Source organism: Mustela nigripes, chromosome 3 (assembly GCF_022355385.1).
Source record: "Mustela nigripes isolate SB6536 chromosome 3, MUSNIG.SB6536, whole genome shotgun sequence".
NCBI lineage: Eukaryota > Metazoa > Chordata > Mammalia > Carnivora > Mustelidae > Mustela > Mustela nigripes.
The window spans coordinates 100,840,891-100,976,833 of record NC_081559.1 but is presented as its reverse complement, the minus strand read 5'-3'; the positions used below and the strand labels follow the sequence as shown (position 1 = coordinate 100,976,833).

The following is a 135,943-nucleotide window of genomic DNA, read 5'->3' as shown; positions in this document are numbered from 1 at the left end:
TCTGCCTGCCTCTCTGCCTACTTGTGATCTCTGTCTGTCAAATAAATAAATAAAATCTTAAAAAAAAAAAAAAAAGAAAATCTAGTGTTCCACAGAGGACCTGATCTGGGAGGAGAGGGTGTGTGTAGGGTGGTTTCTTCAGGGAAGTCAGGAGAAGCTTCCAAGAGGGGTCCCCAAAGGTGAGCCTGCGGTGGGTGTTGAGAACAGCTGGACCTCTGGGAGATCTGCAGCCAGAGGCCTGGGGCACAGGGAGCAAGAAGAGGGAGTGGTGTGGGGCAGGTGTGTGGAGGTGGGCTTGAGCCTGGGACGGCAGACACAGGGAGCCTCTGTTAAGGTCACGGCACTGAGACCTGTGGAGGCTTTCAAGGAGGAAACATACCGCACATTACTTAGAAGAGAGTGGATGTTCCATTTGGGTACTTTTCCTCCTGGCTGGTTGATAACTGAGGGTCTTTCCATAACAATACTTAACTTTCCCATTTGCCTTTAGGGGAGCCAGTTATTTAATAGAGACCACAACTCGCTTCCTTACTTTTCCTGCCCATCCTGCTCAAGACAGCGGTGCCAACTAAGTCAGTCTCTGACATACACACAGAATCAAGCATGGACAGCCTTCTCCCACATACAAGCTCTGGGGATGCACTACACCTCAATATGCAGACCAATATGCAAGACCTTTTTGCATTACCAGCCAGCCTGGTCTACTAGTGAGCCATTGCTCAAACAGGCTTCCATGGGAACATCAGTGCTACATGGAGCACCGGTTGGTACCTATAGTTGAACACGACTAAGAAACAAGAAGTGTTGGTGTGGAGGAAAAGGAACCCTCATCCTCTGCTGGCGGGAAGGCAAATGGGTGCAGGCACTATGGAAAACAGAAAAAAAATTAAAAGTAGAATTAGCATATGAGCTGGTAGTTCTGCTATTGGGTATTTACCCAAAGAAAACAAAGTCACTAATTCGGAAAGATACATGCACCCCTCTGTTAACTGCAGCATTATTTGCAATAGCCAACTATAGAGGCAGGCCCAGTGTCTATCAATAGACAAATGGATAAAGAAGAGGAGGTACAGGAGCGCCTGGGTGGCTCAGTGGGTTGGACCTCTGCCTTCGACTCAGGTCATGATCCCAGCATCTTGGGATCGAGACCCAGATCGGGCTCTCTGCTCCGCAGGTAGGCTGCTTCCTCCTCTCTCTCTCTGCCTAGTTGTGATCTCTGTCTGTCAAATAAATAAATTTTAAAAAAAGAAGAAGAAGAGATATATATGTTTGTGTGTGTGTGTGTGTGTGTGTGTGTATACAATGCAATATTACTCAGCCACAAAAAAAGAAATCTTGCCATTTGCAACAACATGGATGGATCAAGAGGGTATCAAAGTGTTGAATGGGGGCGCCTGGGTGGCTCCGTGGGTTAAAGCCTCTGCCTTCAGCTCAGGTCATGATCCCAGGGTCCTGGGATTGAGCCCCATAGCAGGCTCTCTGCTCAGCAGGGAGCCTGCTTCCTCCTCTCTCTCTCTCTGCCTGACTCTCTGCCCACTTGTGAGCTCTGTCTGTCAAGTAAATTTAAAAAAAGTGTTGAATCACTCTGTCGTACACCTGAAACTATTACAACACTGTACATTAACTACACTAGAATTTTTAAAAATCAAGAAATGTAACAAAGATGTCCACTTGTACATATGAAAAAATAAATACATTCGACTGGATACCTTTTAAAAAATGCTTGTGGAATATTTGGTCAATGTTGTACAGTTGTTCTATGGCAGGACTTTCCAAGGGGTTTCTTACATTAATGTTATGATCCCCTAACAGGAAAACTATGTGCAACATTTCCGAACTTGTTTGAGCTGTGCAGCCCTTTCATGGGATGAACCATAGGAGCAATTCAGTGGAACACACTGTGGAAAGTGGAGATCTGAAGTCTGACAGTAAAGTGGTCAGGTACTTTTCACTGGTTAAGGATTTGCGGCATGGTGACAGGCGACGATCTCCTTCAACTTAATTAGTTTTAGAATAAGTGATGGAAAACTGAGGTGGTTGTTTTATTCTCATCTTTCACCAAGTTTTATTTCTTTCTTCATCTGCTCATCTTCTGCATTTGTTCTTGGGAAGCTCATTTGTCTCCATTGGGCTGTAGATTATTTTCTTCTCTGGTAATCTTAAATACCTAAAAGTCTTCTCTAAGCCCTTATATCATTTGCAAGAAGCCTTATTGCTTTTTAAGCCCTTTCGGAAATTATCAGAAAGTGACCCGAGCTCAAATCCCCAACCAATGATCACTATTGACACGTGAAATAATGCTTTTCATATCTCAAGTCCAAAATCATGTTATCTGTTGTAGGCAATTTTAGCCAAACAGATAGCAAGAACCCTACAAATGTTAATTCTGCTGCATCTGACATATTGAGAATTTTTGGTATTCAACCCAGGCTTTACATTTTCTTTGCAATTTTCAAAATGCACAGCCTCACACTCTCTTTCAAAGGCCCTGGTATTATCCAGAAGCAATTACGAAGAAAAACGAAATTACCTTTCGTCATTCTATCTATTCAGGGCCTTGGAAATGCAGACTGACAATGAGCTGACAATTATTTGCAATCCACTTTCAGTTAATTTCACCATAAATTGAGTCTGAGGACTGCTGACAAATAAAATATATTATTCATCTGAAAACATTCTCTTTGGGGCTCCAGATCTCCAATCTATTTCATTAGTGATCACGATCAAACTAAGTTGAGGATTGATTTATGCAATAGTTATCCTGCTGCAATAATTAATTAGGAAAATAATAGTTTGGTGGAGCTTTGAAAAGGAGCAGTTTCTAAGGCCCTTTGATAAAATAGAAAACTTTTAAAATAATTATGAGGCAGCGTCCCTAAGGGAGTAGATATGCCTTGCCCTTGCCTCTAACCACAAGTCACTAGACTTAAATCATTGTCGGGGATAAGCTCCTTGAATCTCAATTCGGTTCATCTAACAATTTTCTAGTGTGTGCTACACGCCAGGCACTGTATGCTAAGTCTGTGAGTATTACAGAAATGGAACATCCTCCATGAGTACACATGGGCAGGTAACCATGTAAGGTATTAACGGTCCTAATAAATGCTTATAATAGACATAATAGCAAAGGGCTTTTGCAGCCATAGAGGCTCCAGGGATTAATTCTGCCTGAATCACTGGGAAATGCTTCATGGGAGAAAGTGGCACTGGAACTGGTCCTAGGACAATGAGTACACTTTCAACTGGTGGGGGGGGGGGGGGGGTGATGAGGGGCTGTGGGCTGGAGGAAATGCAAGAGTGATACCAGGCAGACAGGAGTATGAACAACTGCAAAGCACGAGGATGGTTCTAGGTGGATTTGAGAAGAGGTTAGAAATCTAGGGTAGCATGTTGAGATCAAATCGTGAAAGGGAAACCAAGTGCACAGACTATTTGTACTAAGTTGGTTTTTAAATCGGGGGCTCTGCTGGTTAAATGATACACCTGGTGACAGTGTCATGAAGGAGTACTGGAAGGTACGCTCATTGTTCTGAAGAGAGCCAATAAAGCACTGTGGGAGAGGAAAATAAGGATGTAAGAAGGAAACTGGGAATCATTCATTCATCCCCTAGAAGTCAAGGCATATTGAAGTCAGAGGTTGGAAGGATCTCATAGGTGCTGAGGTCATGGAGGTTGTGAGCAAGAGATGGTGAGGAAAATAAATTATGAGTTTAGTGTTAGAGTCTCAAGGAGGATGAGAGTGTCTTAGAAAGTGATCGAGGAGGAGGATGTTTCTTCTCTCTTTGGTTCATGCATTCATTCAAAAACCTGTCTTTGAAAACCTACTTCTCTAGGCACTGGGAGTACAGACACCAGAAAGACATTAAGTCACCAACTTTTATCAAAAGGAGACTCACTGTCTTTGGGCAGGAGAAGAACTCAAGAGTAGTTAACAGAACCATAAAGCGGAAAGCCATGGGGTTCAAAACAACCCGAGTGTACAGGTCAACAGAACCTTGTACAAAAATGGGGGGAAATGCTGCTCCAACTCAAGCTTTGTGTCTAAGCAAAAGACAAGACTTGGATATGGTAAACAATAGGTAGAAAATCCTTTAGAGGACATATCTATCTGTATTTTATTTCTCAAAAGTAGGTCTTATGTCTACTAATCTTCACAGAAAGCTGGGAACTGTAGAAATTGACAGGGCGCAATTTTATATCCGAGAGATTCTAGAGGGGGTGCAAGGGAGAATGAAAATTGCATAGACAACTAGCAAGTCCATTTGCATGTTTAAATATATTTTTATTCTATCCTCCTGGTTGATAAAAATCTTACCAGAGTATAGAAATCTAGATTAACAGTAACGTTTTTTTAGAATTTTGAATGCATTGTTCCACTGTGTTCTGGCTTCCTGTGCTACTCTTGAGAAATTATGCCATTCTGATCCTCATTTCTTTGTTACATGACCTGGTCTTTCTCTCTGTAAGTTCTCAGCATCTTCTCCTTATCTTTAGTATCCTGAAATGTTGCTATAATATGTGTGGGTATGGATCCTTTCTCCACTCATTATACATGGTACCTGGAAAGCCTTTTCAATCTGGACACTTCTTTATTATTGCTTTGGAAATTCCCTCTTCTGTTGTCTTCTGTTATGATGTCTGATCTCCCAGATATTTCCAAGGCTTTGTCTTCCAGCTCTTCTATCAGATTTTTAATTTCAGCTATCATTTTTCTCAAATTTCCAAGAGCTCTTTTAAAATATTCTAATGATTACTAGTTATAATCTGTAATTATCTAGTATTATAATTATGTAATTAAGGTACGCCAGGTTGTTAAATGAGTCTTTTCAAATAAATTTGGAGTTCTGGCAAAGGCTCAAAGCCCAGAATGTAATGCACTCCCATATTCCAAAGGAAGACGCCAGATCATTCATATAGGACTTACTATAAGACAATAAAATAAATCCTATTCCTCTGTCCTAGCTCACCTCCTGTCTCTATCCCATATAAGAAAATAATACAGACATACATATATAAGCAAACAATTTTATTCCCTTTGTTCAGAGTGGGAATTATTTTTGAAGAGGTACTTGTTTGGGAGCGAGTATTTAAAATAGGTCTTTCTTTTCATCTCTTTAGCCAAGCAAGGGTCATGAACATACTCAAAACTCTGGGGGGACCTGTCACAGATGGAGACCTATGTCTCAGCCACCAGCCAGCTTTTGCTGAGCTGCAGAAGCCTATGGGCCTGCTCTGTGTTGCAGCCTGGGAAAAGGGTGGGGGAAAGAGTGTCCTTGGGAGAACTAGACACATGTCCTCTGGACTGAGGGGTATCATGTGGGTGCGGGACAGGAGGATTAGTGCCTTCTACTCACCTGAGGCTGCCTGGGGACGTCTGAGTAGAACAAAGAAAGGACCAGAGTGGAATGGCCTAAACTTCCATAGTTAGATTAGATTGGACAGAGACTAGTTAGATTAGACAGAGATCCATAAGTTTCCCCCCAGAACTAAGTAGGAACCAGCAAAGGAAGCGTGAGCTTGAAAGGATCCTACCCAAGAGTTCTTCACAAACAGAGTGGGCCTGCACCAGGAATACGTGGGGGGAGAATTAAGGCGACATCATGAGATGTCAGGTGCATGGTGCTTCACCTAGTGAAGTGTGAGGAGAACAGGGCAAGGTCAAAAAACACAAGGCAATAGGCAAAAATCCTCCCCCGCCCCAAGGAAAAGGGTCAGCTTTGGGGCACATGCTGCACAAAGTCATCAACATCAAATACAATAACTCAATCAAATACAATTTTCCTTTTCTCTCCTAATGGGAGGGTCAGAGGCATAAATTAGTAAGTGGGGCAAGAACAGGGGGGAGAGAGAGATAAAAGCACAGATCTTAAACCCCTACTTACTTACATTTCGCAAAATTCAAGGTTGGATCCAAGCTAGGAAGGGGGAGACGGTATAAATTGGATGAAAGATTGAAGATCAGATTTGATGGGACTCTTTAATATCTGAAGAAGAGAATATTTTCATCTGCAAAAGTACCCAGAAGAGCCTTAGAATCTGCACAAGATATTATCCAGGTGTGGGGGAAAGGGCACCTAGCAGAACAACTTTAAAGAAGATGGATTGGTTGGGGGGGGGGGGTGGTCCTGGGTGGCTCAAGTCCGTTAAGTGGCTGCCTTTGACTCAGGTCATGATCCCAGGGTCCTGGGATTGAGCTCCGCATTGGGCTCCCCACTCAGCAGAGAGTCTGTTCCCCTCCCTCTCCCACTCCCCCTGCTCATATTCCCTCTCTCCTTCTCTCTCTTTATGTCAAATATCTTTAAAAAATAAAAAGGGGGGGAGAAGAAGAAGATGGATGGGAAGAAAACCCAGGTTGGTTTTTTTTTTTTAAGATTTTATTTATTTATTTGACAGATAGATGACAAGTAGGCAGAGAGGCAGGCAGAGAGAGGGGTAAGCAGGCTCCCTGCTGAGCAAAGAGCCCGATGCGGGGCTCGATCCCAGGACCCCGAGATCATGACCTGAGCTGAAAGCAGAGGCTTAACCCACTGAGTCACCCAGGTGCCCCAAGAAAACCCAGTTTTAGCCTGATTGCACCTTATCAAGTGTAACCCGTTTAAATCAACTGGTTATAGTAGCATTTTCATTTCCCTTTCCATTCTCTTGGTCTTTGTAGTATCATACTTTAGCCGTCCTTTTATTTAGATTTCAAAAGAAACAGAAGACAAACACATGTGTTCAGTCCCTTTATAACCACAAGTCAATACAACTATACATTTCTTTGCATCTATAGCTGTTTTTCCAGAAAAGACTAAATTGGACTACTGATACTCAAAATGAGAGGTCGATAGCAGGAAATTCCCAAATTTCCACTTAAATGTTGAGCATATTCCACTTAGATAAGCTTATGTAAGAAAAGAATTGTAACTTGTAGCTACCATTGAACTTTTTTTGAAAGGATAATCATTGCCTGTCACATCTGCCATCTGGTGGCCACTCTGATAAACACATTATGCTAATATCCCCACCCTCCATCTCATCCATTCACCCACCAGGCTGTCATCCATCCATCCATCCCTCCATTACCTATCCATCCATCCATCCAACCATCCATCCACTCATCCATTCATGGTGCACTTGTTGCAGATAAATAGAACACACACAGTCTTGTCCTTCTTTGAGGAGCTGACTATCTATGGGGAAAAATTGTGAGAGATTTGTAAGAGCTCAGGCTCTAAGGCTCAAGTGTATGTCTTCAGTCTCTTTTTTTCGATTGGATTCTTCCCTGTGATTTAATGAAAGATACTTAACTCTTTGCCATCTTAAAAGAAAGTCAAGGAAACAAACCCCCCATCAATCATGCTACCCCTGACCATCTTCTTATCATAGTCAAGCTTTTCCAAAGAGGAGTCAACACCCTCCGTCCCCTCTTTCTTGCCTCTAATTCACTTTAGTGCTTGTTTCTCCTTATTTCATTTTTAGCATATTTTGATTATAAAATAATTTATATATGCAGAAATAAAGACAGTGTAATAATTACCCATCTATCATATTCTCTATCAAGTATTGTCATTATACTGCATTTGCCTCAGATCTTCTCTCCCCTAAAAGTAAAACAGTATAGAGTTGATGCCCTCCTTTCTGTTCCTGCTCCTCCTCCAATCTCTCCAGAGAAAACCACAATCATGAATATAATTCTCGTGCACGTTTTCACACTTTTATTACACATTTCTGTATACATAAGCATTGAATATTATTTGGAGTGTTTGTAAACTTAGCAAATCATTATGAATGCTGTTTTCTTAAAAATTCAACTGTATATTTTTCCTAGTTATCATGTTATATTCAGACATGTAACTCTAGCTCATTTTCACTACTGTGTATTAACCCACGGAGATATCACAAATCATGCATCCATTCTTTTTTTTAATTTTTTAAATTGTATTTATTTATTTGACAGAGAGAGAGATCACAAGTAGGCAGAGAGAAAGAGGGAAGCAGGCTCCCTGCTAAGCAGAGAGCCCGATGCAGGGCTGGATCCCAGGATCCCATTGAGCTACCCAGGCGCCCCTCATACATTCATTCTTTTGATGAATATCAGGTCATGTTAAGTACTTTTCTATCTCATACCATACTTGCCATGGACAGTGTCACGCACATCTCTTTACTCACGTGGGCAGTTCTTGAGAAGAGGACTCTGTATCCTTTCCCCCATTCTAAAAAGTGAGGAAGAATATCTCCAGGAATTCTCTCCACTGAGGGTCTTCACTGGCCCATCACATCCTCTGCTGGCAACAGGAAATGTTGCTATGCCAAGCACTGGACTCGGCCCTCTGTCTACACAACCCGAAAACAGAAGTGAATCACCTTCCAAGTTGATCCTACTTGTAATGAGTCCACTTCTGAGGATCAAGAACAGCAACAGATGTTTTTCTGCCATGAATGGAATTCAGATTTCTTTTCCTCTTAGTTTTATTGCTATTAAGGGATGATGCAATGGTTCATATAAATGCTTGTTAGGATTATAATTTTTAGGGTGATGTTTTACAACTTTAGATTACCTAAATGCAATCTTATAAATTAGTGATGTCTGTGTTATCCTATTTGTGGGTAGAGTAATTTTGCTGTTGCTAACAAGCCCAACAAAATAACCCAGAACCATGGCAGCAGCTCTTGTCTTTATTGAGACACGTGAAGGGTCTTAGGATAACATTTTAGAAATTCACAATATATGTGTGAATCTTAAAAGTTCATTATTTCCATCTTATTTGGTTTCAAGATAATGAAAGCATAACATTGCTTTATTGCTAGTTAAGAAGTCCATTGATCCAGAAAAACAGTATCCTTTGTCCTCTCTTCTAAAGTGATTTTGGGTTTTCTCTCATTTAGTTTGCCATGGAAGCTTGACAGAACTGTAATTCCTAGGACAATGTTATATAAATGCACTTTATTTAGCAGTTAATTTCCTGAGTGCATTGTTTTCTTTTTTTCCATTTCCAGACAGGGTCAGGGTTGGATTTTTGGTTGTGGCTATTTACCAAGTCCCCATAACATGAAGAGTAGTAGCAATTTTACATAAGCAGTCTTGCCACTGGGGATGTTTGAAACTCAAAGTCCGCTTCTATAGACCAAGGGCTGAATTGATTCCAGTGATAAGACTAAATTGTTATCAAACAACTTTTCTTAAGCCATCTGACTGGTGCTTCAGTGAGATCCAAACCCCTTCTTTTATTTTTAAGATTTTACTTATTTATTTGAGAGAGAGAAAATGAGCACGAGGAGGAAGGTAGGGCAGAGGGAGAGGGAGAAGTAGACCCCCTACCAAGCAGGGACCCCCATGTGCGGCTCAATTCTAGGACCCTGGGATCATGACCTGAGCCAAAGGCAGATACTTAACCAACTGAACTGCCCAGTCGCCCCTATCTAAACCCCTTCTGATGGTCCAACAGGTCTGCCTGATCTGGGCCTCACAGTCTCACCAACCACCTTGAGCCATCTGTGCTCCAGCCCCTCAGGTACTCAGAACTCCTCTGCTTGGCCATGCAGGTTCCTCAGCCTGAAATGCTTTTCCCTACTCCGTGTCTAACTCTTGCTCAACTCCAGGTTTCCAACGCCATGTCCTTGGAGAAACTTTGAATGACTCCTCACTCACAATCATACCTCCTGTTCCTCTTTTTCATCCCACCTTTCAACTTGTCATTAAGAGCACTGACTTCAACATGCAAACATATAATTGTTGATATGATTATTTGTTGACTGTGCACGTTCATCCCACAACTCCACTTTGTTCATTTTCTGTATCCAGTGTTTGCCATGTGGGGATGCTGGGGGTGAGTGGGTGGTATAGCATTTGGAGGGACAATTCTTCCTCATGCCATGTCTATGTCAGGTTTGCTAAGTGACCACACTTAGCGAACAACTCCAAATCTTCAGTGCTCAGAACAACCATTGATATACTGCTCACGGAGCTGGCTGGATTGAGCTGGGCTGGGGTTTCAGGTCCCCTCCCTTCTCTCAGGTCTGTTTCTCAGCCAGAGGCCCAGGCGGGGAGCAGTGGCTGCCTGGGTAGGTTCTCATGATAGGTGGAATGAGCATGAGAGAGTGATGGAAACACAGAAGGGTTCTTGCCCCGCAGCCCAAACTGACACAGTCCCGGAGCTTCCCACACTCCTCTGGCCAAAGCAATTCTTGTGACCCAAAGTCAATGCAGGACCCTTGCCATCCATAACATCTCGGTGCTAAATGTTGATAATACTTCTCAATCACTGTGAAAACTTCAAATGCCCCCTGGGTGCTGAATCACTCCTGCCACCCCCCAGTGAGATCGCTTCTCAGTGCCTGGCACACAGCAGGCACTCAACGAATATTTGGAGAAAAATTAACTTTGCCAAATCACCCTCTAGAACCTTCGTAAAAATGTACTTATTGACTAGGGGGCACAATGGCAGTTTAATGTCCTTTAAACAGTAATTATTACTTTCATGAAAGGTACCTCATTTTAATTTTTTTTAATGTGAAGCTGAGAATTTTTTTCATATGCATAGTGAAGATTTCTTTTAGAAATTCTCTCTTCAAGTCTTTTGTTCATTTTTTTTTCCTTTGCTCACTTTTGTATCAAATTTTTCTTTCTCCTTTGTAAGAACTCTTGTTACAGGTAATGAACATTTTCCCAGTTTGCCTTTTAAAAGTTTTACCAGTTTTCTGACAGAACAGGCAGATTTTGTTCTTATTTCCCTAGCTTCATCTCTCACCCTTTTCTTGCAGGCCTGCTGCAGTGAACATTTTTACCAGCACCCTCCTGAAGCACAAAATGGACACATTAAAATGTATTTAACCATTCGCTTTCATGGGCTATTGACATGGTTTCCAGGTTTGTTTTTTTTTTTCATAAATAACATTGTGATGAAGATCTTTGCACATAAGCCCTAAAAGTGGCAGCATCATATCCAAGGATATTTTCTAAATTCTTCATATATTTGCCAAATGATTCCTGAGACTCTACCCTCCAGGACCCCCACACTAGCTCCTCACCCTACAGGTGCCTACATGCCAGGCCCTGCTGAAGAAGCCCTAACCAACCAGCCTAGCCTGGTGGCAAGCAAGGTGAGAGGGGAAAGAATGGGTCTGGGGCGGGGGCAAAGGGAGGTTGTCCAGAACACCCCAGATGCTCCTTCTGCCTGGAATGCTTTTCTCTGGGCTCTTTTCATGGCGCCTTCTTGAGATTTAGATCTCACATTGAAAGGAGCCTGACAGTCTATCCGGACCCCTTCATCTGGAAGGGCCTCGGACTCCAGTTATCCCCTCTCGTATTTGTTGCGCTATTTTTTTTCCCTGAAGAGAACTCATCTAGCCAATATTGTCTTATGAAGTGGCATGTTTCATTTCTGGCAGTAATATTTCATCTGGCTTGCCGAGTGCAGCTTCTCCAGCATCAGGAACTATTCCCTGGCACAAGAAAAGTGGGGCTCAAATTGGTTGCTCAATGGAATCACCTGTGAAATTTTAAACATGTCACATTTTTTAAACTTTGCCTCCCCCAATAAGACAATTTAAAATATTAAATCATGTTACCAAGAAAATGGGAGATCTCATTTGTTACAGGAGATATAGTGTGTGTGTGTGAGTGTATATGTAAGGGTGTGCACGTATGTATGAGTTGTGTGTGACTGTATTGTGTGCGTGTGTGTGAGTGTATGTATGTGTGTATGTGTGTGGGAGTGTGTGTGAGTGTATGTGTTGGGTTGTTTCCAGAAGCAGAGGAGGTTTAAGTTTGCTTGCACCGCCCAGGCCTTAATTTTTTCACTATAGAAATGGGATATGCTAAATAAAGAATGGTGCAAATTTTTACTGCTTGAGAATAGATTAGCATACGATTAAGAATCTTCAGGAAGAACTCATTTAACTTAAAGACTCCTAGTTCATTTATGGACCTTAAATTCTGTGTGCCACCATGATCTATAAGGAAACTTAAGAAGTCACTATTCACTACTGTGCTGCATATAAAACAATATACCCCAAGGGAAAAAGTTCCCATATTTATGTCTCTCTGCAGACCAATTAAAGCAGAATCTCTGGGAGTAGAATTCAGACTTTGGTAGCTTTGTTTCCAATGTGCAGCAAGTTTGGGTGCCACTAATATAGAGGTAATGTTTGTTGTATGAATGAAAGTTTGATAGATAAATAAAAAGACATTGTTAATCAGAAATTTGGGGCTCTGGTCTCAGCACAGCCACTAACATGCTATGTGACTTAAATGGTGTCACTCTGCTTTCCTAAACACACACTAGATGCCTTTAAGATCCTTTCTGCTTTAAGACTCCATGATTCTGGGGCGCCTGGGTGGCTCAGTGGGTTAAAGCCTCTGCCTTCGGCTCGGGTCATGATCCCAGGGTCCTGGGATCGAGCCCCACATCGGGTTCTCTGCTCAGCTGAGAGCCTGCTTCCTCCTCTCTCTCTGCCTGCCTCTCTGCCTACTTGTGATCTCTGTCTGTCAAATAAATAAAAATTAAAAAAAAAAAAAAAGACTCCATGATTCTCCTTGCTGGTCACAGCAAGAGCCAAGTAGGAAGGGATGGGAGAAATGAGAACAAAATGATTGAGGTTTTCTAGAAAACATCACTTAGGATAAAGGTAATCCTAACAGGAAGCTCTTTACTATGGCACCCCCTTTTTTTAACCCAAAAAGGGAAAGTATTTGTGAGGTTCCTGAGAAGTGTGCACTTAGAAAAACATCATACAGCTCTGTATTCAATGTGCAAAGGAGAGAGAGAATGATTCCTAACCCCCAAAGATCCCATTAGGGTGACAAAATGTTTGTAGCGATACCCTCAGCCACTGGAGAAGAACAGAGATGCATTTATTCCAAAGTCCTCACAAACCTCCTTTTCTGACATTGTCTGTTCAAGGTCTTCTCCAAAGCTGCACTGGGGTTCCGCTCTCAAACACAGAAAGCCCAAGCTTTCTTGACTGCTGCCATGGCCTTTTTGCTGGGATATCTAAGGGGGGGGGGAGGCACACTGCCAACCCAAGTCTTCCACTGTCACCCTACCCAGACAGTAAAATTGGGCAAGTTAGCTGCTCATGTTTATTTAAATATTGTGAAGGCATTTCCAACAGGGAACTTGTGTGTGGCCTACCTGATTTCTATTATTCTCTAGACCCTATTCTCTGAACTACTTTATATACAGCTATTTAGGCTTGCCTGCTATGTGAGATTTTGCTATCTGTCCCTAGGCATCAATACTTTCTAGTCATTCAACAGCAGCCACAAATTACCCTCCATTCCCTCTCATTGTATACCACCTCCGGGAAAGGCGATTTTAAAATTACAAAAATAAATACGTTTGGGAAGTTGATAATGGGTGCCTTAAAAATTGAGATTCATTGGCTTTCCAATGGGTGAGCACAAGATGTCCCCTAACTCTGCTATGAGAGTTCCCATCTCAACCCCCTTAATTTCCCTATTCAGTTTTCTAAAATTTGTGATGCCTGGCACACAGTTTTGTTGGCGGTATTTGCTAACTGGATTTAAGAAGGAAATAAATGGCCGTTTCTAGAGCCTTTGAGATTACATGGGTGGGTATTCCGTCAGGATAAACTCCAGGAAGAATACCAAAAGCCCAAAGAATTCCTCCAAGGACAAACATTTACTGATTTTATGCTTATTAAGATGCTAGGTATGCAGAGAGGAAACACACACACACACCCCACTTTATCTCTAGGAGCTCTGAGCTTCTTATTCCCCACTCTCCCCATCCCTTCCCCCGCCCCGTCCCTCGGGAAAGATCTTTTCTACAGCAAATTTTCAAGTCACCTCTTTCTTCATCGCTTAAAACTAAATAAATAAATAAAACTGTAAAAGCTAGAGAAGCCACTATGAAACAAGTTCGGGTTTGGAGGGGGTCTTGTGGCCCGGGAGAGAACCCTTTTACGTAACTGCCATCCATTTTCTGGGACAGACAGGGGGTGCAGCATGGAAGCGATGTGGAGGCTAAAATGACGACAAAACAGAGATGCACTCGCAGAGGCGACCTTTTCCTAAGGAAGACCCAGAGTTAGGGGTGTTGGAGGTAGGGGGACATTACCCCAAACCAGGTATCCTGAGAAGACGCACTGCCCGGAACACTGAAGAAGCAGCGGGCGTGCAGCAACCTTTCTTGGGGGCTCTGTTCCTTGGTCCTTATACATATCGAGAAGTTAGCGCAAGTGCGCGTGAAGCAGGGGGACAGCCCGATTCAGCTAGAACCGGGCCGAGGTCTGGAATTCCCAAACGCATTTCATGCTGGAATTTCAACACCAGACTGAGGGAGCTTCCAAAGTCCGGCTCGCGGAGTGGACAGCAACCCCACTGGGGGCATCCGATGCCTGTGAAACGCAGAGAGGGAGCCAAAATGCAAAATTTCCCCGAGGTGAGGGAATCGCCCCTTTTGTGAAGGACTCGGAGAAAAGTGCGGAGCTCTGGAGCGCGGCTCCCGCGGAAAACATCGGCCACGGAGCCCAGCCGGGACCGTAGTTCCAGCTTCCCCCGCCGTCCGGCCTTGCCCCGGGGCGGCTCTCACGCAGGCGCAGTCGCGCCGCGCTCCCGTCCTAACGCGCATGCTCCGCCGGACCGCAGAGCTCCCGGCCGGCGGCGGCTGCAGCGACGGCGGAGGAAGTTACCGCTTTGCCTCCACCCCGGTAGCAGCTCCGCGGCCGGGGACAGCTTCCTCCGGGCGCTCCGCGAGCTTTGCTGCCGCCGCACGGCTGTTACAGGACCATGGGGTTGCCCAAGGGCCCGGAGGGCCAGGGTCTCCCGGAGGTAAGGACCTCCCTTTCCCAGACACGTCCGGGTTTCTGGGAGAGGGCCGAGCCCGCGGGGTGGCGGGCAGAGCGGCGCCCGGGAAGCGTTTGGAGCGCCCCGCCCCCTTCTCAGGTGTGTCCCAGGCGGGAAGAGCTGGCCCTATGCGCTGGGGACCGGGAGGTCCCCCTGCCTGGGCGGGGGCGGGGACAAACTTCAGCCGCTCTCGGGTCCCCGGGGAGGGAGGTGGTCTTCCCAGCCCCATACCTAGCCCCACGCAGCCCCAGGCGCCGCGGGGCCGGAGGTCCTACTTCTCCCGGGCAGTGTCCCCCACCCCTGGCGCCGCAGGGCTCGCCCCGAAACCCGGGGCTGCAGCGCCCTGGGAGTCACGAGACGCGTGCTGGGACGGTCCGGGCTCGGGTTGTGCCAAGGGCGGTGACCTTGTGGCGCCTGTCGCCGCCCCGAGGGGCCCGCGGGGTCCCGAGCCCCCCCCCCCAACTCGCCTCGGTGTGTGCAGGGAATGCACACCAGACCCTGTAGCAGCTGGAAGTTTGGGAACCGTGCGCGCACTGGGTTGTCTGCGGGAGGCGACGCGCTGTCCGGTGGGGTTGTGTGGCCCGGCAGTGCGCCTGGCGGAAGCGTGGCTGCTTCTCCAGAGCGTAGCGGGTGCCTTTCCTTACAGCGGTGTCATTGAATACTCACTCGGTCCTAAGGGATAGGATAATCAGTGGTTTCTGGATTTCCACACTGGCTAGGCATAAGGGAGGAACGTGCATTTCCTTCTGACTGCAAGTGTCATTCCTAGAGCTAGGTGGTTTGCAAGTGTCTCTCTTCCAGTCGCTTTACTCCAAAGCTAAGTCTAGTTTAGTTTACTAGATTCTGGAAAGAAATGGAACCCACACTGCACCTCTGTCCCCCTCCTAAGGTTTTGAAGCAGGCATTTGGCAGGAGGACTGATGCCTTGACATGGTGAGTGGTTCCCTCCCTTTCAATCGCCTGTCATCCCACCCACCCGACCCGCTCCTAATCCTCAGTTCTTCATCTCCTCAGTTCTTCATCCCACAAGTACCCACTAATTGAGGGATCGCTGTTCTGTGCATAAAAGCTGGGGATATAGTGATGGAAGGACAGATTTATCTGTGAGTGTGTGTGCACAGAATGTAAGTCCATTTTGTTGTAATCTTAGGAAAACCTAAGAAATGTCCTGTTGTCAGAACCCTTCTATTAGGTAAAACCTTACATGCAAATTACATCGATGGAATGGGGGATTGTGAAGACTCAGAGCTGTATCCTGCTGTTTGATATTTCTTGTTTGTCACTTGTTTGTTTTAGGCTCTTATTGAGTTTTTGCCTGACCTTTTGCTATAGACTCCTGTCTGGCCTCTCAAGTTCCACCTTAAATTCCTTTAATTCATTATCCTACAGTACTATAAATGGGGATCTTTCTAAAATAAAAAGCAACATGGTCCTCTGAGTCCTTTGTGTAACCCGTCTCTGACTGCCGGGAGGCTGGGTCTGATTTGTCACTTTTCTAGGGGACCTAAGACAGTTCTTGGCAATTAGGAGGCATAGAGGGTAGATAGAGTTAAATAAGTATCATTCAGTTCAAAGACTAGTACCTATGAATATGGATAGTCTGTGTCATTAAGCTGTCACTAATCCAGTTAATTCTTTAAATTGAATTTTTTAAACCCTTTACTCTATGTGAAGGATAGAGAAGATAGCTAGACTTGGCACTACCTTCCAGCTTCCATGAACTATAGTACAGAGCAATGAAAATTTAGAGTGCCTGGTTTAAGAGCCTCACAGTCATTCATCTTTATCAGAATTTTAGTTTTTTTAACAATGGGTGTATTAGCCAATCTGATGGCTTTTGATACCGTCAAGAGAGGGCATTCGTTCAGTCACTGTGTGTTAACCTGTGGCTCTTTCTCATTTTGTTTCAGTATTAATCTGTGAAGTGAATGTGGAGTCTTAACTAACAGTCTCCATTCAGTGTCTTGCACCAGAAGTTATTTCACAGATTATATTGCAAAACTATACATACTTCTCCTTTCTGGGGATGAGTGGATAAAAACCACGGGCCATGCATCTGCCTTGGGGTTGGCAGTGGGTGTTCATTAGGTCCAGGCAAACCAGGAATAATCCTCCTGGGATGAAATGTCCTCTTCTTGGAAGTGTTTTCATGATTAGTGATGACTGAACAAATGAAAGGTTCATGTTTTACATCCTAGGAGTTTGAAGAAAATGCTTATATCATCCCATTTTTCTCTTCTCCTTCTTCTTTGTGAACCATATCACTCTTTACCTTCTCTCTTCTTTGAGTCTCCCCACTTAGAGATGTTGCTTAACTATCCCAGATCTTTTGCAAAGGAAGAGAAGGTGTGCATAATTAATATTACTTTATTTTTGCATGTCCCCTAAGAACCAGGAAATGCTTTGATAGCTTGGACCAAGGTGATTTGAGGAGGGAAACAAGGTGTCGCCTTTACCACCTCCTACTGCAAGAGATTGTCAGTCATTTTAATAATTCTTTGTTCAACTATTTGTTAATATGTAAGCTCCCTCTCCTGGCAATTTGTACTTCAAAATAAACTTGAATTTCCATTATCAGTGTCATGACTACGAAAACATTTTGTTAATCTATGACTGGCATAGGTCATGCACTTTGTGTGATGATTGAACATGTCATTCCGTATTTAATTGCCCTTTGAGTCTAGTGCTGCTTCAGAAGAGTTGTAAACATGACTGAATAAAATATTGTCCTCTCCTGATCCAGCTAATAGGCCATTTCAAAAGACAGGCATATATATTAACACCAGACATTTCACTCAGAAGAGGTTGATACTTAATTGTATGAATGGCTAGAACTATAAATAAAAGAGAAATACAGAGGAGTGACCATTTCTGGCTGCATTTGTCAGGGTTGGCATCAAATAGGAGCTAGAATTTGAAACTGGTTTCTGGGTGGTTAGGGAGTATCAGGAGAAGAGAAGGGGTATGAATAGTGAAGAAAGGGGAATGAGCCATGCTTGAGGTTGTCCATACCACGACTGGATTGTTCCGGAGGGAGGTGAAGGCTGGAGCTGATAGGTTGCAGCCAAAGATCCAAATGCCAGACTAAGAATGTTGGAGTTTATCTTACAGACAGTGTATGATGTGTTAATGATAAGGTCTGGGGGATGAGCTAAAGAGGAAAGATCTGAAAGTTGTGATTTAGGAGGGAGGGAGGAAAACAGATTAACAAAAAGAAGATTGAGAGGCAGTTGCAGTAGTCCTGGCAGGAAGTGTAAATGAAAGGGAGGAGGTCAATGTGACATGTATAATAAAGCAAATGAGGTGAAAGCAGATGGAGGCAAAAGCACTAAAATACGTCAGTAGTTTTAAGTTGTCAACACCTGGGAGCAAAGGTAAGATACAACTTAAAATTTTAAAATCAGGTCCCTATTCAAATATATTAGATGAATTTATTATTTTTTTAAAGATTTTATTTATTTATTTATTTATTTATTTGACAGAGATCACACGTGGGCAGAGAGGCAGAGAGTGAGAGGGAAGCAGGCTCTCCGCCGAGCAGGGAGCCCAAAGCGGGGCTCGATCCCAGGACTCTGGGATCATGACCTGAGCCGAAGGCAGAGGCTTTAACCCACTGAGCCACCCAGGTGCCCCTGAATTTATTATTTTTAAGGCAATCCCATTTTGTGGCAGTAATCATCCTTCAGTGGATCTGGGTTGAAAGCCCGCCTTGTATTTGCTTTAGAGATCTAAAGAGAAGTGCAGAGAAAGACACATATTTGAACTCCCTTCTTTGTTCTTGCTCTGTTTGTCAGTAGCTTTTGGGACCAAGATGTGCATAAAGTTTAAAAAAAAAAAAACCTTGTTTTTGTCTGTTAGAAGTTTATTATTTAGTCGGAATCTGTCAAGTAAGCTATGCGTTAGAGAACAGGGAGGTAATATGCTGTAATCTGCCTGTCCCTGGTTTTCTTCAGCACCAGAGGGGTAATCTTTATCGCCTGTGTGTCATTTCTTGCCATCTGTGACAGTAAACACAGCTTATGGAGGCCTGAGGATGCTGTTCTTTGTGACTCTGGTGGCACTGTGTCCCCATGCTCCAGCATGAACACAGCAAGAAAGCCAATGTCACCAGCTCCTCAGCTATTAAATTGTGGCGTCAGAAATACACCCAGTGTTCCTTTATTCAAGGTGGATTTTAGCAGCTTAACTTTTGGCTCTTCTTCTAGGTTGAAACAAGAGAAGATGAAGAACAAAACGTTAAGCTGACTGAAATTCTGGAGCTTTTGGTTGCAGCTGGATATTTCAGGGCACGAATTAAAGGTTTGTCACCTTTTGACAAGGTAAGAGGAAACCTTTCTAACCATTAGGCTGTGTTTTGTTGGGACGGAGTGGTTTACCAGGGCTGAGAAAAGAGGAAGAGGTTGTGTTTTTACTTTCTCTAATGTCCATGTTTCTCTTGGATTCAGGTTCGTTATTAAAAGTGTTCCAATTTCCTATTACAAGAAAATAAAAATGTGTCAGTAGATATGCCTTGAATTCCTTTTCTGTATACAGAGCTTTGGGAAGTGCAAAAAACATTAGAACTAGTTCTTCCTTTTAAGGAACTTACAGTTTGGGTGGAGAGAGAAAGGTTATGTGAGATAAAATCTGAATTAATAAGGAGCTGTCCCAAGTCATTGTGCACACAATTGCCACATATTCTAATGATGGTTAGTTCTGAATTTGGCGGTAGTGAGTGTCACTATGGGGGGAGAAAAGTCACTATGGGTTGAAGTCTGTTAATTCAGCAGAACCTTCAAGAATCCTGTACAAGTCATAGTAATAAATATTGAGGGCACAAAGACCAGACCAAGGCCCTGTACTCAAGGAGGCCAGCTTCTATAGAATAGGGAAGGGAGACAAGTAAAGCAGCATACTCAGTGTCATGATGTAGTAAGTGCAGCAGAAATGAAGCTTCCAGATCAGACAGAGCAGGCCAGGAAAGCTTCCTGGTGGAAGAAAGTGTTGAGTGCCCCAGTGGACCACGGCCTGGCTTGGCATAACAATCGCTGTGGACTGTTTTATAATACAGATGTTGCGGCCTCACCCTTTGATATTTGGTTAGATCTGGGCTGGGGCCCGGAATCTGTATTTATAGGCATCTCACTGTGTTTAAACACAGCCAGAGATCAGAGTCCCCATCGAGCTATATCTAAAAAGTATTTAGCTGGAGTTTTTTGTTTGTTTGTTTTTGTTTTGTTTTGTTTTGTTTTTAATCTCAGAGGTCATTTGCACCTCTGAAAGGTCCCCTGCGAAAAGTAGAACAGGGATTCTTCTCTCCTTTAGACACATGAAAAAAGCAAGATGTACGGAAATTCAGTAATGAGCCACGAATGTCAGCCTTGCTACTAACCTGTCTGATCTTCAAAACACGTAATTCCTCTGGAATCTGGCACTTACCTAAAACTGGATTAAGCCTTCTCCTGGCTAAGAGTTAATGTCTCAATATAAGGAGGATCTGTGAATGATATGTTTGTTTCATAGTATAAGTCAGCTTCTTGGTCACACTAGCCCCATGTGTGCCATGTGCGTACTGGACAGTATGCACACAGGACATTTCCATCACTGCAGGAAGTTTTATTCGGCGGTACTGTTTTAGATGAGTTGTAGTTGATGGAGTCAGAAGGACATGTGCTCTCTCTCTAACGAGATACACTTTTGTATGATCATTGATTCTATAAAAAACGACGTATTTTTCTCCCTTCCATTTCCTCCCCTCTCCCCAGACTAGAAGGAGAAAACAGGTATTTTCTTTGTGTCTTGCAGGTAGTAGGAGGGATGACTTGGTGCATTACCACTTGCAGCTTTGACATAGACGTTGATTTGCTCTTTCAGGAAAACTCTACAATAGGACAAAAAATGTAAGTTATTAGGGTTTGCCACAGATGAGCCTAAAGGGAGAGAAAGGAACGAGCTTTTGAGTATTCTCTATGTGCCAAAAATTGTGCTAGATGCCTTACATATTTTGTTTTGATTTTCATTGCAACAAGTATGTATTATCACAGTTTTATAGATTATGAAACGGAGTTTGATAGAAGCCACAGTCACAAAGCTAGCCTATACATCATTTCATGCTCAGACTATTCTTTTTCTCACTCTCTTTTTCTAGTTTCATTGAGAGATTATCGTCACATAACATTGTATTGATTTAAGATGTACAACACAATGATTTGGTATATGTATTGCAAAATGATCACCACAGTAAGTTCAGTTAACATCCATCACTTCGTATAGCTATAAATGTTTTTTCTTGTGATATCAACTTTTTCTTATCATAACTTTATGTGAACTTTATTATCACAACTTTTTCTTGTGATGTGAACATCTACGCTCTTGGCAACTTTCAAAATACACAATACAGTATTGTTAACTCAAGTCTCCTTGCTGTACATCACATCCCCAGGACATATCTATCTTATAATTACGAGTACCTTTTGTACTTCTTGTCACCCTTCCTCTAGTTCCCTCACCCCACACTCTTTACCTCTGGCAACCACCAGTCTGTTCTCTGTTTCTGTGAATTCAGTTACTTTAGACTCCCACATACACATGAAAATATACAGTATTTGTTTTTCTCTGACATCTTTCACTTCGCATAATGCTCTCAAGGTCCATCCATGTTGTTGCAAAGAGCAGGATTTCCTTTTTTCTTTTATGGTGGAATAATGTTCCAGTGTGAATATCTTCTTTATCCGTTCTTCTGTGGATGGACACTTAGGTTGTTTCCACGGTTGGCCATTGTGAGTAATGCTGCCATGAATGTGGGGCTGCAGGTATCTCTTTGAGATCCTGATTTCATTTCCTTCTGTAAAATACTCAGAATAAAATTGCTGGGTCATAGGTAGTTCTATGATTTTTTTTTAATTTTTAATTTTTTAATTTTCTGAGGAACACCCATACTGTTTTCCATAGCCGGTGCACCAATTTACAGTCTCACCAGCAGTGGACAAAAGTTCCCCTTTCTCTGTGGCCTTGCCAGTGTTAGTTATCTTTTTTGTTAGTCTTTTTGAGTTTAAACATTCTAACAAGTGGGAGGTAATATCTCACTGCGGTTTTGATTTGCATTTCCCCCAATGATGAGTGATGTTCAGCAGCTCTAATAGTTTTTCTGATACTCTCTGAGAGTGTTCTGGACTACTTAGTTTATCTCTTTCCAAAGGCAGCTGGAAGGAATGTACTGGATGGAAGCTGAGCAGAGTGAGAAGAGACGCGTTCCCTCCCCTTTGCTTCTTTACAGAGCTGCACTTTGCCTGCCACTGAGAGAAGGCAGCGTGGACTCCCTGTTACGGGTTTCACCTGAGTGGACCCCACCCAGTCTTCCGTAGCTCACCAGGGGTTTGGTGATCTCATTAGACCACTAGGCTCCCACATTCTGCCCTGCCTTGCCAGTGGGCAGCTGTGTAACCTTGGACAAGCCTCGGTTCCCTTATCTGTCAAGAGAGAGATTTGTGATTTCAGATCTGTGTGCATCTGTGACTTAATTTTTCTGAAGCTTAATTCTCCCCCAGGAAAAAACTCTTCCAAATGGATTGAAGGTAGTTCGCAAATATGTATATGAAGCAGTGATAGAGAAGAGGCAAAGCAAAGCAAAGGGAAAACAAACTGAGGTGGGGATAAGGCTACAACATTTGTCACGGGCCACAACATGCCGTGTTTTTATAAGGGTGAGCCACAGACTTGGCTCCAGGCTTTCTGGCAGCCAACAAAAAGAGAAACGCATGATAAATTACCCAATTCATAGTTTCCAGGCTGAAGAAAAATCGGTCCCACAGAATCACCGAAATTCTTACAATAACAGGACCAAAGGACATCTCTGGGCTGCTCGTTAAAGAGGACATACTGTTCTCTGTGACACTGTGCTCCTCAGTGCCCGGCCATGAATAGCTGAGCTCTGCATCTGGAACATCTGTCACTCTGGAACCGTGGCATTGCAGTCAGTGACCTGTCAGTGAAAAGTTCTTACTAGGAGTCGGTGGGATGGAGTTTATGTGTGTGGCTCTGCTCTCTGCTGGCTGGGCTTAATCCAGACATGTGTTTTTTTTATTTTATTTTTTATTTTATATTATTTTGTTTTTATTGTGTAGGTGCCACATTTATGAAGTTAAAAAAAAAATTCAAATACTGCCAAAGGGTACAAAATATACTGCTAACATCTCTCCCTATTCCCATTCTATAAAACCCTGGTTTTATTCCCTGGAAAGAACCATCTTTGCCTGTTTAGCTTTTAGGTTTTTTCAAAGAGCTTACTTCCATATCTCTAATTATGTATTTTTCATTTAAATCTGATAAGAGGAGGAATTTAGCTCACCTGTGCTACCCACTACATCCCCTTTGCCTCTCCTCTTCCACTTTTGTAATTATTATCTGTTTTTCTAGGATTAGTTGGATAGCTTTAATCAATACAAGCTTCTGTTTCTTGACTCATTTATATGAGATGGTTTCTCCTAGTTCCTAGCTATGTAGGGTAAATGTTTTTGCTCTCCGTTTTTCCTTCTTCCTTTCAGCGTCCATTTACCAGCATATCATTACTCTTACAATGTTTAGGGCATAATATTTATGGTCTGTTTTCTGTAATAGCAATTAAATTGTCCATGCTTTATCTACAGGTAGATTCTAAAAGTAAATCTATAAACAGTGTTTACAATAAGAACTAAGAATTGTGATGGTGCCAGAGAAAAAGAAATACAATCTTTTGGACGACAGTGGTGCTGTTTGGTGGAGAATACTCAAATATTACAGTCAAAAAGAATCCTTATTTATTCATTGAATCACCCAAATATTTATGGAGTCCTGCCTATGGGTCAGGCATTGTTTTGGGTACTTAGGGTATGTTAATGAAACATGTCCTGCCCTTACAGAATTTCGAGTCTTTGGCGGGGAGACAGACCAGAAACAACTAATTTAATAAATAATCGAATTACATATAGAAATAATATGTGCTATGAAAAAAAAATTACAGCTGGAATGGTATATGAAAAGGGACATGCTTTGGAGGCAGTTGTGTGACTTTAAGTCAGCATGGCCTGATTGAAGAGGTGATATGGGAGCTAAGACTTGAGAAAAGAGGGTTCTAAACAAAGGAGATGGTGAGCGTGAAGGCTCCCAGCAGAAGCTTGCTTGGTGTACAGTGAGCTGGAGCAGAGGGAACAATGGGAGAGGGGCAGACAGGTTGTAGGGGCCAGATCGGCTAGAACTTCGTAGGTCAGAGTAAATAAAGGCTTTGAGTTTACTCTGAGCGAGATGGGAAATTCTTGAAGGGTTTTGAGCAGAGGAGGAACATAATCTGTTCATAATCGGATTTAGAAGGACCCCTCTGATTACTGAGTGAGGGGATGAAGTTGGCAGCAGGGAGATCCTTAAGCATACTGTAGTCCTGCTCAGGGGAGAAGATGGTAGCCAGGACAGTGGGCTAGCAGTGGAGGGATTCTGGATGGAGGGATTCTGGATCCTCTTGGAAGGGAGAAACAACAGAATGTCATGACAGATTGGATCTGGGTGTGAGTAAGAGCAGAGTCAAGACTGGTTCTGAGGGGTTTGGCCTGAGCAAGTGGAGGTGGTCTGTACAAAAAGTCACTGAAAATCAGGCTTGCTGTAATTTGCCTCATGTTTATCCAGCTTATTTTCCTTGAGTTTCTGATTGCCTTTTTCTTTTTCCCACAAAGAAGCACCATATCCTTACCTATAGCTAAGATTGACCAGATTCTTTCTTAGTCTGTTTATTAACATAAATGCACTATCTTCTCAAAGATACTCCTGAATGAAGCCTCTTTCTGTTTCAGTTTAAGTGATTGCTTTTGACACCTGTGGCACCCCTGACGTTCTGGGATTTCATTAGTGCATTCTTTCTGCACTAGTCTTCCCATTTCCTAGATTCCATGTAGCCCTTTTTCCTAAACTCCCTTGGTGTTTTAGAGTGGTTCTTAGCCCCCTTTTCACTTTCATGTCCTTGAGAGTTATTATACTTTCCCAGCAGTGACAGTACTCTTAACAGATACTGGAATGCAGTGTTTTTATACAGATTGTTAATCTAAAATCTAAAAAACAATGAAAACAGGCTTCTTTCATTCTACGTATGGGTACAAAATTGATTTGGGAACAAAACATGACCTGAACTTTCTTAAGGCTTTTTATAGTCTATATGGACCCCCACATAGGTGAACATTCATAACTTTTGCTGCAGAAATAATCATTTCAAGTCTAGATTTCACTTGGGCTCTACATAATATATAGTATATGCCTGTTAGGTCCATGAAAGTGCAAACATCTAAAAAGTGGTGAATTCTGAAACACATGTGCCCCCAGAGGGTTTGGATAAGGGGTTGAGGATATTCAGTAGTATGTTCTCTGGTAGGTACTTGGTGTGTTTGAAGTGCAGAGCCATGGACTGTAATTGTGGGCGAAGCTGAGGCAGCAGTTTGCAGGACCGAAGATCCACCAGCCTCTAGCAGTGCATCAGGCATTCGGGTCTCTGTTATCTGTAAGAGAAATGCCATAGCCACAGTGTACTGAATTATTCAAGTCTTTTCTGTTTGGTTTTCTAATATGTTCTGGTTGTGTGCAATTTAGACTTAATACTGCCTTCTGTTTGCAGTGCCTCAGTATGTCCCAGCTGATGTGATAGGGGGCCAGATAGCACTGTCTGAGGAGTGCACTTACCTCTTGAGGGCGTCATTATCTTTCAGGCTCTTTTCTGTGTATGCCCAATTGAGGACTCTCTGTTCTTGTTGATCCTTTTTGCTGGAGGGTTTCATGAGCTTCTGCCTTCTGTCTATACCCTCCCAGCCTTTCCTAAAGTCCCATACTACAGAGTCCTGTGCTCAGAGGTCATGAGAATTGTAGGCTCATGATGGAGTGCGGTAACACACAAGTGGGAAGCACCTGTGTGCAGAGCACTTGTGCATGCATTTTACTGTTTCATCTTCACTCTAAGTTCAAATAAGGAGGAAAGGCATTTTTTCCTCATTGTATGATAGGAGTACTGGACCAGAGGGATCAGGTGACTTGCCAAAAGTCTCAGAGCCAGTGATGGAGCTGGAATTTGCACCCTGGTTTAATTCACTCTCTTTCAAACTGTTTGCAGTGGAGAAGGAAACCATGTACTGAACACTTAAAAACTGAAGGAATCCAACCAATCGCCTGTAGTCGCAAGTGGGCATTGTTCAGTCTTAGGCTAGGAAGCCTGACGGGAGACCTCTGCATTTGTCATTTTCCCAGATTTTCAGAAAGTCAGAGAGTCTACCCTGAGCTACAGGGAGAAACAGATAGGGGCTGGTGGGCTTCCACAAGAAGTTCTCCTGACTTTTCTCCCCTCCCCCCAGCCTGCCTGTGTCTCCCCCACGTCCCTCCCTCAGTCCAGCAGTATTTGTGCCTCCAGCTGCTTCCATATGCTGCAAGTAAGACCTCAGTCTTGGCAGTGAGTTCTGGGAGGCAGGTTTAATAGGCTTATAAACCCCGAGATGACCCGGGGCAGCCTTCCCTCAGGGCCTTTATGACCCGGAAAGGTAGTCAGTCTCTGATCAGTGGCCAGAGACAACTCAGTCTGAAAGTAGAGAGGGTTGAGCTGGATAGTGTTTGGGGTCTGAGCCTCTTGTTTTTAAGCTACTGAATGGTTCCATGCAACCAGTAGCCCTCTGCAGACTCAGATCTGTAGCCACTAGGGGGAGCTTTCCTCCCACTGAACCAAAATATAACTGAGCAGAAAAGCCCCATGTCTATCAACAGTTAATACCTGCCCTGAGCAAGAATGCCAAGTCCTTCATTTGCTAAGCTTGGAGTTTAGGATGCAGAGCCAACTAAGCACCAGCCTCTTCCCCTCACAAGTTTCAAAGAAATTAAACATGAGAGTCTGATGGAGATTAAAATAAAAAATAAAGTGTGTTGTAGAGAGAGCCTTAGATATGCTGTCAACTGGGTTTGTTAATACTTACTTACCAAACTATCCCATTTGAGCCCCAGCAACAGCTGGCCAGCCAATGCTTTCCCATTGGGCAGCCACACATCTTGTGACCAGAAAGATGCATGTGTCACAAAGACATGCTGGTCAGAGAGAAGGGATTGCAGTAGTGGCCGAGAGCCACAGGACAGTGTCCTTCCATGCCTCGGACCTTCTGGATAATTCACATATGCGCTCCCTCTGTGGGAGGTGAAAATGTTCTCTCCTAGGCTTCCCTCCTGGGAGATGGGTGTCCTCTCCTTCTGTGAATGTATACAGTAGGGTGTCCGCCTTCCCCTGACCATATTTTTTTCTCTTAACATATTGGACTGGACATGGATATTGTGATCCATGGAGCTGTGGGCATGACAATTTCTCTTTTAGCAGTCATAACCTTGGTGCCACCATATAAAGCTACTTTCCAGGAATAAACATAGTTTTGTAGTGTGTTCTCCAAGGACGATTCCTTGGGAAGCTGTTTAGCTTTTCTCCCTAGATTGTACTTAGTTCTCACCAAGACTGAGAGCATAAAATCTACTAAGGGCAACGTAGATAAGACGATAGTTGCTCTCACTCAGGCCTTTGTTAGTTGTTGGTCTTAAGGGTGTCTGTTTTTTGGGAAGGATTATGGAGCTGCAGAAAGATAAAAGTTTCCTTGTTCCTTGGGCGCCTGGGTGGCTCAGTGGGTTAAGCCGCTGCCTTCAGCTCAGGTCATGATCTCGGGGTCCTGGGATCGAGTCCCGCATCGGGCTCTCTGCTCAGCAGGAGCCTGCTTCCTCCTCTCTCTCTCTCTCTGCCTGCCTCTCTGCCTACTCGTGATCTCTCTCTGTCAAATAAATAAATAAAATCTTTAAAAAAAAAAAATAAAGTTTCCTTGTTCCTTGAACAAGGAATCCTTCAGGTAGACCCAGACTTGCTGAATTTGAATCATCTAGTAAGACCTGGGAAAACAGTCTTCACTTTGAGACAAGACCACAGTAGCTGCTGTAACAGGGTTATTTTTTAGAAGGGTTTTAGGTGGGACTGTAACCTAAACTATCCACGTAAGCTGAGCCAGATGCCCCCATTTCTCCATATGGCCCCACAAGGACATGCCTTGTGACTGTTTCTCAAGGCAGACCCACTAAATAACCTCTGCTCTCTCCTCTTGAATCTGATCCAATTAGGATGTAAGAAACAAGAACCCAACATCTGGAGATCAAGTATCAGCTGAGTAGAGAAGGAAACTGACGTCTGCCATGGTGTAGACTTGCCCGCAGATGGCTCTGTCACTCCAGCCGTAAAAGTGCCCCACCCAGGTCCAGGCAGGAGCAGAGGGAGGATGCTGGCCTCCTGAACGGAGCTAGAAGGATGCTCTGGGGTCTCAGGGAGCCCCGTTCTTCCCCTCCCTACTCCCTGATGTTTTCTAGGACTGAAGCAAGGTGTTGGAGAGAGATCAGAGTGCCCCCCATGAGAAGCAGAAAAATTCTGCTCCCTGGACAAAAAGAACTAGGGCATGGTTTCCCCAAATCTGGGATTAATTTTAAAGTATTTAAAAAAAAGGCTATCTTTTTATTTTAAAAACACTTTTATGCAATAGTGAAGAACTCCAAAAAAAAATTTTTTTTTTTCCAGTATAGGGCCCCATGTTTTGTCTTCATATTCTGGGCACCCAGCACAGGGCCTGTAATATTTGTTGCCTGAATGATGTTTAGAACCATTTTTTAAATATGTAACCTAGTGGTTCCCAGATCTTTGGAAAAAGTAGGTCAGTATTTAACAAAATGTAAAAGAACATGGGACACTGAAAACTTTCTATTTTACCATGTAAGGATGTTCAGTAATAATTACTACCTCAGATATCACCACAATTTCATAAAGAAATGGTGTGGTTTAAGGGGTGCCTGGGTGGCTCAGTGGGTTAAAGCCTTTGCCTTTGGCTCAGGTCATGATCCCAGCGTCCTGGGATCGAGCCCCGATTCGGGCTCTTTGCTTGGCCGGGAGCCTGCTTCCCTTCCTTTCACTCTGCCTGTCTCTCTGCCTGCTTGTGATCTCTGTCTGTCAAATAAATAAATAAAATTAAAAAAAGAAAAAGAAAAGAAAAGAAACAGTGTGGTTTAATATAAAAAAGATAGGGAGAAAAACATTCTGGAATAAAGCGTGAAAGCAGTATTGTGGCCTCAGCCACATGCATACATTCACATCTAAATTGTGCTTATTTTTCTCATTTTGCAGGCGGCCAGGAGAAGCTTGGTCATGGTCTGGCGCTGAGAAGCCCCAGATTCTTCTGGAATGCCGCCCAGACTTGAGAGATGTCTTAAGGGCCACTTAGTGTGTTCTCACTCTTTGCTGGTTTTTTCCAAACAGAGCACTATCCGAAAAAATCGTCTCAGTCCTGCCAAGGATGAAGTGTCCACACCAGCTGGAGCCCCACCAGATCCAGGGCATGGATTTTATTCACATATTTCCTGTTGTCCAGGTGAGAGCCTCTTCATGGTTTCTTGTCCTCTGCACGTCAGAATCCCCACAGCGGGTCTGGCTGTCAGGCTGTCTGGCCTAGATCCTGGACCTCATGGGTGTAGTGTGGAATTGGTGGAGCCCGGCAGGGTGATGCCCCCTGACGGCATCCTCAGGAGACAGTACTCCATCTCTTCCACTCTGGTTTCACCGTCTTCTGTCGTGATCTTTGAACGTTCCCATTAACTGGTTTTCGTTGCCCTTTTGGTAAAGATAGAACTCCGTAGCACCCCGTGCCCTGGACCTGTCCCACCTGTCGAGCCTGACCTTATTCCATGCTCTTCTTTGTTCTTTCTGTTCTAGCTTCTCTCACTTTCTTTCCGATTTTTCTCATACATATTATTATGCTTCCTCCTGTCACAGGACCTTTCCCTCAGGCTGCAAGGTTTTTCTCATTTCCTACTTAATCCATATTCATCTTTCAGATTTCAGTTCTACCAAACCTCCTCGAGAAAGCTTCCATTGACCCCCTCCTAATCTAGAACAGCCTCCTTTGCCGTATTCACTCCTCCTGGCCATATTCCTTTCCTTCGTAGGAATCTTTCTTGCTATAGTTTGTAACCACTTCTGCCCTCCTGTCAGACCGTGAGCTTCTTGGGGGCAGGCACCATAGCTAGCTGCCTTGCTCACTGTAGTGTCTCCAGCACCTCGTGGAATGTCTGGCACGGTGTTGGCAGTTGTGATCTCTGTCTGTCTTTGTTTGATGACTGGATGTCTAATGGGAGCTTATTTCCACCCTGGCTGTTTCCCAAGGCTCTGTGATTAAGTGGCTCACGCTGTACAACCCCCTACATCCTTGCAGTCTGGTGTCTCATCCTCCTCCGGGCACTGTGAAAAGAGGAGACGCAAAGGGCCTGCTGTGTGAACAGCGCTTTGCAAATGATCCTTATAGAGTTCTTTGAAGCACCTATTATAATCCCAGTCATTATGTCTGAGGCAAGGAGATACAGAGAGTAACTGATTTGCTTAAGGCCAGAGAGCTGGTGTGCAGACAAGCAAGATTCCCATCTGAACTCCTTGTCACTGGACCTTGTACTGTTCCCACTCTGCCATTCATGCAGCCCCTGCTTGAAAGCCTTCCAGTCCTGTGGTAAGATTATTATTATTAGTTAATATCTTAGTTAAGATATTATTAGACTGAGACTTCCTGGGTTCAGATCTTGGCTCTGCCATTTAGCTGCATGACCTTGGGTAAATGACTTAACTTTGCATCTGTTAAATAGAAACAGTAATAGTACCTGTCTGACAGGATGAGAATTAAGTACATTAATATGTAGCTAGCACTCAGCTGAGGGACCAGCATGTTTTAGTAAGTGCTTTGTAAGTGTTCCACAGTCTTTTCTGGTTTTGTTACTATGTTTGGGAACTTCCTCTGAAATAGACTTTAAGTCAAATCTCATAAAGTCTGTAAATTGGAAGCTAAGGCTTTAACTCAGAGTTTGATTCATTGGCTTGGTTGGACTTTCTCCCTCTGATGCAGCAGGAATGGTACATGGTCCTTTTTGTGAAAACAGGAAGTAGAGACCCTTAGTTGATTATCAGTGAAACTTCCATCACCACCATGCTGTGAAGTTGTTGGCTTTTCCCCCAAAGCCTGAATCTCTAGTGATTCAACCTTACTCAGCCCTAAGCTAGAACTTTGAGTGCAAAACATCTGGTCCAGGTAGGAGAAGGTGATGAAAAGGAAGTGATCTTCTGGCATTAGTTTGGGCTTTTAGAACATCTAAATGTTCTTTTTTTTTTTTTTTACTTGACAGACAGAGATCACAAGTAGGCAGAGAGACAGCGAGAGGGGGAAAGCAGGCTCCCTGCTGAGCAGAGAGCCCGATGCAGGGCTTGATCCCAGGACCCCGGGATCACAACCTGAGCCAAAGGCAGAGGCTTTAATCCACTGAGCCACCCAGGCGTCCCCATCTGAATGTTCTGTGCCGTACGTGGAATGCTGGAGGGCCTCCTGTCTGGGTGTGAGAACCAACATTAATAGTTACCAGATTTGTTAATTACATGTGTCTGTAAAATTTTAAAGCAAAAAAACTGGAGACTGATCTATGGTTGCCACCTGTATCTTGCCAGGCAATAAATCTTTAAGAGTAACAACTATCAAAATAAACAGACTCTTAAATACAGAAAACAGACTGGTGGATGCCTGAGGGGAGGCAGGTGGAGGCTGAACAAAATAGGTGAAGGGAATAGTAAAGAGGTACAAACCTCCAGTTATTGAATAAATAAGTGACAGACACGAAAAGTACAGCCTAGGGAATATAGTCAATACTACTTTAATAACATTGTGTGGTGACATACGGTGACTGCATTTATTGTGGTGAGCACTGAGTAATGCATAGAATTGTCGAATCACTATGTTGTGCCCCTGAAACTAATATAACACTGTATATCAGTTATACTTCAATGAAGAAATTGTAACAATTGTCTTTCTCTGTCATTTCCTAAAAGAAAGGCCTTTTAACCCCCAATCTCAGAATAAAGGATAGTCCCTTAAGTGGAATACTATGAAAGTATTATGAAAAACTAACCACATACTTGTAGTTTTTGCCCGTTTTCCTGGAGACCAGTAAAGAGCAGTCATCAAACTAGCTGTCTTGTGTACTTGTAGAGGCTCACCACCTGTGCTCACACTGTTTAGCACTAGGAGCACTCTGAATGGCAGCCCCGAGAAGAATGGGTCTAACTTCCAACCCCAGTAGTTCTAGGTCCTATCTTTTCCTTCCATGCCAGACACGGGAATCCTGTGAGGGTAGGTACTTTGCTTGAATGCTGGGGGCCCACAGCAGAGTTCGGCTGTCTTAGAGGTTCCCTCCAAAGCCCTTCACTCTAGGACCTCCAAAACAGTGACCGATTCTCTGAATCCTAACACTCCATACTTTTCTTATCACATCACACTCACCAGGATCCAGCCAAGTAAAAAGTCAGTGTAGATCTAATTCATGGAGGAACATCTGAAAAAGAAACAACTTTGAGAGTCCAGAAGCTGCATCTCCCCATCCAAAGAAAAGTAGGGAGAAGTTGAGTTGAGCAGGGAGTCAGCCTCCTTATTTGTCTTGGGCTTTGATGCTGGGTGAGGTGTGGGAGAGGGGCTACAGAATCTCTGAATACTGTCCAATCTTTTGTCCTTGCTTCTGGGTTTTAGTGCCCAAGGTCCTTTTTTGGAGGTGGGGTGAGTGGAGTGATGGAAATAAATGAAACTAACAATAAAGATATTCCTTCTAGAGTTCTTTGCAGCCATCCCCATCTTGGGCAGCGATTTCCTGAACATGTCCTTTACTTGAGTTGGCTGTCCTCTGTGAGCAAGCATCCCATCCATCCCTGTTGGAGCACCATGCCATATGCCATGTGTCTGCTTTCCTTGGTAGCTAAGGCTTGCCAAGTATGCTGTGCTCATGGGGAAATACAACTACTGTCCATGTACTGCTTTTGAGATGTACTAGCTGTCTGGACAGAGCATGGCGACTCAGACAGATGGCATCCCCCTCCATGATGCTCTTTTGTTATAAAAGGATTGCATGAAGAGCCAGGGAGGAGAGGCAGAGGCTGTGTTTCTGTATCCTAAATTCTTACTCTCAGCACCTGCGTCTTCCACAGGTCCTGGGGGTGTGTCTGTGTGTGTTGTCACTAACTGGAGCTTTAAGTGGGGAGCAATGAAGAACAGCTATTTCTGCATATCAGCCCAGTGTAGCTAGAAAACAAATAAAACCTGTATGTCCAGTCTTCCGGTATGGGAGAGACTCTGAGACTCCCAGCCTTGTGCTTGCTACTTGCAGAGCAATGGACAGATCACGCGGTCTCTGAGCCTCCGGTTCTGGACTGCGTGGCTGGCATGATATTGTGTGGATTAAGACAGCAAATGCTGGAGTGCCTGGTGGCTCAGTTGGTTGGGCAACTGCCTTCGGTTCAGGTCATGATCCTGGAGTTCTGGGTTCGAGTCCCGCATCGGGCTCCCAGCCCCATGGGGAGTCTTCTCCCTCTGACCTTCTGCCCTCTCGTGCTCTCTCTCTCTCAAATAAATAAACACAAATCTTAAAAACAAACAAAACAACTACAACAACAACAACAAAAAGAAAAAGAGCAAATGCTGTGAGTGCCTTGCTCCCTTGAAGCCTAGGGCTGTATAATCAACCAGCCTGAATTTTTGGGAGGTCGTTGCAGTCAGTGAAACAGGGGATCGTACTAGACGTTCTCTGAGGTTCTCTTCCCTCTGTCTGGTCTGTGGCGCCGGCAGCACAAGGAAGAGTGATGTTCAGATCTGCCACTAGAACCAGGGGGCTGTGTGACTATATTCGTGTTGTGCTTCAGGCATTTACAGAGCTTTCTAGTGCTTAGGATTTCATGTGCTCCCACAGTAGCTCTATGAGGTGAAAGAAACGACATATTCTCACCTCTACACAGAGGGAAACTGAGGCCTGAGCATCCGACGTAAGGCTTTAAGCCTCCTGCGCAGCGGCTCTGCTCTTGATCCCAATGGATCTCAGCATCTCGGATGCCCAACGGGCTGCTTTTCGCATAGGACAGTAGGTGTGGATAGTTTCTCATCACTCAGCCAGTTCAAATACTGGGTTCAAGTGATTTGGGTTCACGTGTTGTACCGTCTCAGAGTCGGCCTTTAGTGATGGTTCATCCCGAACCTCACATTTCCCACCTTTCTGTCCCAGTGGCTGGTGAAGCGAGCTATAGAAACCAAGGAAGAAATGGGGGACTACATCCGCTCCTACTCCATATCCCAGTTCCAGAAAACCTACAGTCTCCCCGAGGTCAGTATTCTCTTCTTTTCTCGTCCAGTATACATGAGGGTACACTTGGACTCCCCAGGGAGGAGCAGAGTGAACTCGGACCCATCTGCGGGATGTCTGTGCCCCCGCCTGGCCAGCATTGATAGCAGGCCTCCTGGCTCGTCAGAACTCCCTCTTCAAATGGGCACTGATATAAAGCCCTGCAGTCTTGTCCTTTTCTCTCAATTTTAGTACTTGAGTCAGAACTCTTACTAAACTATAAGAACATGAGTTTATTTTTTTAGTGATTGTATAAAGCTTTTCAAGAGACCACATAGGTCATTGTCTAGGGCATTCCTATAGTACCAGTTTAATAGTAACCTCCCCCACTGCGATAATACCACATAGCTAGTGAGTCCTTACTGCTCAGCCCCAGCCCTTCACATGCCTTCTCTTTAAGCTTCATAGCCACTCCTTGACGTAGGTGGTGAGGTCCCTGTTACCAGATGGTGAGACTGAGGCTTGGAGACTGAGTCGGTTGCCGTGGGTGTCAGAGCTCATCAGGGTTTGAATGAGAACACTTGGCTTCAGTACTACACTCCGTGGTCCCCCTCCTTCTTACCACCGTGGGACCTGTTCTGGAGCCATCTGCAGAGGCCCTGGCTTCTTCCCGTGAACATTATCATCCACTTTGTTAGAAGGTGGAAGCTCCTGTAGGCAAAGCTGTGATGGGAAATCAGTTTGTAAGACAGGTTTCTGAGAAGTCCAGTTGAGTTTCAGTCTTCACACACCATTTGTTTGATCCCTGTGTTTTGTCTTGCAGGATGATGACTTCACAAAGAGAAAAGAAAAGGCCATCAAGACAGTTGTTGACCTTTCAGTAAGTTGCCCTGCCCCTGTGTGAGGGAAGGACATAGGTTCATAGCCTCCAGATAGCCCCGTGATTCAAATCCCAAAACCCTTGCCCAGTCCCTCCTGGGATTGCCTAGGTGCTGACCTCAAGTAGGTGTGTGAGTGTGGCCTCGCCTACCTCAGTGTCCATACCTGCACGCTGGCATTCATGGGTAGAAAATGCAACAACCGCTGCCCTATGTTTTTCTTCGTTCCAGTTTTCTGGGAGGAATTTTCCAGATCCAAAGCCTTTCCTCATTTGTGCCAGTGGCAGGTGTCAACTTTGAAGAGCTCCTTTGAACTGGAGCTGGCAAATTGAGGTTAGCATCCTATGATGGCTCTGGAGAGGCAGAGCAGCTCCTGAGTTTTGTGTGACAAACTGGGATGGCCTTGGCCACCCACACAGTGGATCTTAACTGTGGAGTCTGCACTCACGCGCCCACTACCCCGGCTGCGAGGGGCAGTGGAGAGCTTTTCAAACCTTTCTAGGCCAGCCCAGCCGAACCTTATCGCCAGCACACACCCCCACCCAGCCCCAGCCTTCCTACTGGAGCTGCTGGGAATGAAGCCTCAGTGCCTGGGGGCAAGTTCGCTTCCTTCCAAAAATAATGTGCCCAGTTATTTTGCATTTCCCCCCCACTTTAAGAATAAATATGTGGTCTTCCAAGGTGATCACTCTAAAAAGAATAAGAATCATTTGATGACGTGAAGTGCTCATTTAAAACAAGAAAAGTCTTTGTCACTTTACAGTTGTAAATTTCTTTCTTTTCACAATTCCATTTTGGAAATGGAAGGAGTAGAAAACTTTCAAGACAGTTAACTCTGAAGCCAGACACTATTCGCAGATACGGTGGCAGTGTCAGATAATAATAACAACAGGACATGATACAATTTCAGAGTAATTGTTTTCCCCTGGTTATGAAATAGTTGTTCTGTTTAGACATCCTTAAAGTTTTTTTTTTTTTTTTTTTTTTAAGATTGATAGATACAGAGGAACAGAATCAGCCTTAATGTTTCAGCCCAGAAGCAGCTTCTTTTGATGCTTGGACATATTTCTTCCATTTTTTTTTTAAGATTTTATTTATTTGTCAGAGAGAGAAAGAGAGCACAAGCAGGGGAAGTGGCAGGCAGAGTAGGCAGGAGAGAAGCGGACTTCCCCTGCTAAGCAGGGACCAAGGAACATGATGGGAGCTGAAGGCAGACATGTAACCAACCGAGCACCCAGGCTCCCTCTTCCGTGTTGTTGTTGTTGTTGTTTTTAAAGATTTTATTTATTTGACAGGGAGAGAGAGATCACAGGCAGGCAGAGAGAGAGAACGGAAGAAGCAGGCTCCCTGCAGAGCAGAGAGCCTGACTTGGGGCTCGATCCCAGGACCCTGGGATCATGACCTGAGCTGAAGGCAGAGGCTTTAACCCACTGAGCCACCCAGGCGCCCCCTCTTCCATGTTTTTAATGTGCATTTTTATACTGAGCTGGAATCATACTTTGAATATAATTGTGTTTTTTTAAACTTACCAATGTAGTGTCTTTGAAAGCTATTAAGGATTCCTCCTAACTACATTTGTCATGAAAAATAATAACTGATTTGTTGGGTATGTCTTGGGTTCTGAAGGCTGTTTCCCTCTCTTTCTACCCTTTTCCCAGGTCTGCCCTTCACCTGCCTCCTCAGTGTTTCTTACCTGCTTCTTACCGATGAATCTAGAATCCCAAACTTAAATTGTGAATGGTAACTTACGGATTCAAATAAGGTCCCACAATAGGTGCCTAATTTCCAGACCCAGCCTTCAAAAACATATATCTATAGCTGCCACATATTGATTGAGGGCCTTTTATGTGTTTGGCACCTAATTAGGCCTTTCCCAAGCATCCTCTCATTAGCTCCTCCCCAACACTCAGCGAGTTATTATTTCTGTTTTAGAAATCAGAAGTTTGAAGCCAGAATGGTTAACAGATTCCCTCCATATTTGCAGAATAAGAAGAAGCAGCCAGATTTTGATTTTACATCAGATCTCAAATATGACAGGTGTGGTGCTCCTCCCATTTCTTCTCTTTGCCTGGACTCTGATTTCCTCCAACTTACGGCAACTTTCCTGGCTTATTTCAGGCTCTGAGATGTTACTTATCCAGGTCCCAGAGATTCAGAGGCATCTAGAATGGCAAGGTGCTCTCGTGCCACCTCTTTAGTCCCCTGCGGGGTCATTTACTGTGACTTTTCTACTTAAAAACCCGTTGTCCAGCTAGAGAATGTCTGCCAAATGGAAACTATCGTGTTGTCTTTCTTCATCTATGAACATAATACCATTGCACCTCAGCCAGCAGGCTTTTACTTATTCTTACATAGATATAACCTTTTCTTAAAAAATAAATATTAAACCTTTTAATATTTTTTAAAAATACTTAGCTTATTTTTGTGGCGCCTGGGTGGCTCTGTCGGTTAAGCCTCTGCCTTCAGCTCAGGTCATGATCTCAGGGTCCTGGGATCAAGCCCCTGGGATCAAGCCTTCTCTCTCTCTGCCTACCTCTCTGCCTACTTGTGATCTCTGTCTGTCAAATAAATAAATAAAATCTTTTAAAAAAGTAAAATATTTACCTTATACTTACCCTTATAAGACTGTTCCAGTCTTACATCTGTCCTTGGTTATGTAGCCCAGCCATTTTTTGGTGCATGATTTTTTTGTTTTAAAAAATCCTATATTTGGTACTAGTAACTTAGTAATAATAACAAAAGATGAAGAAATGGGGAAAAATTACAAAGACTAAGTCACCATGATGCCACCAGCCAGGGATAATTACTGATATATATTCCAAGTAGGAAGTACAGAGTTAGGGATATCAATACAAAGAAGTAGAGATCCCTAAAAATGGCATTACATTGTATATTCTGTTTTGGTTTTTGCTCAGCAGTGTAATTGAGATGTCTTTCCCCCATAGCCTTTTTTACTGGCTATAGACTATTCATTATGTGGTATTAATTTAACTAGCTTACTTTGTATCTTATTTTTTCTTTTGGCCACTATATAGGACGTTCTCATAGCTAAGTTTTTCCTTTTATCTTTATTTACTTAGGAAATATTGGATGAAATGGATTTGGGTCAGAGGTTATGCCTAAGGCTGTTAGTACCTCTTGGCAGATTGCCAGGCAGAAAGACTGCTGTGAACTTAAATTTCTGCACTCATCACTTTGAGGTTTTCTCTCTTTGTCTTGTCCTCATTTTTCTTCCTCTTGGGGATTATTCCCAGTACTTCGGCTTTCTCTTGAAATGTGTTGTTTCTTGGCTTCTCCATACCTTCTTTTTACAGAGTAGCTAGCTGCTTTGTAGAAGTCCTGCTGATGGGAAGTATGTTTTCAAAGCACGTAAGAAATCAAAACTCTTGCCACCCAGGACAGGTCCCCCCTTACCACCTTCTCCTTTTCATGTCATCACATAGTTGCTCGTTTGTCTCACTTAGCCTGTTGTACAGCTTCCTTCCTCCTTGCCTCAGCCGTCAGCCTTCATATATCTCAAGGGTCTGTTCTGTGCAGTGAGGTCTGTTACTCCTGGTTACCCTGGAGTAAAGAGTACCTGTGAAATTTTACCCAAAGCTCCAAAAAGTAATCACTTACTATTCATTGAACACTTTTTGGTAATATTTAGAATTTTGTGTAAGAGTAGAAGTGGGGAAAGGACCCTTAGAACTTCCAGTTTAGTTGAAGAAAATGCTTTGTGGAACTGATGGGATCACCTAGGAGACCATGACATTTGAAATTATTACTGCACAAATGCTATGAGGAAGGCCTTTTCATTCAGCACATAAAATACAGATGTGGCTACATACATAAAAAAATGTTAGTACATTTTATCAATAATACTATATTAAAAACAGATATCTTAGGCTCAGTTGGTTAAGTGTCCAACTCTTGATGTTGGCTCAGAGATTTCTTCTCTCCCTCTCCTCTGCCCCTTCCCCCCACAAAAAAAATATATATGTATAGCTATCTTAGATATACATACATAGATATATCTATATCATGTATATCTATATATATATCTTAGCTTAGCTATATATTATCTAACTTAGCTCTTGCTGTGTCTCAGATACTATGGAATAATCCTCATAATAACCGTACTTATATCTTTTTTATAGACGGAGAATCACAGAGGTTAAAGTAACTTGCCCCAATTCAGGCAATGAATGCATTCAGTAATGTTAGTTGCACACTCACCATGTGCCCAATCACACTCTAGGAGGTGAGGTCAAAGCAGTGAATTTCCATCAGTAAGGGAATCAAGGGAATTTGGGGTCTCTTCAAGGAAAAAGATATGACCACGAGGGGGCAGCAGAGCACAGAAGCTATACTGGTGTGATGCTTTGACAGGTGAACTTGGATGGGGCAGTCAGTCCCTCACAGCAAGCCACCATCCAGAGTTCTAGGCGCCAGGGCTGCATCCTGAACGGGAGGGGAGCAAGGGAACCCCCTGGGGTTCCTGGAGATTGTCCAGGTGCCTCAGCAATGTCACACAGCAACAGCACAGAGATTGTGTAGTCAGAGATCTCTGAAGGAGATTTGCAGCAGCAGTTTTGGGTCTTTCAAGTCCCAGGGCTTACCCTATCAGTGGTCAGCACATGCAGTTGTGTAAAGTATATGACACAGACAGGCTGTCAGTGGCTAACAATCTGCCTATTTGGGCCACATTTGAAATGACTGGATGTATAAAAATTAGAGTTTGACCCTGGCATGCTTTTGAGACAGTAGGTTTCAGCCTGCTCTGAGGAAATAAACCTAAGAGCCAAAGTGCAGAAGCCATCTCTGGCTCCTCTATTTAATACAGTGACCTTCGTCTTACCCAGAAAATTACACTGGAGCCCTGCGGTGGGATGTGTGTTGGTCCTGAAAGAGCAGAGCAGAGCTCATGTGACAGAGAAGAGAAAAGGGGACAAAGTCTGGAGAAAACTCTGCCTCCCTAGCTAACCTTCCTCCCTGCAGACGTGTTCCGCTGTCCAGAAATGGTCGCCATCCATCGATCTCCCATTTCCTTCACTTAGTACCTAGGGGCTTTGTTTCCTTTGTTGTTTTATTAGTGTGAGAATGGAGGGGGGAAAATGTATTTGTCCCAGATATCATAACATTTCCTACAGGATCTTTCAGGACACTGGTCTTGATGGTGGAGATGTCTGTGGAGCCCTGTTAGGTGAAGCCGACTTAGTTTGTGGCGTACCCAGGCTGAGGTGTGTCTCTGAAAGTTGAGCCCTGAGAAATGTGTTAAGGTCAGTGGAGGCCAGTCAGGGGACTGCTGACCCACGTGTGGCCTGGCGCACTGGAGCTTTTAACCAGCGAAGGCCAAGTTGGTGGTGGCTGTCTCCCTGCCTGCTCATTATTTCAGAAAAGAGAAACCCTCTGTAATAGTGATTGGTCTGTGCTGCAGACCTAACCAGTCTTGTAACCAGACCCATAAGGTAGAAATCTGTGACTCTCACAGTGCCAGAGCTCTGCTTTACTAAAGAGTCACTTTAGTATGTTCACCCTGCTCATATGTCCTTCAGCACAGAGAACAAGAGCCTATTCAAGGACTATTAGTCTAGCCCTGGTTTTACAGCTAATGGAACAGGCCCATTGAAGGGAATTCCCAAGGTCACAGAGCTAGTTAATGGCATACCCGAGACTAGACATTAGTGCAGACTCCTGTTGCTTTAAAGGGTGACTTAGCAATAGTTTTTTAAGTTGGCCTGAAAACCTCTGACATTTAGGTCCTTGTTACTTAAGCAACCATTGTAATGATCCATACAGCAGCCTTGGGTATACGGTGGTCTTGTGAGAGGACTCATCTGAGATCACCGGAGGGTAGCGGGAGTGCCCACCAGAAGCAAGTGAGCGTATTAGAAAAACCCTGGGACTAGCAGTCTGGGGACGTAGGACCAGGTCTAATACTATTTTAGAGATCCTGGACAAATTATATAAGCTCTGCTTCTTAAGTAATAAAGTGGGGGTAAAAGCATCTGCCTTGTCTCTACCTCTGGGAACAGTTATGAAATGCAAAGGTGAGGGGCCCCTGGGTGGCTCAGTGGGTTAAATCCTCTGCCTTCAGCTCAGGTCATGGTCCCAGGGTCCTGGGATCAAGCCCTACATTGGGCTCTCTGTTCTGAGGAGAGCCTGCTTCCCCCTCTCTCTCTGCCTGCCTCTCTGCCTACTTGTGATGTTTGTCTGTCAAATAAATAAATAAATATATAAATGCAAAGGTGAGACATGTATGAGGCGTTTTCAAGTATAAGGAATAATTACACAAAGGCCAACATTGTCACTGTTTCCCAGATAAAAGGTCCTTGTAGCTGTTGGTTTCAGCTATTGTTTTGGAGCAGTCCTTTTTTTAGAAGAATCCAATTTCCTGTCTTAGCTCATTGACTCTATCAGTGGTAACTAAGGAAGATAGCAGTTAAGCTCAATTATATAGTACTGCTGTAATAGTAGAGCTCAGCGAGAATTAAATCATATTCAGTAACTGACGTCATGCGGATTCGTTATGTGTTGCATTTCCCCATGAATCTGTTTTACATTATTTATAGCTTCCTATTCATGTAGGCACCAGCAGCAAACCAGGAATTATTTCTGGCAGCAAGTTACAAGAACACTCCAGCGTCATCCCAGACCCTAGTCCATTCCTTTTTCTTTTTTTTTTTAATTTACAAAATTGTTAAAATTATATGGTATGTGTTACAAAAGGATGTTTTTCTGTATGTTTGAAACTTTTTGTAATAAACAGTAAAATACTAAAGTTAAGAATTATCAAGGGAGGTACAGTTCTACTTGGAATAAAAATACCACTCTCTGAAGAAACCTGACAGTAGTACTTGTCCTTATGATGTCCAGGTAGAGGTTAGTTGTGATGAACTCTGGTCGTGGAGAAGAAAAGATCAGGGACAAACAACTGGAATACCTTCCTTGCATCAATCTTTGCCTACTTGCACCCAGAGCCCTGAGCACGTTTTCCTAAGATACTATTTGACTGCCAGCTTGACACTCAAGGAGGACATTAATTTGGGGAAGAATGCTAAATCAGGTCATCTGGGAGTGAAAAACTACATTAATTGAGCACCTACTACATGCCATGTACTTTGTTCAAGAAATATATATATATATATATATATATATATATATATATATATATATGCTTTCAGAATTTGTCCTATACAAAATAGATCTATGTTTGTTCTACATTTATAATTAAATTACATTCTAGTAATTTAAAAAGTCAGTGAAAATTGAAAGAGCATCTGTGTTTCTATACATCTTTTTTGGGATAAACCTTAGCCCAATACTTTTGTAAAAAAGTTATTATCGCTGAAGGTTTTGTATCTGTTCTTCTTTTCTGCTGTTAAAGTCTAAGAATTGAAATCTCCTTTACCATTTTAAGCATTTTTTTTTTTTTTTTTTAAGGATTCTGGGTTAACCGATACACCAGAATTTTTTAACTTGTTAAACTGGTCGTTTAACTGGTTTGTGGCTCTGGGTGGTGGAAAGGTCTGGATATGCAGTGACTAGAAAGTTTGTATTTTTTTCTGGAACATCTTATGGAATAAAATCTGAATAGAGAAATAAACCTTGCTTCCCGGGGCAAGATTCAATATTATAAATATGCCAGTTCTTTCCAAAATAATCTGTAAATTTGGTATGATTCTAATCAAAACTCAGCAGTTATTTATTATGAACCTGACAAGTTGATACTAGAATTCATTTGAAAGAGAGAATGCTTACAATAGCCAGGAAATTTGAAAACGAACAGTGGAGACAGGATAAAGGTTCACAAAGCAAGAGGAATTGAAGAGGGTAACATTGGTACATGTTTCATATACGTATGCTATTTCAGATCAAGCGAAGGCTAGACTATTAAATTGATAATGTTGGGATTCTTAATTTTCTATTCAGAGAAAAAAGTTTCTGAATAGATTAAAAAGCTAAGTATAACCTGTACAAGTAACAGACAAGAAGTTTGGTTTTGTTTTTGTTTTTTTGCTTTTTGTGGGGTGTTGGTATTTTGTTGTTGTTGTTGTTGTTGTTGTTGTTGTTTTGGTAACAATCCCTGGTAATAAGTAAGATATAAAACGACTGATAGGGACGCCTTGGTGGCTCAGTTGGTTAAGCAGCTGCCTTCGGCTCAGGTCATGATCCCAGCGTCCTGGGATCGAGTCCTGCATCGGGATCCTTGCTCATCAGGGAGCCTGCCTCTCCCTCTGCCTCTGCCTGCCATTCTGTCTGCCTGTGCTCGCTCTCTCCCCCCCCCTCTGATAAATAAAAAAAAAAATAAAACGACTGATAAGTTTGACCACAAAAAATATTAAAATGCCAAAGTACAGAAGAAACACCAAGGGGGCACCTGAGTGGCTCAGTCAGTTGAGTGTCCAGCTCTTGGTTTCTGCTCAGGTCACGATCTCAGGGTCATGGGATTGAGCCCTGTGTCAGGCTCCCTGCTCAGCGGGGAGTCTTCTTGGGGATGCTCTCTGTCTGTCTCCCTCTGCCACTCTCACTCTCTCCCTCTCTCTAAAAATAAATGAATAAATCTTAAAAAAAAAAGAAAAGAAAAGAAAAGAAAAACACCAAGTTAAAGTTGACAAGCAGTATCTTGAGTGGAAATATTTACTAACTGTATGAATGTCAAAGGAGCGACCTCCTTGAGGCAGCCGCCCTGAGTGCTCGCTGTTCTCCTGCAGGAGGCAGGCACACCCGCCATGATGGGTAGAGACTCACTCCCTGACTGGCCGGGTGCACGAGCAGTCAGTTCAGAAAGGGAGCATTCTCACACTCAGTAAGCCATCTGTCTCATCCACTTCTTAGGATGTTTACAAGCCCCGTCGGAAATACAAACGCCAGCAGGGAGCAGAAGAGCTGCTCGATGAAGAATCCCGAGTCCATGCCACACTTTTGGAATATGGCAGGTAACGAAGGGGACCCAGACTGAAGTGTCTGTTTTATAAAGCCTTTGAAAAGAAAAGCTAATTTAGGTTGCTTCACTGAGATTAATTTGGTTGTGTTTTGTGTTTTTTGTTTTTTACCTGATTGAATTTACTGTTTCTTCCCAAGATTTCCATCACCGGGGACTTTCCTCTTTGGGGTTGACCTACCCACATTTCTGTGGGTAGCATTCCCGAGGGTGGGGGAGGCCTGGTTTTTGCAGATCCCCTTTGGAAATGTGTGTATGACTGTGGGCCCTAGCCCTGCCCTTCTGGGGAGTTGGAGTGTTTGGGGTATTTGCTGAGGCCAGCTGTAGTCTGCCCTTCATATTCCTGCCATTGGTTAAAATCTTAAGGTAAACTACAGGATCGAAAGCAGTTAACAGTAGTTTTAAGTGTTAGAGTAGTAGTTTTGATTTCCCGTGAGGGATTTTCCTGAGCGGGAAAGTGAAGAACTTAGAAGTATTTTGTCATTTCTTAATAACCTTTGTAATTTTTTAAAAAATACCAGTTATCTTTTATTCTCATTTTTCACTTAAAAAGCACATAAAGAAATGCTGTTCTCATTGAATTTCTTGATTGACCTTGGGTATTAACCTTCATTGATGTCCTGTATTTTCTACGTAGGGTAACTGATTCCTTGATGTGAGTATGTCTCCTTGTGCTTCCTTTCTTTATGCTGAGAGTGGTTGCTGTGTGCTGCCCTGTCTAGTAACCCAGCCCTCTTCCGGTGGCTGGAACTAACAGCTCTGACCCCAGCACCTCCCTGTGTGAGCATCTGAAGGCTTCCCCACTCTGAGGCACTAGAGAGAACCAGAAAGAAGTTCGGCTTCACTGGCTTAAATACTTCATCTTTCATATAGAAAACCTTTCCCAAAAAGTCGCCACCTTTTTTCTTCCTTCCTCTTTGGGAGGGAGTTGTGTGGCATCAGGTCCATCCTTCCTAAGAGTGAAAGCTGGTGTGTTTCATTTGAAGGAAGGTGTGAGTTCTGGCCCTCAGCCGGGTCTGATGTCTTCTCCTCGCCGCTCCCTAGTTGCTGCTGTGAATTGAACTCCTCTTCTGAGTCAGGCACCACCAAGCCATCTACATAATTTGTGGGGCCCAGGATAAAATGAAAATGCAGAGTCCCTTGTTAAAAATTGCTAGCAATGACTAATTATTAGGAATTTCAGGACCACAAAGACAACCAAGCATGGGCCCCTTCTGAGTGTTGGGCCCTGAGCAGCTGGACGGGTTGTGAGTCCTGGGCCCTGGGATGTTTTCCAACCAAGCCCCAGCTGTAGGTGGGCAAGTGGGGCCATACTGCCCCAGTTGAGCCATGGTGGAAAGACCACCTCGCTGGGTGTCACATGTTCCAGAGCCCAAAAATACTTAGGGGAGTGTTATGGTTTTCTTAGTTTGTATTGTTCATACCTCCATTTTTTGCGCATTGTCACGGAATACTCACATGCTCCTGGGGATGAAAAGGAGTCAGAGATTTGGTGAATTGTCTACCTGACCGAGACCAGGCTGACAATATTTCACTATTTTTTTTTAAGATTCTCAGTTTTAAACTGGCTCTTTGGCATGTGTCATAGAGGGCAGTCATTATTGTCCTGTGATTACTGGGTGACTTCAGGATGTCCCTGCCCATCCTGAGGAGTGGTTGGTACAGTTAGGGTCCAGAGCCTGGTGGGGATTTCTCTAGGGAAGGGAGCAATGCACAGGTTTTCTTTTGTGACTCCTCTCAAATTTGGAGCGTAAGAAAGAGCAGAGTGTATTGATGTCAGTCTCGGTTCCTGTTGGTGGGGTCAGGCTGACTTCTGATGAGTTCTGATCTTAGAGTGGGTGTTCGCTGAAGGATTTTTTTTTTTTTTTTTTTTTTTTTTTTTAAGGAGAGAGGTTATTTTTCTCTCTCTTTAGCTTTCCTGATGAGATCATGGTGAGTTTGTGAGAGGTGGGGAAGTGGATGCTTAGGACCTTCTGATGGTTCAGTCACCTCACTTCTCTTTTTTTGAAAATAGTAAAGATGCATCAGAAAATTTAAGAAGTAACCTGCCCAACATCAATTATTAACTGCTCTTAAGAATTATTAAGAGCCTCACACTGGGACTTGAACTCAGGTTTGTTGGACCCTGATAACATGCTCTTATCATTAGCTACAAGTACTGTTTGAGCCTCCAGGGGAAGTTCGGCTCTGGTTTTAGGAAGACAGGCCCAGTCTTTATTGTTTGGTCTGACACTGAACAAGAAGCGAGTGATCATTAAAACTAACAGAGCATATTGGACAAAACTTAAAGCTCCAGCATTCCCCCTTCTTGGGAAAGCCCTCACCTCCTTTCTGGCCTTCAGACTTTCTCCTCAGGGTTTGGTCAGTACTGTCCCCTAGACAAATGGCCTTGCCCTTTAAATGAGGATTACATGTGAAGAATTCTGAGTAGTTTGTCCTGTGCAGAAAACAGTAAATATCAACTGCTAAGCTCTGTCAGCAGTAGCAACAGTTTTCAGTTCTCAAATGCCCTTAAATATGACCTGTAGATTCAAATGCACCTCTTCTTTTAGTTCTCCTTGTCCCTGTACTCTGTACCCCTAACACTAGTCCCTCCCAACCCCTGCTGAGAGGTCTAACCCACTCTTCCTCCTTCCCTTCCCCAGTCAAGCAAGGCTGGGCCTCCACTGGCCCTGGGACTCACCCTCCATCCTGTCTCTCCCTTTGGTGTGAACATCATGGCACCCCTGAGTTGCTCATCCCCACCACCTAAGAATCCACATCCCCCATCTCTTGTCTATGCCTCTGGTTTCCTCTGTATCTCACCTCTAGATAAGAGGGCAAGTATTTTGACTCCTGGAGTAAGACGGTCTGAAACTCTTTGGGGTTGAAGGTTGCTCATTAGCCTAGGCCCCACACTGCATGTGGCTTTGAGGTCAGTGTTCCAGCTTCTTTCACCTTTTTTGACTTATTTGCTGAAATGAAGTTGGACTTTGAATCCTGTCAGCCATGCTGTGTATGCCTGTTCACGTTTGGATAGATTTGTTTAAGTGTTATGGTATTGGAAAAACAAGACTCATGGTTTTGATTTTAGACTTCAACAAAATTGCAAGTTTATACTATTTCAGTTTTGTTATGCGTCCAGTCAGCTTTTAGGAGCTAAATTAAAACACCTACCTGTGCTGTAGAACTACCACTGTGGGGAAATGCATTTTATGTGCAGTATATTTGACTTTGTTAAAGCCCAAGTCTCAGCCAAGTACATTTGAAGATCTAATTGGCTTTATTAAGTGATTCATGAACCCAGCAGCCTCCTATGAAGCAAGTAGAAATGAGCTCCCACGAGCTGTACAAAACAGTAGGTTTTTATAGGAAGGAGGATAGGGTACGAAGTTACTAGCAAAAGAAAACAAAGGATTGTTTCAGTCAAGGTCACCTTCCTTTAGGGGGAAGAAAAGGAGTCTTTTTAGGTGATTACCTCATCTTCCTTTGGAGGATGGAGAGGGCCCTTACGACAGATTACCTCTGTCCAGAAAATCCTAGATTGTTTGACTTGAAATTCCACTCCTGGAGGGGTTGAAACTCTGAGTCTCGGTTTGCTGTCACAGCAGCAAGTGACTGTACCTTGGGCCTGTGACTCTCTCCAAAAACCTAGAGGTGGAATTTTGAAGCATAACCACTAGAATCCTGGCATTAGCCTTTTCCGCACTATTTGAGACCTGATTTTAGTTGCTTTGAAGTCATTCTCTTCCTTAGTAAATGAAATATGACGTGACTCTCGCAACCTGTTTATATCCTCTGTGATGGCAAGGCCTGTGTCGTGCTCATGGAAGGTATCTTGTACATGCTTGTGGAATGAACGGAGAACAGGGTCCACAGTCCTTACTGTTTAGGGCATTGCGTTTTGTTTTGTTGTGTTGTGTTTTAGGAACACTGGAGCTTTATTTAGTTGAGTTTTGGTTTTTTGTATGTATAAAAGCAGTACGTGAGTTAAAAGAAATCTAAGTTCACAGATGTACATATATATGTCAAAACTCATCCCATTACACTTGTTAAATACATACAATTTAGTGTGGTTTTTTTAATTATTTTTATTAAAATATAATGTATTATTTGCCCCAGAGGTACAGGTCTGTGAATCATCAGGCTTACACAATTCACAGCACTCACCATAACACATACCCTCCCCAATGTCCGTAATGCAGCCACCCTATCCCTCCCCCCCACCCCCCAATTCAGGGCAATTATGCCCCTGTTTTGTTCAGGATTTCAGATAGTTTGATACCAGATTTAATTTGCCCTGCAGCAGTTGTTTTTGAAGGTTAGTTTGTTTTCTAGAACTGTGATCTCCAGTGCTGTAGTATTAGCCATATGTGGCTGTTGAGTACTTGATGTTTGACTAGTGTGACTCAAGGACAGGATTTTAATTTTAATTAAGTTACATTTAAAGACTCACGCTTGATTTAGTTATTGGGAAAAGTTTAAGTTTGAAGTAATTTGAATATGTGAACCTACTAATTTAACATTATCTATTTGGCTCTCATTACATTTTTTTTAGACTGTGCTATTCTAGAAGATGTACCTCCTTGATGTTAAAGATCAAGTGTGAGGTGTAGGAAGTGAGGAGGTAAGGTGGGCGGTGAGAGACCAGAGTTCTGTCGGTGCTGACAGGGTAGGACATCAGCGGGGCTGGTGGCTCAGAGCTAACACAGGGAAAGGTGGGAACAAATTAAAGCATCTGGCAGCACTGATCTCGGGCTAGCCCTTGTGAGGAAGAGGCAGGGAAGACAGGGCAAGAGGAGAGGGAGTTGGGAGGGTAGAGCAGCACACCTGTGAAAGATAAAAGTGAAGTAAATGCTTGTGGCAGAAAGAAGGGGAAGCATCCCCTTGTTCTTTGTGAGGGATGCTAGGCCAGAAAGGGATACATGTTCTCCTGGTGAAGCTCAAACAACATGGAAGTCTCCCGGAGACATCTTGGCCAGTGAACGTAATGAGGCAGGCATTAATAGGCAACCGAGGGCAGCTCTTTGTCCTGGAAGCCTTGTCACCATGACACATGGAGAAGGAGATTTTTTTAAAAATCATCTGGACTCTACTCATTCAGCATACATTGACTGAGTACCTACTATGTGCCAGGCACTGTTCTAGGTGCTGGGGAAACATAAGTCAGTGGAGCTGTCTGAACCCTGCTGAGTGAAGAAGCCAGTCACAGAAGGCTACCCAAGATTCTGTGTATATGGTATCACCAGAACAGTTGAATCCCTCAAGACAGAAAATCAGTTAACGGTAGCCAGGGGCTGGAAAGGGGGATTTGAGATGAGCTTCTGATAGCTATGGAGTTTCTTTCTGGAGTGATGGAACTATTCTGGAATTAGATAGTGATGATTGCACAAATAGTGAATCTGCCCAAAAACCACTGAAGTGTATAGTTTCACATGGTAAATTTTATGTGATACGAATCATTTTTCAGTTTAAGAAACTATTTAAAAAAATGAGTGAAGTACTCCTTCCAGGAGTGTAACAGACAGATTTGTAGGATCAGATGTAATTAGTGTAGCCCTTGGGATGAGCACACTGGTGCCTAACCCAGGCCTTTGGGTGGTCAGAAGCTTCTTCCCAAAACCTCTGTCTTTACCAAGGAGTAGAAGAGGCAGGAACTGAGTCACTCACATTGAGTTGCTTACTGCTTTATTTGGAAAATCCAAAAACTTCTGGCTCCTTAGATGAGGCCTCTCTGTCTGAGGATATGTCATCTGCCCTAAGGGTCTCCACAGACTAGACCAAGGACACCCAAGGTACAAGGTTACTTCTAGGCATGGGGAACTGTGGTGAGATCCTCTATTGGTCAGGGATCGCTGTGTGAGAACACAAACCCTCCAGCTAGTTCCAGCAGAAGGGATTGACTCCATGGATCCTTGGGAATGTTTGAGAGGTGGGATCCAGGCTGGGTGGGGTCCCTGCCCAAGCAGCACATCAGAACCAAGCAAGGATGCTGCTTCTACCTCCACCATGGGGAAGCTAGCTAGTGGCCTGAGGGGTTGGGATGCCAGCATCATGGCTGCTCACAAAGAAACCACACCACTTCAGCCGGAATCAGGATGCCACTGCCACAGCTGCTGGCCCCAGAACCAGGTTACTTCTGTGACCCAGACAGCACAGCATACCTCTCTCCTCAGCTGGCTGCTGCTCATTCACATGGCCGGGAAGCGCCCCTGATTGCTGGAACTCAGGGTAGCATTCGCAGCCCTTGGTGCGCCCGAGTGTAGAAACTAGAGTTTCTGGGGGCTCCTGGCTGGCTCAGTCCACTAAGCGTCTGACTCATGATTTCAGTACAGGTCATGATCTCAGGGTTATGAGATCGAGCCCTGTCTTGGGATCTGCACTCAGTGTGGAGCCAGCTTAAGAGTCTCTCTCGCCCTCTGCCCTTCCCCTGCATTAAAAAAAAAAAAGAAAGAAAAACAAGAGTCTTTGTTTCCCAACCTCTGCAGTATAAGGAGTTGCCTCAGACATTGTGAAACGAATGCACAGAATCTGCCGCAGGGCCTTTCAGAAACCGTGTGGACACTCCGAATTTACCTTTAGTCGGCTGCACTTATCTGTACATTTGTGCCAAATGAAGGGGCACACTGTGCTCAGCTGGGACTCTGGGGTCTCTCCAGTTACATGACAGCCTCCCCCAAGGCCAGGTGATGCTTTGGCTTCTGGATTCCCGCATGTTCTTCCACTTCTGTTCAGTTTATTTGTTCAGTGTGCACTGGAAATACAAAATGTAAAAGGAGCTCTCATGCCCTCAGGGAAGAGGGTGCAGACAGGCACACAGACTGCTGGACGCGCTTGCCGTCGAAGGCAGGGTGGATGGGGCACGACAGAGGTGGGGTGGATTGGTCCAGGCAGATTGTCCTTCATGGGCCATGCTTCAGAGAGGAGGGGGCTTGAGAGCAGAGTTGTGGGCGTGAATGGAAAGCAGGAGAACAGCCCGTGTGTGCACAGCGGTCTGCCAGGCAGTGACCACACGGGAACATGGCAGGTGAGAAGGTGAGGCTAAGGGGTTGCTAGGCAGAGCTGCAGAAGGGAAGCCCTAGTGAAGGTGCAGAAGGGAAGCCCTAGTGAAGAGGGAAGAGGCCTAGTGAAGAGGCCATTGACGTGTGCAGATGAGGCTGCTGGGGAGCCGGAGAGGGAGTGAGGTGGAGTGGGAGTGCAGTGAGCCTGGAGGCCAGTGCACCAGCCCAGCCGGTGAGGCCCAGCCCGTTGAGGCCCAGCCTGAGCAAGGGCGGAGCAGGCATCCTTCCTTTGCTTTCCTTAAATGGCTGCATGTACCTTTATCTCTTTAGAAACTGCTTGAAGGTAAGTGAGGTGTGGTGTTTTGCATCATGCTTTTTGTTTCAGGTTGAATGGTTTGCACATTGCTATACTTGCTTTAAAAAAAAAAAAAGAAGAAGAAGAAGAACTTAAACTAATTTAAAGTAAAGTGCTTTTGTGAATTTCTTTGAATGTAAGGTTGCCTGAAGTGAACACATAACATTGTTGGCATCATGCTTGGGCAACGCTGGAGAATGAAAAATAGGCCGGACTCCAGGTTCTGAACAGAACCATTAGGGAGCATCCTTACCCCAAGCAAACACACTTGCATTTGTTCATACAGAAAGTTTTAAGGCTTTTAGCTTAAACTTTGGGCCTGAAATACAGTTCCTGATTCAGGGAGGAATGGCTGCACTTAAAAAAGAACATTGCACTGTGTTCCCTCGGAGAGCTCCCGGTCATAGTGTTCACCTGGCTAGTAGAATGGCTGGCCCTTCATTCAAAAACAGTGGCCTCTGTCTGTGGTTTGGCACTTAAAACATTTTCTCCAGTTACCATAAGGCTTAAATTTTCTTTGGTGCTTTTCATATAAAAATCCAACCCAAATGCATTTGACCACATTGGTGTGATTTTCGAATAGTAATTGAACTCCCCTTTTTTGTGGCCTGCAGGAGATATGGATTTAGCCGCCAGAGCAAAACAGAGAAGGTAAGAAAAGCATAGATAATGGGAGAGAACATTGGAGAGATGGAAGCGCCCCTCCCCTTTGCCTCTGTCTGATGCGGATGGGCCCCGGGCTTAGCAAGAATGGGGGGATGCGGCTTCACAGTGACCCGGGCTCCAGTCCCTGGGCAACCTGGGTTGGCGGGGATGTGGCAGCTGCCTGGGGCCACTGCATCTCCCTGTACTAGCTGCGGTCTGCCACCCTCGTGGGCCAGGGCGCTGAAGCAGCAGCCTCATGGAAGGGCTGGAATTCATGGCCCCAGAGACAACCAGCTGGGCTCTCCTAACTCCAGAGGTATGAAGATGAAGTCTGCTGCAGGGCCCTGGGCACTCCCCACTGGAGGAGGGAGACCCTAGACAGGTGTGAGCAGAGTGCTGCCGGTGATGTAGAACAAAACAGCCGCATGTTGCAGGCCTGCCCTAAGACAGCCTAGTGTGGAGAACTCAGGGAAGTAGAAGTGGGCGTTCTAACTTCACACGGCAGTCTCAGAAACCTCCCATAATGTATGTGTTTACTGATGAGCCTTAGCCATCAGCTGCAGGGTGGGCATGTGCATCTTACAGTGCCAGACCCCATACTGTGCCTCAGCCCCTTTTTGCAGGGCTCTGCATGTCCTTTCTTCATTTACTTCCCTGAGCAACTCAGTGAGGAAGACACTACCTTTTTTCAGAAAAGCTGAGGTCAGAAAGCTGTGAGGCTCAGAGAGGCTCTGGGATTTGTCCACAATCACGCAGGCCCCTCAAGGGAAGTAATAAGAATCTGAACCCAGGTCTGTGGGACAGCAAAGCCTGTGCTCTTAACCACTGCCTTTTAAATAATGGAATGCTGACTAAAGTTGTTGTTGGCTCTTAAAAAGCAGAGTCCTATAGTTTGAGATCCATGTGTACTCTTTTTTTCCCTCATTCCCCATCAGACTCCCAAGAGTTCCTTGCATAGGACACTTCCTCTCTAGGCTCTGTTCTCCTGCCGCCCCGGCTCTGTGCAGAACCTTGATCCTTCCAGGAAGCCTGCCTGGCTCTCAGCCTCCTGCGTTATGTGGTGATTGCTGTCTCAGTTGGCAGAGGGCACGGAGAGTGAATAGGAGCATGTGTGCCAAAGGCAGGCTGGCTGGTTTCAGATCCCTTCTCTGTGTGACTTCGGACAGTGTACTTACTCACTGCGCCTCAGTTCACGGCGTCTGTAAAGGAGGGGTGGTCACTGTACCCCCTCACAGCCTTGGTGGGGAGAATGACACGGGAGATACCAAATAAGCATGAGCTGTTTTATCAGGGGCAGTGGTAGTTCGGGGCAGCCAGTCATTGATTAGGGTACCTTCTTTTTCGGTCTTCTCGTTATTTAATTTTGCAACCATTGTGTTTTTATTTTTAACTAAACAGTCATTTCCTCCAAAGCAAGGGTTTTCTGGATTTGTGTATGTCAGGTGGCATCTGATACGTAATAAGAATTTGATGTGTACTTTCAATTTGGCATGTAATTTAGTCTGAAAAAGAATGTCTGTGCGTATAGTTATTGGGTGTATTAATGATGTTTGGAAAAGCCATGCGATGCTCATTAAATGGTATTCACTTTGGGCTTGTCTACAAATACAGATACAGGTTTCCTCTACTATCCCAAAGTAGAGTGTAGCTGTAAAGCCTTTTATAAGGCAGAATGGTATAAAGCAAAGAAGCAATTGCCATCAGTTTATATGAAAAATTTGTGAGCATTCCTAGACCCAAAAAGTCAAGTCTTAGGCTTTTCTGATACAAGCCTTGCCAACAGACACACAAAATAAATTGAGACAAAGCACAGATGCTTGGATACAGTTCGAAGCTCTTACAGCTTGATGCTGAGATGCTGAATGTCGTTCCCAGGGAAGGAGCTCAGCAGCCCGCTTTCATTGCCCAGGTTACACACTCCCTCCTAATGGCTCACAGCTAAACGCTGAAAACTGTTTTCGCTTTCACCTTTTTTTGTAAAAGCGAAAATCCTTTTCAGATTTCTTTTGATCGGCAACAACAGGTACTAATAGGGGTCTTTTGTGAAAGCAAAGTGGCCTAACACGAGTTTTTGAAATCAGGGGATACCTATATCCCCCTCAGTGAGGAGCTCACAGTGTTCCCTGGGGTCAGTTACAGGCAGGTTATAGAAAAGCCTTCTAGAATTGGGTCGGTCTAAGGAGGCCGTCTGAGACCGCCATTTCTCTTTTTCAATCCAAGAGGACCCTGATATCCAGAGAAGGTAAGCCTGTGGTCACCCCGCTGCAAGGTGGCAGACACGGAACTAGAAGCAAGCTTTCTTGACTTGCAGTGCAGTTTTGAGAAGCTTCAGGTCATGCAGGTGTCTTGAGTGTGGCGGTGGGTATGTTTAGAGCCTGAGGCTGGATCCAGAGCCAGAAGCTGGATCACCAGGTGAAGTAGTTCGATTTTTATCCTTCAGGCCAGTGGTTTTTAAACTTTGTTGGCTACCCTTAGCAGTAAGAATTCTGTTTTTCATCATGATTCAGTACACACACAGACCGCTCCAAAATAAAGGTTTCACAGAGCAGTGCCTAACCCTTTACTATGTGTAAAGCACTTTGATGTGTCCTGTTCTCTTATTTTCGTGTCATGTCTATAGATGCTGGCCATACCTGCTAAAGGACTTGCATGTCCCCCAGTGGGTCTCAAGTGGCCGTTTGAAAAATATACTCTGTTAGGCAGTGATTTGCTCTTGAAGGCGTTAAGGCAGGGAGGAGACCCAGTCAAAGGAGGAGTCTGGCAAATGCATGCGACCTGATAGGCACTGAACCAGCAAGCAGTATAGCAATGGCGTGAGGCATGGGCCAAGGCCTGGACCTTGACCTGCTCGTTCTGTGGTAGGATTGGAAGCTCAGGTCCCTGGATCCCCCACTCTTTGGCAGGGACTGGTTCACCTTTCCAGATCTGCATATTGTCCTTCACAGATCTGTGCCTCTTTGCATTGTCAGCCTTTCTCCACTGAGTCTTCATCTCCAGGGCCCAGCTATTTTTGCATCTTCCCTTCCAGGCCGAGGACAAGAAGACGGTCCTTCCCGCAGGGCTCTCGGCTGCAGAAAAAGCTGATGCCCGTGAGGAAGATGAGCTTCAAGCTGCTGAAGAGGTGTGTGGCCAGTGTAGGTCCCCTGGGGCTTCTGTTTCAGGCATCTGGGGAGAAATTGTCCCTTCACCCCCAGCTTTGCAAACGGCCAGCTGCCTCCCACACCCCACTGCTGTTAGCTGGCCTCTCACACCCTTTCCAGTTTCCTTTCCTCACCCCTTCCCTCATGAGCCTCACTAGAGAGAACAAGTAAACAACCTTGGATTGCACCGCAAAAGTCTGTGTAGACCCGTTGCAGAAGCCTTACGTACTTCTGCTACTTCTCTCCGTTCTTCCAGCAGCGTATCCAGTCATTGATGACCAAGATGACCGCCATGGCCAATGAGGAGGTGAGGGGGGCATTGTGTGTGTGGTGCCATGTGGAGGTGGGGATGTGGAACCGCCCTCTGCTACTCCAGGGAGCCTCCTCCCAGAGGGACCTCCTTCATCAGGGCCCTGTCTTTTTAGCAGTCAGTGCTTCCTCTTTCCTTAGGGTCTTTTAGGAAGCTTTCTCCCAGTGCATAGTGTTGCCGTCCATGGGAACCTCTGGGGATCTGCAAGGACCCTTGTGAGAGTGGGATGTCCTTGCTGGGACGGCATCACAAGGACATCTGTAGAGGAGCCGTGCTTCAGCCCTGCCTCTCCACAACCACCCATGCCAGAACAACCCTCGTCCTTCCCACGCCATCGGCTTAGAAAATACAACACCACATTTTTCACTGGTCTTCCCAGACCTCGGGGCCTGTCCAAAAGGTTTAACCAAGGGCTTTGAAAGGATCCCTCCTTTTTAGGGCAGGAAAAGCCTGTGGCAGTAATGAGGTATTTGGAGAGCTCTAAGATTCCTGTTTCTGTCCCATGTGTATTTTTTTCTTCCCCTCAGTTCTAAGACTTCCAGGTTCCTCTGCTCAGGAAGAGACCCTGAGATGGGGTATTTGGGGTAAAGAATGATTTCCCAGGGATCAGGAAGAATCTGGCACAAACATCTGAATGATTCACATGATGGAGAGATGGCTTACCATTTGCCCCACGGCTTGTTTTCCCCTTTCCTTGTTGATAGATACCTAAACAAAGCCCAGAGTATTCCCCCTCCTCCCCTGGAGTATTATCTATTTTTGCTATATGACTCAGAGCATTCAGATTTTCCAGTTCTGTGAAAGACAAGGCATGGCCTTAAGAACCCCCCCTCCCCGTGACTGCAGAGCCGCCTCACTGCCAGCTCCGTAGGCCAGATCGTGGGACTCTGCTCCGCCGAGATCAAGCAGATCGTGTCCGAGTACGCAGAGAAGGTATGTGGGGCCCCAGGTGGAGTCTTAGCCTCAGGTCATGCCCCCAGGATCTCTTCTGTGTCCCTATACCCTTCCATATCATTGATGGAGTCACGTTGTAATTCACCAGCGACATTTATCAGAGACATGCACGCCATGCAAAGCCGTCAGCATTTGTCCGTTAGCTCAGTTAATTTTCTTCTGCAGTGCCTATTTTTCTATACATATAAAGAGAAAGCCTGTCTCTCAGAGCAAGGATCACATCTGATAAATTGATGTCTGAGGTATAGCATAGGCATTTTTCCTTCTCTACCAGGCTTCTTATAACTCGGGCTCAGTTTGGTGATTGGGTAGAAGAATAAGCTTTTGCCACTTAGGAGACAAACCCCATAACTCAGCCAAGCCCAAGGCAAAATTTTTTGTTCCACTTTATTAAAAGGGTATAGAATGAACTAAAGCCTAAAAGCTATATTTCAGTGTTAGATTTTTTTCTATCCTAAGAATAGGCAGCAGGACCTTGACTATTTCAGGGAGATGGTGATTAATCATTGTGCACATAACTGATTCTGGTCCGGCTGAGATGTAGTATCGGTGAAATCAGATTTACAGGGCATTGTTTCACATCCTTCCTTTCCCAGCCATACTCAAGTCCATCGCCCTAAAACGTTGATGTGTATTAAAGCATCCAGCATTGCCTTCCCTGTCTCAGAAGCCTTGACGACAAATTAGTTATGCTCCAGCCCTCCATGCAATATTCTTCTCAAGTGATTTTGCAGAGATGATGTACTTGGGGAAAGGATGTCTCCTGAAACTGAGAGTTATGACCTTCTGTAAACACTGCAGGGGGTCACCTCCCACCAATGGGGGGTCTTTGAGCAATACAATGAGTAAAATGGCTTAGAAAGTCCGGGGGTGTGATTCTCACGTTTCCCCTACCCGCTACCCGCCAAGTCAGTGCTGCTTAATACGGGTTTTCTAATCCAGCTTTCATGGAGTCCAAAGTGTCCTCTGTTTCAGTCTGCCACCAAGGAGAGATGACAGTAGTCAAAGTGTCCTCAGAGATTTGACTGGAAAAGGACTTAGATAATCCTCAAAGTTACAGATCAGCTTAAAAGCCTTGAAAGTGTAATTGGGGAGAACGATTTATACATTGCCCCAAAAAGGAAGTTTCTTGATTGGTGGTCAGCACACAATTGGATGGCTCTTGCCTTTATATTGCCACATAGCATTGATGAATCCAGTTTTTTAAAAAAACAACTAGAAGTTGGGGTACTCACTGCAGGGGCCCTGACTTTTGTTTTCATACTCACCCACTGCCGGTAGATAAGAGCTCAGATTATTTTAAGAGGGAAACCAAGCAGGCTGACCCTCCTTTGTTGGTCATATGCCTCTCTTTGCCTGGGAGTCCTGAAGCTTACCTCTTTCCCCAGTCAGCTCTTGCATGTCTGTGTCTCCTTTTGGGTCTGTTATCCCCTGAACTTTCCCTCCTCACCCTTCTACTGTGATCTGTACCCACGACCTGTGACTGCACTCTCTACCTACATTCCATTCTGCCAGAAAAGAGTGACGTTGGAAGTAGTTTGGAACCAGTGTTTTTCCAAGGACATAAGTAATTAAACTGCTAATGAAGAATTAGAGGTTCAGGGTTCACTGCTTGATTGTGTTTTTGCATTATGTATGTAGATCATATAGCGTTAAAGGTAATGCTTTTTTAAATTATATCCTATTAATCTTATTCTCATATCAGAGTCATCTCACATTTGCATATTACCCTCCAGGGTTGGTCCCACATCTCCATGGTGGTTCCTAGTTGCAGCCATCAGGTAGGGCATCAAGAAGTCGGGTGGTACAGTTAAAAAGACAGCATTTGAAGTCATGTCTTAGATCATATCTGTCTACGTCCTAGCTGTATGACCTTGACCAATTTATTTAACCCCTTTTTGTCCTCCTATCTCCCTATGTAAAATGGAGATAATACTACTTCACTGTCAGGATTTTGTGAAGATTAAGTGAAATGTGACTAAATACCTCAAACAGTGTCTGGCACGTGAGAGCTTTTAGCTGATACTCACCTTCATTTGCTTTTTATAGTCTGCATTTTTTTTTGTCATGTCGAATCCTAAACATTTTTTATGTTTCTAGCCTTTGCACTTATTTGAATACTAGATAATTCATGTGTTAATACAGCCCAGTTCCTCAAACATTTCCCTGTTGTTCGACTTCTAAGTTGTCTGTGTTTGCCACTGTGGATAATGCTGTAGTAAACTCTGAGCAGATAGTTTCTACCAAGAGATTTTTTTAGGAGTTGGGTGTTGGGTTATCTCTCTTTGTTGCTTTACAAATAAGTTGTAACAACACACAATACTGTCAGTGATAAAGGGGCTTCACCATGGCCCCACATTTCCAACTTTGTTCATTTGTCTAACTTGCTACTTTAGTAGCTATAAGATAGCACCTCTGCTCCTGAGAGGATGGGCCATGGTTCCATATTTTTGTTTGCTCTGTTTTGTACTATATAAATTGTCATTATCTGTACTCATTTATCTTTTGGATATGTGATGTTTTGCATATAAATTTGAATATAGTCTCTGGCGATTCACAGACCTGTACCCCTGGGGATAAAAATGTATGTTTATAAAAAATTTTTAAAAATTTGAATATAGTCTATATTCTAGATTTATATATTTCATCACTAAAGTATTTCTTGGCTTTTTTTTTTAATATACAGTAAGTTAGCCACCATACAGTACATCATTAGTTTTTGATGTAGTGTTCAGTGATTCATTAGTTGCATGTAACACCCAGTGTTTTTTTATTTTTGATTGCTTTTCATTATAAAGAAGGAATTTGTATGTAAATCAATGGATCTTTTTATTATAGTTTCCAGGTGACCAGGTCATCATCTTTCCATGGATCCAATAAGTAATCCATTACATTTCAGTTCATCTTTTACTGATGATGTTTAATTCTTTAACTTATGTGGAGTTGGGCGCCTGGGTGGCTCAGTGGGTTAAGCCGCTGCCTTCGGCTCAGGTCATGATCTCAGGGTCCTGGGATCGAGGCCCGCATCGGGCTCTCTGCTCAGCAGGGAGCCTGCTTCCCTCTCTCTCTCTCTCTGCCTGCCTCTCCATCTACTTGTGATTTCTCTCTGTCAAATAAATAAATAAAATCTTAAAAAAAAACAAAAACAAAAAAAACTTATGTGGAGTTCACTTTTATTTATTCTAAAATGGGATTCATGCCAATTTTCCTCCTCCTATCCACTCTCCTAATACCATTTATTCATAATTTCTTTATACTTACTTGGAGATAGCTTATTGTATTTTTGTGGTTTTTATCTAATTTAAACTGTTTATGGACTCTTTCTTACTTTATTGGTTTATACTTCTCTAATTTTGTGCAAGTTCCATGGTGAAGTGGCTTTGTTGTAGTTGTTGTTTGCTTTATTGTTTGCTCCTGTTTTATCAGTGGCCTCTCACCAGAGAGCATGAGGAGCACAACTGTAGTTGAACAGTCGGGTTTATTGCTGGTGCTGGTGGGGGAGACTGTGCACGGGTGGGGAGCCATGCAACATCTCAGTAAGGAAGCATTAGGAAAGACTTATTGTGGGATTCTGGCTTGTTTTAGGTGATTTGTGGGAAGGACCAAGAAAGTAGGGCTTTGCTGTCTGTTGGATGTTTTAAGGAAGGGTGATCCTATAAATGATTGTCTAAATAAATTTAGTAAGATGGGGAAATGAAAAAAATTAAAAAGATGAGGTAATGAATCATGGTTAAAGCTGTGTACTGTTATTAGCCAGCATAGGGGTATGTTTGGTCATTTTTGCGATTTGAGCATTTATGAGATTTTGTCCATGTTCAGACATGATTACGGAATGCTCATGTCTTTTCCTTCATCTTCAAGACATTGTGTGATGTTGACATTCTTTGAAATTACCTATGTTTAGCAACAAGATCTAGGATGTGCAGGGCAGCTCCCAGCAACATCGAGGTCTTGTCTAGAAGGCCAGGTTGGCGCTCAGATGCCAGAGGCTGCTTTACTTCTCCTCTGCTTATTTATTTATTTGACAGTCAGAGATTACAAGTAGGTGGAAAGGCAGGCAGAGAGAGAGGAGTAAGCAGGCTCCGTGCTGAGCAGAAAGCCCAATGCGGGGCTTGATTCCAGGACCTGAGACCATGACCTGAGCCGAAGGCAGAGGCCTTAACCCACTGAGCCACCCAGGTTCCCCAACAACACACACTTATTATCTCACAGTCACTGGGGGTGAACAGTTGAGCACAGAATAGCAGGATTTTTTTGTTTAGGGCTCTCACAGTGAAAGTGCTGCCCGGGCCTGCTTTCTTATCTGAGGCTCAGCTGGGGCAGGATCCACTTCTAAGCTCATGTGGTTGTTAACAGGATTCAGCCTGTTGGCTGAAGTCCTCAGCTCTTGCTGCCTGCAGGCTGCTGGCTACCCTCGGTTCCTTGCCATGTGGCCTTCCCCAAATCACCACTTGTTTGATCACAAGGAAGAGCACCTCCTCATAGGCTAGACGTTGTAGTTCTATATAACAGCTAGGTGCATGCACTCACATATATCCCATCACTTCACTGTCTTCTCTTGGTTAGAAGCAGGTCACAGGTCCCATCCACATTCAGGGAATGGGCTTACATGAAGGCCTGAACACCAGGAGGCAGAGGGGATAGGGCTTTCCTAGGGTTGTCCACCACACTGTTTGGTTTCCGCTTTAATCTTACTGCCATGGGGCGCCTGGGTGGCTCAGTGGGTTAAGCCGCTGCCTTCGGTCATGATCTCAGGATCCTGGGATCAAGTCCCGCATCAGGCTCTCTACTCAGTGGGAAGCCTGCTTCCTCTCTCTCTCTCTCTCTCTCTCTCTCTGCTTGTGATCTCTCTCTGTCAAATAAATAAGATCTTTAAAAAAAAAAATCTTACTGCCATGAATTGGGCTGATACCAGGCACTGGCAGCTTATCAAAAGTCCATGCCCTCACCTTTCGGGTTTCCGTAACGAATCCCTTGGAAGTGGAGATGGGATTGAGGGATGCCCCAGAGGGAGGCCTTCAGAGGTACTTGTAAGAAACCCAAATTAATCTGGTAACAGGATGGATTTCTGCTTAGTGGAGAAAAGGGACAAGATAGTTTTGGGAGTATGAAAGAGTGAAAATGATTTTGTGAGCAGGCAGTGAATCGAACAGCCGGCCTGGTGCTTGGAAAGCTGACAGGCATTAGGATATAAAAAATGTGGGAAAACACATGTGCAGGCTTCTCTTTGATTTGTAAAGTTCACAAGTTCTTCTAACAGTGTAACATGATAAATAACGCATGTGTTTCAAAGCAAGCCTCTGAGATATGTAACTCAATTTAATATGGTTCCTGTAAAGCAGCAGGGAAGAGGAATGTGAAGAAGCTCCCAGATATATAATTCATGAGTTCATGTAGGCTCTCGGCCAAAGAGCACCATCTCCCTTCTTTTCTGAAGGGTAATGCCCTTTCCAGAATGCGCTAGATGAGACACTGCTGTGCTTTTTGGTGTTGATGTCTAATACGCTCGCTGCATCTTAGCCTTCATTTTTATAGGGAAGGAGAGTCTATGACTGTCATTTGCAGAACACTAAAAAACTTGACTGTCCAAAACCCACTTCTGCTCTACGATCCTGCACTAGCTTGTGTCAGAAGAAGGGGAAGGAAGCTGAGCCAAGGAAGTAGCCAGGTCCCCTAGAAGGACAAGAAGGGACTCTCCCTAATGCCACTTACTAATGAACCCTATATCATTTCAACCACTTTAATACGTGACAGCCAGCTAAATCATTCCTTGGTCAGCATCTTCCTGAGATAGAATCTTAGAACATTTTGTTAATCTAGAAGCACAGATCTGCCTTGGGGAATCAGAAGAATCTATCCTGAGTGCCTTCTCTGTGCTCAGTGCCTTGTATGTTACGATCTTGTGAATTCTCAGAGCAGTGTGCTGCCTTCTTGCATATAATCTGCCTTCCTTCATCATTGTACTTCCTCACTTGCAGCTGAAACTCTCTGTTTATGAGTATGTGGACCACGTTTTACAGCTCTCTGCAACCTCGGAGCAAGGACCTGACAGTGTTGGTGTTCTGTATGTAAGCGTGTGATGTTATATCCATTTTGCAGATGAGGACACTAAAGGGTTGAGTCACTTGTCCAGTGTCACATAGCTAAGAAGTTCCAGGTTCGCATACAGGACTGTCTGACTTTGAAACCTGTCTCCTTGGCAAAGTAGAGTGTCTGTAGGGGCCAGCCATCATCCTTTGCCGTCATCCTTCTCATCCACCTTCCAGGTTTGCAGTGACAAATCTCTTTAGATTCTGTCACTGTCCAGCTGCCTACCTTAGGCTAAGTAGAGAGACGCCAGGTCATGTTGGGAACTAGCCACAGAAATAAGCAAAATGAAAATGGTGTGGCCCAGGCACACACACGCAATCACACCTGTGCTGCTAAAAGCTGTGGAAGTTTCTATTTGGGGTGTGTGCATGTGTGATTTTTCATATCACTTTTATAACCTTTAGAATGTAACATCCTGATGAATTTTCAGCCATCAAAGGACTTATTTGTGGAAGAAATTTTTTTCTTAATAGGTTTTGGAAATGTTCCTTTCCGGCAATTAAGAAATTCTGGCACCATTGCTTCTGAACTTTTGATTCTGAGGCCCATTCTCTGGCATTTAATTGGAAGCCCGGCCAGTCTTGAAGTTATGTCTTTCAGGAGCACCTGGGGGTGCTCAGGTAATTGAGCTGGGTGTAGCCAAAAAGAGGTCGTGGCCAGGGCATGGTCAGGAATGCACATATAAAAACACAAAGGAAATTAAGTCCCCTCTAGAGAATGCAGACAACCACATTTGATTAGGGTGGATTTTGTCCCACTTGTCCTTGTCCCTCTCCTTTGTGATAATTTATATTCCACTATGATGCAAAACCAGCTGCCTCCTAAGTTCCACGCTCCCTAACTTGGACAGTATGGGTGTGGGAGCCTTCTGTTTGCAAGGACTGGAAGCTGCCCGTAATGGTATAAGCAAAAAGGGAGTGTTTATCATAACTGGGAGGTCTGTGAATGCAGGGGTCCCAGGGACTCCAGCAGCCTTGTCTCATCTCTGCTCTTGCTTCACTTGGTTTCTCTCTCTGTTGTCACCTGCTGGCTTCACCACAGACTGTCAGTCTTCTAGCACCCTCCCCACTTCTATGCGTAGAGTCCTAAGGATGATATCTCTGGCGTGGCTTAGGTCCCATATACCTCCGGGGTCCAGTTGCTTGGGCCAGGTGGTGGCCTGCCTCTTGACGGCAGCCTGTCTGGCATGAGAGCGAGTAGGTGATAGTGGTCCCCCACAGGAAATGTTATAAACCAGGTGATGCTAGGCACTCACCATGGCCGGTGCCTACTCAGGGAATCTGTCTAACTGAATTGGATGGGATTGACCCAAAAGTGTCAGTTGCTAATATATCAGCCGTCCTCTTGCAGTAACTGCCTTCGTGGTGTTGTTTCTCTACTCTGGTTTCTTATTTCTAGGTAGGGCTATTCCAGTTAGCTTTTTCAAACAGTTATAAAGAAAATCGGTATCATTTTAGAGATATGTTCAGTCTTGAGCTTTGACTTCTTTTCTGCCAACGAACTGACAGTTGAGCCCCAAGATGGGATGATTTCCTCCTGCGGCCAACACCTGTTGTGCACACGCTGTATACTCCAGCAGTGTCCGCCGGGGGTGGGGGCCGTTGCAGGGTCCTGTTACAAGGAAGAGGTAGATGCTGCCTGCTGCCTCCGGGAGCTCCGAGTTAGCCTTCAGTCAACCCGTAAGCAGAGAAGTTACAGAATAACATGACCTATATGATCTCAGATGGATACCAGTTGCTACTTGGTTTCTGTTGCCATTTGAAATGTCAGTATATGTGCCCAATGCAAACTGGTTGGTAGAGTTTGTAAGGTTTTACAGGCGAGATAAACCTGACAGCAGGCTTGGTAGGCACAAGGCAAGATTTATTAAAGGTGCCCTCCAGCGAGGTTCCGGGACTCCAGAGAGGAGAGTTGGGGAAGTCGTGAGAGGAGTGGGTTGGGGGAGTCTTTTACCTGGGTTAAGACAGGGCATAGATTTACAGCCATATAAGGTAGGGTATTTGGTGATTGGAGGGTGGGGGGAGTCCTGTTTCCTGCATAGGTATCGGGTTACTTGTGGAAATGTGACGTGGGCATACATCCTTATGGCAGGAGAGTCAAGGGTTAAGGAACGGGTGGCCCGGTCATCATTTTATTGTTCCTCCTGCATTCCCAGAGCCACCGACCCAACAGAGTTGACATTGAACTTTTTGTCCTAGGAATAAATGGGCAGAATGAATGACTTTAAAACTATACCCAGTTGAGGTGAAATGGAAAGATATAGTTTAAGGGGGATGGGGACTGGGGAAAGTTACTGCACCCCAGGAACCTTGCTGAGATTAGCAGATCATGGAAAATTTAGCAACGGGGAGATCCTGACTCCTTTGTTATAAGAATCAGGCCCGAGTCAGAACCAATGTGGTTTCTAGTCAGCTAAGATGCAAATGTTTCTAATCCCACCAGTCCCAACATAGGAAAGCATTTTTACCATTTTTTCCAGCAGCATTAGCATGTGGAGCTTGGGAAGAAGTATGGTACCAGGGAGAATTTGTCTTCTTGGGAACCTCCTGCTGTGACCACAGATAGAAAAAAGGGTCTTCTTTTTTTTTTCCAGGGTTGGATTTTTGTACTCCTTCATTCTGGACTGCATTTCTTCATACGAGGTCACAAGTGTTAAGTTACACCCTAAATCTATCTACTTCCGGAGGGCCAAGTTTCCTCTTGCAACTCTCATCTCTGTTGCCTGATGCATAATGACTGCTCAGCAGAGGCTGACAAGTCTCTGCAGGTTTGTGCAAAGACTCACCTAGTGGCCAGGACCAGTGACTTTCCTCCCTATGACGGGCTTTTCTGTGATGTTGTGTGGCTCCACTCCTGGTAGTCTCCTTCCGAGCACTACTGACAATATGCTGTTTTCATTTGTCTCTATCTGTCTTCCTGTAAATGAGAGCTGGGATCATTGTATATTCCCAGTGCCTAACACAATACGGTTTTCATGACCATTTGTGGGAGAGAGGAAAGACAGAATAAGAAGACCTTTCAAAACTCTGTCTTCCTCCAAAGCACAGTTTAGGTTAGAAGAGAATGTAGAGGACACCACCTTTATTTGTGCATGAGTTGGTTTTACCTGATTGAACCGTGGAGGTCCAGGAGTAAGGTCTGTGTCCCCACTACCTACCACTGGGCCTCACACATAATAGGATCTGACTAAAGGGTAATTGAACGAGGTAAAGGAAGGTGGGATAGAGAGATTTAAAACTACAATCTGAATTTAGAGATTAAGGAACCCTATAAATCTGGAGAGAATGATGCTAAATGTGGGGTTAAAATATTCCAGGATTTCCTAAAATCTGAGGTACTGATACAGTAAGTAATAATGGCATAAAAAGAGAAAAAAAAATGGTATCAGCTAATTAGTTGTCGACCTAATAGGATTGTCTCAAGCCGCACAGCACAGTCTACCTTTTTAGAGTCTTTATCAATCTGGATAAAGGCACAGAATGAGTTTGTCAGATTTGGACATCATTTAAAGCTAAAACAAAGAGATGGCTACACCCCAGAGAATAGAGTCAACATTCAAAAATATCTTAGATTGAAATTAGGAGCCCAAACAAATCCATTTGTTCAAGAAGATATGCGGGAACTGTTCCATTTTACTTCAGAAAAATCAGTCACACCAATTCAGGATTCAGTGAGCTTGCCATCTGACGGGACGGTAGTTTGTGGGGAGAAGAGTGGAGAGTTCTGGATTTGTTCATGCCTCCTAAATGCACAGTGCTTTCTGGGCAGATACACTGCATTGCCTGCTGTGGAGCCCAGAGCTGCGTCTTAGATGCATCTGGGTTGCATGAATATGGGTCTTCGAGGTTCATGGGATTTCATCAGTGGGAGTCAGGGATAGTAAAAAAAATGTTTACGTACCCCGTTTCACCAGTGGAAGCAGAGAGGGTGAATGAATAGTCCCATCCCGTCTTCAGGGCTCAGACTCCAGTCAAGAGTTGCAAAGGTCCCTTGTCAGCTAGCATATTTCTAGAGAGTAGTAACCAAGATGGAAGGGTACCGACATGTTTTACAGAAAGGGGAGATGAAAGAGCTGTGGATACTTATAGGTGAATCTGTTACCTGGAAGAGTGATTGCACTTTACCTCTGTTGCCTTCGGGAAGAATGGCCATGTACGCATTTGAGTCTTTACAAGGTCTGATTCTGTCTCTGCTGGCTTTTTGCTCCTACTATGCACATGCTTTCAAATTTGGATTGTGAGCTCATGTGTCCTGAAAATTTACTTGTAGAAATTCTTTGAAGCCTAGAGGTGAATCTCTGTTCTTCTGGGGGGGATTGGCTTTTATTTCCAGCAAGCATCTGGAGGCACCCCAGCCGAGGTCCATCGCATACGTAGTCTTGACTTGTGGGTTTTTTTGACCATCCAGGTAGTGTATGCATTTGGATTACAGAACTGGACCTGTTATGAAATCTCACTGCAGATTTTTTTTCTTCTTTCATTCATTTATGCAAAGCAGTTACTGAATTATAAAAAAATCATTGCTTGAGATCACCTGGTATTGGCAAGTACTTTCAAGAAAACAGCCAACCTCAGTAGTTATATATACCTTCCTGGAGCTCCACTTTCACTAACTCTTTGGCCTTGTAGGTTTTCTTACATTCTTGTTAGCTCATAGGGGTTTTTTTTAATATTTTAAAAATAAATATTTTGGGTTGTTTGGGTGGCTCACTCGGTTAAGCATCTGACTTGATTTTAGCTCAGGTCAGGAGTCTGCCTGGGACTCCCCGCACCACCACCCCCGACCTCCTGTGTGCATGCACACACTAAATTAATTAATCAATCCATTAATTAATTAATTTTATATCATCTGTTTATTTGCTTTCAATAGAAAGATTCATCAAGGTGCCAGAAACCGAAGTCCCATCTGTTGCGGACAGAGAACTATATCATGAGATAGGGATCTTTCTTGCTGACAACTTAGGAACCATATTTTAGTGTGGGGAGGGAAGTAATACAGGAGAGATTCCTATTTTAGGAAGAAGGTTGATATGTAGATAACCTTTGGGGTCTTTTTCATTATAAAAGTATATAGTTTTAGCTAAAGTAATCATTTTTTAGTTCTCTTAGGAATTTACTATTTTGAACAAGACTAATATTATCAAGTGACATTTAAATCTCATTCGCCTAACAGTGGAAGTTGTGAGTATCTGTCAGTTATTAGGAAACATTGAATCTGCACTAGAAGTCGTCTTAATCCACTCTGTGGTTTTGAAAGCACGTTCTTAATCTGAAATTGTTGAACGAAATTAGATTGGTTCTTTAGCCCTCCCTCCAGTGTAAACACAAATGGAATTATTTGTAGATGATTGGCATTCTTGGAGAGATACTGCACTTTTCACATAGAAATCAGTTAAGATGCCCCAAGGATTTAAATTTTTTCTGTCAAGAATTTACTATAAAGTTTCTTCTCCTGTTCTCCATCTGTCCAGCTTTGTCTCATCCTTCCAGATCAACTTCGTCTTCTTCAATTCCCTTCTCACTGTGACTGGCAATGACCAGGATGCCAGGTGCTCTAAAGACCTGTTTCTGCCTTTATCAGTCTGCTCTCAAGACCTGTTTCTGCCTTTAACAGTCTCTAGATTGCCTAACAAAAAGTATGTTTGAAAAGTAGAGCTATCAGCTTTCCATTGACGTGGTTGACTCTTCAGTTTAGCTCTAGAATAAACAATGATATCTGCAGAAAAATAACTTCCCATTAAACAAAGCACTTCGCATAGCACCATCTCTAGACTCAAAGGCAAACAGAGGAACCTACAAATTCATGTGAACTATGGGCCTGTAATGTGCATATTATTCATTTTAATTGGGCTAGAGAGATATCACATATGGAAATGGCATTTAATGTTCTGGTATTAATGTGTATTAATGCTTTGCAGATTAAAATTAAAGGGATTGCACTTAGCAATGAGAATTGCTACCTATCAATGAGAGAAAGGATGTTGAAAGCCCATGTCTGCTTATTAGAGCATATCATAACAGATAGATTAAGTTTGTAGAGTGACTTCAAGGTCTTTCTGTGAACTCTAAGTGTATTTTCTCTATGCATATAGTTCTCTGAATCACCTATCTAGTGAAAGAACTTTCCTCTCTCAATGCTGTATAAGTGATGGGTGGGCCCACTCTTCTGATTGGAGTTAAGGGTACCCCAATGCATGGTTGGTTCCAATACATGATTCTCAAGTGAGCCAGTCCCCTTAGATTAAAGTAGTGGTTCTCAAAATTTTCGTTTCAGGACCCTTTAAGAACTCTTAAAAACTACTGAGGTCTCAGTAGCTTACATATTAATTCATTTACAGAGGATAATAATAAATGCTTTATATATTAATGTCAAAGCAATGATACTAATACATGACATGTAACATCTGGAAAACTTCACTGTATAATAATGAGAGAATGAGAATGAAAAAATGACATTTTAGTATTATGAAAAAGATTTTGACCCCAAAGACCCCTGTCATGAAGCTCTTGAGGGACCCTGTGGCTAAAAATTAAATCTAGATGGAAAGATATTGAGAGAGAGAGAAAAAGAGAAAGAAAGAGCTAGCCAACCAGCCCCAAAACCTTCTTTCCAGATATCAAGATAGCTACTGGTTTTCCTGCAAGAAGCATTTCTTGGCAGCGAAGTCAGAGGCCTTGATTTTAAAACAATGTTGTGGGTATGCCAGGTAGGTAGAAGAACTTGGTGGGAAATACACTTTCCATGGTCTTAGGACCCTGGCCATAAAAGCAGTTCATTGGCAGGAAGACCTGCTAAAACTTGGAGACACCATCAAGCCAAGCCAGAGGTGCAGAACAGCACTGAGTGAGTATGTGCTTGCCCCAGTGGACTAGAGGGAGTCCTGGGGGGTAATCCTGCCAGCCCACAGCTCTGTCTGGTCCAGAGCCACAGAGGCAAGTTGGAGGAGGTCAGAATATTCAAGATAATCCTGACATCAAACAGAGGGACATAACCTGTGGGGTAATTCCAGTGGACAGGGAATTCTCTTTCAGATGTCAATAAATCGTGAGCTGGAAGGCTTGGGTAATTCTCCAAGTTACGTTAAATGCTGTGAGGATATGCCAAAGACATGCTGGAAATCAGTGTCCAGCAATCTGAGTTGGATGTTAAAACCCAAATCTGAAAATGAACTATAAGAAAAAGCTATTAAATATATAGCAGACAAAAGTGGCCAAGTTAATAGCATAGTTCAGGGTGACACGATCAAGTAAAGGAGATATAATTAGCTCATTATAATTGTTTCTGACAAGTGATTTGGAAATCGAGAGGAAGTGGTCCTTCCTCCTCCCTCTTTTTTTATATATTCAAATTATTTTCAGAAACAATGCTCCCTCCCCAGACTATAGGTTGTGAATATCTTGATACGACCAAATGTATTTTTAAATGTTAACTCCAATTTCCAGAGATCTAATAAGCTGGAATATGTTAGTTGACATTTTCCGAAATCCTGGTTTTCAAGGCAAGGTGTGTTGCAGTACCAAATGCTCAGTTTTTCTATTTCTGTTATGGCCTACCAGTCTAGGAGATGGAAAGTGATGTTCCTTACTGTTTTATGCAGCCACATCCTGCTGGTTGTTCCCCACCTCCGGAACCGTTAAGTAGCAAAAACTCATCATCCGTTAGTAGTGCTGCTGAATTATTCAGGGAAATCCTTAACCAAAATAAATGGTGACTATTCCATCCAGTTTCTCCTCTCACTTTCCCATCTCTTTTCCCCGTGGACAGATTTTCCAGACTTTCAAGGCTTATGATCACTGTTAAAACATGCAAGAAAAAAATCGAATACCCAAACAGTTTTGTTGCACTTGGGCTTAAAGTCAGTGCTTAGTTAGGTATGGGATACTTCCAGTTGAAAAGGGAAATGTGGTAGAAATGGGCGTTTGTTTAATAAAGCTCATTTAAGCCCTTATATGACCATCCAAGAAGTACTGGAAGGACTCCTGTTACAACAGGATCAACCTTTTAATTTGTTTGTCCTGAGGCTGGTGTTTGTGTTCAGAGTCCATATCAAGCTCCGTCCTCCTCTGTGTGGTTTGTCAGTGCTGTTGCTGCTTCACCGAGAAATCTCTCCCCGACTCCCTTCAAGGCCTGGCAGGTCCCTGCCACCTGTGCAACCCTTTTTCTCCCTCGCCTCCCCTCGCCTCCCCCCACTTCCCCCCGTCCTGCTGCCCCATCAGCAGCTTCCATCCCTCTCAGCTCTATCATCTGTGGACACCAAAAGAGTAGAAATAAGAAATGGTTAAAAGGGAATGGATCCGTGGACGGGGAGAAACAAGTGAATAGGCTGTTGCTTTTCATTTTAAGTGCTTCCAGACAGTTACTGCTTTGATGGTGCCAGTTGCCTCCACATAACCATATTATTATATGTGTTTCTGTGCTTCTGCACATGCCGTTCCCTCTGCCAGGAATGCAGATTCCGTTGGTAAGGGTCTTGATCGTTGTGTTGGCTCCTCACATCTGGACCTGGGTGTTGCATAGGACCCCATGGCTGAGCTGGCTTGGTTTGGACAAGCTGCCAGGTAGTGCTCTGCCCAGGGTGAGCAGGGCTGGGTCTCTTACGCAGACTGAGGTGGGCTTACTAAATCCTTTGGGCTTGCCCTCTGTGTTTCCCACAGCAGTCTGAGCTGTCAGCCGAAGAAAGTCCAGAAAAATTAGGAACCTCTCAACTTCATCGTCGCAAAGTCATCTCCTTGAATAAGCAGATTCTACAGAAGACCAAACATCTGGAAGAGGTTGGTGTTTTCTTTTTATAATTTCTTTCAAGTAATATAAAGCTTTTCTTGAATATGAAGGGAGAAACCAGGGAAGGAGTGAAGATATTCATGTTAGAATGGAGGTTCTAGAACAGGGATTAACATCCTACAGCCCTTGGGCCAATCCAGCTGCCACCTGTTTTTACAAGTAAGGTTTTCTTGAAATATATGCACATCAACTTGTTTACGTATTTTCTGTGGCCGTTTTCAAGCTCCAGGGCAGAACTAAGTAATTGCAGCAGAGACCACATGGCCCAGAAAGCCTAAAATATTTACTACTTGGCCCTTTCCAAATGTGGCTCACAAAGCCTAAAATATTTACTGTCTGGCCCCAACTGAAAAAATTTGCCAACCCAGTGCTAGAAGAACATCACAAGACTTAAGGATAGCATTTATTGGGTGCCTGGGTGGCTCAGTGGGTTGAGCCTCTACCTTCGGCTCGGGTCGTGATCTCAGGGTCCTGGGATCAAGTCCCGCTTCGGGCCCTCTGCTTGGCAGGGAGCCTGCTTCCCCCCTCTCTCTGCCTACTTGTGATCTCTCTCTCTCTCTATCTCTCTGTGTCAAATGAATAAAATCTTTAAAAAAAAAAAAAAAAAAAAGAATAGCATTCATTGATTGACAGTGTTCACTGAGCGCTGCTCCATGCTAGGCCTAAAACTTGGCAGTGGAGATGAACGAAGAACTAACTTATTCTTTTCACACAACATCCTTGTGGAGGAGGTATTGTTGTTCTCCTCCTTTTATGAATAAGGAAACTGAGAAACAGAGACATGAGGTAGTTTTGCCTGTGATTACACAGCTTACTAATGGTAAAACCAAAATTTTGAATATATAGATCTACCTCATTGTTTCTAATTGACCCCATAACGCAACATAGTGTATATGTACTATAATTTACTGTACCTGGCCCCTGTTCACGGGTATGTAGATTGTTTCAGGGCTCCCCCCCAACTGCAAATTTACACTACCATGAACATTTTTGTAAAACGGTCATCTTTGTGCAAATATGTATTTGTATAAGAATGACTTTAGGAAGTAGGATTGCTGGGTCAAAAATACAGGCATTTTCTATTTTGCTTAAAACCATCAAATTATTCACCAAACATTCTACCAGTTTGTATGTTTATCAATAGTATAGGAGAGAATCCAAACTCCTTAAATCCAGGAACCCCTGTTCCAAGATCATGCAGGTGGAAAGTAAGCAGGAGGCACTCATGGCCTTGGTAACAACCATGGGGAGAGTCCTACCCCAACAGAGAAATGGGAGAAGGGCCAAAGCAAGAGATGGAGTAAAGAGTATCTCATGGCCCAACAGGGGAATGCATTATAGAGGCATAGAACTAGAATGTAGCTAGTAGGTAGCTGAGCAGAAACCTGACATTGAGGAAGGAAAGAGGAATCCGGAAAGGGGATGGTAATCTACTGCTGAATTTGGGGCTGGGTCTAGGAGTTAATTTTGAAGAAGAAAACGAGGGCAGGATGATCATGAAGGATTCCAGCAAGATGAAAAGTAGGCTAAGCTACTGAGACATCCCGTGTTTGGGAAAAGATGGTCAGATGAGCAGATGAAGAGAGCTCTTATAAGTTAAATTAATCAAGTGGAAGAAATGAGTCTTCACTTCTTAGCAGGCTACGTCCCTGCCAAGATCCAGCTCGCATGAGTCTTTGTTGTGAAGCCTGCCTGAGACATGCTGATAAGCCAGACTGTCCTGGGACCTCCTCTGGGCCTGGCTCTTCCCCAGATATTCTCATACTCTGATCCCTAGTGCACTTGTCCACCTCCTTGCGGGTAAGGACTAGGTCATGTTCCTCACCTTCTCCTAAATGCCTCATGTGAGCAGAGCACTGGGTAAATGTTAGATGGGGGACTGGGTGAGTGCATGGGTGAGAGGTGGACAGGAAGGTGGGAAATGCCAGGACCCCTTCCTGGAGCCACAAAAGGGCTTCAGGAGTTCAGTCACTAGTATTTCAAAAGAAAAATTCTCCAGAAATAATTCTTCTCTGCCAATTACACAAACATGTCAGTGAAAGTTCTCATTGCACAGATGGCTTCCTTGAAAAGGGAGAAGCCAGAGCCTACCTGCTTCCCTCCTTTATCACTCTTGCTCTCTGCTTGAATTGGCTTCTTGATAGGCCTTTTTGGAAATGTAACCATTCATCAGTTATGAAGACTAGAAGCATGATTTAGGAGTAGTGATTCCTGAAGGCAGCATAATTCTTTAATGGGTTACTTAAACATTTCAGGATGGGGCAAGTTACTTTGAAGCAATCATTGAGATACAGGATATCTTTGCTAATTTGAACGCGGGTAACAGCCAGAGTCTGTTTTCATTTTCTGCCACTTCCCCTTTTCAAAAGTGGAAATGTGTAGTCTCTGAGCTTTCAATGAATGTTTTCAGATTTTTAAAAGTTCATAGCACAAGAATATATCTTTTAGTAAGGAAAAGAGAAATGACATTTTCCTGATGTAAGTTTGCAATCATGTAACTTTGAACAGGAAAGGTCATTCATCTTCTGTCTCTTCGTGTTGAAGTCCTGAATTCTTTCATCTATCTCAGATTGTTTGCCAGCCAGTCATATTCTGTGCTAGCATCCTGAGTTGTGAAATGCAGTTTATATTCTGGGAATGGGCACAGTGGGTAAGTGAACTGGCTACTTTTCCGTAGCCATACAGAAAAATTAGACCTGGATTTGATCAGTTAGCAGCCGTGAAACTTTCGTCCAGTAACTTAACCCCTCAGAGTCTTTAGTTCCTCATATGAAAAATGAGAAAAACGTCTTCTTCCTTTGAATATAAGGATTCAGTGATAGGATTCATGTAGAACGCCTCATTTGTCCCCTGACATACAGTTGGTGCTAACTATATGAATTTTGTCTTCATCTGTTGTCAGCAATCATTCTAAAATTCCCACATTCACTCAGTTTAAATCTCTGTTGAATTTCCATTTTCCCCTCTGTGAGATGGGGATCCCCTCATAGCTGTGCTGTTTTGAGGACTGAACAAGAGCCGATATCTTTTCCCTTTCTTTTCCAGCTGCAGGCAAGTCATACCAGCCTACAAGCCAGATACAATGAAACAAAGCAAACTCTGACAGAGGTGAGATTTTCAGAACCGCTTTTGATCTGCATCATTAATGGAACACCCTGGATTGTCAGCCTTTGTGGACTCTGAGGGCTCAGGGGCCATCTGGGGACAGAGGATAAGCACATTGTAGCACATGACCCCTGCCATCAGTTTACCCACACTGCCATGTTCAAAAGCCTCAGCAATCTTGGCAGGGGACACTGCCATGGGCCATAAGGATGGGGAAGGGCTTTCTGGGGAAGGCCAGGCTGATGGGCGGGGCACGGGCCTCAGAATTTGAAGTGGGCCCCACTCCTCTTAACCTCCACAAGCCGCAGGCTAGAGAACAGCTCCAAAATCCTGAATTCCTGAAGAATGAGGGGGTTTCTTTTTATAAGATGAGAGAACTGCAGAGGGCTGTAATTTGTTATTCAGAATTGCCAGTTTTCTTCTAGGTGGGATGGGGGACAGGGTCTCAGAGGAGGAGGGGTGGTGGTAGGAGTATTTCAAACCATGTGACCTGTTTTCTCACCTGCTTTTGGAGTGTGCCATCTCCTGTCAGTGTTAGTGTTGTTTTCCTCCCACTGCTCATTGCCTAGGAAACCGGGCCAAGAAAACAAACACTGTGTCAGGAGGGGAATTTCGATATTTCTGTCCCTCGCGTCTCCATAGAAAGTTGTCCTCATCTGGATCTGATGGTCTCTCCTCTGTTATTTTGGTGCTCGGGCCCTAGCTGTACTCTACAAGGACCACATGCGGGGTGGGGCTCTGCCCAGGACTTTCTGAACCAGGTGGAAACAGGACTGATCTTCAGAGATCTCTCTGAGACCAAGGCAGCCCCCCTTTTCTTTAAATTTCACATGAAATTTGCCTAAAGTTCTTGTTTCTGTAGCCATGTGTTGCACTCAGTTCATTGCCTTGTTGTCAGATTGACAAAACTTTGTAATTCTGACTTGGGCTAGTCTCTTCAGTGATTGTCAGAATGTTTGAAAAGGGCAGGCAAAAGAATGTGAGTTGGAATGAATTCTTTGTCCTTCTCTCCAAAGATGCCTGTGTTGCATTTGTACAGATGAGCTCTCTTTACGCTGTTCTGTGACTGCATTCCTATGAGTTGGATGGCAGACTCCTGGGGGGAAGCCCTGCTGCTATCTAAATGTTAATGCCACAGAGTCCCTGGCATGAAGCTTGCCAAGTCATGGATCAGTCTTTATATAACCATCTGGGGGAGATTAAAGGCAAAGCATCTTGATATCAGTTTCCTAGGACACTTAACATGCCTTAGGATATAAATCCTAAGTGGCTCTGAAGTCATTTTCTTTGTACTGAACACTAAATCAGATATTTGTTGAGCTCCTTTGATGTGCTAGAAGGGTAGGGATGTGATTTAAGTCGATAATAGGAGCTGGTGTTCTTTCCTTAGATAATCATAGTAGCCGACCTCAGTGTGTGCTGGTGTGCTCCAGGCACCTGCCTTGTACTGGTCCCCTGACTCTCCATAACCACACTGGCAACGCTCTTACCATCCTTGTGCTGCAGATGGGGCACTGAGGCCGTGCAGAGGCTGCCAGACTCCAGCACTGGCTGTCCGGCCCTGCCTCTCCGAGGGCTCACTCACTGTGTAGTAGGGCACTCACCCCGAGTCCCATCTTGGGAAATGGGATCTGTACCAAACCGAGCGCTCAGCAACTTCTGGAGAAGCCTGCCTGGTCAGAATACTGAAGACCAGACGCCTGGATAAGTGGTGAACTTCACCTTTGGGCCTCAGCCTCCTTATCTGTTTCAGTCAAGGGTTGGCCAACACAAGTACTCAGACCCCTTTCCCCTCCTGGTGCACTGGTTTCACCTTCTTGGTGACACCTGCCCTCCCAGGATAACCTGGCAGTACCGAAAAACAGGGAAGACCTGTCTTTCCAGCAGATTGAGTAAAGTGGAGCAGGGCAGGGAAGGTCGAGGACAGATGGCAGCACTTGACAGCTGCAGGGAGGCTGTGCGCCCTTGCTTCGGCAGGCCGCCTGCCTCTAGCCTGTCCGCTTTTTAATTTCAGCAGTCACGACTTTAATTTCCTGTGTGTAAGGTTCATTCTTTGTAGTATATGCAATATTCTCTCCCATTTCTCTAAGCGCGTTAATTGTATCTAAGGTTTTTCTTGATCTATAAACTTTCGTCAGATCAAAATTCATTTGTTCTATTTTATCTTTCTCATTTATGGTTTTATCGTTCTGCACATGAATTTGATAGTTCTTGGTGGCATGCTTATCTTTGATTCTGAAACTTCCCATTACCAACTGTGTGGATTCTGTACCCATTGTATGCAGCGGGCTTTATGTGATTATTCTAGAAGGGTGGGTTCTCCTGTTGGGTGAGATCAGCCAGTAGTAAGTGGTACGGGGCGTCTGGACACTCCACCTTTCACCCCGTCTCGGTCTCGCCAGTTCCGGGATCCTGCCTGCCTCTAGGGCTTGAGCTCCAGCTGGACGTTAGAGGAGCCGGCGTCTCCGCTTAGCCCAGCTGCTCCTGCTGTGATCCCAGCCCTGCAGACCACTCTTCCCATGTCTGCTGATCCCACACAGAGGCCTCCCAGGCCCTGCTTCTCTCTCAGCCACCTTCTTGGCCCCGAGGTACCTGCTCCGTTGTTTGAGCGTAGTCATCTGGGTTTTTTAGGGCTGGAGGCAAGAAGGGCTGATCGCACCTTGTGCTCTTCTGTTTTCAGCTAGTACCCTTGGAACATTTTTTAACTTGTTTTTTGTTTATTTGTTTGTTTTTTGAGTAGGTAACACAATTCACACAGTTCAAAATTCAAAAAGCACAAAGGTTGTAGCACTGTAACCCAACCGTATAGTTACCCTCTCCAGAGGGGAACCAGTCTCTTAAGACTCAGAAATATTTCATGCACATACAAGGAACATGTATATCCTTTCATACATGTCTACATGCAGGGTATGCATTCCCTCCTACACACTGGAAAGACAGGGCATCAGTTTTTCTGTACATTGTTTTCCTCCAGCTAACAGTAGATCCTAGAGATCATCCTTAAAAAGCTGCTTTATTCTTACCTTTTCTTAACAGCTTAGCATTCCATGTTATAACAGTACACCTTATAAATGGAAATATGAGTTTCTTTAAAATTTCTTTTTTAAAATCCTCACCATTTGACTCAGAAAAAGAAAGTGAAGTTATTCAAGAGGATGGACTTAACCCTTCCCCTGCTAATAGCCATGCATGGCATTTCAACCAGGTCTGTCGCTTGTAGCCTCTTATTCCCCCTTCCTCCTGACCTGCCAAAGGGCCCCTGCTGTCCACATTGCTTTCGGCTTCCCACCTGCCTGCTGCTGTGGTTTACAGCTATTGCCAAGGTTCACAGCTATTGCCAAGGTTCTTGGACCATCAGAATGTGTCTTAAAGGGTCCAGTGTTGACCTTCCCTGTTGTGCTCCCCACCCCCATCCTGTTTCCCTCGTCTACCTGTTTTCTCAGCGTGCAGCCAAGTCCGGAGGCCCCGGCCAGCTGCCGGACGTGGGGCGCAGATGTGAGCTGGGGGAGGGAAGACGCACTCACTCTTCGGTCCTCCCCAGTCCCCAGCAGCAGCACCTCCTCTCTATGTCTCTCTCTCTCCTCCCCTCTCTCTCTCTGTGTCTCGCAGCTGAAGCATCACAGTGAGAAACTGGACAAAGAGCAGGCAGCCCTGGAGAAGATAGAATCCAAAGCAGACCCCAGGTGAGAGATTTCTGCCTGTGTGTGTTTCCTCCCTAAAGAAAGTAAGTCTGCCAGTGCCGGGTGGTTTGTTTTGAGCACAGGGCTAAGGAGCCCAGGGTCACTGCCTCCAGCCCCGAGTCAGTCATTTCCTTTCACACACCTGATCCAGAATGTGGCAACTCGCCATTGCTCAGGCACCTGCTGACATACGGGGCCACATGGACTCTGCCACCTCCTTCACCTGATTCCCCCTGGGAGCCAATGCAGCACGTTCTTGATTTTGCTTTTTTGGGGGTTTTTGTTTTTAAGAACCAAATAATACATTCACAGAGCAAAAAGACATGTGGTGAAAGTCCTCCTCCCACCCCCATGCGCCAGCCACCCAGTTCTCCTCCTTAGAGTCAGCCCTTGCTACCAGGTTGGTTTTTTTTACTGGTGACATTTCAGCCCTGCCTCCTTGGTATTAAAGGTGCAATGTTTTTGTCTTTTTTTTTTTTTTTTTTTCATTTTAAATTAATTGTCTTTAACAATTTAAATTACATGTAAGACACACTTACTTTTGACCTTCTTAGCTCCAAAGCAGTTAGTTGGTCCATGCTCCCTAAGTGTCACTCAAGTGATACTGTAAATCCTAAAAACTTCCAGCCCAGACTGAGTAGTCCCAGGTTTGAAGGACACTTTTAGCAAAGAAGGACCCACAGATTATTTGGCTTGGTAATTAGAGTCCCTTCTCTCACGATATGGAGCAAGTCCTGTCAGATACTTGTATTTTTATTTTCAAATTAATTCTTTTAATGACCTTAAGCAAGTTGTTTCCTTTTCCTGGAAATTAGGAACAGGTTGTGATGCTGTCTATGCTCTGAGTACTGCTGAGTAATTGGTACCAAGGAGACCCAGGGCTCTTGAACTCACTGATGTCTCTGCAGTTGACATTTTAATTCTACATTCTATGGTATTTATTTGATCGTGGCCTGATGGACTTGGGTGTATAAATGAGTAATAATGTCAGTTAAATGGTAGTCAGTTAAATGGTAGTAAATGGTAGTCAGTTAAATTATTGTTTGTGGAGAGCCCATTGGAAGCTCTTGCGAGAGACAAGGGAAATTAAGAAGGGAGTCCCTTTTTAGCTGGGGGCTAGGTTTTAGTTGTGATTCAAAAAATCATAACAGCTTTCTGTATGTCATTGTTTGGTCTTCCTTTTTCAGTCTCCTGCAGAACTTGAGAGCACTTGTAGCCATGAATGAAAATCTGAAAAGTCAGGAACAAGAGTTTAAAGCACATTGTCGAGTAAGTGTTGCTTGATGTCAGCAGACCTTGAACCAGACTCTTGTGAAATGCATCACCTTACTTCCCCTTGTCCTCTTATGGCGTCCTACTCAGGTGCCATCGGAAAAGCCGATTCCCGGAGCAGTTCTGTCAGTTGAGTAAGAGGAACAGGGTGTGACAGTGGGTGCTCCCCATGGTACCGGAAGTGAGTGAGATTAGTACCTGGGTGTGCCAAACCCCAGACTGAGAGCACAGTCTCACAAACACAGTCTACAAACATTAACTTACGAACAAGTATCTATTTAAAAGTTTCATGAAGTGTGAAGGAATAGCCTCATGTGACCCAGGGCTGTCCCGTCAGCGTAGGTTGTCTGTGGGTCACGGGAGAAGCCCTTGCCCCTGGCGGTCTGGCGGTGGGGCGGTGTGTGCCCAAGTCCATTTACTAGCACTCTGAGTTCTGTCAATGTTTGTTTCCCTTTTAAAGGAAGAGATGACACGGCTGCAGCAGGATATTGAAAACCTGAAAGCTGAGAGAGTACCGGGCGGAGATGAAAAGGTAAATGCAGGCTCCGGAGGACCTGTTAGGTGCTGCTGTGACTTACCAGTGGAAGGATTTCTGGAGGACTCCAGCAGTGAGTCTGATGCTGAGAAGGACCAGCCCGTTTCCCGGTCCTCTGCACGCACACTTCTCAACTGTTTTCCTCACAGGATTACCTTAGATTTCCGTGGCTGCCCTTTCTCCTCTGCTGGCGGGTAAAAAGCAGCAGTGGATGTGCTCAACAGCAGCTCCAGACAGGACTAACCGAATGACAGATCTGGCCTCTCCTTCCATTTAGGGAAGGGTATTTCTAGGAACCCGCTGTTGCCCGTGCAGCACGTCCTCTAAGTGTTTTACTGCTTTATTCATTCCATCCTCCACTCCTGCCTAGCTACAGGCCCCACTCCTAAAAGGCAGCAGTAAGCAAGGAACTAGAGGTAGTATCAGAGCCCCAACAGCACTGAACATTGCTGGGCATATGGAACATATCTGCTCAGTGCTCTCAGGACAGAGGCCTTGGTCCTCCAAGGAGCTAGTGTGAATTTCCATTAAAAGTTAAGTTAAAACACAGGCCAGAAAGAAAAATGTTTCTCTCACCAAATAAGAGTGTAGGGATTGCTGTTTGTGTTTTCCCTTCTCACAGTTCATTCCCGGCTCATTCTCTGAGGCCCTCTAGGCTGAGGATGCATGAGCTGGACCTGGTCTCTGACCCCCCTTAACCACACTCTCTCTCTTTAGAACTAGCTTGGGCAGCTCAAGGCTCAGGGAGGGGACGGGACTGGTCCAAGCCAACCAGCACCCATCTGCGTGCCCTGAGCTCAGGGACCGTGCCCCTGGCTGTGTCCAGTCCGGCCAGCACCCGTCTGCATGCCCTCCGCTCGGGAACCGTGCCCCTGGCTGTGCAGCACGTGTATCTTGGAGTTGCCTTCATGCTGCTGGGACAGGCCTGGCACGGAGGAATAGCAGAGTCTGGCCGTGCAGTGCAGTGGTGTCCTGGGACCGTCAACACCCAGATGGCCTTTCCAGTTGTTTCTAAAACTCTGAACCTTTAGGGCTGAAGTCATCAGCCCAGTCAGCCTCTGAGTTTGTACAAATCAGACTTTCAGGATCCTGTTTTTCTTCTTGGCAGTCCCATCTTGTTAGAGGGATTAGACAGTTGCCGTTTACCTTGTTTGGGTGTGACACCCATTTAGGAACAATTTAAAATCTGGGGCCTGAAAACGGTCAGTGAACTGTTCCCCATGCCCACCCCGACTGCTTCCTGCAGCACAGACCCACAGCTTCCGTCCCATTTCCCTTACTCAGGAAAGTGTGTGTTCCTTTTCTTTGTTTCAGAGCCTCTCTGCTGGAGAGCCACGTGGTGGCCTAACCCCCGTGATGACTCATAGTGTAAGTGCCCGCCTACCCATCAGCACTGCCACTGTCTTCCTCGGGCGCAGTGGCCAGCACTGTACCCTCCCCTGACAGCTTCTCCTGCCGACTTGTCTTCTCTAGGACACCGCTTCACAGGCGGGGGTCTTGAGGGCTTGCCCCATTGTATGCTTGTAGCCCCTCAGACAGAAGCGGGGTCTCTGCAGGGATGGCCCTGAAGACTGCCGTACTGGTGGAGTTTCTCCCACAACTCTGTGCCTGTCCCAGGCATCTGTGTCTGCTCTGGCGTCTCGGCTGAGGAGGAGAGGCTCATGACTTGGCCGTACAGGCTTGTCACAACACATAGGCTCTAAGGGGGTGGAGGTGATGCACGGGGAAAAACTCTCTACCATACTACAGTTCAAGGTCAGCAAACTGTAAAGAGCCAAATAGGAAATACTTTCAGTGTGGTGTGCCAGCCCCACTCTAGCAGCCATAGTCAGTATGCAAATGAAAGGACATAATTATGTTCCTATAAAACTTTATCTACAAAAATAGGCAGTGAGGCTTAGCTCAACAGGCAAGTTTGCTGACCCCTGTTCTGAGTTAAACCCATGCTCCCCACACTCCAATAAACATCCAGGAGAAAGAAAAAAAGGAAAGGAGGAAGAAGAGCAAAGCAGGAAAGCCTCTAAAGGTTTGCCTCCTATAATGTTCACCTCTTCCCCCCGTGGCCTCAGACTGAGCTTCAGGAGTCCTGTAGTACAGCCGTGTGGGGTTTGGGTGCCACCAAGCCCTGTGGAGGAGACGGAGGATGTGTGTGTGTGGGGGGGGGGGTGCTTGCACGTGTACATACATGTGCTGGGGAGAAGCCCCCTCTGATGCTGTTCGTCGCTTGCTTTGGTGCAACAAACCACGTCACCGTGTCTCTTACCTCACTGGGCTCAGCACAAGCTAGTTCCTCTCTTGTGCTTCAGTGCTGTCCAAAAGAACTTTCTGCAGCAAGGGCAGAGTTCTGTATCTGCGCTGTTCAGTACGACAGCCATCAGCTCCTTGTGCTACGGAGCCCTTGACACGCAGCTGTTGCAATTGAGAAACTGAATATTTTTAAATTTCATTCAATGTAAATTTAAATAGCCACACACACCTAGCGTCTATCACGTTGGACAATAGAGCTCTAAGTAGAAACAAAGAAAGCAAACCAGTATCACTATAAACACGGCGACTTCGAACAACAACTTCCTTAATAATTATCTTATCATCATAGTTTTGGAGGGGGGGAGGCACATAAATTTGGAGGATACTTCACTTAAATGTGCTAGACCCCAGAAAAAGGAAGAACTGTTATAAAGTGAGGTTGAAAGATTTTCAAGGGATTCACAGGACACGGGACCCAGACCCTAAACTTGGCCATTTGCGAAAAGAAATTTGGGGCCTTGGAATGGAAAGATGTGATCAAAATAAAATTCAGTTTGAAAATAATTTATCGAAGATTGAAAGCTGCCTGCTTTTATTTATTTTTTATTTATTAATTTCACAGATAGAGATTACAAGTAGGCAGAGAGGCAGTCAGAGAGAGGAGGAAGCAGGCTCCCTGGCAAGCAGAGAGCCCAATGTGGGGCTCGATCCCAGTACCCTAGGATCATGACCTGAGCTGAAGGCAGAGGCTTTAAACCACTGAGCCACCTGGGTGCCCTGAATGCTTCCTGCTTTTAGATAATTGTGTCCTTTTCCAATTTTTAGGAAGACCTGGACAGACGATATAACATGGAGAAAGAGAAACTTTACAAGATCCGTTTGCTACAGGTAAGTAAAAGCAAGAGCAGAAGAACAAGTACACCTACCTGCCTGGGTATCCTGGAGAGAAAAAAAAAGTCTCAGTGTCTAAGAACAATGGATACGAAGGCTGCTATTTGCCAGTCTTCAGTCTGGAGGGGAACTGCGTGGTTTAAGATGTTGACAGTAATGCCTCACATCAGTTCATTACTTACTGTCATCTCGATGGATTTGATCGCGATCCCTGCATGGGGAGTAGGTATTAGCTTCATTTTCTATACGAGGAGATAGACTCCAATCAGTTAAGTACTGTCCGAAGTCAAGCAGCTGGTAAGTGCCAAAGCCAGCCTTCAGGTTCCAATGCTCTTGTCTAGTACTTTTCCTCTAAAACCATGTGCCCATTTTAGTGGTCTTATTTGATAAACTTGGAGGTTTGTGAGAAAGCCATCAAATATGAGGGAAGTAGGTTTTAGAGTTGGTTCCAAAGCTGAAGGCACATAGAGTCATAATTTCATTGCACAATTCCCTGGCACTGGCAGAATGTGACTCACAGAAGCTTGGCAGCCTGGAGTTATCCCATGTTGTTCTTTGCCGTGGGCCTTCTCCCTGTTCTCGGGGAAGAGAAAGCCAGGCTCCGGCGGGAACAGTCAAACTGCTGCAGGGGCTTGTAAGCCCCTCTCTCCTATCTCTGGCTCTTGCTTCCTTTGCTCAGTTGTTTGGTTAAATTCAGTACATCAGATTTGTCCTTGATACAGGGACACTGCTAATCTTTAAAGAAACAGAATTAAATGGAGCCTGGAAAGTATATAGCTTGAAGACTTTGTGACTCTGTGTTTCCTGTATGTATATTCAGTGCTGTGTTAGGCGACAGGAATAGAAAAGGGATGGCCCATCTTCCGGGAGCTGGCTGGCTATTTGAGAACCAAGAGATATCCCTATCCATGCAAGTACAAGGGAGTTGTTATGCAAATTGCCTATCGTGGGCAGCTTCAGACTCTCGATAGAGGGAAGCTACTGTAAAACCATAAGCCTCCTGAGGGCCTGAGCCAGAGAGGGGGCCATGGGCCCAGGCAGACATGAACTGGCACAGGAGAGATTGAGAAACTGGTGCTTGAATTTCTGACTCAGGTGGGTACTTGTATTATTCACTGAGAAAAAGCATTAAAAAAAGAACAGGGTTCAAGGGTTTGTGTGTCTGTGTGTGTGTGTGTGTGTGTGTGTGTGTGTAGGAGTGTTACTTAGATCTGTTTGTGGCTTTTAAAAGTTGGGCACTCAACCAAATAGAAAGGCTTTTGAGGGGTGAGGGACGTTAGCCTATCTAAATGTTGGTAAGGAGCCAGTAGAAAAGGAAAGGCTACAGATGGCAGTAAAAGCAGTAAGATTCCTGAAACAAACAAACACAATACAGGAGTCAGAGCCTGAGCCCCCAGGGACAGGGGAGCCTTGGCCAACAGGACAAGCACATTTTCCCCTCTGACCAGACCCACAGCGACCCTGCTCTGGGTTTGGTGGGTTTCTCTCCGGGAGGCTTGCATTTCCCCAGTACTTAGAGACCCCCACGTGCTGTTGTGAGCAGGAAGGCCAGCAAGGGAGATGAGGTGGCACAGAAGAAAGGGGATGGTGTGAGAGCCCAGCCACGCCGCACGCCACGCTCTGCCTCCCCAGGTGCCATCAGTGGCCAGTTTGCCTGCTGTACCACACACTCCATGGTAGGGCAGAAGTAGGAGGAACACACCATAAGAGTAAGTTGTTCAAGCGTTTCAGTAGGCTAAGGAATTTGGAATTTATATGGAGGTAGCAGAGTGGTGTCCATTCTCCGTCACCTGGGAGGCCTGCCTTTTCATTCCCGCTCCCCACCTGCTGATGGCGGAGTCAGCTGCTCAAGTCCTCTGCGGCCTGGAGGGATGGCTGAGGGCTGTCCACAGAAGCCCTTCTCACTCGGACTCTTCTATACCTCACCATTCATTTGCTGCCTTCTCTGGTTCTTGTTCATAGCCACACACACACACACACACACACACACCTTCTCCCTGTATTGCAAAGTGGGAGGAGGGGCCGTCTGAGATGGAGTCCTCAAGCCAATAGCAGATTTTGGGGTGGGGTGTGTGGTTATGCTCAGAAGGAGGTGGGGCAATATTTTGGCTCCCCAGAGAACATGTAAGACCTTTTACCAAATAGCATTGTCTCCCCCTTCCTTTTGCTTTTAGGCTCGAAGAAATCGAGAAATAGCAATTTTGCACCGCAAGATTGACGAAGTCCCCAGCCGAGCTGAGTTAATACAGTATCAGAAGAGATTCATTGAACTCTACCGTCAGAGTAGGTGCAGTGAACACAGTCATGCTCCACACTGGGCCTGGGAGGCACAGGGGGCAAGGGTTCTGTCCTACATGCGTGGGCTAGGGCATGCATCACTCCACATTGAGTCTGGGAGGCACGGGGGGCAAGGGTTCTGTCCCATGTGCGCGGGCTAGGGTGTGCATCAGGGCAGTCAGTGAGAACCACCACCTGCCATCATCAGGCCCCCTGGGCCCTCATTCCACAGAGCCCACTGCTAAGTGACTCTTAATTTCAGGGGCAGCCCTGGAACACTCTGCCGCCCTCTCTGTGGCCAGATAGAGCTCACTGAGCTCCTAGCTTGATGTTTTGAACCCACCCTCTTCCTGGTCAGCCGTTTGGCCGCTGAGCTCCCCGTCCGCTTTCCAGCCTTACCCAGGACATGAGCACTCCATGATACGGGCCTCTGGATCAGTCCTTGGTCACTGTTGTTCTTGGTGAACCTTCTTGCCCATGTGGTCCTGACTTGGACGGCCCTACGTTCACCCAGTAATCCAAGACTGGGTCTCCCTCAGCTAGAATCAGTGAGCTGGTCCTGTCAGGTTCAGAGTGACCCTCAAAGTTGTCACTGCCACTCTGCTCCCACTGCCACTGTTGTAACTGTTCTTACTTGTGTCAGAGCTCAGCTCAATGACTGTTAGCTGGTCTGAGTCCCTCACCCCCTGTCATGTGCCCTCTCTCTCTGCTGACCAGTCTTCAGGAGCTCTGTGGGCCTCCTTAAGAAAACATTTCTCCTTCTTATCTCCAGAACCTCCCCAGTCTGAGCGGCCTGCCTGGAGCCCGCCTTTCCTTCTCCACGCCCACATTCTGGCTTCCCCAGTCCACACACCACCCCTCCACACACCATGCACTTTGACACACAGCGTAGACCTTGACTCCTCTCGTTATCTGTACCTGGGACCCCTTCCCAACTCTTCAGACCCAGCATATACAAAACTGAATTCAGCCTCCCTACCCTGTTTCTCCTTCTGGTCACAGGGATCACTGTCTAGCACCCCCATTCCCTTAGTCTTCTCTGGCTCTCGCTGCTCTTCTGGTTCTGTATCCAAGTAATGGTCAAGTCCGTTTCTTCTGGAGTGTTGCTGTAGCCACCTTCTCATCACTGCCCGGAGTCTGCACTCTTGTCTGAGAAGTCTTTCCCAAACAGAAATTTGATCACTTTATACTCTTGCTTTAAAAGCGTTAACATGGGGCGCCTGGGTGGCTCAGTGGGTTAAGCCGCTGCCTTCGGTTCAGGTCATGATCTCAGAGTCCTGGGATCGAGTCCCACATCGGGCTCTCTGCTCAGCAGAGAGCCTGCTTCCCTCTCTCTCTCTCTCTGCCTGCCTCTCCATCTACTTGTGATTTCTCTCTGTCAAATAAATAAATAAAATCTTTAAAAAAATAAAAATAAAAATAAAAAATAAAAGCGTTAACATGGAGTAGCTCTCCATAATCATTGGAGCATCTTCAGGTCCTCATGATACTGATCAGTGTCCTGCATCAGTCAGGCCAGCTTCCCCAGCTGTCCCTCAGTGTCTCACCCATCTCGTGAGGACATCTGCCTTTTGGCCTGTGAGCTGTACCCCAAGTCCAGAATGCCACTGCCCTACAATTCTCATTTGGCAGACTCCATCCCTTCTAGAATCCCCCTTAGGGTTTGCCTTGGGCTCTCGGCCTCTCAAACATCCTTCCTGGTTCAGGCCAGAGCAGTGTCCTTACTCAGGTTCGAGTCATGCTTCACTTCATGTCTGCCCCCATCCTGATGTTATATACAGCCTTGAGCTTGGTTCAGGTGGTCTGAGCCAGGTATCAACAGTGGCAGCTTCTCAGCAGAAAATAGTTTCTGCCTTAAGTTCAATTTTTCCCATAATTCTGTATCCCTGCCTACTTTCCAAAATTTTTTTTTTAAAGATTTTATTTATTTGACAGACAGAGATCACAAGTAGGCAGAGAGAGAGGGGGAAACAGGCTCCCTGCTGAACAGAGAGCCCGATGCGGGGCTCGATCCCAGGACCCTGAGACCATGACCCAAGCCAAAGGCAGAGGCTTAACCTGCTGAGCTACCCGGGTGCCCCTACTTTCCAGCTTTTAACAGTAATAATAATCAACAATACCTTGCATCTGTGTATTTCAGAGCAAAATTTGACACATATTCAAGTCCTTTTGATAGCACATTTTTACATCAAAGAAATTTTCAAGGAGTTTTACCAAAATATCTATATCATTTTCATTATTATTATTGTCAAATATCTACAGCCGCAACCCAGTCCTTGATCTGGATAGAGGAAGGGTGACAGGCACATTCCTGAGCAACAAAACTAAAGGTTGATTGGTTTGGTTATGGCAGTGATTTTCAGCCTTGGCTATGTGTTGTAATCACCAGACCCCACCTCCAGAAAATCTCATTTCATTGGTCATGAGATTTTAAAACTCCCCAGACTGTTCCATGTTTTGGCCAGGCTTGACATCTACTGTTCTGAAGTTCTGAGCAAGAATCATGTTTTATGCTGAGTAGTTCATGTAGTGATTTTGTTACAAATTAGACATTTCGATATTGGGAACGCTTTTTTTTTTTTTTTTAAGATTTTATTTATTTATTTGACAGAGAGAGATCACAAGTAGGCAGAGAGGCAGGCAGAGAGAGAGAGGAGGAAGCAGGCTCCCTGCTGAGCAGAGAGCCCGATGCGGGACTCGATCCCAGGACCCTGAGATCATGACCTGAGCCAAAGGCAGTGGCTTAACCCACTGAGCCACCCAGGCGCCCCTTGGGAACGCTTTTAACTGTTGCCTCAGAACACTTGTATCGGGGTATTTATTTCTGTTACCAAACGTGTACGACAGCATCGCCAGTCTCCACCCCGCTGTGGGAGGACACAGCTATCACTGGTGATAAAATTAAAAGTTGGCCAGTTTGCTTAAAGATTCAGGGTTAAGTGTTAGTGGCAGTCACCCAAGGAAACCACCAGTGCCCATGGCCTGCTGTGCCTCTCTCTCCTCCCCCGACATGTGCTGCTCCAGAAGGAACCTATGTTCAAGGAGCAAAAGCCCCTGGGGAGACAGACCCCACTGTCATCTGGCCAGTGCCTGATCACCATTAAACGTCCAGATCTTTGGTTCCAGCTACGTTGGAGGGCTCAGGTTAGGCCCAAAGCCTGATTGTCAATCCAGGTCATGGATTGCTAAAGAGAAGTCAGAGCAATGAGGAAGGCACATGGCACATGGGCCCAGAGCCATGTGGGGGCCACCCAAGCACCCAGCCACAAAGCAGGAGGATGAGCTGGGGCCGGAACCCTTCCTCCCATTGACCTCATCCCCTGGTGAAGACGGCCCAGACCCAGCCCTGGAATTTGGTGCTTTCCTCCTAAGTCATTCTGTAGGGAAGAGTGAAGAACATGAGGTGGACAGAGGTGTGGAGTCATGTTACAGGAAGGGGTGCTGGGAGCCTGGTAAATAAGACTTTCCCCCCCTAGTTATATGCACAGAAATGGGAAGAATATTCATACTTACCAGGTACATATGCTGCCCTGGGTTAGGCATGTCATTCATCCTGTAGATAATTTGGGGGGCCCTGCTGTATATGCCCCTGCTAAGCAAAGGGATTACAAAAAGGAGCAGCACGTTGTGGGTCCTTCTCGTGAGCGATATGGGAAGGAAGGGAAGCCACATGACAGGAGGAGGTGGCATGGGTTTCCTCATCCTTGCCACTCCCCCCTGCCTGACCCAGGACACCTTACCTGAGAAACCTGCCTGTCCCAGGTGCTGCCAGGTTTGTCTAGCCCCTCGTCCCACTTGGGCCAGTCACAAGAGGCCGGCTCCTGCTAGCCCTTGGCAGCTCTGCACAGGCTGGTGTGCACTGGGGCTTCTGCACAGACACCTGAGCACACCGGACTCCTGTGGGCGGGCTTCCTGGGGCAGGGGGTGCTTAGGAGTGTTCTGATCCATTTTCTTAGTTGTGTGTCAATTTCTTTGCATTTACAGTTTCAGCAGTGCACAAAGAAACCAAGCAGTTCTTCACTTTGTATAATACCCTGGATGATAAAAAGGTGTATTTGGAAAAAGAGGTAAGAACCTGTATGAAAAGAAAATAACTTAATCAGATGATCAGAGACCAGGGCTGTTGACCCCTGGAAGATCAGACAAACTGAGCGGGAGGCCATCAGCGTAAGTGGAAGGAGAGCCTATTGTGCGCCCCATGCTGGGTCACAAAGTTAGAGTGAAAGGGTCACCTCGGAGCTAACGTGGCACGCGCACCTGAGCCTACATGGAACTGGTGGAGCGTGGTTTCGTGGTGCCCTATGAGAAATGACATCTAGAAACAAACACAAGAGGCTCACACAAAGGGGGGCCGGGGGGCCCGGCTTGGCAAAAGTTATGTTTGAGTTTTAAAGGAAGGGAGGAAGTAGCTAAATAAAATGGGGACGGTGGGCTTATTCCGGTTGATGCGGGGAAACTAGCTATTTCGTCATCACCGTTCGCCGAGAGTGAAGAGGCTGCCGCGGACACTGACGCCGCCCTCTGCATCACTCCAGTGCTCGGCATAAATACACTCATGACTCCGGGCTCCCGCCCGTCCAGCAGCAGATGACTGGAGCAGGCCGGCAGGGTGTGCAGCTGTAGTTGAAGGAAGAAGAGAAGGAACAATGCGGTCTTCCACAGGAGTAGCGCAGCGCAGTGGCGACTGTATGCGCTTTCAAGTTGGACAAGTTTAGGGGTTTTTCTGTAAAGAGGGCATTGCACCCGCTTTGTAGGACTATGACGGAGACAGAATGGGAAATGACGGTGAAGGTCCTTGCATCTGGTGACGCCAGGCAGGATATACTAGTCCTGCCCACCCCTCACCTCCAGGTGGGCAGAATCTGTTTCCATTTCATCACTGGGCCAACCCACATTGATTACTCCTCAATAAGAACCATATCACAGGTGCATCTGTGACCTGGCCCCAAATGGAGGCCTGTGTAATTAGTGTCCCCTTTCTGGGCTGTTGTCAGCAAACCAGATCAATCTCTGTCTTCCTAGAGGACACTTCTTGAGGAGGGGCATTGAGTTCTGTTTTTCTCTATATCCGGGGTCTTCCACAGTGATGGGCACATAGCAGGCTCTTAACCTCCTTTTGCTTATAGGTTTTCCTTTTTTTCCTTTTCTTCCTCAGATCAGCCTGCTGAACTCAATTCATGAGAACTTCTCACAGTAAGTACCGGCAGCCTCCTTCCCATCAGTACCTGGGCGTACCCTGCACGGTGCATTCTGCTCACCTCCCTGTGGTAGCAAGTACAAGGGGCGAGACGGGGCTAGACAGGTGGTTTTTACGCTTTCACCCCTACTGCGAAGCGCACCTGCATCTTGCTTTACACAGTCTCAGGGTTCTTGCAAAAATACCGTGATGTTAGAGGGAGTTTGAGAAACACCAAGGAATATCTTGGGGAAAAAAGTAACTCCCAAGTAATTTGTGCCTCACTAGTGTAATCTGTTTTTTTTTTTTTTGTCTTGTTAAGATTTGATCAATACCATTAGTTCTTGAGCACGTAGAGATGCTTCACAGTCTAGATAATGAAAAAATCTAATTTTTAAAAAGATTTTTAAATCTAATGATAGATTTTGCTTTTAGGTCACTGTGCATCTTCTAAACAACTTTATTCAGATAGGAATCCTTTTTCTCCAAGAACTATATGGCAAGGCCCACCTGCACCCAAGTCATACCAGCCCTCAAGTGTGCCCAGTGGTCTGCTCACCGTCCAGCAGCCCAGGGCTTGCTGTCTATACAGCAGGCTCCTTTTGCTTCCAGCACAAACCTCTCTTAGCCCCTGAGAGGTGACCAGTAACTAAGATCCGAATGGATTACAAACTCTGGATCTTAAACTTCATTTCTAACTAAAAATCACAGCTCCCTAATAAGATTCAGATTCAGTTAGTGACTTATAGCCCTGTGACATTTCTTTTTTTTTTTTTTTTTTTTTTAAGATTTTATTTATTTATTTGAGAGAGAGACAGTGAGAGAGAACATGAGTGAGGAGGTCAGAGGGAGAAGCAGACTCCCCATGGAGCTGGGAGCCCGATGTGGGACTCGATCCCGGGACTCCAGGATCATGACCTGAGCTGAAGGCAGTCGTCCAACCAACTGAGCCACCCAGGCGCCCCCCTGTGACATTTCTAAAAAATGGTGACTTCCTCATTATTCCTGATAATTGAGAGACACTGCAGTGTTCGATGGTGCCATGATGAGCTCTGCTCTGTCAGCCATCCTGTGAAAGACTTCTCAGTCCCTATGTCTGTGGGCTTGGATCCTTGTGGTGCCATTCCCAGCACAGAACAGGAAGTGAAGGGGACAGTTTCAGGACACCAGGAAATCCACTCATTTAGCTGCTGCCTTGAGAAACAGGACCAGGTTTCCTGACCGTGTATTTAGGAAAATCTCAGAAGACGTCTGCCAGTCTGGAGCCGTGCCTCCAAATCCTCAGATTTCTAAAAACTAAATGGAAATCATTTTTTAGGCAGTGTATGTCATCATCAAAGTAAGAAATGCTTTTGTTGATTTTAAGAACATTTTGTTTTACTTTACATAAATACATATTACTTAAGCAATTTGTAGAGAAAGTGAGGAAAGAAGATTGATATTCAGTTATGAGATGAGGCTAATTGTCGTGCCTTCCTCGGAGGTTAGATTCCTAACTGCCTCGGACTCGATCCCTCCCCCTTCCTCAGCGTCCCGCATTCTGTTCCTCACTCTGCTGATTGTTCCTTTCAGAGCCATGGCCTCCCCTACTGCCCGGGACCAGTTTTTACGTCAGATGGAACAGATCGTAGAAGGGATTAAGCAGAGCAGAATGAAGGTGAGAGGGCTCGTTTTCTGTAGTGCAGCTGGGATCTCAGCCTGGTTTCAGAAAAGGTCTTGGGAAGAGCAGGCCTCTTCTGCTTGTCTTGAGAATGTGCTCCCAGTCCTGAAGACCCACCTTCAGTGTCCACAGCGTGTGTGCCCAGCGTGCCTCCGACCCTGCAGTGGGCTGTGCCAGCTCCACAGGCTGGTGATTTAAAGGCAGCTCTTAACAGTAGCCCCATGGATTGAACACCCACTATGGGGCAAGCCTGGTGCTAGTCCTTCTAGAAGGTTCCTAAGTGAGTAGTGTTGCCCGCATTGTATAGATGAGGAAACTAACTTTCACCAGCGTCTTCTTTTCTTGCCCACAGTCTCTTCCTCACTGGATCTTTGGTTCCTTTATTTCTGCCATTAGAGATTCATTCCTTAGGATCCTGAGAGCATTTTAGTTTTCAGGAATCCTCTGTAAAAAATGCAAATAATTACCAAACTGAATTCTGAAGTGAGAGGGTGTTATGCCTCAGAAGAGAAGAGAGATATCAGTAAGCATTGTAAGAGTTCCAGAGATAGCCTTACAGAGAATCATTCAGTCTGGGGCCAGCATGGAGTTTATATCACTCTGCAGCTCTGCACTTGGGCCATTTTGACAGCAGTAGGAATTTGATGACTGTCTGGAAATCAGACGTAGCCACAATTTTCTGCTGTTATAACCAGACAGGAACTCACTAATACTCCCACATCTCTTTTGATCCCTTTAAGAACATGGATCACACTGGAATGGTCCTCAGGCATGGCCATGTGACCTTCTGGGGATTCGGCACCTGCTTCTTGAGCTTGGACAGAGTGATATTGGGAGTGACGCCAGAATTCAGACACACAAAGGAAAGAGTGTCTGTGGTACTTGTCATCGTAAAAACCCACGCACAGATGGCCAACCTTCACGCTGCCTATAATTTCATCTCACAAGAGATGAACTAAGGGCAGAAGCTCTTTATATCCCTTCCCCTCTAGAAAAAAAGTAATCTCCCCCTTAGTGACTTCAATAAAATGATGTCAGTGGAGGAAAAAAAAATTACCACTAGTGACAAAACTATTCGGCCCCAAAAATGAAAGCAGTTGTGAGGCAGCACGTGGCCTGCCTTGCACGGGTACACAAACCCAAGTCAGGATGGCCCCTTGATGAACTAGGTAGGGTGTAGCAGAGAAGGAGCACAGAGAGCCCAGCCGACCATAAGCCTTTAACAAGATCACAACGTGGCAGACCTTTCCGCCCTGCCATCATGCCATCATGCTCCTCAGGGAGCGGCTCTTTTTTTTTTTTTTTTTTTGAGAATTTAAGAGAGCTGCTGAGTGGGGGTCAGGGAGCGGGAGAGAGAATCTTAAGCAGGTTCCACCCCAGCACAGAGCCTGATATGGGGCTCCATCTTACAACCCTGAGATCATAAACTGAGCTGAAATCAAGAGGCAGTGGCTCAAGCCACCGAGCCACCTGGCAACCTACAGAGCTGCTCTTGTCCATAGTAAAGAACACTGGCAATCGATTTGGGGTTTGTTTCTTTCCCCTTGGCTTCCCCTTCCTGTTTACCAGGAGATGCCTTCCTAGGGAAGGAAGCAGATGTGATCCATTCATCGTCTCCATTCTCCCCAGGCTTCGTGCTGTTGGTACCTCAGTGCTGACCGGTGGAAGAGGCTGCTCTGTGCATCTGCCTCCCCAGCTAGGTGGTGGGGTACAAGATGGTGGGGGGGGGCGTGCCCACGGGCAGAGAGAGCTCTCTTCTTCATGTGTGCATCACCAGTGGCAAGCCTGGCACCTGACCCACGGTGGGCTTTCAGGAACTGTTTGCTGAGTGAGTGAATTCGTTCAGTTGACTGCAAAGGCAGTTCTCAAGGAGGGTTCCCCGTCAGGTTTGAATATTGGCACTTCAAATGCAAGAAGGCTGTCTTTGCAGAACAGCATGTGTTTGAATGCAGTCTTTTGATGTATTTGTTTAAAAACCAAAACTCCCTGTATGGATGCCACAGTGGCTCCTGCTCAGAGTCTATGTGGCAGGGAGTCTTTGTCCTCATGGAGCACACACACCCCCAGAATCGGTGGCTGTGGGATGTACACAGAGTGGACCATAGACCAGCAGTGTATACACGCAACAGTGTATGCTACACAGAGGGGCTCCTGAGTGAAGAGAGAGTCACGTAGTGAAAGGCGTTTTATTTTGTTAAAGATTTTATTTATTTGACAGAGAGAGAGAGAGAGCACAAGCAGGGGGAGTGACAAGCAGAGGGAGAGGGAGAAGCGGGCTTCCCGCAGAGCAGGGAGCCCAATGCAGGGCTCGATCCCCATTCCCTGCCATCATGACCCAAGCTGAAGGCAAACACTTAATGACTGAGCCGCCCAGGTGCCCCGCTGGAAGGCATTTGCACCTCATCCCAAGGAGGTGAATCCAGGGAGCAGGTGCTCAGCAGAAGAATCTGGGGTTCCTGATCTAGGGTGTGGGGGTAAGCAAGGAATGGGAACAGTGTGCCTGGGGACGGGCTTCTAGGACAGTGTGAAAATAAAACTCAGACCTAAGAGTCATCTCCTGATTCTGAGGGTGAGGGAGCTCGATCTGCTTGTTATCACTCACATTCTGGGTGTCATGTGAAGACAAAATCTAGTCTCTGTTGAAGAACTACCTTGAACTGAGTGATGTGTCATTCACGTCACAGTTAATGTCATCTGTACCTTGTGACCTGTGATAATATTCTTATTTTGCAACTAGGATACCTGTTATTCCAAAAGATGAAATAACCTGTCCAGGTATACACAGTGAGTGACAGAAGTAGGATTGGAACCCAGGTCTCTCTGTCCTCAAGCTCAGTCCATTTCGGGGTTGCTGTACTACCTTTTGCAGTGAGTCCTGGGGACATTCAAATTAAATTTATTCAAGTTCCCTATTTATATCACTAAAATGTAGTTATTCATGGCCAAATTTTCTGCTGGAGGACAGAGCAGGCAGGAAAGGTCTGGGATCCAACTGCCAGGCTTTGCAACTCAAGGGGTGGTGGCCCAGCAGAGAGGTCCCACCCGCTCAGCAGAAAACGTTCCTAGCAGCTGTGGACATGGGTTACAGGAACCATAGTCATCTGGGCAGCATCAGGAAGTCTTCCGGAAGGGACCAGGGCCGCCTGCTGAGCCAGGGCCAAGTGTAAGATGGCCCTGACCAGCATCTCCAGAGGGGACTGCCTGCCTCCCGGTTAGCAGACTCCAGACGTGGTCACAGGCATGTGACCAGTGTCCATGTGCAGACCTGTGGAAAGAGGGCAGGGGGCTCAGGATCAGGTCACCAGGCGACTTCGGAGCTGGACACATGGTCAGAGTGGTCCAGGCAGATCAGTGGCTCTGTGGGTGGGATAGGCTATGGGGACACCGGGTTGCAGTTCACCAGGTGATGGGCCTGGGGATGCCTGGGATCCTGTCCAGCCAGTGAAGCTTTAATTTGAATTTACTGGGCGGTCCCTTCCAATGCGTACCTCAGAAGCCAGTGAGCCCATCCAATGCACTCGTGAGCACCTGCTGTGAGCCAGGCACCAGCTGCCTCCACAGCTTTCTGCCCTCGCCATCTGCAACGCTCTCGCTTGCTGCTTGAAATCATGCACATACCACTGCCGACTCTGCCCAAATGTCGTCTCCTCAGAGAGCCCTCCCTGGCCCTCCAGCCCGAAGAGGCCGTGCACCCACCCACCTCTGTGCCCCAGCCCTGTCACTGTCTTCACAGTGGTGATCATGAATAGGACTTTGCACATGGAGCTCATTGTGTGAGATGCATGGTTAGCATCAGCCCCTCTAGCTCGCACCCTCCACGGGAACAGTGACATGACCTCGTCACCACCACGTTTAGTCCTCAGGGTGATCACACAATATTTGTTCAAATATTAAGCTGTTCGGTACCTTAGGAAAGTCTCTTTAACCCAAATGCATCCTGTATTTATGAGGTCACTATCCTGGAAACACCCTAAATTTTCCACCAATAGAAAAATGGGTAAAATAGCTGTATGATTGGGAATATTCTTAAAGTTTTTTAGGTTTGTTTTTTTTTTTAAGATTTTATTTATTTATTTGACAGAGATCACAAGTAGGCAGAGAGAGAGTGGAAGAGAAGCAGGCTTCCTGCTGAGCTGAGAGCCCGATGCGGGGCTAGATCCCAGGACCCTGGGGTCATGACCTGAGCTGAAGGCAGATGCTTTAACCCACTGAGCCACCCAGGTGCCCTGAGTTTTTTAGGTTTTGATTGTAGAAAGTGTATAATAGCATGGAAATACTATGAAAATATATGGAAATAATGCATGAAAGCAGACTCAGTTATTTACATAGGAATTCCTCAGCCTCAGCACAGTTAACATTTTGGACCAGATGACACCTTGTCGTGTGAGGGCTGGGCTGCACATTGTAGAAGGTTTAGCGGCATCCCTGGTTCCTAGTGGACCCTCTCCTCTCAGCTGTGGCTACCTAATCCATCCCCAGACACTACCTCATGCTCTTCAGGGGCCAGAATAGCCCCTGGTTGAGAAGCACCAGGCCGTTGATTGTGAAACTGTAGACACACACACACACATGCAAATGGGACAGTTAGTGCCCAGTAATAGAATTGCTGAAGAAATGAGAGAAGCCTCTTTGTAATTTCACCCAAATAAATAGGTCAGTCTCAGAAGTGGTGTGCAGAAAGAGAAATACTGGAAGGAAGTCCATGAAAATATTGGTAATAGTCGCCTTCTGAGTGTTGCCAGCAGCCCTTGGTCACAGTGTGCCCCTTCCTCCCCATTTCCCAAACTATTTCCGCAGATGGAGAAGAAGAAGCAAGAGAACAAGATGCGAAGAGACCAGTTGAACGACCAGTACTTGGAACTGTTAGAAAAGCAGAGGCTGTACTTTAAGACTGTGAAGGAGTTCAAGGAGGTAAGGCGGAGATGGGGCCAGCCACAGAAGGCTGTGGGGGGCGGTGTGTGTGTCTCAAGACGAGCCTTGAGAAACCAGAGCCGTTGCCTGGTTCCCCACTGGTCTGGGGATGGGCCACAGCTGTGTGATCCCACAGTGAAGTACCGCATCTACCTAGTTCAGGACTGTGTGGTTCACTGGCCCATTCTCAAGTCTCGAACGTTCTGAGAGACATCACATCTTCATTTTCATTCCCCTAACATTTAGTAAGCATATTAAACCCATAAGAAAGTAGCATCAAAGGCCACCTGGAAACAGCATTCATTACACATTCAGATCTGGAATTTTCCTTCATCCCATCCGAGGTGGGAAAGGGACCTTGAGAAGCCTGTGGGAAGAGTGAACTTTGAGCTGTGCACTTGGGCAGTGGCTAAATCCCCTCACACCTGTTTCCTCAAGGGTGGATTCTGCTGGGTCACATGAGGGATAAAGGCGTCTGCGTCCTATGATGTCCAACACTCAGCTGAATTTTGTCTCCGTCTTCTCTCCCTGCATTTGGGAATGGACCATGCTCCATGGGCTCAGAAAGAAAAGTGTTTGCCCTTTTCTTATGAGATTTTCCAGAAAGGAGACTTCATTTTGTCACTTACTGGGGTATCAGCAACTTCATTTTTAGGAATTCCTTCCCCCTTTCTAACTCAAATCCGTGTGATTTCAGAGAGTGTAGACATTGCTGAATATAGACAGCTAGAGATGTAGCTTGTATGTATCCTGGTGTTGGGTCTGCAGAATGAAAAGTATGATCTTTTCATACCAAAAATTTTATTTCTGTACATTTTTAAAAATTTGTTTCTCCTTCCCAATTTTTCCTTTTCTACCTCTCCTTTCCTTTTTTTTAAATTTAACTTTTGGGGGCCACAACCCACAGACATTTCAAAATCTTTCACACTTTCCATAAATGTTCTTCCAGCTCCTTCCATGCCTCTGGGGATATATCAGGTTGTTAAACAGACCCACTCCCTGTGTCAAGAAGCTTAATGTTGTGGTTGGGGAGACAGATAGCAAGCTAGAAAACACAAATCCTGGTAAACAAGTAGTAACAAATAACTAACTTCAGTTTTGGCTGGGGGGAGGGGCCCTAACAGAGATGGTGCGATCAGAGAAGGTCTGTCTCAGGTGCGGACTTGGCCATGGGTGCAGCAGGAGACATAAGCCTGGGCAGCTGGGAGAGTGACTGGGTGAAGTGCTTGGGGTCAGGAGCCCTATGTTGTTAGCAGGGGCTGGAGCTGAAGTTTTGGAAGGGCTAATGAGTGAGCTGAGGGATCAAACAGGACTCACTGCTCCCCAGCAGAACTTTTTTTTCCCCTTTAATGCAAATAATTCAGAAAGAGAAAAGGCCCAGCAGGGAGGAATGAAATGTTGCTTGGGCAAGCCAGCATTGCCCTTTTGACAACAGAAACAGAAAACAGATAAGTTGAGGAGGATAAATATAAGCTGTCCAAATCAAAGCACATAAAAGCAAAATGGACAAGCTCATTCTCGTACTCCGCGCTCTCAGGACTGAGATGACCTCCTAAGGCAGCAGTTCCTTCAGGGATGGTAAGCATCGGACCTTCTGTGTTCCTGTCTCCCTGGGCGCAGAGCCTCTTGCACCAGGGAGCACGAGGGGGTGCCTCCAAGCCGCTGAGACCCCCGAGACCGTGTGCCTGCCTGTGCCATTTTCCTCCATCCAAAACAAGTCAGGGGAAAAAGAGAAAGGGGAGTGTGTGTTCTTCAGACAACTAAATAGATTTCATTTAAGGGACTCACCTTTATAAAACAAAAAACCAGCCTATTTTCTTGGTTTTTGACATGAAAGTGATAATATTTACTACTTTTTTCTTTTTTAACATTTTACCTGGCAAAGATTTAAAATTAGCAACTGCGTGTCAGTGTTCCGAAATCTTGAACTTCTTCCACCCGCTCGTCTGAGGTGACGTGGCCCCTCTTGGGGCCGCCGCAGCTTGAGGAAGAAGAGGCAGCAGAGGCTTGCAGCTCCCTGGTTTCCGCTCCTTCAGCCCTAGTGGTGCTGCTCTTTCACCAGAGAGAGGGCAGTTACCTGATAAGATCTCCTGTGTGGTGGAAGATCCATCTGAAGGAGCAGACCTTCGTCCCACTCTCTTCTTCCAGAACCCTCTCTGTTCTGCTCTCTGTCCTTGCCTCTCCCCTGCCTGCCTGGTCTCCGCTGGGTTCCCCGTGCCCACCGTTTCCCAGTCTCTGGTGCTCGTGCCAGCAGCCGCACGCAGAGCACAACCGCAGCATCCAGAGCCCGGCCCTGGCCACCTCCATCCTGCCCTTCATTGGGTTTTTGTCCTGCATGCTCACTGAGCCGCGATGGCGCCCCCCCCCCCCATCCTGAGCCCCAGCCTCCTCTGGTGTCACAACACTGGTTACAGACATCCGGTGATGTCTGAGTCTCCGTGGGCTTGCTTGTCGCAGCCGGGTTTGCTGACAGCAAGTCTGCCAGGGAACAACACATACTCTGAAATCTCTTCAGCTGCTGTGTCACATTAATTAGCCATGCCTCTAAACCACAGTCTCTCTTAAGGTCACGAAAACAAGCTTTAAATTCTAGCCTCGCACTGACGAATGCAGGCCGTGCATTTTCATGAAGCTGACTTTGAGTACAGTTTCGAGGGGGCTGACCTTCCATGTCCGGCACGTGGTGGGCCGCATGCCATCTTTAGTAGGAGAGAAACAGAGGCAAGGAGGTTGTTTCCCTTCTCTTCTGGAAGGAAATGCCAAAAGGACCCATTCTGCATTTGCTTTGAACAGGTGGACAGTATCATTCTGTAGCTTCCCCAAAGGCCTCCAGTAGATTGCATGAGACTTCGTCAGCGCTCACACATAGCAAGTGACGGGAGGACACCCGTCCTGAATGTTCCGGCATCATGTCGGCGTCTTGTGCATACCCTGGCCCCTGCTGAGGACGCTACGTGCAGCAGACACTGCTGAGTTGTTTTGCCTCATTTAGAAGTGAAAGTGGGTGACACCTGAATGTATTTATTCATGGCTTTGTTATCTTTTTTATTACGAAAATTTTCAAAAATTACACAGAAGTAGAGAGATTCATAATAGTATGACTCTCTGCCTGTTCTTCCATCTTTACCCTCACACCAGCACTTTGTTCTTGGCTAAAGCTTTTCTCCCCAAGCAAATCTCAGTAACTCATTGTATTTTATTTTCAGTAACTCCTTTTAAAGAGGAAAACTTTCTTCTCTAGTAAAACAAATGTTACTAAAGGTCTTTCTCTTCCCGCGCCCCAGGACCAGTGAACTGCCTCCCGCTCCAGGAACCTGCAGTCAGAAAGTGTCAGAGTGCCTTGCTTCTGACAGTAATTCAGCCTTACCCCCGGCCCAGAGCCCAGCCCTGAGGAGAAGGCTAAGTACCTGCACATGAACTGGCACTTAGTAAAAACAGGGTCCCCGCAGCCATGAGCTATGATACTGCCAGAAAGAACCAAGGGCCTGCAGAGATCTGGGAGCACCTGGCTAGGACCAGGGAGATGGAAATGTTGACTTTGGGGGTCTTGGATTGCAGAGGGCTCAAGGGTAGAAGAATTTCTTCCACACTAAGGGCCTCTCCAGGGGAGCATGGCTTCTGGACACCTGGCCTCACTCTCAGGCTGGGCCCCTCCAGCTTGCCTCTCCAGGCCCTTCCTGCTAACATGTTCACTTCTCAGTTTAAAGCCAGCTCCTGGTGACGGGGCCCAAGGATGGAGGGGACAGTGAGTGCCAGCAGATGGAGGTATCCTGAGTTGTCAAGGCCAGTGGGAACAAGAGGGAAGGAGCATGCGTAGTGAGCAGCTCTGGGTCATGTTTGAAGAGGCAGATACAGAGTGATGCAGATGTGACATCAGGTTCCACACTCAGGGCTGTGACCAGTGACCTCCCTCAGTACACACAGTCATGGATCTCATACAGCTTATTTGTAAAAGAGGAGGGTCCCTCAGTGCATGTCTCTCTCCCAGTCTTCTGTGAGTTTGTTTTCTTAAAGCTAAGGATGTACCCAGTCTTCGCTGTTGTCAGGGTGAGAATTTGGCCATGTGCTCTGCTTGCTGTGTGAACTAGGTTTGCCTTTCATCACTGCTTCAGCTGCGGGCTCCCAGTACCTTCCCCTTCCTTCGTTACCACAGTGGTCCAGGATTGGCGCTTAAGTGTCTGCTGGCTGCTTCTGGCCCCTTGAGAGCTACAGGGGTTCCATGAAGTCTTTTGGAAGGACAGTGCCTAATCCTCACCCCGCTCTCAGTCTGACAGTCCAGAAGCCAGTTGTCGTTACAGTAATTTTGGCACCGGAGGCCAGGTGAACCCGTCCCGGCCGCTCCACAGTGCTGGTGGCAGCGTGCACAGGGCCCAGTCTAGTTGGCCCGTCGCTGTGTCTCCGGGTACTAGGGAAAGCTAATGGACACATTCTCTGTTTCCTCTCCAGGAGGGCCGCAAGAATGAGGTGCTGCTGTCCAAGATGAGAGCCAAGGCCTCTTGAAGATTCCCAGACATCACCATATGTCATCGATTTTTTTTTTAACGCCATTTATCAACTGCAAGATGGTGAAGATAGTTCTGAACACTACAGTAGAGAGATGCAGGGGCCGTGATCGCAGCACCAGGATATTTTCTTTCTCCCATTTGCTTCCATTTCATCTCTCTGTTGTTGACGGAACCAGACGGTGCAGACACGGTAGCTTGGAGAACACCCGTCATCCTATGAAGAAATGCAGGCAGTATCTGTTCTGTGTCGGGTCAGCTTGAATTTCTCCAGTAACATTGCACATATGAAGGTACCTGTATCTGTGTGGACTCTGAATAAAAAGGAATTCACTTGTTCAGCAGATGTTAATTGAGCAACCATTGAGAAGTAGGCACTGAAAATCCAGGCCCTGCGCCTCGGGCAGCCAGCCAGTGGCCCAGGGAGCAGAAACAGCCCATTTGACCCAGAGCTCAGCTCAGTCACCTGAGGTTTTTTGGTTCTTTTTTTTTTTTTTTTTTTTTTTTAGTAAGCAAAGGCTTTTAGCTGAATGACCAGCCCACGTGAATATGGTCACGTGGGCCCTTTGCTTACCCTTGGTGCCTTTTGTTCCTGGCTCCTCGAGGTGCCAGCCAGCAGTCTTAATGGTGTAGCCGCAAGAATGAAAGCTCAGTGGCTGAATTCTTACACATGACTCAAGTTTATTTCACCAAAAATTGAAAACAGGGGCCTCATATTGAGGACCTCGTAAACAAGAAGGACACCTTAATCTGCCCTGTTTCTCACATGAGTCCCAGCCAGACGTGGTGCGCCCCTCTTCATTAGGCACACATGCCAGGAGCTCCATGTATGGACAGGTCCTGGGCCAAGCAACGAGATGAGACACACACCATCCACTGGGCTCCAGGGATTGCATGATAAATGCTGTGAGCAGAAAGCAGAGGGCATTGGAGGAGGAAGAACAGTGAGGCACACAGAGATCCAGGAGACTTCGTGGGGGAGGCAGTACTGGGACTAGAGCAGAACGGGGAGTTGCATTTTAACAGGCGGAGATAGGTGGGAAGGCCACTTTGGATAAATATGAATGTAATTAGAAACTTGAAAGGGTGCAGGGAGAGTACAAGGTGCTTGTTGGGCAAGGAGTGGAGGGGCCTGTCTCTGCAGGAACGGCCGGCTGGGACCAGCCTTCAGGACCAGGGGAGGTGGGGGCTTGAAGGCAGGCAGAGCAGTAGACTCTGTCCTCCAGAAATGAGCAGTCAGGACCAGATGGGGAGCCCCTCCTTTCGTGGCTGTCAGGGATCCGGCAGCCCAGCCGTGTCCAGTGAACCCTGGCACGAGGTGGACATTTCATTCTGCGTGCTTGCACACGTGCTTGTCAGCGGGCTCGAACGTGACACATAGAAGCTTATACAGGGAGGCAGCTGGGGTGTTCAGTGCAGTCACAGGAACAGCATATCCATTCTTAGTTCTCTGAGATGTGCAGTAAGCAAATCTGATGTGCACAGACCTTTAAAAATCCCTTGCTGGATTAGCAGCAGGCACTGGTTTCTGTGGTCAGGCAGCAAGGCCTGTCTAGCTCCCAGAGCTGTGGAAGTAGCAGGTCCCAAGGTGATGCTCCCCTGTGCCAAGTGTGCCCTTCCTGGGCCCTGTACGTCTCCCCTCAGTGGCTCCCACGGGGCTGCTGTCAGCTGCAGGTTGATTTTTGAAACGGCCCCAGGCAGTTGAAGCCAGTGACAGCCAGAAAGCAGGTGGCCCTCTGAGGGCTGGGGAGGGGGCAGCTGTTTGCCAATTATTTCAGGTTTGGGGAAACATCTGTGTTTTCGTGTTGAGAAGCTCATGGACCCACTCCCTAGCCTTGTTTTGAGCCGTTATGAAATTGTCTATTTGTCCAGAGGTGGTAGGGAGGAGAGTAGGTTATATTCTGGGGTTCGGTAGCCCACCTCTGCTGTCAGGGCAAATACGGCATGACGAATCCAAAGCTACTAATTAATAACCATTTAGGGACATTTATTGGGCTGTGTTTCCAAAGAATTTCATTTTGATTTGGTTTTGCTATAGGGAGGGATCAGATTTCCTTTCCCCTTTTAACCCACAAGGCCTAATACAGACAAGTTCGTTCCCATTCCTTGGACACATCTTGATTAGACTGCAGGAGCCAGATTAGAAAAGTCTGTGTTTGCTTCAGGTGACCCACAGAGTGGATGGTGTCTTTGTGAGGAATTAGGACCATAAGCATGCCTTACAGTCAGGCCTTAGAGGCCAGTGTGATGCCCTGAGGCCCCTTCATTTCAGAAGCCCCTCAGGAGAGTTCCTTCCGGGACATCTCGTGGGCCCAGAGTATGACTGGGTATTGTGCTAAGCCCACAGACTTTTCTGGAGTTTAAAAAAAGGGGGGGGGGGAGCAGCAGGAAACATGCTTAAGTTACTTATATGAAATGTGTGCTTCTGGAGGAATGAGGCTTCCCCAGGAAGCATTCTGTTGCCCCTGTTCAGTCAGAGCCATAAGCTTGCTGTCCGGGTGCCCTGGTATTCTTCGCCAGCCTCAGGTGGAGCGCCGTCCTCCCTGACACACAGACATCTCGTGGAGTACATGGCTGCCTTGGTATAAACCGAAGTCAGAGCTACTGAGCAGTACAAACCAGAGGGCCACGAGGTATATGCGGAGACATTGAGACATGTTCCTTATTGTCCTCTGCCTGGGTTCGGTCTCTTGGGTCCCTGGGGTCAGCTCAAATGAGGGAGGTGTCAAATGTTTGAGAATGCTGCCAAGGTGACATGTCGGGGTCTGTTTCCTTTTTGAACAGAGCAAATTCCAGGTTTGTCAGGCCGAAGTTCTTGTTAGAGTCTCGAGTGTATGGTTCTCACTGGGTTCTGGTCCGTTGCCCATATTCTGTGGGTAGCCAGGGCCTGCCAGTGTCTGCTAAAGCAGGACCAGAAGGCCGAGGGGCTGGGACAGATAGCAGGCCTTTCTCGGGCTGGGGAAACACTCCTTGACAAACAGCGTAGCTCTTGGGACCCTCTGAAACCAGGAGCAGAGGACGGGGATGGCCCCAGGCAGCCCTCTACTACCTCACCAAGCGCCATCCCCATGACCTCAGGCTGACTGTCGCTGGCCCTGATCACGTCTGTAGTGACCAGAGCAGGCCTGCCAGCAGAGGTTTGGACTGCAAGCAGTGGCCTGTAAAGCAGGCCACCTTGATTCCTGCACCCCAGGCGTGGCCTGGTCATGCCCTCTCTGCATGTGACTGATGATCAGTGTAGAGGGAAGCAGCCATTCGAGCGATAAACTGTAACAGGTACTTTGCCTGAGCCTGAGAGGTGGAGTTGGCTTGAAGCTTGCTTCAGGGAAGAACGTTGAGGAAGCGCTTTATGCTTTCCTTGGGTTTGATGTTGGCTTCAGGGTACAAGCCCTTACCACACAGCAGTCTGGCAAAGAGCCCCAGCAAGGTGAGGTACTTGCTGGCCATCTGTGTGGCCACACAATAGTCAGGTGGGGCACCTTATATGAGGCATCCTCAGAGCCCCCACAATTCCCACGCCTTCTCTCAGTGCTTTTCCCCAAGTCCAGAGCCTTTCTTCCAACAGCACATGGCGACAGGCTGAAAAACACTATGTAAAAAAATCCTGTTGTCATGGTGCCCACTCTCCTCACGATAAACGTGTAGAGGCTTTGAGGGGATCTAGTAGCTGGCCTATGACTCATGTGACATTGTGGGGAATACTGTGGGTTTTCCGCATCAGCCTTATACTCGTTCCTCAGACGCGCCGAGCTCATAACCTGCCCGTGGCTGTTGTCCTTGCTGCTGCCTCTGCCTCTGCCTGGACCGCCATCCATCCAAGGTCACTGGCAGTGGCTTTCCTAATCTGCTATAGACCCATTCAGTGGTGGCCTGCAGCACCAATCACCTTCTGCACTTTCCCCTGCTGTCTCTCTTGGTGGCACAGGCTACTTACTATTTGATCTCAGTCCTTTGTGAAGTCTGCTGCGTGCCCACCCCCCAGAGTGGGAGAAAGCAGGAACCTTGCAGTCTCCCAGAGTCTTGCTCAGGCTCATGGCCAGGAAATCCTGGTGGAAAAAAAATAGCTTCTCTAAATTGTGACTTTGTATCCCTGTATTAGCAGAGTTTAGAATGAAACTTGGCATCTAACTGATGCTCCGTTTGCATACAGGTGGGCAGTTTCACTCGGCAGCTTGTGAGGATCTCCTAGAGTGTCTTTGTCAGACTCCAGCCTCGTCGGAATGACAGAGGTGTCAGAGGTCTAAGACCTTTCAAAGCAATTACCTTTCATGTGGGTTTTTTCTCCCCAGATGGGGAAGGAGAAAGGGAACACACCGGTGTCAGGGACTATGAGGTCACGAGTCTATTTGGTTCAAAGTATGTCATGAACCTAATGGTCACTTGACTAGTTGACGTGACTCGGCCACATGAAACCAGGAAGTGGGGAGCAGCACTGGGATGCGGTGTTGGTAGAAGTACGAACTGTGCAGACCCGTGGTCGAACAATATCTCTGAACAGTGCCCAGACTTCTTGAGCCGGCAGTGCTACTTCTGGGAATCTTCCCCACGTACAGGGATTTTCATGCAGCATTATTTGTAATAGCAAAAAGTCGGAAACTACCACCAACAAAGGGCAAGGGATAAGAAAATCATGGTGAATCCGTGCAACGGGCTCTTAAATTTAGAAGAACGGAGTCACTCTGCATGTACTGCCGTGGGATGATCCCTAAGGCACATGGTAAAGTAGGGGACAAGAGGCTCTTGGTATGCTAGTGTTTGTTTTTGAAAAGGGGGAAAGGGTGGAGAAAAATGCGTGTCGATGGGCATACACACGTGTGGTGCAAACATGCACATCTGACTACAGATCTTCTGGCGTATGCCTAGACTATCTCTGGGAGGACACACAGGAACCTGACGGCTTCAGTTGCCTCTGGGAAGAGGGGTGGGAATTGCTTTTCACTGTATACCTTTTGTACCTTTTGAATTTTATACCATGTACATGTATTATCTATTCAAAAAATAAAAGTTTTTAAATCTTAACTTGAGTTCATTTTCTACCAATCAGAAACATGCTAGAAGATTCATGTTTCGTAAATCTGCTTTCCTTAGGAAAAATAATTAACCTCTCCCTTTCTTGGGTTTTGGGAAAAATAGGGAAGTGGAAAGGGGGCTCGCCTCTTCTGACAGAGCAGCTCTAGGGAGAGGAAGCAGTGACGGGAAGGGGGCAGTGGACTGTCAGGCAGTTTCCCCTCTGTTGGTTTGCCCCTCTCTCACCACAGTCACAGCACCACCCCTGTTCCTCTGGTTTTGGGGGTGCAAAAGATGGAGGCAGTACCCCTGAGCCAAAGAGACATTGCTGCTGGTGTCCGCACAAGATGCGTTAGGAGAGCTTCTCTTCTTGCACGTTGTTGGGGAAGGATGAGGTGTCTGGAGCAGCCGTAACCATTTTGAGACCAGGAGAAGACACATCCCGACATGCAGAGCTTTGGGCAGAGAGAAAAGACAGGGAGAGCCTGGTTCCCTGAAGGTATGATGAGCCTCTTGAACCAACCCAGGGGCCCCGCACCCCCATATTCCTTGTTCCATGAAAAAAATAAATCCCTGACAGATTCTTCATTCAACCAACAAATATTTGAGCTTCTGTTGTGGGTCAGGCCCTGGGAGTACAGCTGTGAGCAAAGCAGACAGAAGAACTTGCCTTCGCTACACTCTAGCGGGGAAGACATACAAGCAAGGTGAGACCATGTAAGCTACAGCGCTTGTTGCTTCAGCGTGCTGATTAAGGGAGAAGGATCGGGAGTGTCTGGTTGGTGGTGATTTTCAATTCTATACTGAACAGTTAGGGACTGCCTTTGCATTCTTTACTGAGAGCTACCTTGGTTTTCATTCTGGAAACTACACCAGAGCGCCAGTTAATTTGCTGGCTACTGGAGACACGTACCCGGTGGTGTGCCTCCTATAGGGGCCTGCTCGGTGTCAGCCTCCTGGTTCTGCCCAGCCTTGCCATAGATGTCACCAGTGCATCCGCCTTCAAAATGTCTCCTGTTCCTAATTGCCTCTTTGACCTGACTCTTAGCCACCCTGATCTTCTTTGAATTCTATAAACTGCACATTATTTTACATGCTTTTATTTTTGTCATGTAGAAAACCAGATGCATGAACTTAATTTTGATACCTTTTATTTTTTTTAAGATTCTATTTATTTATTTGAGAGAGAGAGTGTGAGAGAGCACAGAGGGGCAGAGGGAGAGGGAGAAACAGAGTCCCCATTGAGCCGGTACTCGATCCCAGGACCCTGAGATCATGACCTGGGCCAGAGGCAGACGCCTAACCAACTAAACCACCCAGGCGCTCCTAATATTTGTAATTTTTAAAGATAATGTTTACATGCTTTCAAATTAATTCAGGTAAGAGAATGTGCATTTTCTAGACTTGTGTGCTGTTTTGTTTCAGAAGTTTGAATACAAAATTGTGATCAAATCCAGCCTAGAAAAAAGTTTCTCCATTGTTTGTCTCTTTAGGATATCTGTGTTCTTAGCATTAAGGAAATATAAACAAACAAACACGTGATTAATGAGGGAATGAGCCATCGGTGAGGGTTACCTATGTGGGGGAGATGCCAGGTGGAGGGGCTACTGAGGGTAAAGTCCTTGAAATAGAAGCAGGCCCAGCAAGTGAGTTTTAAGGAATGTGGATGGCACCTGTGCAGGAAATCATTGCAGGGTTTGGGGATTTCAAGACAGATGCCTTGGCAGCTGCACTGACCACAAACCAGGGAAGCAGGGGCAACAGCAGGGAGCCCAAATAAGAGATGACTGATAATCCAGGTGAACATGTACCAGAAACAAAAGCCTTAGAGACTGTGCTTACCCTTTTTAAACCACACTCTGAATTTTCATGTTCTGCTTTTTTCACATATGGAGCACTGAATTATTTGTTGCCACTCTCCACTCCCCTGGAACAGACACCTTTGTCATGGCATCCTGGTGGGTGGAATGCTCTTCCCCATCCCTTGACTTCAGTCTTTGGTTGGTCTGTGGGTTGTTAGCAGACTTGCTAAGAGTAAAGGTTTGGAAGTGTGCTTGGGTAGTCAGGCTTGCACACCTAGACCCAAGCAAACCGCTGCTTGAAGCTGGACCTGGGAGGGCCCAGCCTGGGTCGGTGAGATCCCAGCCAACTCCTGGACACCTCCCAGACTCAGACACTTTTCTGTATGGCCCAGCGTCACTGCAGAGAGACCAGGTCAGGGCCCAGAAGAGCAGGCTTCTAGGAATGGTACCCACGTGGGGACTGCTAGACAGCAATCGTGGTCCGAATCCAAACTCCCGTCCGACATGCTGGAAGAAACATGGAGGCCATGCTAAAGGGGAGAAAAGGAGCATGCTTTATGCATTGTACATGACTCATTATAAAATAATATGATTAGGTTAGCCCCATCCATCCTACAGACTGGAACTTTGTGAAATTGGATTCTGACCTGAACATACTTTAGCAAATGAATCTCCACAAGGAAGAGACTAATTCCATCCTCCCGCCCCCATCTTAGGTCCTGCAAGCAAAGAGATTTGAGGCAGAGGAGAGACATGCTTATTAAAGAAGTCCCTGCAATGTTCATGATAAGTCAGATACTTTGTCAATAGATTGTTACTCTGATGCTCTCATTAAAAAGAATTACAAGTGCAGCCTTACATAGTCATCACCTGATCTGTTTCAGAAATTAAGCATTTTGTAGGGGCATCTGGGTGGCTCAGCATTAAGCAGCTGCCTTCGGCTCAGGTCATGAGCCCAGGGTCCTGAGATGGAGCCCTGCATCAGGCTCCCTGCTCTGTGGGGAGCCTGCTTCTCCCTCTCGTGCTCCCCCTGCTTGTGTTCCCTCTCTTGCTGTTTGCTGTGTCTCTATCAAGTAAATAAATAAAATCTTTAAAAAAAAAAAAAGAAATTGAGCATTTTGTAGTTATAATGGTAGCCAGGGAAGTCTTCTTAACTGAAGAAAAGGGTCAAGTCTGAAAGGTCCAATAGAAATTGTCACCAAGTCAGCAAGCCAGCAACCTCCTTTTCAGAAGGGCTCCACATACATAATTCCTTCCGCCTGGGATGCTTCCATCATGATCCACAATTAAGTCAAAGCCCAGACTAAATGAGCACAATCATCAAGCATTCTACTCAGGAGAATGAGTAAACCAAAAAATTCCACAAACGCCCCCCGGCCAAGTCTACTTAGACTCTTCCTCTAAGGATCCTGCCTGGAATCCAATGAGAACAATGCAAGCAGACCCACTACACCAGGTGCAGGGCTCATGCTGCAAAACGCAGGCAAACACTGAAACATGGAGTCCAGGCCGACGACCGTTGAGTTCCCATCCTTTCCCAGCCTTGGAGACAGGCAGACTTGAGTCCAGATACCAGTGCTACCATGTACTCGTGTGACCACAGACAGGCTACTTACCCTCTTGGGACAGGGTTCAATGAGGACAATACCTACCTTGTAGGATAGAGGTAGGATTAAATGAGCATTTGTATATAAAACCCAGTACAACAGCAGCACATGGTGGGTGCTTGATAATTAGTATGAAGAGACAGGGAAGAAGATCTCTAACACCACCTCGTGTATTTCAGCCGGTAGGGGAAAATCCCTGATAGCCCCAAGCTTGAGCTCTAGTCCTTCAAACACAACAGTGTGCCCATTCCTTTCTTCCCTGTCTTAGTTCACAGAGTATTTGAGGTGGCTTGTAGGAAATAGACAGACTATGATAGTTAAAATACAAACAGAACAGAAAACACTAGGATAAGGAAAACATAAGTAGGAATTGGAATTATAAACTGGCTAGAAACCTTAGACACAGATCAATAGGATGCCAGTTCCTACACAGATTCCAAAGTTAGGCTAGAAATATGGTTTATTCTTCCTAATCAAGGGAAAAATGGAAACATAATAAATTAAAAGTCCTCATTATCACACGAAAACATGCTTCACAAAGAGTGGAACAGATGACTTTACATTTTTATGTGAAATGCATTGACATGTTTCATATTACTTTTTCGTGAAGTATCTTCCAATGAAAGAATAAAATTCCAAAATATGACTCCAAGAAGGCTGGCGTAGAGAGCACTATTGTGGTGTCCCAACTACTAGCCACAGAGGAATGGTTAGACCAGGTGCTCTCCCCCGACTGCCTTCAATTCCCTCACCTCTACAGGGCTGACATGGAGCAAAGTCAGGGCTGTGGATGGTTTGAGGTTGTACGGGTCCTCAATGGCAAAAACACAAAGTTCGGTAAACAGAGGTGGTTTCTAACTCGTTCAGTGACAAAATCTGATCTGACTCCACGCTAGCTAGCTATTCTTAGTCTTTTCTCACAGTGTAAATATTCATTTATTTTACTGCACCTGTTGAGTAGAGATTGCTGGCCCAACCCAGATGGGGGTGTTGCCTAATTTATTCAATATACACCAGATTGCCTTTCTAACACTTAAAAACACTCCTAAGTTCCAAAGCCCATCTGGTCCCAAAGATTTTGGAGAAAGGCACTGTGGATAAACCCCAAATTATAGATCCTCTATGGTATAAGCTTAAAGAATGTCTATGTACCTCAAACATCCAGTGAGCTGATGGGGGAGTGAACTATTTGTGTACATTGAAAAACCGAATCAGTAAGCAATCAGCCCTTCTCCAAAATCACAGGGACTGTGGCCAGCATGACTCAGTCCAGGTATCCCCTCTCATCCAGGCCCTGGGACCCCTAAATGCCTGGGCCACATTTGGTATTTTCGGGAAGGCCAAGATTCACTAGGGCAGCTTGGGGTGGTTTTGTCATAGACAGCAGTCATCCCTGTTTCAATGGCATACGTGAGTGTGTGTGTGTGTGTGTGTGTGTGTGTGTGTGTGTGTGTGATCGATCATACATATGAATGATTTTGAGCCTAGAAATCAATGCTTCAAAAGTATTTTTATGGGGCGCCTGGGTGGCTCAGTGGGTTAAGCCGCTGCCTTCGGCTCAGGTCATGATCTCAGGGTCCTGGGATCGAGTCCCGCATCGGGCTCTCTGCTTAGCGGGGAGCCTGCTTCCTCCTCTCTCTCTCTCTCTGCCTGCCACTCTGCCTACTTGTGATCTCTCTCTGTCAAATAAATAAATAAAATCTTTAAAAAAAAAAAAAGTATTTTTATTACACATACAAGTCCTTATGGTGGAGTGCTGGGAACATTTCTCATAGGGGCTCTCCCTTGTTGGGAAGCAGAGAAAGGACCGCACCGGGGTCCTCAACACTGGCCGGCTGCACAGTAGAATCCCCTAGGGAGCTTTAAAACACACTCCTGCCTGGGTCTCACCACCCCCGCCCCTTCGGGAAGGCCAATTTAATTGGTCTAAAGACAGTCTAAGCATCCAGCACTGTCTCTCACTGATGAAAAAAGAGCTCAATGATATAAATGATCAGACTTCTCTGAAAGCCTGATTCAGTAGATAGGGGTTGCACTAGACACTTTTTAGTGGGCCCTAAAGCGGGCCACTGGGGCTCGGTGCAGACGGATCCGCTCGGAGAAATAGGGTATTAAAGGAAAGGCAAGTCAGCTTCGACTCTTTTGTCCATTCCAACCAGTTAGCAGTAACTAGAGCGCTGTCTGCAAAGGATCCCAAGGCAGACATCCTGCTCCGTGGAGAAACGTGCCACGATCGATTAGCTATGTCTGCCACACACCCCGGAAGAGGACCCACAGGCACGCTTGCCGCACATGCGCAATCTTTCCGAGAGCCGTGGGCATCGCTTCTCCTACCGTCCGGGCCGTGGTACGGCTCACGTCTTCACTACTCCGCTGTGGGGCAAGGCTCCCAGATGCCTGGAGCGGGCAGAGATACCAGTTCCCTGCGCACAGCCCTACCTACGTGTCTTCCCGAGCCCTGGATTTATCTCTGCTTGCTGAAGAGGCTCTTGAAGGCGTTGTTGTAGTTCTTGTTAAACGCTGTGTAAATCAGGGGGTTAAAGAAAGAATTGGAGTAGCCCAGCCACAAGAAGATGCTTTTCCAGATGGGGGGCAGGCTGCAGGCACAGAGGGGGCTGATGAGCTCCGCCAGGAAGAAGGGGATCCAGCACAGTACAAACACGCCGATGAGAATGCCCACCATCACGGCGGCCCGCTTCTCCTTCTGCTCCCGCCACGAGTCCCCGCTCATCTGAAAGGCCACCACCGGGCGCCGCGCCGTGAACACCATCTCCGCCTCGTGAGGGGCCTCCTTCACCTTGGAACAAAGGAAACGTGCGGTTAACACACGAAACCTGACGCTGGATGTTAAAGCGGCACGGGCCTGCTCCCGCGTGGCCAACACCTCTCCGGCAGCCTCGTTCAAGATGGGCTTACACCGTAATCCAAACAAAATCTTGTGAAAATATTCCTGAAACTGTAGGTTAAAATAAGCCCCGAAGGCGGCGGCGGGTGGGGTAGGGTGGGGTGGGGGGAGGGGTAGGCCGGGAGGAAGGCCTGGGTGGCCCAGTCAGTTAAGCATCTGCCTTCAGCTCAGGTCATGATCTCAATGTCCTAGGATCGAGTCCCACATCGGGCTCCCTGCTCCAAGGAGAGCCTGCTTCTCCCTCTCCCTTTCCCTCTGCCTGCCACTCTGCCTACTTGTGCTCTCTATCTCTCTGTCAAATAAATAAATAAAATCTTAATTAAAAAAAAAAAAGCCCTGAAGGTTCTTCCTGAAGTGAGAGTGGTGGTGCCCACGTTGTTGGATAATAAGATAAAAAAAGGGAGAGAGGCAGGTAAGAGCAGGAGCCTCAGTGTCAGACTCTGGCTGGAGCTCCAGCCCCAGTGTCCAAACCTGCTACTCCATCTGTGAAATTGGGTGACAAAGTCCTCTCCCCCCATCCTAAGGCCACCATGGAGGTGAACTGGGAATGTGCTGGATGCCCAGAGCAACCCCTGGCACATGCCCCCATTGGATACTCATGGAGTGGGCTGAGGGCTGGGACTAGGACCCCAAAGAGAACAGATCCCAGCCCAGCCATGAACTTCAAAGCTGGAGAGGCAGCCTATAAACACCAATACTGCAAGAAATTATACAACGATGTGGTAAATGGATTCCGTTTAGATTCTGCAGTCCATACTGTCTAGCTTTAAAACAAAAACTGAAATGCCTTTGCGGTAATAACTCCCATTGAAGGAGCCTGCGGCACACGGTCCACCCTGTCACCCCCATCCTTTGGTCCACTCCTGTTCACCTCTCCGATCCACCAGCCCTCTCAGAGTGGCCTCTCTGATGCTATGAACTCAAACACATCTCCCAGTTTGGTACTCCTTTCTCCTCTTCTGTAGAGATCTGTGCAATTCTGGCTATTACACCTGTTCCCCAACCCTGGGCCAAGCTGAAACAGGGCTGGGACTGTGTCTTCCTTGTACATGCACCTGCCCAGCAGCAGCATCTGGTGCCTGGCCTGAACTCAGGAAACAGTTGCTGAATGAGCCAGAGATCATGACAACACAACAGTCCGCACCTGCGTTTCCCTCCTCCCCGAGTGCTGCCAGCCGTGGCCACAGATGCTGGTGGCGCAGGGGGCCAAGAGGCTCCCAGACTCGCATGCACACAACTGGGAGCAGCTGGCAGGACAGCCCCACGACCGTGGAGAGCCACACGCGACCGCAGCACACACACCTGCATCTCTCACTGGGTCAGGACGGCCAAAACCAAAAGGCGGAGGAGGCCCCAGGTGTCCTGACCTCAGCACCACCTTCGAATTCAGTGTCTTCCGCTTCTCCCCCCACAGCCCCCAGCTCCTCCAGCTGGAAAGTCTCTACATCAGCCTAAAAACAGATCACAGTCATGTGGACAAAGTAGAGTTCTCTCCTTTGCCAGCACAACACCTGGTCTCCTCCCGCCTGCCCCTTGGAAGTCAACAATGACAAGGCAAGGGAAGCCAGCAAGGGAACAGACAGCATTTACCTCTCCCCACACTGCACCCCCAAGAAGGCCAGCCAGAGCCCCTCTGATGGGCCCTTCCAAGGTTTGCTGGATCCCCATGGTCAGGTGTGAGACCCACGTCCTCATCCCCCTTATGAAGAGACTGTGCTGACCTAGTCCCTCATAGTGGACCATCCTCAAGTCATCAAACAAGTCTCAGCCACAAAAAGGTGCCATCCTGAAACCAGCTCATGAATACTGAGCCATGTCGTGGGGAGGGAGCAACGTTATCAGCGCAGGAACGGAAGTGGAAGGTGGCAAGTTTGTTTTCCTCCCTAAGGGCTCAGAAATGGGCACTTTTCCAGCAAACCTGGCTTCCCAGGCACTTGAGTCCCTTCCCAGGGTAAGGAAATTCCAAATCCTTATTATGCTATTGAGGCAAAGAAATGGAGTGACTTCAGTTCCAAAGGGCTCCTGAGAGAAGAGGAAACAGAAAAGGCAAGTTCACTGAATAAGTCGGTTTAAAGGACCTGGCCTCCAGCACTGCGACGTTAGTAGAACCCAGCTCTGCTCCTCCACGGCATCTGTTTGCTAGAAGCCATTTTCCTAAACTCTCCCCCTGAGCCTGCTACACCCCATGCAGAGGGAGATGCTGGAAGAGTGTGCAATCTTTCTAGAAACGGCTTTGAAGAGACTGAGTCAACCTGGGATGACGATTCCAGTTTGCAAGGAGACTGACTAGCTTGACTTTTGTCATCTGACATGAGATATCCAATAGAAAGCCAAAAGAGGCTAAAAACAGCCCAGAGAAGTTATCATAAAACAGACACTATGCTAAAGGTTTGGTAGGGATGACTTGAATTCATTCTTGCATCCAACATTTGAGGTATTATTATCTCCATTTTAGAGTTGAGAAAACACTCTGGGTAGCTAAATACCTCGTCCAAGATCACCCAGTTGCCAATGGTAAGAGCTGGAAGTCAAATGGGAGTATTTTGAACTGGAGACCACACTCTTAAACCCTACCTGTTCTGCACCTTTAGTAAAGGTGATTGATCTGGATGGGTTCCAAAAGAATATATCTTTTTATTTTCTTTTTTTTTTAAAGATTGTATTTATTTATTGAGAGACAGCACGAGTGGGATGAGGGGCTGAGGGAGAAGCAGACTCCCCACTGAGCAGGGAGTCCAATGTGGGGCTCAATCCCAAGACCCCAAGATCATGACCTGAGCTGAAGGCAGATGCTTAACCCACTGAGCCACCCAGATGCCACAATAGAATCTACTTTAAGAATATATATGCTTGGGGTGCCTGGGTGGCTCTGTGGGTTGGGCCTCTGCCTTCAGCTCAGGTCATGATCTCGGGGTCCTGGGGTCGAGCCCTGCATTGGGCTTTTTGCTCAGTGGGGAGCCTGCTTCCCCCTCTCTCTCTGCCTGCCTCTCTACCTACTTGTGATCTCTCTCTCTGTGTCAAATAAATAAATAAAATCTTAAAAAAAAAAAAAGAATATATATGCTTGAAAGAAGATATCCAGATGGCCAACAGACACATGAAAAAGTGTTCAACATCGCTCGACATCAGGGACATACAAATCAAAACCACAGTGAGATACCACCTCACACCAGTCAGAACAGCTAATATTAACAAGTCATGATAGATGTTGGCAAGGATGTGGAGAAAGGAGAATCCTCCTACACTGTTGGTGGGAATGCAAACTGGTGCAGCCACTTTGAAAAAGAGCATGGACAGTGGGTTAAGCCATTGCCTTCGGCTCAGGTCATGATCTCAGGGTCCTGGGATTGAGTCCCGCATCGGGCTCTCTGCTCAACAGGGAACCTGCTTCCTCCTCTCTCTCTGTCTGCCTCTCTGCCTACTTGTGATCTCTCTCTGTCAAATAAATAAATAAAATCTTTAAAAAAAAAAAAAAGAGCATGGAGGTTCCTCAAAAAGCTGAAAATAGAGCTATCCTACGACCCAGCAATCACACTACTGAGTATTTACCTTAAAGGGTACAAATTTAGGGATGCGAAGGGGCAAGTGCACCCCAATATTTATAGCAGCAATGTCCACAATAGCCAAACTATGGAAAGAATCTAGATGTCCATCAACTGATGAATGGATCAAGAAGATGTGGTATATATACACAATGGAACACTATGCAGCCATCAAAAGAAATGAAATCTTGCCATTTGCAATGATATGGATGGAAATAGAGGGTATTATGCTGAGTGAAATAAGTCAATCAGAGAAAGACAATTACCATATGATCTCTCTGATATGAGGAATTTGAGAGGCAGGATGGGGGCGCTGAGGGGTACGGAAGGGAAAAATGAAACAAGATGAGATTGGGAGGGAGACAAACCATAAGAAACTCTTAATCTCACAAAACAAGCTGAGGGTTGCTGATGGGTGGAGGGGGAGGGACAGTGTTATGGACACTGGGGAGGGTATATGCTGTGGTGAGTGCTGTGAAGTGTGTTATGCCTGATGATTCACACACCTGTATCTCTGGGGCAAATAGTACATTATATGTCAATAAAAATAATTTTAAAAAAGAATATATATGCTTGAGATTTCTTCAGTGTGGCCATGTATGGCTTCCTGGTGATTTCTAGGGTCTCTGGCCACCAGCTCTGGGGCCATCCCTGAACTTCTCCATCTCTCCTTGTTGGTCTTCTCTCCCCTCACCTCTTCACCCCGACCTTCCTCTGCACGTCCTTCTAAGCATAAAGCCTGACCATTCAGGCTTTAAAGGAACTCTGACCTCCAGTTAGAAACCTCCCTTGGTGCGCCTGGGTGGCTCAGTGGGTTGGGCCGCTGCCTTCGGCTCAGGTCATGATCTCAGGGTCCTGGGATCGAGCCCCGCATCGGGCTCTCTGCTCAGCAGGGAGCCTGCTTCCCTCTCTCTCTCTCTCTGCCTGCCTCTCTGCCTACTTGTGATCTCTGTCAAATAAATAAATAAAATCTTAAAAAAAAAAAAAAGAAAGAAAGAAAGAAACCTCCCTTAACCTGCAGGGAAGAGTACAGGCTATTGAAGGCACACAACCAGGAGGACCCTGGCCCTTTTGGGTCCTGCTATAAAAGGAAAAGGGCTCTGAATACACAGAAGTTTGGAGACACCAAATGCCATGGCCAAGGCCACACAAGAGGGAAAAAGCAGAATGAAGGTGCCTGCCTGCTCTGTCTGGTTCTGGAGCTGTATGGCCTCTCTCTGCCAATACTGAGATGGGGACCTCAAAAATGAGTGTACCTTTACATTTCATAGAATCTGAGGCTTTTTCATATGAAATTAATTAAGGACCAAATCTGCCAGACACTATATGCTTACACACTTATTAACCACCTACTGTGTGTATGGGGACTCTGTAGTAGAATTTCCCATCAAGTCCCAGTTTGAAATATTCTGTTCCACTATTCCCACCAGGACTCTGAGGCCAGGGAAAAGATTCCAAATTGTTCAGAATGCTGTGTCACCACCAACAGGCCAGGACGACAGGGACGATGAGTGTCCTGTCCCCTGAAGAGTCCCTAGCACCTATTATCACATATTGTATACAGTAAAATCAGTAAAAATCTATTGAATTAGGAAGTATTTGGGAGAGATGATTCTTTTGCAGGTCTCTTGCATTTCTGCACATTTTGCTAGCAAAGACCCAGGGTTAGACTGGCTTATTGAGGATGTTTGTAAAGCAAACAACCGTGGAAGACAGAGATGGTGTCTCCCCGTGGAAAAGCAGACAGTTTGGCTTGTGGCCCTGTATAAAAGATTCAGGTTTCCAGAGAACAGAAGTCAGGTTTACTTATGGTCTGACACTGGGCAGTATAGATTTGAGATCTCTCCTCTAGGAGTTTCTCTGCCATGATTTTGGACCTCAGTGTTCTACTGAGAAGCTCAACCTTCTCCAAGAACTACGCAGATTTGTGAAGTAGATCATTGCAAGGTCACTGGTAAAGACACACGGTTCCCGTGCCATACTTGCCTACCCCCCCCACCTGTCTCCTCTCCCCCTCCACTCTTCCCCAACAATCCAATCGGAGAGAAAAGAGAAATGGAAGTAGAAGTAAAGAGACAGAATGAATATAATGATGTAAGGGGAACAGCAAGAGAGAAGTTTATAGAGACTAGAAGGCCAGAAGCATTTCTGAAGGTATAGAGGAAACACTCCTCGACACATCCAAGTACTTCTGGAAACTTGCAGGCTCTTAGGGGCCAATCTTAAAACAATCAAACCATAAACCAGATTTTTTTTATTACCACTGATACAATTTGATTCATAAAATGTACTTTCCTAAAGTTAAAATAAGCTTGCAGTCTGGCATGAGAAAGTGTTTGAGCCCACAGTTCTTTTAATAGATGGAATCAGAACGAGGGTGGTGATTTTCCACCACTCTTCCCGTACCCAAGCTCTGACAAGCCTAGTCTTCGGGGTGGTCCAAATGACAACTAAACATTGGACAAGTGACAAAAACATATGGGTTCTGTACAGATTTCAGGTCACTCAAGGCTTATGTGCTATATGCTTACAACACAAAAAGTTATTTATGCTAATACACAGAGTTAGCTTAGCTAGGCAAGTATTTATAATGCAACATTATCTAACACTCAGATCCAAGTTGTCACAAACCCTACAGTTCAGTATTACACATCTATTTTGTCCTTGACTGTGTGCAAAGTGCTTTCCCATTATACTGTTGAGTCTCTCAGGACCATTCGTTGTATTCTGGACCAACTTCTAGCAGAGCAACTATAAGACTTTATTAAATTTTTAATTCTATAGTTGTGGTCTACTAAAATTAATCCCTGGAGAACAGAGACCCTGCTCACTCATTCTTTGAAACTTCAGAGGCTGCTACATTGCCTGATCTGCAGGTCAGTTACAGTCAATCAAGTAATTCTGAGCACCATTTGTGTGTCTTATGGCAGTGGCTTTAAAATCTGTCCACAAGTTCACTGATACTTTTCCAAAGGTGGAGCCTAATTCCCCTTCCCTTGGGTGTGGGCTGCAGTTGGCGACTCACTTCTAGTGAATAGACTATAGGGAAAGAGATCTCATGTAACTTCTGAGACCAGTTTGTAAAAGGCATTTGCAGTTACCTCCTTGCCGTGCTCTCCAGGAAGAAGGGAAGTCAGCCGCCATGTTGTGACAACACCCAAGCAGCCTGGGGAGGCCTCCTGCTAACAGCCATGTGGGTCAGCCATCTTGGAAGCAGTCTCCAGCTCCAGTGAACCCTTCAAATGACCGCCGCCCCACCTGACATTTTGGCTACAACTGCATGAGACCTGGGGCCCAGAAGGGCAAAGCCTTCCCATGTCTGACACACCGGAAACTGTGGGTTAATACGTGTTTGTTGTTTTACACCACTAAGCTTTGGGCTAGTTTGTTACATATGCGAGAAGTAACTCCCCTATGTAGGATGGTGAATAATAGTAGTAATAAGAATAAAATCATAATTCATTATTTATAGCTTACAAGAGGAATTGTAAAGAATAATAACGAAGATGCTGCAGCAGCTTACATTCATGGTTTGCTATTTTCGACACCCCCTATACACCATTAACTCATTTACTCATCACAAGAATATTTTAAGCAGGTGGCCATACTTCCATTTTACCTACAAGGAAATGCAGGCTTAAATTAAGTCTCTTGGCTACAGTGCTAATAAGTGGCACAAAAAGAATTGATATCCAGGTCTCCTTGCTTCCAAATCCCCTGCTCCTAACCACTAGGCACACTTTCTCCCACCACATGTTTACTGAGTGAGCGAGCGAGTGAGTGAAGGGTGTCGACATTATCACATTCATGAGCCCCAGGCGTCTCTGCCTCTGTGGGCCCCTGCCTCCATTAAAAAATATTAAAAATTATATTTTATGTCCATATTATTATGAAGACTACTATAACCGAGGCTGGCTACATTATTATATATTCATTGCTCTTACATTCATTCTTCCCCTAATTTTTTTTTTTTTAAGATTTTATTTATTTATTTGACAGACAGAGATCACAAGTAGGCAGAGAGGCAGGCAGAGAGAGAGAGAAAGGGAAGCAGGCTCCCTGTGGAGCAGAGAGCCCGATGCAGGGCTCGATCCCAGGACGCTGAGATCATGACCTGAGCCGAAGGCAGCGGCTTAACCCACTGAGCCACCCAGGCGCCCCTCTTCCCCTAATTTTAAAAGAAATTAAAATCAAACCATTTCCATGGGCCCCTAAAAGTACTGTGGCTACTGTGCCTAATGAATAATTAGGCCCTGCTCATGAACACGGGCACGGCAATCAAACAATTGGAAAAAAAAAAAAAAAAGAAGTTTTGAGGTCACATTTTAAAAGCCAAAGACAAGGGCACCTGGGTGGCTCAGTGGGTTAAAGCTCTGCCTTCAGCTCAGGTCATGATCCCAGGGTCCTGGGATCAAGCCCGCATTGGGCTCTCTGCTCAGCAGGGAGCCTGCTTCCCTTCCTATCTCTCTGCCTACTTGTAATCTCTGTCAAATAAAATAAATAAAATCTTAAAAATAAAAGTGTTAAACAAAAATAAAATAAAAGCCAAAGACATAATCTCCATTGATTTTGCTTTTTTCTTCTTCTCAATAGTAGAGGGCACAGGCCACTGGAAAATAATCATGACCCGTGGGGGTCGTTTGGTGGGGTTGGGGGGGAGCCCAAACACACTTTATATGTCGTGCTCATTCTAGAAAGCTGAAGGAAAGGAGGGCAGGGTGGGTATGAACCCCGCCTCCTGAGTGCCTCCGTCCGTGCTCAGCTGTGGTCAGCTCTCCTGGGAGCATAGTTTTGAGCCCCTGCTCCCATGATGCCCTACCTTGACTGAGATATGGCTGCCTCCTTCCTGTGGGCGATGGAACGGTGCTCAGCAGTTAAGTCCCTGGAGGCAGACAGCATGGAGGATTGACAAAGTTAAGAACAGTGACCTCAGCTTCTCCACTCAATAACTCTGTGGTCATAGCTGAACTGACTTTGCAGTGACTTAGTTTCATCAACTACAAGATGAGGGCTGGTGGTAAAGACAGCATTCACCAAATTATCCACACGCTTCCCTGGATGTCTGGGCCTGGCCAAGGCTGAGGACAGAACTGACACGTGTCCACTTTAGGGGAAGGCAGCTAGAAGCTGCTATATTTCCATCCATCCCTTCCCCTCATGCAGCAACCTGGAAGCCAGTCATTCCAGACCACAGAGCGAGATAATGGCAAGGGGTCCTGATCTATGAGTTGCTGCCAGGCGGAGAGCTCTGTGGGAGGGGACCCATCTTGAACCCTTGAGAGTGAGATAAGCTGTCCATTTGGGGGTTATGTGTGGCTGAACAGGTCTTAGCTTGTCCAGACTGATCGAGATGATAAGGCCAGCCCAGCTGGGTCCTGGAGATGAGATGAGAGGTTGGAGGCAGAGCGTCCAACACAGGGTCTGGATGACAGGACTCACTTAGTAAACGTTGGAAAGTTCTACTTTCCAAAACTGCATTTTGCCCCCAGAGAATTAAATCACTGCCCAGGAACTGGGGCTCATCCCTTTCTGATCGTATCTCAGTATTGGGACCTGGCCACAGAATGGCAAAAACAATGAAAGATGTACACAGCCCTATTACCAGAGCCTTCAGACTCCATAAGTGCTTCTGTCCCCCCACAGAAAGCAGTACAGACACATTGCAGTACCTAAATTCAACTCATTTTCCTTAGAGTGTAGGAAATGGCAGCGGGGAGAGGAGAAGGTAGAGAGGTAGTATTACAGGTATATTATTGTAAGTTTCCATTCAGGTGTCTTGTGTCCAGAAGCCTGTAGATGCCGACTGAGCAGCATCCCCAGGCATCTGAGTGAGGGCTGCCCAAAGCCTAAGGAAGCAAGATGCTTTCTGATATCATCCCATCTTCAATCTCAGCATCACGTGACTCGAGAGTCCCAGCCATAGCGTTGATGGATACTGTGTTTTAGAGAGGAGAACTTGCAGTCTAAAGCAGGGGGGAGGGCTTGCCCTGGGTCCCACTGCCAGCAAATGGAAAATCACAGCACTGGCCCTGCCTCCCAGAGCTCTTTCTCTCCACCCATGGCTACCCCAGACTGGCCAGGTTCTTGTTAACTCTCTTCATGGTATCTATCACTTGCCTGAATGGGGGCTTTCAAAAATGAATGCCAAACTCAGGCTTGGCAAGCCTTTCTGGCAACCATTCCACCATGATTTCTCTAGGTGCACATTGGATTGATGCAGCTATTCAAAGTCAGCCTACCTCTGCAATCAGACAGAAAAGCTATAATCATCCCAGGCATTTCCAAGGGACCTTTCAAAGAACATCATTAATTCTGAATAAAGCTCTCCCCTACCAACACTTTCCAATTATAGCCTTGACATTCCTATTTTATGCTACAAAATCCCTCTGCCATTTAATGAAGAGGAAAAAGCCTGCTTTTTAAAACACATATGTTTGAATAGCCTACGTATCTGAGTTAACTTTCCAAAATTAAAACAAAACTAACAACAGAAACCTTACTGTGCCTTACCCCTGGGCCCCTCCCACCAGCAGTCCTTCCTTGAGCCTTGCACAGTGGTCTCCCCCTCCTCCTTCTTTTTCATGCTTTCGCTTCCCTTCTCGAAGTTTCAGTTATCTGTCATCAACCAAGGTCCGGAAGTAGACGATTCTCCTGATTCCTCCAGGTCAGTGGTAGCCTAACATGACATCACAATGTCTACATCATCACCCCGCTTCATCTCATCACGTGGGCATTTTATCATCTCACAGCATCACCAGAGGAAAGGTGTGTACAGTAAAATATTTTGAGAGAGATCACATTCACAAAGTTTTTATTATAGTATATTATTATACTTGTATTTTTATCATTAGGAATGTTGTTAACCTCTGTGTCTAATTTATAAATTAAACTCTTAAGTAAGTATGTATAGGGAAAAAAAAACAGTATCTATGATTCAGCGCGCTCTGCGGTTTTAGGCATCTCCTGGGGGTCTTGGAAGGTATGCCTGTGGACAAAGGACAACTACTCTACTGTATTTGGGAAGGGACAAAAAAAAAAATCCTCTTATTATTCTCCAGGACTCAGAGCCTGACCACCCCCCCGCCGAAAAGGGAAAGTTTGGGTCTTCTAGGGTGAGGAGGGAGCTGGTATTTATTAGGGTCTGGCCAAAAGGCAGAAAGTTCCAGTTCTAAAGGCAATCAGAGAAGGTTCTGCCAAATGCGTGTTCCTCTGTCTCATTCATTTCCAGGATTATGATCTGTACCAGTGCAGACCTGATGCCTACTCCAGCCAGCTCTGCCCCTTCACCCGCGCCCCGGGGTGCCAGGCAGTGTGCTGATTCCTCCCACACTCCGTCTCTGAAGAACCCTCTGAAGCAGGAATGAACTTGTTTAAAGATGTGGAGAAGAGGCCCGCAGAGATGAAGCAACTAGACCCCATGTCCCAGGCTGGGATCTGAATCGACGGTTATCTCTCCTTCCAAAGTCGCTAGAGGAAAGCACTGAGGTTGGGGTAGCAAGAGGAAAGTGATACTTGGGCTAGATTTTACACTCACTTGCTCTCTGGCAGGGAGATTGCCGACAGAGTTCGAGATCCGTTTCTAGCTTGCAGAGAGGGTGGACCAGGGCACAGAGGAGAAGGAAACCCCAGAAATGTGGAACTCTGCAGGACACACTCCCAGCGCGCCGCAGTCCCGCTCTGTCTCTTCGGGACCAGGAAGTGGCCGGCTGCAGGAGTCATAGGGACACTGCCACCCCTGGGGAAAGCACCAAGGGCGCGGCTCATGGGTCGTGCCCTCAACACTACTGGGAACGCTGCCCCTGCAAGCCCCCTTGGGCCGCGTGCACCCGCGGCCCCCGCTGCCCCCACCAGGCCCCGTGCGCGCGTGGTGAAACCCCTTCCCCGGCGCGCCAGGTCCGCAACCCCCGCCCCCCGCCGCGTGCGCGCCCCTCCGTGAGCGCTCCGGGAGAGCGCCGGTGCGCAGGTGAGGCGCCCCTTAGTGCGCGCTCCGGGAGAGCAGATGACAAACTCCCCGTGCGCTCCCGGTGCGCGCCCCGAGGGTGCCAGCTTCCGCCGCCAGTTCTCGCGGGGGCCAAGCCCTGACCTCCCCCTCGACCCCCTGTTCGCCAGCCGGCTCCTCACCTGCACGGGGGCGGACAGCGGCAGCACTGCCCGGCGGCGGTGGCCGAAACGAAACTTGGCCGCCTTGTAGATCTTCCAGTAGACGAACAGCACCACGCCAAGCGGCAGGTAGAAGGCGCCGCAGGTGGAGAAGACGGCGTAGGAGGGCTCCTGGCTCACCTGGCAGCGCTGGCGCCGCGCATCGTACGCCTCACCCCAGCCGAAGAGCAGCGGCGCTAGGGCGATGAGCGCCGAGAGCGCCCAGGTGAGCGCGATCATGAGCGCCGAGGCGCGGCGGCGGGTGCGCAGCGTGTACTGCAGGTGGCGCGTGATGGTCCAGTAGCGGTCCAGGGCGATGGCCGCCACGTTCCAGATGCTGGCCGTGCAACACAGCACGTCGAAGGAGATCCACACGTGGCACAGGCTCCGGCCCAACCGCCAGCGTCGCCCGGCCGACAGCTCGCTCACCAGGCTCAGGGGCATCACCAGCGCCGCCACGAGCACGTCTGACACGGCCGTCGAGGCCACCAAATTGTGCGGCACACGATGGAAGGCGCGGACACGCAGAATGGTGACCAGAACCAGCAGGTTCCACAGGAAAGTGGCCGCGATCAGCAGCACCAGCAGCGTCACCACCAGCACCGTGAAGACGGAGAAAGGCGGCTCGCGGCCCCCCGGCAGGGCGGAATCGCCCGCGGTTGTCGACCCAACGACCCCGCTGGGGCTCGGGCCCATGCTGCAGGCTTCGGGGCCCTGGGGAAGGGCGACGCTGGTGGCGGCCACCGAGAGGTTAGCGGCTTCCATGGCGCGCGGCGGGGGATCCCGGCTTCCCGACAGGGACATAAGCGCTCCTCCCGGGGCTCGCGTGGACCCGGCAGGTGCGGGCGTGGAAGGGGTCGCTACGTGCCCCGGAAGGACGGGGGGCAGGTGTCCAAGTCGCCCTACCTTGTCCCTCCTTGGTTCACAGCCCCCTTTTGGCTCGGAGCCCTAGTGGACTTCCTTTCCAGTAGAGGGAAAAAAGAGAGTGGGACCCCCTCGGGAGTCCAGCTGGGCTCGGTGCGCCGGGCCCTCCCACCTCTCCGCGCCGTCCCCGGGGCAACGGGCTGTCACAGGGCTGGGAATCTGGGAGCGCCGCCGAGTGTCCGCGCGCAGGGGCGGGCTTGGAGAGGTGCTCCCACCCACAGCGGGCGGCCGCAGGGGCCGGGCTGCACCCGGGAGGGCGGGTGCTGAACACCAGGCAGGCCATCACGCCGCCGCCGCCGCGCGGGGCTCCCCACCTCCGCCCTGCGGAGAGAACCCTAACTGTGGCTGTCTCCGGAGAAGGTTCAGGATCTCTCAGCCTTTTGGTAGCCGCCACCTTCGCGGACCCTTGGGATCCGCCTGGTGGCACGGTGGAACATCGAGAAACAGAGGAGCCCCCCAACCCCTCTCCCAGACGGAGGAGTTCTGGTCTCATGGCATCAAGATCCCACGCATACCTGGAAGAGGAGGTTCGGATAGTGAGGTACACAAAGGGAGAGACCTTAAGGCCGCCTCCATCCTGCCGCTTCACCCGCGCACTTCTAGCTGGCAAGGGCTTCACGGTGCCTTGAGAAGTTCTCTCTGGCTCTGGGCAGGAAGAGCGCTGCCTCTAGGCAGTGTGGCAGAGGTCCCTGAGAGGTAGCCTTTAGGACCCATCCCCGCCATCCCTAACCCTGCCCCACCACATCCCCATCTGTCCTTCCCACCCCGCCCCCTTGTATTTGCTAACGTCTCTGACTATGTTACATATCGTCCAGGTCTTCAGATCAAGGTTAAGGCTGGGAATTATTTTTTGTTGACCCTCAGGCAAAGGCAGAAACAGATTGGAAGAGACAAAATCCCCCTAACCTTCTACTGCTCTCCCCCACTTTCAGCCTCAGACTTTTTTTTTTTTTTTTTTTAAGATTTTATTTAAGATTTTAAAGATTTTATTAAGGGAAGAGAGACAGTGAGAAAGGAGACAGAACACAAGCAGGGGGAGTGCCAGAGGGAAAAGGAGGCTTCCTGCTGGGCAGGTAGCCCAATGCAGGGCCAGAGTCCCAGGACCCAAGGGGAAGGCAGACACCTAATGACTGAGCCACCCAGGCACTCCTCAGTCTCACACTTTTAAAAAATAGTTCAGTCAAAATGAATTCAACCCGAGGCTGCATTACTTCTGTTCCTGGGCATAGGTTAGAAACACCAACACAGAGCCCAAAGTGTCCCTTTTATTTTCACTGCAGCAGACCAGAAGTCCTCCACTGGCTTCTTACGACAGCCCAGGAACAGCCAGAGAGGGGGCACTGTACCCTGAGAGTCCGCTCCCAGAGAGACCCATTCTAGAAAGGCCCCTGAGGCTGTAGCAGATGGAAGGGTTTTCTTCCCTGGAGCAGTCCCATACCTGGCCCCTGGGGCAGTGTTTGGGGGTCCAGATCCCACGAATGTCCTTCTCCTTTGCTCTCCCTTCTTTATCCGCTTGCTAAATAGGCACTTTCTGCTTTCTGCATACTCTGTACGCGGGCCCTTGCGTACACATGCACACTTGATAGCAGACTCGTGGGGTAGAGGAAGCAACCTGCAAGGAAGTAAAAAACACTTAACAGGCCTAAGTGTCCACCCCAGAAATGGGCTGTTCAGGGATCACAAAGATGGGGATGTTGTGGTCGAAGAACGCTTCCTGTTTCCTGAAATGCAGGGAGGAAGTGGGCCAGATGGAGGGTTGCATTTGGTAGGAGCATGAAAGGCTGGGGTCAAGGAGACAGACGTGCTGGTGTAAAGGCCAAGGAGCAGGGTTTTGCATTTGGTCTTGGAAAAAGTGGGATGTTGGATGGTTTTTCAGAAAACTCACATGATGAGGGGCGCCTGGGTGGCTCAGTGGGTTAAGCCGCTGCCTTCGGCTCAGGTCCTGATCTCAGGGTCCTGGGATCGAGTCCCGCATCGGGCTCTCTGCTCAGCAGGGAGCCTGCTTCCCTCTCTCTCTCTCTCTGCCTGCCTCTCCATCTACTTGTGATCTCTCTCTGTCAAATAAATAAATAAAATCTTTAAAAAAAAAAAAAAAAGAAAAGAAAAGAAAAAAGAAAACTCACATGATGAGAACAGTCCTTGAACAGAAAATGGGGACCAGCCTTTGAAATAGTTTCACAATAATGTTCTCCCCATTTTATTGGGCAACATTGTAACAAGAACGAAGAACATAAAAAATGTGACAGAACTCCCGTTGCCCCAGTCAGGTGCCTAGCTCGCTATTGTTCTCGTGTCTTTGCTCCCAGCCACATGCATTTTTTTTTAAGCCTAAAATCAGTCTTTTTTTCTTTTTGTAGATTTCGCTTAACACGTTCTGTGTTGCTCTATAGTCTCTTCATAGTTGCGTATTTTATAATGTGCCATTTAGTACTTGAGAGACTTTGGGCAACTTAGACTCTGTTTCCTCATTTCAGAGATGAGGCTAATTACATCTGCCAAGAGATGATCACAGAACCGTGTAGTTAGAGGAAGCCCGTGGCAGAGGGTTGAGGAAGTGTTCCTTACCTGGGTGACCACTTACAACTATTTAACTTTGAGTTTAAACCTTCCATTTAGTTCTCTTGCGATCTTTGATGTAGATCCTGTTTGTTCAATTGCAATGACTCCAACATTGGTAGCAAGAAAATTCTTGCACATATTTTATTTCCCTTGATCTTACCCACACCCTTTTAGGCCTCATTCCCATTTGCAGATGGAGAACAGAGAGGTCTGTGGCCCTGCCTTGTGCCTCACAGCTGGGACTCAGCCCTTCTCACTCTTCCCCCACCCCCCAGCCCATGTGTCTGTGGAGCCAAGCTGCCCTCTCTGCACTGGACTGGGGTCCAGTCCGATTGTTTTCCTTTAACTGTTTTCTATAAGTTACTTTATATAAAAAGTCTGTTTGTCATGTTAGAAAATTATGTTGTCCCTGGGGCGCCTGGGTGGCTCGGTCAGTTATGGGTCCAACTCTTGATTTCAGCTCAGGTCCTGATCTCAGGGTCCTGATACTGAGCCTCAGGCTCCAGTTAAGCTCACTGAGCTCATTTGAATTCTATCCCGGGCATGGAGCCTGCTTAAGAGTCTCTTTCTCCCTCCCCTCCACCCCCCTACCCCACCCCCTAGTGCACTCTCATGAGCACTCTCTAAGAAAGAAACAGAAAAGAAAAGAAAAGAAAAAGAGAGAGAGAAAGGAAGGAAGGAAGGATGGACTCTATTGTCTCAATGACAGGTCGGCTTGGGGTTCTCCACCCGCGTCTCAGTTTCCCTCTCTGCTCTCCAGCCACCCCAGCCTCAGATTTCTGGAAAGGGACAAGCACATTCCATTCTCTGGGCTTTGGTGGGTGTGTTGTTCCTTCTCTCTGGGATGCTCTTCCCTCAGGAGAGGCTCATTGGCTGACTCCATTCTGGTTTTCTTGCTCCAGTGTCACCATCTCCAGCCCCGACCATCAGTTGACAATCTATTCCTCTCTCTATAGGTATTCTCTCTGCTTAAAACCAAAGTGACAAGGTAACTGTGAAATATGTTGGAGGAACGTAAGGCTTAAACAATATACAGGAGCACACTTTCTAGTTTTTGGTTTTTGTTTGTTTGTTTGTTTTTTGTTTTTTTTTGGAGAGAGAGCATGAGAAGGGGGAGGGTCAGAAGGAGAAGCAGAATCTCCCACCCCCAGACACCTCACCCCTACTTATCAGGGAACCCTGATGTGGGACTCGACCCCAGGATTCCCAGGATCATGACCTGAGCCAAAGGCAGTCACTTAACCAACTGAGTGACCCAGGGGCTCAGGAACATACTTTCTGATGGAGGAAATAAGCAAAAGGAAAAAGAAATGAGCAACAAAGCATCTATGAATCAAAATATTGGTTCCAACAGGAAAGAGGCTTATTATTTAAAAAAGAAGATTCTAAATATCCTAATTTTACCTTTTGAATAAAGATGTACAAAATAAACCAAATGTCTTCAGATCTTGCATTATTAATAACAAAAGGTTTTTTTTATAATGAACAAATCTAATTTATCAGAAAGCTGAATTAATTATAAGCTGTTCTGTCTCCCACTGTTCTGCTTCATTTGTCTTCACAACACTTTGCCACGTGACATCATGTTGTTTAATTTCATTCCTCTTTGTTACCTACCTTCCCCACTAACATCTAAGCTCCTCCTAAGGAGAGAACCTCCTCACTGCTGTTTCTTATATCTAATTCTGTGTACACAGAAGGGGATTGAAGACATTTGAACAAATGTGTTGAAGGAATGAAAGAAGAATTGTTGGAAGAGGTGGTCTGTGTGTCCCAAGTAGCCAGGCACATTCCTGTAGGGCACACCAAGGATCCACGGCCCTGACTGGTCACACACAGGCCACTTGGCAGAGTTGTGTTTGCAGCAGGTGGCCTTAAGGGATGAGGCGACCTCTCCCCCAGGGCACAGGGCAAGTTTCCCTCTGCTCCCTATAGAAGGCAAAGGAGCCCCCAAGCACAGCACTCTGCTCCTGTAACACAGTAGTCCATCCCCCACCCCGGTCATAACCTCCCATAACCTCCATGGGACTTGGGATATTGGGGACCCAGCACAGATGTCCCTGGAGCTCAGGCTACAGCTCTTGCATAGAGCGATAACCATCCTTCATCTCTGATCTGTGGTCTCATGTCTTCTGAGAGCATCTGCAAAACAGTTAGCAAGTCACTTGTTGCTTGCAAGGACCAAGTACCATCAGAGCCCTGCCCACTCAGTACCTTTGTTTGCTGAGTTTTAAATTACAATGAGAAGAATTCTTTTGCCCTTTTGGGACTTCTCTTTGATGCATTTTTCTCCCAAATTTAATAACTGAGCTGAAACAAAAGAACAGAATGATTGTTCTTTTTACTTATTTCCGAATTGTGCCTTAGAGAGATTTAATGGATTTATTGTTCTCTTGGCCCAGGCTTTGGAGAAACAAGAGATTGACAACCCTGTCCAAATCAATTTTTTATCCTTAGAAGAAAAATGTTTAATTGGTGTATTATGATATGTTTTGTTTCAATTTACATTTCTTCAATGTCTGAAAATCCTGCATTTTTCCACATGGTGATTTATTATCTATCTATGTAGAGCTGTTCATCCCATTTTAACTACTTAACACGGGAATCTGGGTACTGAACTTACGGATATCGATCAACTGCAATGGAATTAGGGAGGAATTTTCGTCAGTGTTGCTGTCACATGCTGTTTCCTCTGTCATTCCTCTCTTTGCATTTATTCTATTACATTTTGTTGAATAAGGGTTTCTTTTATATAGTAAGACACATCGATCCTTTCTCCATCAGTGTCTTTAATTTACTCTGTAATCATAAGTTGCTTTCCTGCCCTCTACTTCTGCTATTAAAATTTATGAACAGATTTAAAAATGTTGCTCTCTGATTCCTCTGGAGTCGCGTGGGACCCTGAAGGCGACGGGTTCTGGGTCATCTCATGCCCATGCTTTGTGTCATCCTGTCCAAGGGAGTCCAGCCCCGATTCTTGAGAGCAAGACATGGCATTGGTACAGAGGCAGATAGGATGATGTCCTTATCCTGGATTCCTTCCCGCCACCAGAGAAGAGAATCTGGTCACTGGAATGCAAGAAACATGTGCCAACAGCTAATTAGAAGTACACGCAAAGGTTTCTGGTCTCGCTGGAGGAAAGAAATCACCTCTGAAGAGGAAGGGCAGAGACGGTCTCTTGAAGGAGGCGGAATCTGACCTGGACATTAAGAGCCGGGAGGATTTTTACCGACAGTGGTGGGGGAAGAGGAGGAGGGAATGCTGGGCAGGAGGAAATGGTGAGCCAAGGCTTAGAGGAACAAGGAGAGCAACAAGAATCCCAGACACACCAGCAGGAAATGGTCAGGAGGTGCCCACGTGGACTAAATGAGAGTTTTTTTCAGTTTGGGCTTGTCCGTTTTTGTTTTTAATGAAAACGCAGGGAGAACATTTCTATCTTCTTTAGTCAGCAGATGCTGCTCTCTCTCTTTACTACTTTCATGCCTCTCCCATGATTTTGTTCCTGGATTGTTGTGCTGTTATTAAAAAGCATTCATTCTTTGATATTATTGCCCTTGTGTTCTTCCAGATGATTTTTTAATATCATCGCATCAGGCTTTTTTTCCTATTTGTTCATTAAGTCTCAGACAAGCATTCCGTCCCTTGAGAAGCTGTTCTGATCCTTACATCTGCTGCACCCCCCCGCCTCCGCCAGTGCCCTTGCTCCCGCTGGAAGCAACCAGACACTCCTCGCAGGCCCTGGGCAGCCGCATCTCTGCCTGCCCACGGGTCCTGTCCCCGTGCTCTAACAAACCACCTTTTTGCACCAGAGACGTCTTAAGAATTCTTTCTTTAGCCGTCGGCTCCGAACCTCACCCCACCGAACCTCACCTGCGTTCAAGAACTTCATCAAGTCCAGGGACAGAGACACGTTTCTGTCTCTCTACCAGATGACCGGGTCCCTGAGGATATGGTGGGGCTTCTCCCTGCTCTTCCTCTGGGTGTTACTCGGGACCTGGAGTGGCTCCCAAAGCTGCCTGGAGGGAGAGAGGGAGGGAGGGAGGGAAGAAAAGAGAGAGGCGGGAAGGGAGGGAGGAAGGGAGGGTGGGTGGAAGGAGGGGCCGGTTCACTGGGGATGGAGAACAGTTGAGGGCATTTAAGTATATCAGGGAAAATATCTTATCATAGAAGGTGAAGAGAAGGGATGCCCGAGTGGCTCAGTCAGTTAAAAAGCACCTGCCTTGGGGTGCCTGGGTGGCTCAGTGGGTTAAGCCGCTGCCTTCGGCTCAGGTCATGATCTCAGGGTCCTGGGATCGAGTCCCACATCGGGCTCTCTGCTCAGCAGGGAGCCTGCTTCCTCCTCTCTCTCTCTCTGCCTGCCTCTCTGCCTGCCTGTAATCTCTGTCTGTCAAATAAATAAATAAAATCTTTAAAAAAAAAAAAAAAAAAAAAAAAAGGTGAGGAGAAGAGATCTGCTAAGCACAAAGCTAGGTAGAAATGAAGAAACAGTGGGGGGACAAAAAGAAGTAAAAGAATTTCCAAATGACTGAAAGAAGAAAAGCAAACCAGTTTGTAGCCAGGGAAGAAGGCAGGGCAGGGTCTAGAAAAATTCCCACATCACAGCTCAAACTTGGTCTGATTCTTTAGTTCTCAAACTTCAGTGTGCATCTGGAGAGCTTTTTGAAACATGGATTGCTGGGACACCAAACCCCTCACCTGGGGGTTAGGTGTGAGCTGGGGGTCAAGTTTGCATTTATAATCAGATGAAGCTGATATTGATGCTGCTGACCGAGGGACCACACTTTGAGAACTGCTGGTCCAAAGTAGGTTCTCTATGCACTTACCATGTGCTCTGTATAACTCATTAACCCTCACTGAACACCAAGCACTTTCTATACATTAACACATTCAATGTCAACAACAATCCTAGGTGATACTTTTTTTTTTTTTAAATATTTTATTTATTTATTTGACAGAGAGAAATCACAAGTAGACGGAGAGGCAGGCAGAGAGAGAGAGGAAGGGAAGCAGGCTCCCTGCTGAGCAGAGAGCCCGACACGGGACTCGATCCCAGGATCCCGAGATCATGACCTGAGCCGAAGGCAGCGGCTTAACCCACTGAGCCACCCAGGTGCCCCCCTAGGTGATACTTTTATTACCTCCAGTTCACACATGAAAGGAAGCAGCAAGACAAAGTAAGTTTCGGACCAAAATCATGTCACTCGTTAAGCTCTAAAGTCTGTCTGACAATAAGCAATGTTAAATGCTATCAAGAAGTCAGGCTGGGGGTACCTGGGTGGCTCAGTGGGTCAAGCCTCTGCCTTCAGCTCAGGTCATGATCCCAAGGTCCTGGGATGGAGTCCCACATCGGGCTCTCTGCTCAGCGAGGAGCCTGTTTCCCCGCCCCTTCTATCTGTCTCTCTGCCTGCTTGTGATCTCTCTCTCTGTCAAATAAATAAATAAAATCTTAAAAAAAAAAAGAAAAAAGAAGTCAGGCTGGGTTTGTCAACTGTGGGATCGTGGACAAGCTACTTACTTCTATGCCTCAGTGTCTTAATAAGTGGGGATTAGAGTAGTGCACATCCCAGAGGATTGTTGGATTCAATGAGTTAATTCACAAGAATTATCATTATAATTATGATCCAAAATGTACACGATTCTTAAGGATCTATTTTCCCAGCTAGAACACAAATTCCATGAGGACAAGAAATTTGTTCTGTTGGCTGCTGGGACCCCAGAACAAAACCTGACACAACTTGACCCACAACAAATACATCTTGTCTTGTTGCCTTTTGCCAGAGAGCCTTTTCATTTAAAATCAACATCATTCATTTTTGGAGATCCAGCTTTTGTTATGTTTGCATATCAACATCTAAGTGCATTTACTACCTGCGTCTAAGTCAGAGTTGCCCAACCTAAGCACTACTGACATTTTGGGCTAGATAATTCTTTACTGCATATCGGGTGGTGAGGGCAGGGGACAGGGGAGGAGGGTGGCTGTTATTCCAGGATGTTTAGCAGCATCATTGTTCTCTACCCACTGGATGCCAGTAGCAATTCCCCAACTGTGACAATCAAAAACATCTCCAGACATTGCCTGATGTCCCCTGAGACAGTTGAGAACCACTGACTTAGGCCAAAGGGATGGCTCTCTCTAGCTGGCATCTCCCATCTAGAATGTTCTGCTTGACCACAGGTATTCTGAGTCCATCTGGGTACCCTTCCTGTGGTTTCCCAGAGAAAGGTCCTCAACATGGGCATGGTTTCCCACGTGATAACCTAGATTCAGGAATCACACCAAGGAAACCACTGGGTGCTGGGTTTAGCTGTTGGGAATCATCATTTGCAAGGGTTAGCCACCTCCCTCCATGTGAGGGCCCTGGAGCATTTCTCCCCGCTTCAATTGAAGCTCCGGCTTCAATCCCTCAGTCTTATACCCCATAGCCCATTTCTGGGGTCTCCAGCCCCCCAGAATGGCTCCTCTTATCCAGAATAAATGTTCCTCCCCAGGCTTGGCATGAGTCCCTCTCTCGCCGAGGCAATACCAGCTGAAACCCCAGAAGAGTCCCCGGAAGAGGTACGTTCCCTGAACTCAGAGTGATTCAGTCTGCAACAATGCCTGATGTGAAGCATTGAGAAGAAAGCAGGAAGTGAAGACAGGTGCTGCATGCCCCCAGCTATAGTCCGGGTGCCATTTTTGCTCCTGTCACAGATGATTAAGTTCTCGAACAAGCATGCCCCTGCATACACACACACACACACACACACACACACACACACCCTTAGGAACAAACGAAAATATTTTAAGGACATTACAGTGTCAGTCCATACCTGGAGGAATTTCTTTCCCCTAAGGGGAGATGATCAGCAGAGAAGAATTCCACATAGAAGGAAAACACTCTCCTTGTGCTTCCGGAACCTCTTGTTCCAGAAAGAATGGCCCCTTTGCCTTGACATAACCAAAATACTCAAAAAAGTTGCCTGCCAACAAAGGGGAAATTCAGGCCTCCACCCCCAGAAACACCAAAAAGGTGCCTGCAAAACTTTGCAACAGCCGCCTCTCCCCCTCACACCCGCTGCTTGTCTTATCGAGGTTTGTCAAGCCCGGTCCATCCAGAGTGGGAAATAGATCTAGGAACTTAGCCTTTGTACAGTAACATCAGCCACAGTGTCCTCTGCCTTTAGAAAACAATTGTTAACCACATCTTTTCATTTATGTCTTACGTCAAAATGTAATACCTTTTTTTTTTTTTAAGATTTATTTATTTATTTGACAGATAGAGATCACAAGTAGGCAGAGAGGGGGAAACAGGCTCCCTGCCTGCTGAGCAGAGAGCCTGATGCGGGGCTTGATCCCAGGACCCTGAGATCATGGCCTGAGCCAAAGGCAGAGGCTTAACCCACTGAGCCACCCAGGAGCCCTGTAATACTTTGTAAAATGCACGTTCCCCTTCTCTGCTGTAAACGCCTGTCCTTGGTCCTCAGTCCTCCCCCTCGTGCTCTCCGCGGCGCCTGGAGATGGTGTTCTTTCCCAACTCCCACCCAGGGAGAAACTGGCCCGGTTTCTGGGTGGGGCCCTCAGCCTCCCCACTGCCGCAGCTTTGCTTTTGAATGAAAATGGATGAAAATAATTTCTCCAGATAAGCAACAGGCGTACCTCCAACCCACGATCAAAGTAATGCCAATAATCAGATGGCGAGGAGGCCACGGATTGCACGGAGCACTGGGTGTTGTACGCAAACAATAAATCATGGGATGCTACATCAGAAACTAACGATGTACTGTATGGTGACTCACATAACACAATAAAAATAAATAAAGTAAAAAGCATTTAATGCTAAAAAAGAAAATAACAATCAGTTGGTGATGGGGAAGAGAAAACATGTTCCAGGAAACATTGAGGCATAATTGGCATTTGTTTTTCCATGGTGTGGGTGTCTGCTAATTTGTTTGCAAGAATGTGGGGAGAGACAGGGCCTTAGAGTAATTGCTCCTCCCACTACTCTTTGGGAGTCTTAATTAGCAGATGGGCTGCTTTTCTTCCCCCCAGCTGCTTTCTTTTTCAGGACCAGAGGTAGGGTCTTCTGTTTTTTGTTCCATGCATTCAAACCTCAACCCTTAAAAATCCCACCTCTCTTGCTAAAGCAAAGGCCTCAAGCAAAGACCCTTGGTCTAGAGCTGTAAGTTCTCCAGAGTCAATGATGA

General features: G+C 46.1%; 2 protein-coding genes across 5 annotated transcripts; one reads left to right on the top strand and one right to left on the bottom strand.

Moving 5' to 3' along the window:
* The first annotated feature begins 14,328 nt into the window (after positions 1 to 14,328).
* Positions 14,329 to 101,614, top strand: CCDC93 (coiled-coil domain containing 93). 4 transcript variants are annotated; one of them, XM_059394423.1, is made up of 24 exons: positions 14,329 to 14,776; positions 18,997 to 19,110; positions 20,576 to 20,670; positions 29,088 to 29,199; positions 33,902 to 34,000; positions 34,782 to 34,838; positions 43,657 to 43,757; positions 51,712 to 51,748; positions 54,771 to 54,863; positions 55,142 to 55,189; positions 56,039 to 56,125; positions 70,891 to 71,007; positions 74,063 to 74,125; positions 77,732 to 77,805; positions 78,990 to 79,071; positions 79,535 to 79,606; positions 80,924 to 80,977; positions 82,682 to 82,744; positions 84,922 to 85,030; positions 89,009 to 89,091; positions 90,180 to 90,217; positions 91,773 to 91,857; positions 96,658 to 96,771; positions 101,218 to 101,614. In XM_059394423.1, the coding sequence occupies exons 1-24, from the start codon at positions 14,735 to 14,737 to the stop codon at positions 101,269 to 101,271; spliced, it is 1,893 nt and encodes a 630-aa protein (XP_059250406.1). In that variant the 5' UTR covers positions 14,329 to 14,734; the 3' UTR covers positions 101,272 to 101,614. The 4 variants fall into 4 exon arrangements, with proteins under 4 accessions (XP_059250406.1, XP_059250407.1, XP_059250408.1 ...); XM_059394422.1 differs by having other exon boundaries at positions 14,332 to 14,776; positions 55,139 to 55,189; XM_059394424.1 differs by lacking the exon at positions 33,902 to 34,000 and having other exon boundaries at positions 14,330 to 14,776; positions 55,139 to 55,189.
* Positions 101,615 to 111,443: 9,829 nt separating this feature from the next.
* Positions 111,444 to 125,260, bottom strand: LOC132013064 (5-hydroxytryptamine receptor 5B). Its single transcript, XM_059392826.1, has 2 exons — positions 124,258 to 125,260; positions 111,444 to 112,486 (listed from the first exon to the last, which is right to left on the bottom strand). The coding sequence occupies exons 1-2, from the start codon at positions 125,077 to 125,079 to the stop codon at positions 112,154 to 112,156; spliced, it is 1,155 nt and encodes a 384-aa protein (XP_059248809.1). The 5' UTR covers positions 125,080 to 125,260; the 3' UTR covers positions 111,444 to 112,153.
* Between the last annotated feature and the right edge of the window lie 10,683 nt (positions 125,261 to 135,943).

Bases quoted from the DNA above. Each gene is read 5' to 3' on its own strand.
- CCDC93 (XM_059394422.1), top strand. From the start codon at position 14,735: ATGGGGTTGCCCAAGGGCCCGGAGGGCCAGGGTCTCCCGGAG. The intron at 82,745-84,921 runs GTAAGTAAAAGC...TTTTGCTTTTAG, and splicing joins ACAAGATCCGTTTGCTACAG to GCTCGAAGAAATCGAGAAAT. The intron at 96,772-101,217 runs GTAAGGCGGAGA...TTTCCTCTCCAG, and splicing joins CTGTGAAGGAGTTCAAGGAG to GAGGGCCGCAAGAATGAGGT.
- LOC132013064 (XM_059392826.1), bottom strand. From the start codon at position 125,079: ATGTCCCTGTCGGGAAGCCGGGATCCCCCGCCGCGCGCCATGGAAGCC. The intron at 112,487-124,257 runs GTGAGGAGCCGG...CTTTGTTCCAAG, and splicing joins CGCTGTCCGCCCCCGTGCAG to GTGAAGGAGGCCCCTCACGA.